Source organism: Quercus lobata, chromosome 2 (assembly GCF_001633185.2).
Source record: "Quercus lobata isolate SW786 chromosome 2, ValleyOak3.0 Primary Assembly, whole genome shotgun sequence".
NCBI lineage: Eukaryota > Viridiplantae > Streptophyta > Magnoliopsida > Fagales > Fagaceae > Quercus > Quercus lobata.
The window spans coordinates 84,819,736-84,961,535 of record NC_044905.1 but is presented as its reverse complement, the minus strand read 5'-3'; the positions used below and the strand labels follow the sequence as shown (position 1 = coordinate 84,961,535).

Here is a 141,800-nt window from a genome sequence, read left to right as displayed (position 1 = left end):
AAAGAACAGCGATCAAGAAAAATAGAAAAGGAAGAACAAGAAAAATGAGAAAAAACCACACTCCAATCAAAGAGAGTGTGTAAGAAAAAAGACTTAATCTCTAGCAACGAGCATTCACAACCCTCAAAGCTTCTAGCATTCCTTTCACGCCAAATGCACCAAATCAAGCAGTGAGGCACCAATTTCCAAACATCAATCTGACGATGTCGTGCAAACTTTCCTTGCCAAGCCTCAAACAACTCAATAACAGTATGAGACATAACCCATTGAATACCAAACAAGCAAAAAACCAAAGACCACAACTCCCAAGCTATGGAGCAATGAAGGAGAAGATGATCCACCGACTCCCCACACCTCTTACACATATAGCACCAGTCAAGCACTATCACTCGTCTTTTACGAAGGTTGTCTGTAGTTAAGATCTTACCTAAGGAAGCAGACCAAGAAAAGAAAGCTACCCTTGGAGGAACCTTCGATTGTCATATCATTTTCCATGGAAAGGGAACAAGATTAGGAGGGTAGAATGAACTATAATAACCTCTAACCTCAAAACCTCTATTCCTTGCAAGCTTCTAGCAGACCTTATCTGAGCCAAACCCCCGCACTGACGAAGAATAGACCAACCCCATAAACCGGTCAAAGGCTTCTTCTTCCCAATCTTGTGGTGGATGACGAAATTGCACATTCCAGTGAAACCTCTCAGTAGACCAATCCATAACTTCAGCCACCGAGGAATCCTTTGACCTACTAAGACAATAAAGCTCCGGAAAGGCCTCTTGGAGAGTACAATCCCCACACCACACATGCTTCCAAAATTTCACTCTAGTACCATCCCCCACATCATAAACAAGGAGTTTAGAGAACTTCAACCAGCCACTTCTAATGTATCTCCACAAGCTAACCCCATAAGGACTTGTCACCTTTTTCGTACACCAACCACCCCAAATGTTCCCATATTTTGCCTCTATAACCCTCCTCCATAAAGCATCAGTCTCCGTGCCATATCTCCACAACCATTTACCTAACAAGGCAGAATTTAGTTCTATGGGATTCTTTTGAGTGCTCTTAATCAAAAATTGAAGCATTTAGATTTTGACCCTTATTTTGAACTTTGTATAATTTTAAATTTTCTCTCTTTTATTAAAATTGGGGAAAAAAATGTGATGGAAGACTAAGACTAAACTGAGAGCTTGAATTCTTTGTTCTTTGGACTGTGGGGGCATGGATCAATATATGTTGTATATTTGAAATGCATGACACGAATATGTTGATGCCTATGAGTAAGGCTAAGACTAGAACAGTTTTTTAAGTTATCAATATGCCCCTTGTATGAAATTGTTTTATATTATTATCTCGTCAAATGTAGATTTTGTTCCAAGCCAAGTGTCATTTCTTTACATGAACCTAGACTGTAAGACCAAATGATGAGAGAACCTAGAACTGTATATATTTGTAGTATAAGAAAGTAGGCATGGTTGTTTCCATTGAACTATGAACTCTATGGATGTTCTTATATCTGATTCTTTAGCTATTGAATAAAAACATGCTGACTTGATTCTCAAAAAATAAAAAATAAAGGTGAATTAGATGGCCACTTCAAAAAATAAATAAAAGTAGGCTTGAGGGGCAAATTAGTAAATAGACCCGAAACCTAAACTAACTTACATAAATCTTTGCTGTACACCTCCCCAGCCATTTTCTCTCATAGCCCAAAACCAAACAAAAATCTTCCTCTAAGTCAGCAGGTAGCAGGAAGCTCGAGAAAATCCTTGAAAAGAAGCAAGGGACCAAGTAGAGATAAGTGGCTGATCACCTAGGCCCACTAGCAATTCTTATTTCTAAATTTTCTTTGCATACAATAAGCACGAATGATCCTTGGCAAGTCTATATATGAATTAGATGCTACAGATAGCCACAGGAAACACCTTGTCTTGCCTTTCATAAACACGTTGTGGCCTAATTTTAAATTAGCGGTAATGTGAATGCATAGGATTGCCAAGAATGCTTGATAGGCCATGAGGTACATGTAAAATGGCCTGTTCCCATGCCCTAGATTAGCAAATCCTTCTTTCTAAGCATCTGACCTTTTAGATTCTTGAGGCAATTGTGGATTAGAGAGTCCCCGGGTAAAGGTGGTTGCTATTGAGTTTAGATTTGAACCTTACTGTTGAGCTTTGATTATGTGTTTGAGAAATTGTAACTTTGTCTTTGTTGAGGATCTTTCATTTTGGAGAATAAATGATGTAATAAAAGTGCTTGAGAAATTTGGACTCTATAGAAATGGATTATTTTTGTTGGAACATCCTTTTGGTTGGAAGGTTTTATTATTGTTGTGGTTGGAAATGTTTTATTTTATTAATGGGATAAGAGCTCTGACATTTAAGACAGAAATTTCATATTGATGGTTAAATTTTATTTTATTATGCTATGGATGGTCTCAAATTAAACAAATATATATACAGGTTAGATTCATTTTCTTTAGGCGCTGACTGGGTTTTGACGTCTTATGTATAGTAGAGCAATGCGTGTGGTTTCTACTGACATGAAGTTTATGTTTAAGCTATGTGGAATGAAGGAGATGAACTTAGTGTAAGTTTTGGAAAAAGTTTGAAAGTGGATTTTCCTTTTATCTTTTCTTTAGTCTGGTCAATTTACCAAAATTTTCTCTATCTTGTGACAAGGAACTCATCCATATAGCTAAGTTTGATGCATAGTGTGAAATGCAGTAATTACCCCACCCCCCCCCCCCCTTTTTTTATTTTTTTATTTTTTATCTAGCTGACATAAGTTGCAGTGTATGTCTATCTGGGGAGATTTTTATTGAATTTGAAATATGGATCTTTTTAAATTCTGTTTTAGGATGTATTTTGCTTTCTGGTGCCAATGGGTGGGGCCCTGATTTTGACCTTTATGCAGTTGTGGGAGGAAGAAAGTGTTAGTTTGTGCTAAAGCGTTTTGCCCCTATTTTATGTTGTTGTATTACTTCACTATATGTTTAAGTGCGCTTAATTTGATTGTTGAACTTGAATGTTTCAGGTGTTTGTTTACACATACCCAGGATTAAGAGTTGTGTTTGATTGATATGGCATCTAGAAGAAATGTTCAATACAGCCCTCTTCCTACTGATGAAGATAATGATTATGGCAGTTCTGGGAAAAGACAATATGATCCTCGATTTGACTATTCACCCAAAGCATTTGATAAAATCCCATGGAAATCCATTGCCCTAGCACTCTTCCTGCTTTCTCTCGGCTTAGTGCTTCTCTTTCTTTCATATTTCATAATGACTGGTCACATGGGAGGCGACCAATCCCAGGCCTATGGCCTTTTGGCACTAGGAATTCTCTCCTTCCTCCCAGGTATGTAACTTTTTTTTTTCTCCTTTTTGGTGACAAATGATTTGTAATTTATTCAGCTTTATTGAAACTGGAGTCAGTCATTCAACTACACCCCCCCCCCCCCCCCAAAAAAAAAAAAAAAATCTGAAGTTGTTTAATTGATACATGACATCCCCTTTCATACAAACTAAGAACCTAGAGAAAAATTAAAGGTGAGTGGATCACAAGGGAGGCCAAATTATTCAGATTTTGACTTTTATATTGCACTATTATCAATAAAATTTTAAGGCTAGGACCTTATCTGTAGTGCTCTAATTCAAGTTGCCTGGCTTACTATACAGTATGGATGAGTATTACATATTATATGTTCAAAGCATGACAATATGAGTCATCATTTTCATGCATAGGTGTTATTTTATCTTCAAAGCATGACAATGTGAGTCATTATTTTCATGCATAAGCGTGATTCTGTCACAAATTTTACATATATGCTGCTCCAAAAAGCATGAATGTCCATGTTATCGTACATAATCCTTCAAAAGGATAAAAGCAAGTGTTGAGATGTTCATTGAGTTTCCAATCTCATTACCATATGTGAGCTAATACTTGTAGAAGTAATTGCCTTGAGTGTTTTTTTAATCGAGTGTTGTTTTGAGTATTGGTAGCAGCAGATAAAGATTTCGTAAAAGCATTAAGTAAAGAAAGATTTTATGAATTAGTAATTCTCTACTTTGAGGGATTGTTAAACTGCATCTATCAAATGGCTTATGATACCGTGCATAATTTATGTTTTTGATTCTGCTGAGTTACTTTCCCCTTATGGATCTGCTGAAAAGTCTACATTTCTCAATAGCATAGTCAATTGACAATCTTTATATTGATCTCCAACTTGTGGATGCAGGCTTTTATGAGACTCGAATAGCATATTATGCATGGAGGGGTGTCAAAGGATATCGATTCGCTTCAATTCCTGATTATTAATACATGTCTTGGAAATATTTCCTCTATCTATGTATGCATCGACTTTTGTTCCGAGTGTATTGTTTGACACTGACATAAACCACTTGTATAGAACCACGTGTATCTGTAATTTGTTTGCTGTTTCAAAAAAAGAAGGAAAAAACATGGTTTAAACATGCTTATTCTTTTCAATTCCCCCTCGTCAGAGGTCATATTAGTTTCTTTCTGCAAGTATGAATCTATGCCTGTCATGAGGCCTATGCAAGAATGTGGTTAAATTAAGGAGAGCTTGTGATATTGAGGGAAGCGCATAACCTTTTCAAGATTAATAATTCTCTTTTTTGTCGACAAAATATGTTATCAGATAGATCATATTAAAAGGTTCTCTGGTCAATTTCTTATTTTCCCCCTCTAATTCTTCTACTAATGATATTGTAGCCTAATGGTGTTTGTGAGGTTATAAAAGAATAGAATAAAATGGATGAGATGGATCATAAAAGAGTGGAATGAAGTGGAATGGGATATGGTGTGTGTGTGTGTTAGGTATAGTTGTCAATATTATACGATACGCAATACGTATCGTACGGTACGTATCATATCGTATCGTGTACAAAAAATGTGTGTTTTAGGCATAGTTGTTAATATTGTACGATACATGATACGTATCGTATCGTGTACAAAAAATTTCGTATCATAAGGACGTATTGTAAGTGTTCATAAATCATCCGATACATAGATGCATATTGTATAAATCGTATCGTATCAATGAATCGTATGTATCATACGATACATAAACATATAAGTTTAAAATGAGTTTTGTTGTTAAAATTTGTGATTTTATTTGATTTAAACAAGTTGTTAGACTTTGTTAACACAAAATTATTGGGAAACTTAATTGAGTTTAATGAAATAGCAAGTCCATGAGTTTTTTTCCTCCTTTCTCTTTCTCCTACAAAATTTAGACTATACTCAAAATACTCACTTTCATATGTGCAAATTTATTTTCTATGCTATTAATAATGTATTAAATGAAAATATAATTATTTTTTATTTTTTTATTATTATTTTGAGTTTAAAAAGCTAGAATGCCAAGATAACATATAAAGAAAAAATTATTAGAATAAAAAAACCAAAAAAAAAAAAAGAAGTGAATGTTGATAATAATAAAGAAAATGTCTATGAAAAAATAATTTTGCAAGATACTAAACATTATGATAACATTGACTTAGATAGAGTTTTTTTTTTTTGGAGAATCAAAACCTCTTGACTTAGATAGAGTTGATTAACCAAGATGACGAAAAGATATTATTATTTTGGTTCATATATCATGTATTACTTCTGAGTTTAATCAATTTAAATGTACATGTTATAAACATAAGTTAATTTGATTTATTTAGTTAGTTTTGTTAAATTTTATTACATAAGTAATGATTAAATTGGTCATTAGTTGAATATATTTTGAATTTATAATAAATATACCTTTTATATATGTATATCTATAATTATTTTATAATTTTATTAGGTGTTTGTGTATCTTATAATACACGATACAAAAAAATCAAAAATGATTCGCGATACGATTCATGATTTGACAAGTATGGTTTTAGGCATGTTGGAGAGTTTATAGAAGAAGATTGAAAATAAAGGATCCAGAGTTTCTCGCTTGTTTAGGACGAAAGTTGTTAGTCTAGTCTAATCTGATTTTGAGAGAAGAAAAATGGGGGAATTTTTAGGGCACATATGATTCTTAAGACTTTTTTCTATTTTAGAACTTAAATTTCTTATGACTAGTGAATTTTGAGAAATTATATCCAGTAGAAGAAGTTAGTTCTTACCAAATCAAAAATAAAATAAAATAAAAAATCCTAAGAAATTAGTTATATAAATTTTTTTTTTTGAGTGATGGGAAGAAATCAATAAGGTGACCAGTAGTGGGTTCCAATTAATTCATCTGGTAAAATTTCTGATAGTTGTATAAGAGATCTGAGGTTCAATTTCTGCTTACACAAAAAACTGATCGGTGTTTTAGTCTAATGACAAAGAGCCATAGGTTGAAACTCTCTAAAAAAAATTATTAAAAAAAAAAAAAATGGAAGAAAAGGTGACCAGTATGGAAGGTGATTGCAAATAAGGAATGTTTATTAATTTTAGGTGCAATCTGTTACAACAAAAAGGTAACTAAGAAATTGTTGATGTTGTTGATGTGACATCATTTATAAGAAAATTTTGAATCATAAATATGATCCTTGAAATTTTAAAATATTAAAAGATTTCAATTAAATTATAATAAATTTCATATCCCGTATTACTAACTTATAACCATATTATTCCCCAAAAAAAAAAAAAAAAAAAAACTTATAACCATATAGGATCTTATAATTTATCATTAATTAATGAAATCCTAGACATCTTAGGAAAAAAAAATTTATTTTTGTATGGGTTACTTCGAGCCACAGTTTCAATGGCTCAATCCAATTCAATAAGGAATAGGATATCAGTTTTTCTTTTTATTTAACTCTAAAAATAAGTTTAGCAAAAAAAAAATCTAAAAATAAGTAATGTTTCTTAAAACAAAAAAAAAAGAAAAAAAAAAGGTTTTTTTGGTTAAAGAAAAAAAAAAAGGTTTGCTGCATACAAGTTTTTTTTTTTTTTTTTTTTTTTTGAGGGGATGTTGCATACAAGTTGATATCATACAACAAATTTAACCAAAAAAAAAAAATCATACAACTAGTTGCACAAGCACACAATAAAAAATATAAAAAATTCTCACAAAGGCACAATTCCTAATTTAGCCTCACTGACGTAACTTTTTTTAGATTTTATTGGGAAAAAAGCCGACATAAGTATAAGGTTAATATCGTAATTTCACAAAAAGCCTCATCAAAATATATTTAAACAAAAAAAACCAATCTCATTGTCGTCACCATCTATAGCCAGCGAGCGCGAGAGAGAGAGAAAAAGAGACAGAGACACCGAGAGTGAGAGGAATAACATTATAGCGTAGGAAAAGCAGGTAACGATTCTTTAGAATCCTTAAATAATTTTAATTGTGGTTTCTTTTTAATTTGGTTTGTGGATTCTCAGATCTGTTTCACTTTGTGTTTTTTAAGATTGTCTAAAAGGTAAATTTTTGCTGTTGTTCTTGCGTTAAGTTTATGGTTAATTCTTTCTTAAATTTCAGTTTTGGGAAGTGGGTTTTCTTTGTTTTTGGTTGAATTTGCGTATGGGTTTGTTTGATTTTGATTGACCCTCTTAATTTTTATTTTCTATCAATAAAAAGTTTTATTCTTTTGGATGATTTCAATTGGTTTTACTTACACTAAGTGATTTTTGTATGTGTTTATGTTAATCAACTGATGTATGGTTGTTTTAAGTGGAACTTTGTAGTGGGTTGTACCTGAAATTGTGATTTGTAGATGGGTTTGTTTGATTTTGATTGGTTTGCACATGATTTTTAAACAAGAAAAGTTAATTTTTTTTGGATAATTCTAATTGTTTTTACCTGTTTGAAGGTATAGTTTTGTTAATTAACTGGTTAGGCATATGTTTATAGATGCTTTAAGTGGAATTTCATAGTGGGTTGTATTGCAGATAAGTTAGTTTGACTTTATTTTTCCCTCTAATGTATTTATCTTTCTGTGAGTTGTCCACCAAGAATGATTTTCTATTTTTGGTGATTTTAATTTTACTATGGGATATTTGCATGCAGCTTTGTTAATCAAATAGTTTGACATAAGTGTATCACTGTTTTAAGTGCAAGTTGGTTGTATCTGAAATTGTGATGGTATAATAATTTGTGCCGGGATAGCTGAATGAATTGATTGATAAGTTATAAAATCTAGTTAATGAATCTACTTCTTCCAAATATATTTTGTTTGGGGCTGTTTCTGAAAGATTTTGAAATCTTGGAATATTAGTTTAAGGATCTAGGAGCATATGGTTGAAACATTTGGTGTCCTTTGGCTTGGGATAATAAATGTTGAAACACTGGATTCTGTTTGCTTGGTGTTGTTTGACAACTATTGCAGCAGTGCTTCCTTCATTGCTAAACATTTTTTTTTTTAGCTATGATTGTAAGTGAAATATGTTTTTGCAGAATATATGTTGGAATTATACACAACCCATTTACAGAGCAGCTATCTATACAAAATTTTCTGTATAAAAAAAACTATTCAAAATTTGCTCCATATAAATAGTTATCATCTTTCTATTTTTTAATTGAGTCTGTTGGATTGCTATAATTTTTGATAGGTAATAAAGATTTATATTCAAGAACACCACCTTATGCAGAAAAACATAAGGCAGAGAGAAAAATACAAAGGGAGAAGAAAGAGTGTAAAAGGGAAAGAAAGGAAAAGAAACTAAGTACACAGGAGAGAGCTAAGGAACATAGGGAGAGAATCACTAGAGGTGAGTCTCCAAGCCCTAGACCAGTGAAACAAAGTGCCACTGAAAGAGGCTAAAAGCTGGTCATCCGAACTATCCATGTCCTCAAACGTCCTCCTATTTCGCTCCCTCCAAAGACACCACATCAAGCATAATGGAGCTAAATTCCAAATGCTAGATAAATGCTTTCCAGGCCAATTCCACCAACCGAATAGGGTATCCGCAACCGATCTTGGCAAGACCCAAGAAAACCCAAAAGATCTAAACACCAAACTCCACAACCGATAAGCCTTTCCACAACATAAAATCTCTTTGTTAATAATTTTTTTTGCATATTACCATCTTTGTCCTAGATATTTTGTGTTTGCTATACACGTGTCTTAATCTAAGTCTTGATTGTAGCAACAAATTAAGTGAAAGGAAAACTTTTCATAAAGTGCTTCAGACTAATAGAGGCTAACGGTGCTACTAGAAATTTCATATCTTGTGGTTGGGTAATTCTTCTGAATTCTGCTCTTGTGGTTGGGTAAATTCTTCTGAATTCTGCTCTTGTGGTTGGGTAAATTCTTCTGAATTCTGGATATTGCCTTATAATGTTTTTCTGTAAATATACATCATTGTGCATAGTGGAAAGTGTCTACCTACTGGCGTCCTTTCCTTGGGATGTCTTTTTCTTGAAAAGATTGTTATTTGTGATGTCAACCCTTATTTATACTGTGTGTTTGTTCACGATCTCTTTCATGTTGTCTTATTATTTAACCATGTTTATTATATAGGAAATGGATGGTTCAGCTGGCCTTGTTGGCAATGGACTGGATATATTTTTACAAAATTATAAGCTTGGAAAGACTCTTGGCATAGGTTCCTTTGGCAAGGTGAAAATTGCAGAACATATTCTGACTGGACATAAGGTTGCCGTAAAGATCCTTAACCGTCGGAAGATAAAGAACATGGAAATGGAGGAAAAAGGTTTGTAGTATTTCTTTAGAGTCTTGAGTTATTATGTAGTCTCTCTGAATGAAACCACAATTGGACCGGATCATCTATTCTTGAAATATCTATGTCTATAATCTTGGGTGTTCATTGTATTTAATAACAATCATACTTATATTTTCCTCTATGCTTTCAATTTATAATTAACTTACTGGTTTTAGAGAGTATGTCTGAAATTTGAAAAGCAAACATTATAGATTTTCTGATTGTTGTTCTCCATGCTCGTAGTTGCTTCTAATCTTGCATGTAGCTATAAAAGGTTTGCTCATTCTTTTCAGTTACCTTAAAATTTTCATTTGTTTATTTTATTCCCCTTTAAATTGGTGCAGTGAGAAGAGAAATCAAAATACTGAGATTGTTTATGCATCCTCATATAATTAGACTCTATGAGGTTGTAGACACGCCAGCAGACATTTATGTTGTGATGGAGTATGTCAAGTCTGGAGAGCTCTTTGATTACATTGTGGAGAAGGGTAGGTTGCAGGAGGATGAAGCTCGTAATTTTTTTCAGCAGGTGGGACCGGCTAATATTTTTCAGTTTTCTTCTACTTTTTGTTACTATGATAACAAAGTATGCTAATCCCTGATTCTTGAGGCAGATAATCTCTGGTGTGGAGTATTGTCATAGGAATATGGTGGTGCATAGAGACCTTAAGCCTGAGAATTTGCTTTTGGATTCCAAATGCAATGTGAAGATTGCTGATTTTGGTTTAAGCAATATAATGCGTGATGGTCATTTTTTGAAGACAAGTTGTGGAAGTCCAAACTATGCTGCTCCAGAGGTATGGATTTGCGGCATTTTTGCATGAGAACATAGGCAAATAATGCTTTTCCGTTTTCATGATCTCAATCTCATGGGTTACTATCTATATCAATTTCTTTAGGTTATTTCTGGAAAATTGTATGCTGGGCCTGAAGTAGATGTTTGGAGCTGTGGTGTCATCTTATATGCTCTACTGTGTGGCACCCTTCCGTTTGATGATGAAAACATTCCTAATCTTTTTAAGAAGATAAAGGTACTGCTATTTTTTTTCTTTTTTGGAAACCCATTACTCAGTTATTTTCAATCTTGCTTGTTTAACAATTAGACGTTGTCTCTTGATTTCTGAGCAACTTGCTCTAGGGATGTGTTCATCCTAGAAATCATAAGTGATAAAATAGATTTAATCAATAAAGATCAATTTAGATTCAAATGGTTAAGAGTCTTAAAGATTATGGTAGGTCAAAATCATGTTCTCAACGGACTTATAATGGCACTAATCGTTTCAAGTACAGCTATTAAATTTTTAATTTGAACCGTAATTTGTAAATTTTTGTAGACACTGTGTATGGGAGGTACCTTCTCTATTTAGTACAATCATGAATTGTAGGGTTTGTCTTCTTTGTTTCTCATTCAATTCACCTTTCAACATTGAATTTCTACAGATCTGGCATCATCTAGTATTTTTATTTTTATTTGGTTTAATGCTGAGATTTATTACTAATGTCACAAGTTAAATGGTAAGTCTAGAATCTGTGTGCTTTGGTTATGTTTATTTGTTGATTCTTTTTGCTTGCTTTACGTTATATCTGAGTTTAATAGAGTCATGTTATTGGGAAGAGATCGACAATATTGTGAACCTACACAATTTTGCTGCTTTTTAGGGAGGGATATACACTCTTCCGAGTCATTTATCGCCTGGTGCAAGAGACTTGATACCAAGGATGCTTGTAGTGGACCCAATGAAGCGGATGACTATTCCTGAGATTCGTCAGCACCCATGGTTTCAGGCACATCTACCACGTTATTTAGCCGTGCCCCCACCGGACACCCTTCAACAAGCAAAGAAGGTATGTGGACTCTCTCTCTCTTAATTTCCTTTGTTATGAAAACTGCACTGTTACCTTGGAAAAAAAAAAAAAAAGAGATAAAAATCTGTATTGTTTGTTTTTCATCAAAAGCCCGTTTATTGGTAAGTGTCTTTGTTTGTATGGATATGGGAAATTTGGTTACCTTATTGATCCTTTGTAGTTGTAAAATTACATGAGAATTGAGTAACATACTTGTTATATTATGTAGTGTGGTATTTGTTTTTATTATGATCCTCACTAGTGTTTAATTCTGCTATTAACATGCTTTCTTGCAGATTGACGAGGACATTCTACAGGAAGTGATTAAGATGGGATTCGACAGGAACCAATTGATTGAATCTCTTCGGAACAGGCTACAAAATAAGGTTTAGACCTTTTCAGACTATTTTTCCCTACAAATTTTCAAATTGTATGTCTTATTTCTTGTATCATTTTTCAGGCTACTGTTGCTTACTATTTGTTATTGGACAACCGGTTTCGTCCTTCTAGCGGCTATCTTGGAGCTGAGTTCCAAGAGACTATGGTGCGTCTATTCTCTGATAAGTTATTTTGTGCTGTTAAATTTTTAATTAGCAATTTTTTGGTTTGAGAAAGTCATTTGGAGCCCCCATTTGATCCAATCTTGTAGATAGCCTTTTCTGAACTACCACAGGAAATTGATAGACATAAATTGTGTAATTCTATACTGTGTTAACTAGTTTTCTTATTGGTATGGACTTGGTTGTTCATTGGATGTACTGCATTGTTTTAAGAAGTTGTATCATCTATTTAATTTAATTATTTCTTTTTGTTATACTCATTCCTTATAATTAGAAGCTCTATTGATGTTACTTGCCTAGGAACGTGGTTTCAATCATATGCATCAAAATGAGGCTACACCTACAGCTCTTGGGCACCGCCCTCCAGGATATATGGATTATCAAGGAATGAGTGTAAAACCACAATTTCCTGTTGAGAGAAAATGGGCTCTTGGACTTCAGGTTAGTTTTTAAGCTATTTTGACCCGGAAGGACTTAAATTGCCAAGTTGCTATGCTGTATGTGCTTGTGTATTGTTCCAGCGCTGTGATATCTTTTCTCTTTTGCTTTCTTCTAGTTTCCTTTTGGGGAATATCTTTGATATAATTAGTTGGATAAGTATAAGTTGATGGCTTGGCCTTTTGAAATGGTCAATGCTTCCATCTCAGGAATTCCTTGCAATCTATTTGAGAGGCAGTGATATTTTTCAGTGATTTTGTTATCTGGTTGAACCAATTACTGGTCTGAAAGGTCTAGAAAATTACCCGAGCTACAACTGGATGGTCGTAGCCAGGTTGAATGATTTCTCTGAAATGAATATTAAAATATTTCTTTTGCTTGCTTGTTACTATTGTTGATGTATTTGTTGTCTTTATTTTGGCAGTCACGGGCTCATCCTCGTGAAATAATGACAGAAGTTCTTAAAGCTTTGCAAGAACTGAATGTCTGTTGGAAGAAGATCGGGCACTACAACATGAAGTGTAGGTGGATTCCGGGTGTCCCCGGTCATCATGAAGGCATGATTAACAATCCTGTGCACAGTAATAACTACTTTGGGGATGAATCTACCATCATTGAGAATGATGGTGTGACCAAATCACCAAATGTTGTCAAGTTTGAAGTTCAGGTAATTTGCCATTCCTTGTTGTTCCTCCCTGAATCATGAGTTCTTTGTGCTTGTATATGTGTGATGATAGGATATGCATTAGCATATGAGAGGTCCTTTTCTTAATATCCTTTTCTACTTGTATCTTGAGCATGATTTAGATGTATGCCAAATCATGGAGCCAGTTCCCCTGAACTTATGCTAATGTATATTTTCTGCTACGTTCTTTACAGCTTTACAAAACTCGTGAGGAAAAGTATCTGCTTGATCTCCAAAGGGTCCATGGCCCACAGTTTCTCTTCTTGGATCTTTGTGCTGCTTTCCTAGCACAGCTCCGCGTCCTATGAAGCATGAAGGCTAGCCTCATGAGTAGACCTTTACAAGTGAATCTCGTGATGCTTGTGAATTAGAAATTAATGTGTATATAACCGGTTTTTCACTTTAGTATTCTTCCTGGTCTTTTTATCAGGTAATGCTTGGGTTGAGCCAATTAATGGTTAATAGTGGAATTGGTTCATAAATCTGGGTCTTGGCTGTCTGCCTTTTCCCTGGATGTTTAGCTAATGTTACGAACCCACCCTGAATGGTGTTTTTATGAATTTTACATTTGGCAATTTACCTCTTCTTCCACTGGAGGATGTTAATATGTAAATGTTGCCTTTGATATTTTTCGAATCAAAATGGTTTATGGAAGTTACGTTTGTAGTTGTACTGTATATGGTATCTTCATTCTACCTCTTCTTTTAGTTGGGATGATTTTGTCATTTCGCATTACACTTTTTTGCTAATGCTCTTTACAGTAGATAGAGCCATCAAGATTTGCCAATCAATTCCTGATGTTTCATGTTTAACATCCTTGGTCTTGTGATCCTTGTATGTGATACAAAATTTCCACTTGTATATTATATTGTATTAATCTCTCACCCAGTGAATAAACAAACACTTCATTTATGGGTAAAGAGTTGTTATTTCAAGATTTAACAATACCGTTTCAGTATTCATTAACATAATTATTCAGCAAATAAAAAACATAATCTTCTTTGAAGCCTAGAGGGAAGGATTTAAATCCCATATATTTTCGTGCCAAAACCATGTTATGTTGTGGGCTTGTGACTGCTCCTTTAATTGCCTGTTAACTTTCAACTTTACTCTGAATGCCTACAATCAATCATTAGAACACCTCGACAGGTTCCTCATATTCGTGCATGCCTACATAAGACTCTTTAACATGTTACAGTCTAAACTACTATAAATCAATGTGCACTTTTCATAGTGTAATATTCATCAACTGAAATAGAATCAACTAAACCACTTACATTGTATATTTCCTCCAATTTATTACGTAGTTGCAACCACAAACAAATACCAATTGTAAAGCTTTCTCTTGAAGCATTGGGAGAACAACCTTCTGAAAGGAATAAAAGCACAAAATTCCCAGATATGTGAGATGCAAAAAATAAAAGAAAAAATATGCGCCAAAGAAAATAATCACACAAGACAATATTTACATAGTTTGGTAACTTGTCTACGTCCACGAAGTTGCAAAGATTTCACTATTTTCAGAGAAAAATACAAGATGCGATAATACAATTTTTCTCACTAAAAAACAACACACAAAATCCTAACCTTTAAAACAATAGTTTTTCTATCTTGTGCACAGGATTCACAATGGGCTACAAAATGGGCCAAAATTTTTTCTCAAGGGCATGAACTAAGCCTTAGAAAATCTCTCATTAAAAACCATAACGGTCTATATAAGGTCAAATCAGGAACCAGTATTCAAAATAAATAAATAAAATGCGTATGTAACTCTAAGCAGTCCAAGTCACGTGACTTGCACGTGCATAAGAACTCAACTGCATTCTATACAATCATTCAATCATAAACACGACTAGAAAAGAAGTGGTATATTGACTCATTGTATAGGCTCGAAAATTACATTTCATTTTTTCTTCAAAGATACATTAGGAGATCAGCCTTGCATAAGCTAAACATAAATTATAGTTCACTCGCTAATTAGACCATGAAAATCTTATAAAATGAAGAACGTATCAATCAATTAACAAAGCATATGGGTTGAAGATCAAGTGAGCTCCAAAGCAACAATTCACCATCATTGCTCAAAGAAGAGGAAGAAGACCCCATTTCAGTTGAACTTCCAGGATTTTCATCCTCCCTCCTCTTCATCACTTCCACATATTCTTGATCATCTTCATTTTTTGCCTCTTTGTTCTTGTTACACGCCTTTTGTAGGTTGGTTAATTGGTCAGACATTTCTCTTCCTAACGCATTTCCTGACGTTAGCTTTAACTTTAAGCATTCTGATATCCCATTAAAGGCATAGAGTGAAGCTGAGACCTTTCTTTCATATTTCATCCTCTTCATGGCAGCTCTAAACATTGATGGCTCATCCATGCAGTTCTCTGGTTCAACCGGTTCTTCAATCTCTTCAGCAAACTCAAAGGGAGAATAGAAACTGCAGGTTCCAACAGTATCAACAAATTGAAAATCCAGCTTTCCAGTCTCACTGCCTGCTTCTTCTTCATCTTCCTCTCTTTCCCCTCCAAAATTATAATCACCGCCACAAGTCTGTGATACATTGGAACTCCTATTAGAGTCGAAGTCCATTTCTCTCTGCGCCCAGTCTTCTTTTTCAGTAAAAGAGGCTTCAAAATTTGTGGTCATATAATCATGGCTAGCATTTGCATTAGTACTTTTTACAAAGTTGTTGCAGTTGGTGTAATAATCTTCAGGATTGTTAAGGTAATCCGTGAATGATGCATTTGGGAACTCTGCAGCCTCTTCTCTGCATACTTCTGTTTGTTGCTTTTCTTGCAGGCTGATGGGCAAGGAAGAATTAGACAAAGCAGTGCAAGAGTTATTTCTTGCTTTCAGCCTTTGGAGGAGGAGGTTAGTAATCTTTGAGGGGAGAGCTGGGGATGAAGATGACGATGAGGGACAAGGCCAGAAGTTTGTCCGAGTGTTGGCACCACGAAGCAAGCAAGCAGCCTCATCATAAGCCCTGGCTGCTTCCTCAGCTGTATCAAAAGTGCCTAACCACACCCTTATCTTTTGTATGGTGTCCTTAATCTCAGCCACCCATCTACCAGATGGCCTTTGCCGGACACCAACAAATCTCTTTCGGGCTCTCCTTGCCCCACGTAGAGCTTCTGCTGCGGCAGCTTCCTTCACCATCTCATCCCAAGCCATGCTTCCCTCACTAGAATTTTTGTCTCCCACTACTTCACTAGCCCTTCTCTTCCTAGCCATATGTACTTACTTTTTGTGTGTAGTAGCTCTTCTCTACTATTATCTCCCTTTTCTCTAGGTTTGGTAAACTTTGTGGAGTGTAGTTCTCTACTATATCTTTCTTTTCTCTAGGCTTGGTAAGCTACTTGTGGGGTATTTTTCTTGTTGCTAGTGAAGGTTTGGTTGCTATGTTTCAGTATATGCTAGTCTGATGCATTTATATGAAGGGATTGGAAGATCCTGACAAACAAGAGTGGAGAGCTGAAAGGGTCATACTGCTTGTTCTTGTTTCTTTGTTCCTTTTTTAATTTTGGCTTCTTATCCAACCATATGAAGGCTTCTCTGTGACAAGAGAGGGGGGGGGGGGGTGTTGTGGTGTAAAAATAGACCATGTTATTAGTGCAACTCTAGTGAATTTTGTTTTGACCAAGCCCAAGGTACCTAGAGTTTTCTTCTATGATATTATATTAAGAATGTATCATTTTTTTAGTATGGAAATATAAGCCAGAATGGGTCATTACTCATTACACTACTCTTCTTAGTTTAATTGATTATATTTTTATGATTATGCAATTGAAAAAATCTATATGTACACATCATTAACGTATCCTTTATCGTGAAGGAGACACTAGCATAAAAGTACTCAGTCTACAGAAAGAGACTACAATAGGAGCAAAGATACCTTTTAATATATGGTATCACATGGAAACATAAATGCATTATAAAACAGTAAGACCAATAGAACCCTAACTACACAACATATGAGCTATACAAGTGCTGCATAAACATAAAATATCTGTAGCTGCAGATTGCATGCTGCCTTAAATTTTAGTACAATTTTTTTCCCATCTCAAATTGAAAATCTGTTAGTACATAATTGCACTTTGGTAAAGGCCTTTCATGATTTAACAATAGCCTATTTTCACTTTGCTGTTAAAAGAATATAAACAGCTTTTTCTATTTTTTGGTTTCATTGGTGGTTTATTAAACAGTCTTTGGTACTTTATCAAACATAAAAGCGTGACACGCAAATATAAAATGATCCATTTGACCATGTAGTGGTTTTAACAATGCATTTGGATATTGAAATGGCCTTTGAATTTCCGGATTATTGCATGTAACATGTGGTCTCATTCACACATTCTATGTCTTCAATTAGACTATTACAAAAAAAGGCAGCCATGAAACAATCAACAACAGTTGTCTTTGATATAATGGTATAACATGATCTAGTGAGATGGGTCCAATTTCTCTAATAACCTTACATTTAAAATTATGGATTTTGAATATGCTTCCGATGAATAATGAATTCACATCTTACTTTATATTACGTTATTCTAGTTTGATGATAAAAAAAATAAAAAAAACAATTAACATAAAACAGACATAATAAGTTTGAAATCATATTATATCTATCAAAATTAAAAATTATATTGTAAAAACGCGTCATGAAACAACAAAGCACATATTGTAACGTGAAAGAAGTTTATTCCCGTTCATTTTCATGCCGAAATAAGGTCAATCATATTTCTTTGGATAATTAATCACGCAAAGGAAATACCCTGATCGTTTTGCTTTTTGTCAGTAATAATCAAAGTCAAGGAAACCGATTTCTTCAAAGCCCTACGACACCTTGTCCCAGCAATGCCTAATAATAAGACAAATTTAAGCAATATTAATTGTATAATACCTCAAACTTAATAGAACAGGCAATAAGAAATATTTAATTAAATAGTAATTAGTAGTATAATACTGCCTCAAAACTTATTTTCAATATTATTATTCTGATTTTTTTTTTCATTGATCAAATTATGCTATCGTATGCTTTGTAATCTGTTAATCTAGACAGCCTTTTCGTCACTCACAAGCTGTGATGGTGACATTTCTGGACTAGCTCCAATTTTCTACCTGCTTGTTAAAGAGTGAAATTGGTTATTTACTAATTAAAAAGTTAAAAATTGACCTTTGGTTAGCTCGCCGAATTTATAGATTCTTTTTGCAATCATATTGTAAACTGTGAAGAGAATAATATTTTTTACTATAAAAAGAAAAAAAAAAAAATTCTTCACTGAAAATTATGGATGTAAATCTATTATGTGACACAGTTGTGTAGGAGGGGAAAATTATATTTTATTGAATTACAATAAAGACTCCAGCTAAAGGTTGTGCTCGGCTGCTCTCAATTCATCCGATCAAGCATCTGTTAAGAAAGATATTGAAACCTACTCATTACTCCGTAGAACAACTAATGGAGTTGGTCAAGGAAGCTCCGAAGATCAACTCACTTCGAGAAGAAAAATAACCCAATTTTTTGTGATGTTTTTGTGTGTCCGTTTATTTGTAGCCAAGAGATTTGTAACTTAGTAAAATAGCCTTGTCTTCTTTATAAGGAGAATAAGCTTTGAATCAATTTAATTATTAAAAAAACGTGTATTTTTATTTGTAAATTTGAGTGGCTTTTGTAAAGAGAAAATACAAGGTGATGAGTGATGACATGTTAGCTAAGTCATGGCATCAAGGAAGACACGTAAACGACATGTAGTTGGAGACAAAAGAGAAAACGAAGAGGAAGGACCCAGCAAATCTTTATGGAGAGCCTACCGCTCTAGGGTCTAGGGCCATATAAACAAAAAGAAGAGACGAAGAATTCAAAATGCCGACAATCTTTCTCTTTCCCTCTGGTTAGCTATGTCGGTTTTTTGTCCCCTTCAAGTTTAACCAACAGGCAAATGTCTTATTTTCTTTAATGGATCTCCTTAAACATAACCAACAACAAAGACTAAATAGTTCATTTTGACCAAAAACAAAAAATAGTCCACCTTTGCTAACATCTAGCAAAATAAACATACGGGCAAGACTATTATGTCGAAGAATACATAACTTATATTACCCACAAAAAAAAAAAAAATTAATTTATATATATATATATATATTTCTTCTTAATAATCAATAATCTTGCAACAATACCTCCTTTCTCTAGTAATTATTAGAAACTTCCAAAGTACAATTGACATGATACTTCGTAAAAATACTAAGAAGTGTCAGTCGAGTTACAAAACTCTTAACAATAATTAACACAAATATATGACATATGATCACAAAGTCAAATGAAAAGTTCATTTTTGAATTTAGTAACTTGTTTTTTATTAGTATGAAAGAAATACCAATTCAATTGAGGGGAAAACACATTCTTTCTTCATAGTAATGATTTTTTATTTCTTCATAGTAACCATGTTATTAGAAAGTCAAGCATGAAAGGAGTTATTATTTGAGAAAATTGTTATGCCACCAACACATAAGTATTATCTAATTATCTCTGTAAGGGACAGTTTTTGGGGTCCAGGCCCAGCAAGTAAGTGGTTCTGGCCCAAAAGACCCTAGACAAAGAATTTGTAGAGAGCGGGTTGCAGAACTAGGGCTAGACGAAGTGAACGTTAGTTAGTTGTATGTCATGCAACAGTCTGAACGTGAGAATATTTCATTTATGTTCACTGGATACCGGTCCGAGGAGGCGTATGAGTGCACCTCTTGCTCTGGTTAAAGACTACAGAATTCTTTAATCTCTCTCTCTCTTTTTTCCCTCTGAATTCTCCCCCCCTTCTTCATGGGGAGTTCCTTCTCTTATATAGCCTCCTTAAATTAATAAGAGCCTTACACTTGTTAACCATCTGGACCTTCACTTGAGTGCCTGTCCCATTGGACATCCACCTTACCTTTCTGTGAGTTGCATTGGCCAATGTAACACTGTTCGCCTGTCTTCTCCACATTAATGCAGCTGGGAAAGTAGTTTCCCTGCATTTAATGCGACAGTTGTGGCTGCCCCCTGGACGTCTTATCTTTCCTTCCTCCTTCCTGCTTTTTGGGACTTATCCTTATTACCAATATTTGTTTGGAATGACTCCTTACTATGGATAGGGTGCACGTTGGGCTTGTATTTGGCGCGTCCGAGGAGACACTCCTCCTCGGACGTCTCCTTTAAATAAGTTTGGACTTATTAGGGTTGGGCTAGCATTTGTTTTGGCGGCCCATTTCTCCCTGTGGTCGTAGTTGGACTCTGTATAAGGCCCAAGGCCCATTGTTTGACTTGGGAATTTTACCCCTACAATAGCCCCTCAAAATTCCGGCTCTTTCTTTCTTGTCCAAGGAGGAAAGGTGGGATTTTGACATTCATAAGATCATTTATTGTGGATTCCTGCTTCACCCGTGCGGAGATATACTTCTCACGTGCCTCATTAATGATGGAGGCGTTTAATGACCCATGAGGCGCTAATTATTGCTTTTAGCGGTTTTATATCTTTTCAATCCGACGGTTGGATGCTAGATCAACGGTTGATATCATTTCCATTTCTCTAGGCGGGAGTATGTCTGTCTAGCTTCCCCCGGATATATAAGATTTTTTAAAGGCATTTCCTCCCCATTTTTTCGAACAAGCACTCGAGCACTCCAGTACTTTCCCTTTCAAAGTGTTCAAGCCTTCGCAGTCGTCCCCTTGAAGATTTCCTGCAAGTTCCTCACCCGTAAGTGCACATTTCTTTTCCGTTGCCTTTTCCGGCGTTATTCCTTAAGTAAATCACCTTCGCGTCACCTAGGATTAGGGGGATGGGTAAGCTTGAGAAAATGGTAGATTCCCTGGCCGGGATGGAAGGCTTCAGGGCTAAGTACCGTATCCCGCCGGAAGTAGGTCTAGAGTATTGTTCTTTGGAGGAAGTCTTAATCAAGAGAAGGACGGGGCAGGTTGCCATTCCAGTGATAGCCTTTGTGGAAGGAGGAATGACCATCCCTATGGGGAGGATAACTAGGGATTATTTGCGTGGTCATAGGTTGGCCCCTCACCAAGCGTCGCGAATATGTTCCGGATTCTGGGGTGCATGGACGTCTTGAACGATCAGATGAACCTCGACCTTACATGGCATAACGTGGTTCATCTATATGAATGCCATAGCCTCGGCGACTCATATTACTTGAAGTCCAGGTCCGATGAGGTGAGGTTGATATCCTGCCTTCCCAAGTCCAACAAAGGCTTGAAGGACGACCTTTTGATCGTCTCTGGACCATGGCACGACGGTATTCACTGCCCGGTCAAGGCAGGAAAACTAGGTGGGGCACCATAGAGTTAGATCCCTTGGAAGGGATCTTAGTTTTGATCTTTCTTTTTCTTCGTTTCAATTTTGATTTCGCTTGTTTGCCTCCTCGGACTAACGTAACCCTTTCTTTGGGCTTTGCAGACAAAGCGCATACGACTCCTCGGCTAAGCTTAGTCAACGTCCCAGCACTCAATTTCCTTCTAAGGTCTAAAATTTACGTGAGTGCAGACGGGCAACTGCGAGCTGCACCTCTGATCTTGGATTACGAGCCCCTTTCACGTGCTCTAGTGGACGCCGATCAAGCAATCAGGGCTGGCAATCCGCGATTAGCACGAATCGATGTCTCCATACCAGGATTTCTCGCCTCGAGCGATTTACCTCCCGTCCAACTGCCAGCTCGGCGTGCTCTTCCCGCAGCAGTTGTCCCAGGGGAAGAAGCCGGTTCCTCGCACTTGTCTTTGGAAGATCAGATAGACCAGTTCCATTTCGCTGAGGAGGGAGAGGTGTCGGCCAGGCCAGTAGAGCTCTCGGAGTCTGATTCAGATTTAGACCGCGCCTTGGCAGCCCCTGATCTTGGTTTGGTAATTGCACAAGTTAATATTAGCCAAGAGATCGAGGAAGAAGGAATGGATCTGAAACCAAGGTTTAGTCTCAGGGGCCTCCTTTCCAACAGGAACAAAAGGCAGTCCTCCAAGGATGTCCCGAAGGAACAGCCTACCTCCAAGGCTCCTCCTCCTCTCCCTCCCACATTGGATGCGGCGCTGCAGCCTATGCCCAATTTAAGGCGAAAAAAGCTTGTGGAAGAATTAGAGGAGGGCGAGGTTGGCCACGAAAAAACCAAGCCTCAGAAGAAAGGCAAAGAGACTAAAGAGCCTAAGGAGAAGAGGACCAGGTCCATTGATAGCCGAGACGAGGCGGCTATTCGGAGGGAACAGCGGATATGGTCGCACGGCTCGAATTGGATGGCGCCCCAATTTCCTGGGATGCGACCCTGTGGGAATCCTAACGAGGGCAGGCGTCATTCTTGGCTAAGGCCCTGCAGACGTCATTCTTGGTTGAGGCCCTGCAGCAGCCTCTTCTTTTGCCTCGCGATATGAAGGGTCTTCGGGATACTCGGCAACCGAACCTTTTCATGTCGCTGAAGAGGGACATGGCCATGGTAAGTGAAAGCTTCTCTTATCTCGTTTTCTTATTATGTATCTATTTATTCGTCATTCTCTTTTAATTAGGCCTTCACTTTTCTGGCGCAGGTCACTCAACAAATCTTTGTTGCTGAGGAATGGGCCAAGAAGGCTCGTGAGGACCTTCACAGTGAGGCTCAGTCCTACTGTGTTGCCGAGAAGACTGCTGGCAACCTCAGGCAGGAAAATGATCGCCTGAGCAATGAAGTAAAGGAGGCAAAAAAGGGTCGTTCGAGCGCGGAGGCCGGCCTTAAAAAGGCCACTAAGCAGGTTGAGGATCTACGCCAACAGCTCCGCCAGTCCGAGGAAAAACTCATGACAGAGAAGCAGGCGGTTGCAGATCTCAAGGCCGAGCTTGCGAAGGTCAAGGAGGAGGCCCGCCTGGCCAGGGAGGCGGCCGAGAAAGCAGTGACAACCTCATATGATCACGGAGTCAGGGACACTGAGATCAGGCTAACCGAGGAGGTGGCCGTTGTATGTAGGGATTACATCACCATGTCTTGGGGTGTAACCTTGGATCGGGCAGCAGTTCCAACGGACTCCGATCTCTGGAAAGTTGAGAATATCTTTTTTCCGGAGGATATTCGTGAGATTCCCGATGTGGTTGCCCTTGAAGAGCCTCTCCCAACGAAGGCCTTAGCCTCGGAATCCCCTTTGCCTGAAGCTGAGGATGCGCAGCCGGTCGTGAAGGACAAGTTGCCCAAGGACAGTCTTTCAATCAGAGAGGTTGTTGCATAGGCTAAGGAGGCTGTTCCGGGACCCCAGGCAGCAGATGATCAGCCCGGGCCTACTCAGGGTTCAGACTTAGGAAAGTAGTGTAGGACTTTATTTGTTTTACCCTTCATATTTTGTTCTGTTGATGTTTGTAAAAAGATCGCTTTTGAATTTTAATGAAAGGTGTCGTTTTCCTTTAAATCTTGTTGTTTTACTTTCTCTTCTGTTTTCATCATGAATGGATGTCTATTCTGCCATTAACTGTTGAAAACCAAGCATGAGTGAATGAATATGTAGAAAATGATAGTCGATAATTAGACAAGATGGCTTCGAGGTTAATTTCTCCCAAGTCTGTGGTCCGAGGAGCCAGGCAGGACTTGGGTTCTGTTTAACACTTAGTGAAAATAGTTTCGAAGTTAATTTCCCCCAAGTCTGTGGTCCAAGAAGCCAAGCAGGACTTGGGTTCTGTTTAACACTTAGTGAAAATAGCTTCGAGGTTAATTTCCCCCAAGCCTGTGGTCCGAGGAGCCAGACAAGACTTGGGTTCTGTTTAACACTTAGTGAAAATAGCTTCGAGGTTAATTTCCCCCAAGTCTGTGGTTCGAAGAGCCAGGCAGGACTTGGGTTCTGTTTAACACTTAGCGAAAATAGTTTCAAGGTTAATTTCCCCCAAGTCTGTGGTCCAAGGAGCCAGGCAAGACTTGGGTTCTGTTTAACACTTAGTGAAAATAGCTTCGATGTTAATTTCCCCCAAGTCTGTGGTCCGAGGAGCCAGGCAGAACTTGGGTTCTGTTTAACACTTAGTGAAAATAGCTGCGAGGTTAATTTCTCCCAAGTCTATGGTCCGAAGAACCAGGCAGGACTTAGGTTCTGTTTAACACTTAGTGAAAATAGTTTCGAGGTTAATTTCCCCCAAGTCTGTGATCCGAGGAGCCAGGCAGGATTTGGGTTCTGTTTAACACTTAGCCCAAGTAGCTGTACAGTAATGCGGCATCAAGAATTATGTCTTTCATTAATAACAGTACCTTTTCAAGTTATTTACATTCCAAGGGCATGGCACTACATGTTCATTCAAATCTTCCAAAAAGTAGGCTCCTATGCCGGCTACAGAAGTGATACGGTATGGGCCTTCCCAGTTTGGTCCGAGTTTTCCCCATGTAGGGTTCCTCGCGGTGCCTAGGACCTTCCTCAGTACTAGATCCCCGGGCGCTAATGGCCTTGACTTCACCTTGGCGTCGTAACCCTGCTTGAGCTTTTGTTGATAGTATGCTAGGTGGACCATTGCACTTTCCCTTCTTTCTTCGATGAGGTCCAAGCTTTTTTCCAGAAGTCTGTTATTAGCAATGGGGCTGAAGGCAGTAGTCCTCTGTGTTGGGAAGTTTATCTCCAGTGGAATGACAGCCTCGGCTCCGTAGGTCATTGAAAAGGGGGTTTCTCCCGTGGACCTGCGAGGTGTGGTGCGGTATGTCCACAAGACATGGGCTAACTCTTCAACCCACCTCCCTTTCGCATCGTCCAACCTCTTTTTCAACCCATTCACTATGGTTTTATTGATGGCTTCCACCTATCCATTACCCTATGGGTAAGCCGGTGTGAAGTATCGATTGATAATTCCCAGCTCATTACAGTATCTTCTGAAGGCTTTACTGTCAAACTGGAGGCCGTTGTCCTAGATCAGGGTGTGCGGGGTCCCGAACCTAGTGATAATATTTTTCCAAACAAACTTCTTGACATCAAAGTCCCTAATGTTTGCCAGTGCCTCAGCTTCGACCCACTTTGTGAAGTAATCGGTGTCGACGAGAAGAAATTTCTTGTTCCCTGCCGCTTTGGGGAATGGTCCTAATATGTCTAGGCCCCATTGTGTGAATGGCCAAGGGCTGGACAACGGGTTAAGTTCTCCGCCTGGCTGGTGTATGTTTGGGGCGAACCTTTGGCACTAGTCGCACTTCTTCACATATTCTAGAGCCTCTTTATGCATGCTCGGCCACCAATAACCTAGTGTTATGGCCCTGTGGGACAGGGACCTACCCCCCATATGACTTCCACAAATTCCTTCATGTAACTCCTCCAGGATGAGTTCAGTAGCCTCTGAGTGCACACACAGCAGGTATGGCCCTGAGAACGAGCGTCTGTAAAGTTTGGAGTCCTCGGACAACCAAAATCGAGAAGCTTTCCTCCTGATTTTGTCGGCCTCAACCTTATTGTCTGGCAAGGTGTCGTGCTTTAAGAACAACACCAGAGGATCCATCCAGCTAGGTCCTGCCCTGACGTTGTGTACCCGAATTCCGTTGGCCTTCTCTGTTGTTGGGCGATAGAGATCTTCTACTAAAATAACCCGAGGAAGTGGCTGAGCCGAGGAGGTGGCCAGCGTTGCGAGAGAATCAGCATGGGTGTTCCCGCTCCTAGGTACATGCGTTAAACGGAAGTGATAGAAATGGGTCTGCAGGTGCTTAGCCCGGACCAGGTACTCTTGCATTCTTTCATTCTTTGCCTCCAACTCCCCGTTTACTTGTTCCACGATGAGTCTCGAATCCGAGAACATGTTTACGAATTTTCCACCCAATTTTCGGATCATTGACATTCCCTCCAATAGCGCCTCATACTAGGCTTCGTTATTCGTGGCTGAGAATTCGAGTCTCAACGACTTTTCTATGGTTATCCCTTCGGGAGAGACCAGAACAAGCCCCACCCCTGAGCCCCTTTGATTCGCTGCACCGTCAATGTGTGCTTTCCACCAATTGTGTTCATGTTGAAAGACTGTGCTAATTAGTTTCTCATCAGCACTTAGTGATCCCGACACTTCCTTTCCTTCTAGTGTGGGCTCTGCAAATTCAACTACTAGATCGGCGAGGACCTGACCTTTTACGGCGGTGCGAGGCATGTATCTAATGTCGAAGGCGCCCAGAATCGTTCCCCATTTTGCAATTCTGCCTGTGTAGTCGGCGCTACGGAGGACGGATTTCAACAAAAGTTGAGTTAGCACAACTACAGTATGTGCCTGAAAATAGTGGGGGAGCTTCCGCGTGGCTTGTACGACGGCCAAGATAGCTTTTTCGAGGGGGAGATACCGGGTCTCTGCCTCCTGCAGCGATTTGCTCACTTAATAGACGGATCACTGCGTGCCGTTGTCTTCTCGGATTAGCATTAAACTCACCGCATGAGAGGCTACTGCGATGTAGGCAAACAACACCTCATCGGCATCGGGACTGGACATAATCAGTGGTCGGGCGAGGTATTCCTTGAGCTGTTGGAAAGTTAAAGCACATTCCTCAGTCCACTCGAAGCCCTTCCACTTGTGCAATAGGAGGAAGAAAGGCCTGCATCTGTCCGCTGAGCGGAAGATGAAACGGTTTAAAGCAGCTATCATACCGGTGAGCTTCTGGACTTCTTTGGGATTCCGAAGAGGCTGCAGGCTATGAATGGCTCTTATTTGGTCAGGGTTAACTTCTATACCTCTGTGGGTCACCATATAGCCTAAGAATTTTCCTGATCCCACCCCAAATGAACATTTGGATGCGTTCAGTCGTAGCTTGTACTTTCTCAGAATTTAAAAGACTTCGCAGAGGTCTCTGACGTGGTCGGCCACCAATTTGCTTTTTACCACCATGTCATCTATATACTCCTCAACGCTCTTACCCATCTGCTGTTCAAACATCCTAGTCATCATCCTTTGATAGGTCGACCCGGCATTCTTCAAGCCGAAGGGCATCACCTTATAATGATAGTTTCCAACTAGGGTGACAAAAGCGGTTTTTTCTTGGTCTTCGGCAGCCAGGGATATCTGATGGTAGTCCTGGAAGGCATCCAAAAAACTCATTCGGGGGTGTCCGACAGTCGAATCTACCAATCGGTCTATCCGTGGCATGGGGAAAGGATCCTTCGGGTAGGTCTTGTTTAGGTCCGTGAAGTCTACGCAGACCCGCCATTTCCCGCTCTTCTTTTTTACCACGACTGTGTTGGCTAACCATTCGGGGTAGAACACTTCTTTGATAGCCCCTGCTTTCTTCAATTTTGCGACCTCTTCTCTCACAGCGTCTGCATGTTCTTTTGACGGTCGCCGAGGGGGTTGCTTCTTAGGCGTTATAGCCGGGTTAACATTAAGGTGATGGCAGATGAGATCTGAGTCAACCCCGGGGGCCTCATAGGGATCCCAGGTGAATTCGTCCACACTCCGTCGGAGAAAATCAATTAGTGTTGACTTCTCCTGGGGTGGTAATTCTAAGCCGATCTGAAAAAACCTCTCAGGGTCTAATCCGACGAGTACTTTCTCCAGCTCCTCACAGTTCACCTCCGTGGCTGGTCCTCCACCACCTGCAGTTGGGACCGGGGTCATTAATTGCTATAAGCCGTTCTCGACTGAGGTGGAAGGTTCACTATTTGGTCGTCGTGAAATTGCCGACACCATGCATTGCCTAGCCATTCCTTGGTTCCCTATTATTTCTTTGACTTGACCTCCTGACGGATACTTCACTTTTTGGTGCAAGGTTAATGGTACAGCCCCTAGTGCATGAAGCCACGGTCGGGCCACGATAGCTGTGTAGGGGGAGTACGCATCTACCACAATGAAGTTCACCTCTACCACGTCTGAGTCTGTTTGCACAAGTAGCCTAATCATGCCTTTCGGGGTGACGGTTTTTCCTTCAAAGCTGACCAGAGGGGAATCGTATGGCGACAAGTCTTCTGGCTTCAAGTTCAACCCCTTATACAAGTTAGGGTACATTACCTCCACGACGCTGCCTTGATCAACTAACACATTTTTCACGTCATAACCTCCAATTCTGAGCGTGACGACTAGGGCATCATCGTGGGGTTGAAGGGTTCCTTGCTTGTCCTCCTCCGAGAACCCGATTAAGGGCGTGGCAATCACTCTGGCTCTCTTGGATTCCCTGTCGTCCGGCTCAATCGGGAACTTGCTCACTGACATTACTCTGAAAAGGTTGGAATCGGTCCTTCCAGGTGCGACAAGAATGACATTTATTGTGCCAATGGGTGGCCTCAATGTACTTTGTCTGGTTTCGATATTCGACTGTTCCTGCCATCTTTCAGGGCGATGCAACAGATGCCTCAACTTCCCTTCTTGGACAAGCCGGTCCAAATGGTTTTTCAGATTCCTACAATCATCGGTGGTGTGACCTAGCTCTTGGTGGTACGCGCAATACAGATTTTGGTTACGCTTCGAGGGGTCACCTGCCATCCTGTTCGGCCATTGAAAGAAAGGTTCGCACTTCACCTTCTCTAAGATCTTATGTAATGGTTCTCGGAACACAGCATGGACTACCTGAGCCCCAGTGGATCCAGACTGTTCTGCGTAGTCTCTTTTCGGTCTGTTATTGCTGTTAAAGCGGTCTGACCTGAAGTCTCTCCTCTCCTGAGGGACAACCTTCGCTTTACCCTTCCCCATCTGCTGGTCCTCCTCGACCCTTTTGTACTTGTCGATTCTGTCCATGAGTTGGCGCACGCTAGTGACTGGCTTCCCAGTGAAGGACTTTCTTAAGCCATGCTCTGTCGGCAGGCCCCTTTTGAACGTACTAATGGCGACGTCATCGTAATTTCCTTCTATCTTATTGTACATTTCCCAGTACCTGTCTAAGTAGGCCTTCAGTGTCTCCCCTTCTCGCATGGACAAGGATAGGAGGGAATCTAGGAGCCGAGGGACTCTACTGCTGGTAATGAAGCGGGAACCAAAAGCCTGTGTCAACTGTTTAAAGGAATCTATGAAATTCGGCTTGAAGGCATCAAACCATCTCATCGCCATAGGTCCCAAACTGGACGGAAACACCTTACACATTAACGCCTCATCCCTGGAATGGACAGTCATCCTCTGATTAAATTGGATTACATGCTTTACTGGGTCAGTCCGACCATTGTATATAGCAAACGTTGGTTGATGGAACCGCCGAGGAAGCTCTGCCCTCTCTATTCTACGCGTGAAAGGCGACTGGGAGATGCGATCCAGGGCCTTGCTCATGGCATCGTTGGCCAGGCCTTGGTAAGATGGGCTTTTGTGGCCGCGTTTGCGAGGCCGCTCTTCCTCGTAGGAAAAAGTCTCGCTTGGAGGGGTTCTTGACCTCCACCTGTATTCGTTATCCTCATCACTACTAGTGTCCGAGCCGGGTGAAGGACGTTTTCGCTGCACTCGGCGCAGCTTCTTCTTCAAATCATCAATCTCTTGCTGTAGAGCCTTTCGCTCGTTTTGCTTATGGGATGCATGGCCTTTCCCCTTCGAGTGACTTCTACTCATGTGAGAGGTGTTCACACTGCCCTCTCGTTGCTTGTCTTGGTCTTTCTCTCGTTCGAGATTCAAAAAATTGTCCTGCCATTAGGAATCTGCATGTCTGGTTTGGCGCGGACCTGATCCTTCCATTTCTTACAGTTTCACTTGTCGAGACACAAGTTCTTCCCACAAACGGCGTCAATTGTAAGGGACGGTTTTTGGGGCCCAGGCCCAGCAAGTAAGTGGTTCTGGCCCAAAAAACCCTAAACAATGAATTTGTAGAGAGCGGGTTGCAGAACTAGGGCTAGACGAAGTGAACGTTAGTTAGTTGTATTCCATGCAACAGTCTGAACGTGAGAATATTTCATTTATGTTCACTGGATACCGGTCTGAGGAGGCGTATGAGTGCACCTCTTACTCTGGTTAAAGACTACAGAATTCTTTAATCTCTTTCTCTCTTTTTTCCCTCTGAATTCTCCCCCCCCCCTTCTTTATGGGGAGTTCCTTCTCTTATATAGCCTCCTTAAATTGATAAGAGCCTTACACTTGTTAACCATCTGGACCTTCACTTGAGTGTCTGTCCCATCGGACATCCACCTTATCTTTCTGTGAGTTGCATTGGCCAATGTAACACCGTTCGCCTGTCTTCTCCACATTAATGTGGCTAGGAAAGTAGTTTCCCTGCATTTAATGCGGCAGTTGTGGCTACCTCCTGGACGTCTTATCTTTCCTTCCTCCTTCCTGCTTTTTGGGACTTATCCTTATTACCAATATTTGTTTGGAATGACTCCTTACTATGGATAGGGTGCACGTTGGGCTTGTATTTGGCGCATCCGGGGAGACACTCCTCCTTGGACGTCTCCTTTAAATAAGTTTGGACTTATTAGGGTTGGGCTAGCATTTGTTTTGGCGGCCCATTTCTCCCTGTGGTCGTAGTTGGACTCTGTATAGGGCCCAAGGCCCATTGTTTGACTTGGGAATTTTACCCCTACAATCTCAATATGAAGAGTCTACGTTTGAATCCCCCCTTTCCAAGTAAGTACTTGGAACTTCCAAAATACAATTGATGTAATATTTCATACCAATAAAAATAAAATACATAATACAAATATTATTTTCTAATAATTCGATACTTACAACATTGAGAGAGAAGAAATTTGAACTCTTAATGTTTCTATAAGAAATACAAAAAAATGTTAGTTGAATTATACGACTCATGACAATACTTAATACAAATACATGACCTATGATATTAGATCGCAAAATCAAGAGAAAATACAAGGTGACGAGTGATGACATGTTAGCTAAGTCATGGCATCAAGGAAGACACGTTGTTGGTATGAAATACCAATTCAATTGAGGGGTTAAAAAAAAAAAAACCCTCTTTCTTCATGGTAATGAGTTGTTTTTCTTCAAAATAAACATGTCATTAGAAAGTCAAGCAAGGAAGGAATTAATATTTGAAAAAACTAGACTACATTCTAGCTTGGATTGCCACTTGTATAGCCTTCGTTCTTCCAAATAATATTGAAGGGAAAAGTTAAAACGAAAATCTAGTGTTAGCTATATAGCTTGGTTAGACAAACGGAGATGCTGCTAAGCTAAGCCTCTGAGGGCACCTGAACATGTCACCCTAGGAAAATGTCAATCCAAAGTTCATGCTACTCCACGTGGATGTCCAAACACACATAACTAATGTCTCCATTTCGAATAATATACAAAATAGAATGTCAAAATCAATAAACAGTTGATGATGTGATCGACACTAGTCTACTGTATAATTCCAAATGCAAGGTCAGGTACATGCCGTTTGGTGATTCTTTGACTCTTTAAATTAATTAAGTTACCAATCAATGGACATACTGCATAAGACCGAATAAGCCACTGATAAAAGAATGACTTTTAATGAGTCATAAGTGTAGCGAAGAGCTTTACACACTGATTTTTTCATTGGAGATGTTGAAGTTCAAATCACCAATCTATTATGACTTTCAAATTATCAACCAAAAAAAATTATAAATGTAGCTTAAACTTTTTTTTTTTTCCTCAACTCACGTAGAGAAGTGGTGAGACTCGTAAAATGTTAAAGTAAATAGAGTAATAAAGTAATATTAACATTTTGTTTGGGAGGAAGAAAATAAATAGAAATTAATGAAATGAAATAACTTATTTTGAAATATTCTTTCTGTTCTCTTGTTTTGAAGTCTTAATAAAGGAAATATAAAGATTATTCATTTATTTGGAAGTTTAAGTGGGAGGAAATGTAACTTTTGAAACTAATTTGATAAGTTGTGTTGTGCTTTAAATGAAAGTTGCTTGAGAGAGCATTTTGATCAATCAACAAATAAGTTTGTCATGAAACTACCACTCGTTTTATGTGAACAAAGTAGGTCATCTTTCTTTTTTGTTTTTTCATTATCTTTTCTTTTCCCACCGCATAGGTAATTTTTCTTTTAATAGAACAAAGTTTTTTATTTTTTATTTTATTTTATAAGAACCCTAACCTAAGCCTAGCCCAATTATCAGTTTCACTGGAGGAGGTATTTTATATGGTGGTTCTATAAGATAATTTTTTGTTTGATTGGCCTTGTATGGCAAAGCCTGCAAACTGAACTCACTTCTTTCAGTTGTACTAGAAAAACTATAAGGACTTATATCCTTCACAACCTACCACTTAAAGACACATCAATACTTTCAATATAATATTTGAGTTCCCGTTAACTCAATTGATAAAATATTTTGTCTTCAAATAAAAGAATTCATTTTGAAAAAGTAGATTTAACAAAGTGAATTTTCCTCCCCCCTCTCTCTTTCCAAACAAGGCAGGGGAGGGAATCCAAACTCGAGTCCTACCCATAACTAAAGGCTGGACAATGTTACTGACCCATAAATGCTATTAAGTCTTAACGTAGTGCAAATTTACTCATATTGGAACATAGGGAAATTAGAGATTAAGGGAGGGAGGGAGGGAGGACTTGAACTTGAGTTCTACCCATTAAGGAGAACAGACAGTGTTAGTGAGCCACAATGCTTTCAACATAATTTGAAATTACTCATTTGGAATATAGAGAAATCAACGATTGGAGGAGAGAGAAGATAAGAGAGGAACCCAATCAAAACAATGTCAAAGTCCTTTCTTTACATATAACACAATAAGAAGTTTGAATCACCGGTAATTTTTTCATTGAAAACATATATTTTTGTCCCTAAAATTCGGTTTAAGTTGGATTATCATCTTTCAAATCATCTAAAAATTTCAAAACTATCTTTCATACTTCAGTCTATATACTATTAAGAAATCACAAACAGAATAAAAGGCTGAGATATTAGATAAATTTAATTGTAAATGGACTAAAGAACAAAATTAATATTTTTTTTGAAAAAAAAAAAAAAAAAAAAAAAAAAAAAACTTTGCATTAGTACTTTTTGGCCCTAAGATGAGGGTGAAGGGAGGTTTGAATTACTGAACTTGGCAGTATGAAACGTGATCCCCATCCAATTGTATTATCTCTTAGGAAATGAAGGGTCTGTTTGAGATCCTTTTATTTTGTTGAAATTGAAATTTTTTTGCTAAAGGTACTGTAGATAAAGATAAAAGTTAGCTGAAATAATACAGTAAGATCCATAGATAGTACCAAAAAATACAATAAGACTCATGAATAGTAGCAAAAAGAAGTTAAATAGTAAAATAAACTAACTTTTTAATTTAGAACCAAAAGCACACGAAAATGGAACTTAGATTGAACTACATTTCAAAGACAAAATATATACTTTATCCTAATTTTTTTATTCACATCCCTGGGTCCCCTATGATAATTCCCAAAAGAAAAGAAATTAGGTACACAGTCTTTCAACGAAAAAAAAATATACAGACATGATTGAAAGATCTGGGATAATTTTTTTAACAAAGTCATGGTACTGAGAACGGACCAAAACAATGGTCTCCTCAGAACCAATGTGATGCAGAAGATGGTGGCAAATACAACACAATCAAGCAATCTTCATTTTGATGCATGAGCTTGATGCTAGAAGACAATCTGTCTACTTCAGATTTAAGCAGAATGAAGAAGTGGAGAGTTGTGCCCATCAGTGCTTCTGGGATACTGCATTGACAGGGCAGGATCTTTATATGCTATGGCTAACTTCTCATAAAATTCAGTTATGGTAGGATCATTCAGGTCCTCTTTATCTTTCTTTACCAAACACTGCATAAGACAACATTTCAGGTTAGTGCTGGTGGGGCATGGAAAGAATGAACGACAAAAATTTTGTACAAGAAAACAACAAAATGTTAAAGAAATAGCGAAACTTAGGAATTGTACCTAAATTTTATCCTTAAAAAAAAGTTGAGAATAATAAGGATGAATGTTGCTATATAGCAACATTGACTTGATAATATACTTGTGTACAAATGCTCCTGTTTTAACTTTTTATCAAGAAAATTTCATCATTCTACAAAATGTGAAGGTTATAAGGTCAATCCCAAGCTCCAGTTCTGCCTGCTTTACTAACCATATTTTAAGCCATAACTATTTCTGTGAAGGTGACTGCTTTGAAACTAGAATCCAAAACAGTAATGTACAAGAGAGGGATGCTAGTGTCAGAAACAGCCAAAAAGGATAATTAAAAGGTAGCCTCTTGTTATATGTTCTATATGATATTGAGCCTGCAGAAGTGCTCGAGATTTTAACAGGGGTGATGATTAATAAATAGGAGGCAATTTAACCAGCATTAAAGAACTCAGAACCCTGTAAAAGTGAAGATCTGGGGATATAAAGAAAGAAATAAACATTCAAGATGGTGGTCAAGGCTAACAAGAGGGAGCATGTCCAGATGACGGTAATGTAAATGGACCATATATAACAACTGAAAAGTATTATACATAATTTATAATAAAAACAGGATAAACACCAAAAGAGCCTTACAAATCCCAACCAATCAGCTGGTTCACAGAGGCTGTCTATACATGTGCCACAAATTATCAGACTGAACCCATTTTCCATTAATCAGATCCTCAGATATCAAGTGTTATTTACACTAGACAAATCTATTAAAGTTGGGAAAGAGATCAATTTCTGGATATTGGGTAAAGTCATGATTGACACTACAATATGGCTTACATTTTGTTGGATCATGGGGATTGATATAAAAAAACTATGAGCTAATTTCTGTCGATCATTGGTCACTAAAACCTGAAACCTTTAGTAATCCTTTCCAGCAATCATGGATAGTGCCAGAAAGAAAATTTTAGTATCTCTCTATTGTCAGCACTCTGGTTATGATACCTAATCAATTTGGTCATTTATTAATTCATAAATCCCCAAGTTTCATGAGATCTCTCCATTGCATTGAAAAAATTCATAGAGAATACATGCTTCCTTTGTTTTGTATTTCTTGATGATGTTGAAACTATATGTGAGATTTGTTACTTCATTTGGATCTTTATTAAACTCCCCTCATGAAATCTATTTGTAGAACATTGACATTCCATCCTAGGATCATAATAGAATGCCTACCCCTCATAGATTGTATTAAATTACTAAGTGTTAATCCCATACCATGCAAATGGATCAGTATGCACACCCCCCACCCCCTAAAAAAAAACTACTATCCAATACTATAAAATTACTGTTGCACTATAAAATGTAATTAAAACATTTCCAGCCCAAGTTTAGCAAATAACAATTATGCATTATTAGACCAAATACATTGAACTTCAGACCTAGTCAAGCTCCCAAGTGAGTCTCATAGTATCTTCAAGACAAGTGAAGCTGATTCTCATTTGCCATAAACTTGCTGTAATTATGCAGCATCCCATTGGAGAGATGAAAAAGGAAAACTGGAATTATGTAACATGTGCTACTTGGATTAGTACATGTTTGATGTGTTATTTCTCAGCTTGTCAATTAACTGTTGACTTTAGCTTGCACACCAAAACTAAAGAAAAAAAATATTTGCCGAGTGAACTGTATAATTCTATTTTATTAAGTAAATGGGTGCCGTTTTACATTGGACAAGGATGAATTGTAGGCTCAAGATATTTTTTGACATGACATCCTTAGTTGCTAAGAAAGACACAGGACACCATAAATAACAATAATAATTCCACCAAATCATAAGAAACATTAATGGACATAGAGGAACATAAGAATTTCCCAACCATCAGATGAGACATGCAATAAAGAGGTACTGATAACAGGGGGTATAAGAGAAAATAAAATAAAATAAAGGAAGGATATAGAAACTGGAATATTGTGTAGAACAATAAAACTGAGAAATCAGGAAAATTAATATTATTGGCACACCAAGTACCTCATTAGGATAAGCTTTGAATATGGGTAGAAACCGTTTCTGGCAGTACTCATGGAAAAGAAGTGTGAGAATTGGAAGAGGAATAATTAAACTGGAAGCTAAGGGAAGCTTCTTAAGCCCAAATATTCCAATGGCAATAATATGCATCAGCACCAGAGAAAAAATTGTTGAATCGTGCACTATAGGCCAAAACCTTCCACCAGCTTCATACTTGGGTGCATATACATTCAATAGCTGTGCAAAAATGTCATTATAAACAGTTAAAAGTAGGTACCAAACATTGGAAAATAATAATATTTCTCCCTGAACCAAATTTAAAATTTTAGTTGATATAACTAGTAGCCCAAACAGTGGTTTGAAGTTTCAAACACTATCAAAGAGTCCTGCTTTGAGATAAAGTTTTGTACGGATGATAACAGTCCCATATGGGTCCCATACAAATCTCAATAGCTAATTCCAATAGTTCATGTCCCCATAGATAAGAAAAATCCAACAAAGGCCACCAACCATCAAAGTCACAGTATTTTTGGCTCATGTACTAGCTAAAAATACATGTGAATTGAGGAAAAAACCATATACAAAACTATGAATTGTTTTCTGAACCCAAAAAGTGATTAACCCTTTCCTACAGTTTATAATAAGGATTTTTTTTTATCTGACACAATTCTTTTCGTATTTTCCAGACAGACCAAAATATGTTTCGTGGAATAACTTTTTGAAACCGATATTGATTTTACTTCTCACTAAGTACACCCCGGTGTACTTGGTTTTTTTTCTTGTTAATAAATTTGTTGTTAATTAAAAATAAAAAATTAAAAATTAAAAAATTAAAAAATTAAAAAAAAAAAAAAAAAAAAAAAAAAAAAAAAAAAAAAAAAAAAAAAAAAAAAAACCTTCAAAACCAATATTATTTTGAGTCCTTTGTTCAACTTCTCTCCAATATCAGCTTTTCTCTTGAATATGAACATTATTTATTTTTAAATAAGAAAGTATCCATTTATTTTGTTAACGAAGAAACATCATATGACAAACAAAAGGACATGCACAATCCAAAATGAAAGCTCAAGACACCTCAAGTTACATATGCTCATAGTCTCATCATTTGCTTTCAAGTTTTACAATAGACTCAGCTAAAATTTATTAGTTCTAGATATTTAAAGTCAAACAACTCAATTAAAATTAAAAATTAATATAATCAAGTTCACATTTCATCCAATATACTGAAAAAAGAGAATCCAAGTGTTTTTAGCTTGCACATTTGGTTAGACCATTCATCCACAGTTGATTTGTGACTTGAATAACTTGATTACAGTCTCATATTTGTTTACACCTTTAAGAGCATTGATAAACCAAGTGGGTTACTGTCTTGAGAGGTACATCTAAAATTTTCTTTTTCTGTTTCTTTGCATATATAAATATATATATATATATATATTTTTTTTTTGTTGAGAAATTGAGCCTTGTTTGTCACACAGTTTTTTGCTTTAGTAACTAGGAGAAAGAGATGAGTGAATGATGCTCATAAGTAGAAAAATGAGTTGCAGAAATACAAAGGAAGGCATTCCACTAACCTGGTTGCGGTAGATTATGTATCCCATACAATAGTAAACCAAGAGAAATGGCAGAATCAGTGGAGAGAGGAAGAAGTATGTTATGCCAAGAAGTCCAAAGAAAATAATCTTGGGAATATCTCTGTGGTAAGGAATTGATGGAACCTCAAATTCATCATCATCTTTTCCTGAAAATACTCTTTTGAAAAAATTGCACAGAAGGGGAATTGATCGAAAGAGTTCTGAGGAGGACAGACTTGTCCATCCAGATGTCACAACATATGCAATGAAGAATGATGCCTACATCCAAAGAAAAGAACCCATATCATATTGTCAATCATAGTATTAAGAAATAGTTTCAATAGTTTACGCCAACATTTAAAGCCACAAAATCTAGTTTCCTACAAAATAATACAAATATTCCTAAGTGCTAACTAATGATAGATTATTTTGATGTTCATCATTTTTCACTTGGAAAATAATAATGAAAGAGCCATTTGTCACCAAAAAATAAAAAAGAAGAAAGATAAATCAATTGCATTCAGCATCTTGATAGATTAATCTTGAGAGTAAAGCTAATCCAAAATCTGTACACCCAGACTAACATTTGATTCACAGAAAACCCCACATTTGTGTATTCTAGAAATTAATAAGAATCAACAACCTTGATTACACAATCATGCAAAAAGACATCTAAACTCTGCACAGCAAAATTTTACCCAAAGAACTCAGGATTTTCTAGTTTCATGGATGTAATATAATGAGTTAGGTCTTGCGTATCTCTTAAATACAGGCACTACTGAACTTGGCCCAATGCAAATTCCTATGTAGGCATCATGTTCCCTTCCAATCCTAAGTACCATTTTCATTACTATTAAGGATGAGTTACACATTTGGAAAAGGCCCAACCAGTGTACTATGCTGGACCTGCCAGGTGAGAAGGGGTCAGCAAGTTACAGTCCTAACCCTTTTGGCACAAAGTGACAGCTCTTACCACTCAAACCTGAATATGTGCGCTTGAAATTCTTAAAGATACTGCCTTTGCACCAGACAATAATCCCTTATTATTGCATAATTAGGCATTTATGACACAACTTTGAGCAGTTAACACCATTAATAATGATACTGCAACGCAGAGGTCACCTCTATATACGGAGTTTAGCCTTTTATTTATTGACAGAAAAGTTTATATATCTTCATAAAAATATTCCAAAGAACTCCAAACTATTGATGGAAATATCTACTCACCTGTGCTGGAACAGCTTCAGCTAGTACACTGGGAATCTTTTGGGGCTCAAGGAAGACACTGACTTGGTAGAGAGCTGTTCCTGATAGTACATTTGCAAAGAAAATATTCCATATAGTAAACCACAATACCTTGATACATGCACTTTTTTCTATCTGACTGTGAGAGATATATCCTTGCATGGAGGAAAAAATTATCATGATAGGTGGCACAAATGATAGGAACGTTGAAAGAATGAGACTGGGAAGATATCCTGTTATCACTTGACTGACAACGGTTCTGCAAACCAACATATTGCACATTCCTGTGTCATTAATATTAACAAAATGCATAATTTTGTGAAGAAAAAAAAAATCTATGGCATGCTTTAACTTTGGAAAGAATGAGATTCAATAAATTATGAAGTAAGATTTCCACATACAAACTTAGTATGCCTTCTAGGAAAGGGAACCAGGTCTCCAACTGCTCAAGATTTGTAAGACTTTGCACGATTACGACTGGAATAAGAAATAGAATTGTAAGAGCAGCACATGCAGCAAACACCAAGAGAGTGCATATCCATCTTTTTAGGTAAGAAGAAGAGAAGAAAGGCCAGTGAACATCATGAGGTTCAGGAGCTCGTTCAGTGATCCACTCTGTGGGATTTATGCCTTGTTGGATATGCAAGGCCACAGCAGCACCAAGCTGTGACTTGAATGACACAAAGGCAGCAGATACTTCCTATTACAGTTGAAAAGCATGATGGAAAAATTAACTGCATCAGATATCATCTCATATTAATGTTTAAAACCAATTAATATAGAAGTCATCTTTTAAAGGATAGAAAGTACGCATGTCAATGCACAAATTCCCAATGTTAACATGTAGTGAACAGTGGTAACAACATATATGAGAGCTTGTATATGTCCTAATATATTATTCTATCCACTGCATTGATACTATATTGATAAATATGTTGACAATCACATGCCTATTATATAAAATATGGAATTCATTCACACATTGAGGGCTACTAATATTATATACTTTTCCATTTCAAAAATTGTTGGTCATTTTACAAGAATTCCAGCTTTTTTTAGAATCATCATGATTACTTTCTAGAACTTCGATTTTTCTGAATTCATCATTATATTTCCTTTTGATACTCTTTAACATCTGGAAGGGCTATTTAGTAAATTTATCAACCCTTTTGATATCAAGTATTCAAAATGGGCATCTATAATGTGACATCCAAAAAAGGAAAAGATGATCAGCAAAATGCAACAGGGGCAGTAATCTTTTCTTTTCAACCCAATGGAAAGGCCACTTGGACCCATGTCCAGGTCCTTCTTCCTCAAAATCCCTGATGAAGGCGAAATCCTAGGTCCTCAGTACAACAACCGAAAAACTTTTCAGCTAAGCTTGCTTTCACCTAATTCTATGCCATAGAACCTCACAGAAAATCAAGAGATAAGAGTTATATATGATTGCATGCACTTTCATCACCATCTATTTATAAAGAAATCTTTAAGTCAGTTTCTAAGTGTGTTTGCATGTTGATAATTTATGACACCCCTATATTACCCTTTTCTGCAATTGGAGGTTTCTCTTTATCCACAACAGACACTGGCATATGTATAATGTATAGTCCATCCACTTGCACATTGTCCTGTCAAAGTTTGACGCCAGTACCAATATCTGTGTTCTCATTACATTGCTTAGCTTATGCAATTATGCCTATCACAAGCAAGCACATCATGCAACGTTTCCCACTGAGCAACATAGAACTCTTTGGATTATATCATTTATGATATTGTTGCTTTTGGAAGAAGAGAAAATATACATTGGGGCGTATATATGTGGTTCATATTATAAACCAACCCATCCCTCTTCCACGCGCCCCCCCCCCCCCCCACCAACAAAAATAAATCAAATCAAATCTTCCAAGAATCAAAAACAAAACTTTGGATACTTTGGTGCTAATTATTTTGGAGGCTCTATACATGCTACCATATCCACAATAATATTTTAAGCATATAAACTTGGATAAATTGCTATGAATAGGGTCAAACTGGTTGTCGGTGTTCGGGACAGTCAGGTGGGCGAAATCACTTGAAAAATAGTCCACAGATTCGCAACCATTTTAAACAGCTACATTGCAGGCAATTAGAAAGGATACTGGCCAATTACCCAAAACGGAAATATTATAAATAAAGTAAAACAAAACAAAACAGGACTTTACAGGGTAGGTGCTGTTTGGTATTGTAAGTTCCTAGTTTTGAAATTCTTAAGTTTAATCTTACTTATATTTCGGTGCCTACAATTAGATAATGGCCAAAAAGAACCCTTAAGTAGCTTCCATACAGAAAACACTGTTCATGACATATTATTTTCTTCATTATCAAATCGTCTACTTAGATTATGTATACACACACACACACACACACAAAAGATGAATAGCATACCTTTCCAGCCAATGAAGCTTGTTCCAATCTCACGTTATGTTCTACATCTTCCAATTTCTTTTCATAATGATCTAAAAGATCAACTTTGTGTCCAAATATTCCCAAAAACCCATCACGCCCAAACCTCTGTGAAGTATGATTTTTCAGTTTCAATTGGGCAAGCCTTCTGTACAACTTCTCTGCATCACTCTGCAAAGAATAAATGTACGGCTGTTAGAAACCAGAAACTTTTTTTATATTAAAATGAAAAAGAAGATTAAACAAGAATGGTAAACCCCCCACAGCTGAAAAATCTGTTTTAACCCCTATGTCTTTTGACAGCTCAAATACCAATTGAAAAAACCTAGTTTAGGCCCCTCATTAACTAAGCAGCAGAATTGTTGATTGAATACACAACTTGATTATGGATTCTAGCACAAGAAAATATATTAACCACAAATACCAAAAACCAAATCTAAAGCAATAAATATATTTAAAAATAAAATAAAAGAGCACACAAAAATTTGGTAACAAAGTGGAAAACCAATGATGAACTTCTTCAATGAAAAAACCACTTTGGGAATCTAATCCCACAGAAAATCCACTATAAAGGAACAGTTACAATAGTCTACACTCACAAAACCTTTGCAGTCCTAGACTCAATGTAACCTCAACAAATGCCCCACCTACCTTCCTGTTGTAGTAATCCCAGAATCTCTAGAGTCCTTCTATGGCGATCATCTCCATGAAAAAACCCTGTCCACATGAACCATAACCTTTGGCATTCCAAGGAACACCTCAAGGATTTGCTACAGTTAACTGACTGGAAAGAATCTGTGTGGTTTCAAAGAAAGGTTTAAGGCACAAGGTATTATCAAGACACACACTTTGTTATTTTTCTAAGCACAAGGAGTATTTTTCTCTATTTAGGCTTAGGAAGAAGGTTTCAAGATCTGAAGGTTTCAGCTTTGGTATGGTAGTCTTTCTTCGATTAAAAACTTATGCAACAAGTGGCTTATATGGTTCACAAAATAGACTAAAAGTTAAGCAGGAATCCATTTTCTAGCAAAAACCAGAATCGCAGACCTGAAGATTTTACTCAAGCGAACATCAAGTGAAATACTGGAAAATTTTGTCTTTAATGTTTTGCTCAAGAAATTTTGGTTTTGCTTGAGCGAGACATGTTTCACTCGTGCAAAATTTCCAGAGCTTGAATTTCTTCTTCAATCAGAATCACAACAAATTCTATGCTAACCCAAACTCAAATACATTGACATACATGCCTAAATTTTGTCACACATCTAAACCCAAACAAAAAAGAATAATAGTTCAATTATCGCCTATCAAGTGTAATAATTGATAAAGAGAACAGTCTTTCTATACTAACTTTAAATATTTGTACACACACACACACACATCTAAATATATATTTATATACCTCTGAATTTACAAAAAGAAAAGAGACATAGAGATCATAAAGCTTACATTATTTACAAGATTTATAAGAGCATTCCTCCTGCATCTCAATACTAAGTCAGAAAATCATCGAGTGTCATTGGAGAAGGCAAGAATTGAAGAATTTAAATATCTTCATAGGATGACACTATCACACCTATTACTAAAATTAAATTCAACTTCTTGACATGCCATGCCTTGTCTCACCTCATCAATCACTTTAGAGCTAATCATCATTAATAACCCAAAACTATACTTCTTAACATTACCTTTCTTCACTTCTAATAAAGCAAGTACTAATGCAGGTTGATCTTGAAATGACTTCATTCTGAAGAGCTAACAAGTCAAAATACAACAACAAAATTGCACCAATACAAGATAACCATTCAACACATTACAAATGGAAACTTGTTTAGGCATTGCTATAGAGGGGGGAGCAGATGTCATTCAAACATAGACATGTCAAAAGATTAACCTATAAATAGTAAGTAAGAAATAAATACCATCGTAGAAGATATACTCAGAAAAGTTCCCCTAATAAATTTGAACCATTGTAAAGGCAAACAAAGAAAGTCAATCAGAACTTCACGTGAATGCTTACAATAAGACCTTGAAGTTTACTGGTTCGCCGAACCACAGAATGCGAAAGATAAGTAGAAGGGTGATTCTCTATAAAGAAGCTCTCAACAGTTTCACTGCAGGTACTCCCAGATGGGATAGGAATAGCACGTACTAATATTGTAAACTGATGTGGCTGAGGTCTGGATGAGTAAAAGTAAGCGATTCTTTTTGATGAAATATAATTGTACTCCTGCAGATCATAAAGTCATCAATTTGAGATTTCTCAATTCTTTTTTTAATTTTTAAATGAACCAGGAAATATAATGGCATAGCCAACCAAATTCAAATTAAATATCACTTACATAATAAAGAAGATAGCAGACAACTCCAGTGAAAACATATGCAGCACAAAAGTGAATCCATAACCTAGAGAAAGGCCAAAACTAGTAATCAGGATTTCCTCACCATAGTTTTGCTAAATGCTTACTTAAAAATATAATAAATTCACATAAACTTGGAAGCAATTACTTCCAATACAAACTTTATGACTAGACATTTCTACAAACGATTACAAAACTGAAATAGGAAAGTGCTAAATGGAAAGTTAATAAAGAAGAGAAGCCAGTGAAGAAACTAAGAGTTTTCGCCACTAAGAATACAAGCCATATATTCAATTAATTAATAGTCACCAACAAAAGAAATGTGGACCTCCAACAAAGTTCAAACCATACAACTACTACTACTACAACAACAACAACAAAGTTCAAACCATATGACTGAAAATTCTATCAGCAGTACCACTATATTCAAGTTGGATCCAGTATTAGGAAGTACATCTATAACAGACTAGCAGGGTTCCAACCCAAACAAATTATCCCATTTTCTTGCTTGCATAGTTTATTTATTTATTATGATAGGTAATGCTTACTTGCATAATTTATTTAGGTTAGAAATATTTTCCTAGCGATATTGTTTTCTACTCAGAATCAAGGAACAGGAATGAACTGAAATGACTAGTGAATTACCTTCGTAGTGTGCAAATTACTCACAAAATCAGTTATACACATTCACAATGATACAAAGACACTCAATTTATTATACTTGAGGCATAAACTTTTTCTCTCTCACAAGCACAGTTTAGATTGAATTTCTGTAGCTCAGGAAAGGGGGATATAATATATTTCCCAGCTGTTCACTTTTATCCTAGCTTAAACACCACCTCCTTGACTATAAGTAAGCACAAACAGAGGGAGAAAACCATCAACCCTATTGTTGTTATGAATGGTAATAAAAAAAAAGATATCTGGAACACTCTTATCTCTACATTCTTGACTTTTACATATCTACACTGGTGTAAAAATTCTGGAGCAGATAGAATTGAAAGCATCTAAAGAGGAAAACAACACATCCAGAATAATATTGAGAAATATGATGCAGTGATATACATGACATCATTAGAAACAGGAAAAATGAGTAACAACCAGACAATATATTCTTTCACCAGCTCATGTCATATTTCTCCTTAGTTACCACAATCTTTATCTTCACTATCAAGAAATACATTATTTTCATCAGGCCAGCTGATAGTCACCTGTTTGAGCCATCATTGACATTTGAAATACTGAAAGAGTCCAAAGACTTGTTTTGCAAATCAACAGAATCTTCATTTAGCTGAGTTCCGACAAAATTAATTGGAAGAAGAATGAAGACCCCAAGAACTCCAGCAACAGAAAAAACTTTCAAACTACATGAAACAAAAAGATATTGATCAATTGAAGATAATCTAGATGAAGATCTGTAATAACAAGTCACATGGCTAACCACTGTGCTGGTAAAAATAATTGAACGGGATGCATGTAATAGGGGAGCAAATGACTGCATTAGAACCAAGGTGTCTGACACAACAAAATTAAAATTAACATAGTATCATGTTATCAAAAAATGGAAGAAAAGAAGGATAGTAGAAAAATCCACCCCTAAGCAAGATGAATAGAGTACAATATTTGTTAAGAAGAAGCTAATAGTTCATCAACATCAGAAGAGAAACCCGATAACTAAGACCTAAATTGGATGTTGAAATGAGAGTACAATAGCATAATGAATTATCCCTTTTTTGTGATTTTTAATAGGTTTTTTTTTTCTTTTAAGTCAATATTAGGAAACACAATTAAGGATTTCTCTTCCCCTTCAAACTTAGCCCAAGGCATTCAAGTCCTATCAGCAAAAAGATACTAGGAAGGTCACCATTGAGTAATGCACCAGGCATATTTCTAGTCAGGTGAAGCCAATGAGTTCTTTGACTATGCAATTTAGGACAACCACAGGTCTATGACTAAGTTGTAAAATTTACACACTCATTTATTGGCAGGACAAGCAACAACTTACTCAACCTTTCCAATCAAGTCACCTGACAGGGATTCAAACAGACAATGTAAAATCTAATAGCAGAGAACTGGCCCTAATAATATTTGCCCATTATCCTATTATCAATTTCTGTAAAATTTTGCAAAAGATGAAAGAGAAAGTAAACAAGGGCTCGCCTTAGGCCTGCAGGTGCTGCAATCGTGTCATAATCAGCCACAGCCATATGGCACAAGAATCAGCCATAAACTATCACTTATCCCAAAAGCTTAAACTAATAGTCATCATTCTAACACATACCCTCACATGTGGACCTAAATTTCCCCCAATAAGTGGGGCCAAAATGTGGAATATTTAAATTTTAAATGGGAGGTAGAGTGGAGATAGAGTTTGAACTCAAGATCACCTACTTTGATACCATGACGACCTACCTCTATTCCCAAAATTCCAAGCAAATAGGAAATAGTGAATTTAATCATTTAACTATTATTCTAACAACACCAAAGGGAATTGGGATGGAGAATGGCAATATGAACATAACAAGGCTGCAGTCATTAAGTTTGTGTTGGCAACATTGGTAGTATTAGGAGCAAAGGCAGCATGGTGGAGGTCAAGGTGAAAATGGTTTGGTACCGATTGAGAGGGTGAAAATGTCAGAGTCAACAAAAACGGAAATCCTAATTAACACCATCTAAGATCTATGAGTCCAGCTAAATCTAAATGACAAGACTGGTAATTTTTCTGCTCCAAGGCTTTTAAGTCTGTAGGAATTTAATAACATTGTGCAAATATGCATGCATGCATTGACAAAACAGCTCAATCTCATCTAAGAGACTTCATTACCTTTTAAATGCCAACCCCTAGTATGCAATAAAACGGCATCTTTCAAGTTGGTAGAATAAAAAATATCTCAGTTACCTGAAGGTCAAAATGCGCATAAACACCACAGCATCAAAGCCCACTATTGACAAGAGTTCATCTTCAGAGGGCTGCCACGCCTTTTTGACCCAACTAACAGTTGGTAACAGACTTTCCAAGTTGAAACGACCTCTTTGTTGTGCTTTTTCTTCGGCAACCAAACGCGGTGCGTAGACATTGATGTTACCCGGTTGCTTCCTCAATATAGAGTACAGAGTGAAAAACAAAAAACAAAGGGCAAGATTGATTCCAACAGAAGTTAAAAGAGCCGAAAGAATCATTCCTCCAAAAGGGACCCTGAAATTTCTATATCAACTCCTCAAACCCTGTTGTTAAACAGCATGCAAGGGCACCCAATTAGAATCCCCAAAGACCAAAAACTGCAAAAGATTAAGCAGATTGCATTAGAACATTATAAAGAGTGACAACTTGCATAGTTGCATATAAATTTTCTTGTTTGCTCTGGGCTTCAAGTGTTGTTTTGACTACCAAAAAAAAAAACCAAGCACTTGGAGGGTACAATGAAATACAGCCTACAAATTAATTGAGAAGGAGAATAAATTTGAGGTTCACACTAGTGCTTAGTGCTTCAGAGCATTGGTAAAACATTAAGGGAAACAAGTTCCCAAATCTTTTTTGAAAAGTAAAATAAAATTAACAAGTTTCCAAATCTTTATCCAAAATCAATTAAAATAAATATATACTCCTTTAAATTGTTTACTTCATCAGTTTTGTCAGCTTTGTGTATCATCATTTACAGAATTCTGACCATTTGGGGTCATACAATTGTGGGTATGGATAACTTCACTTCAAACCCATTTTAATCAACAACCCGTAACAAGCTAAACTTACAGAAGAAAGCAAACAAAGTCAGCATATCATGGCACTTGAAATTTTTTGCAAGCACTGACTTAAACCATCAACATAAATCAATCCAAGACTAAATTTGACCTCATTAATTTTCCATTACCCACAAGCAATAACAGCCATCAACTCAGTTTTCATAGGACAACCAGGTAACCCCAGACCATAAAAACAACAAACAGTATAATAAAAATTAGACCATCAACATAAATTACTCCGAATACAAAGGAATTTTCAGCTTCCAAAACTTGACCTCATTAATTTCCATTCCCACAAGCAATAACAGCCATTTCCCCTTACAAAACTACAATCTTTGAGTAAAACAGTGTACCAACTCAATTTTCATGGACAAACCAGATAATTAAAAAAAAAAATAAAAAAAAATAAAAAAAAACAATGAAATAAAACACAAATCAATCCAAGACTAAATTTGACCTCATTAATTTTCCATTACCCACAAGCAATAACAGCCATCAACTCAGTTTTCATAGGACAACCAGGTAACCCCAGACCATAAAAACAACAAACAGTATAATAAAAATTAGACCATCAACATAAATTACTCCGAATACAAAGGAATTTTCAGCTTCCAAAACTTGACCTCATTAATTTCCATTCCCACAAGCAATAACAGCCATTTCCCCTTACAAAACTACAATCTTTGAGTAAAACAGTGTACCAACTCAATTTTCATGGACAAACCAGATAATTAAAAAAAAAAATAAAAAAAAATAAAAAAAAACAATGAAATAAAACACAAATATCAGACTTGCACACAATAATATATCACATCAAATACAAACGTCGTACCTGATCTAGCAAAGAACAAACAATATCAATGACGCTTTGTTTTCAACTGGGTATGGCATTAAAAAGAGTGAGACAGACATCAAAGCTGGCAAAAAGACTTATTAAACAGTGTGAAAGTGAACAAACCAAGGAGTAGAACAAGCCAAAAAGGGCGGTCAGGTTGCTTTTAGTTACAAACGAGGAAGAAAGGAATGTGATCCACAACGTAAACCGACTTGTAGGGTGTGTTTGGCTCCAATTAAATATTCAGTTTATTTTACTATTAAGTTTCTTTTTGCTATTATTTATGAGCCTTACTGTATTTTTTAATACTATTCATATGTTTCACTGTACTATTTCAACTAACTTTTACCTTTATCTATAGTACTTTCAGCAAAAAAAATTTAATTTCAGCAAAATAAACGATTCCAAACAGACCAATAGTTGTATATGCCCAATTGCCGACACTGCCCTCATGTCTCAGTCTTAAAATAGATATTAGATAGAGACCACATATTTTACTTTATTTATTAATTTCTAATTAGGATATCCATGCCATTTTTTTTTTTTTTGGCACATTATCAACAGTTAAAAACATTAATGTGTTTTTTTAGTAAACAGTAATACTTATTAAAACAAAAAACATTAATAAGTTTATTATCAAAAAGAAAAAAAAAACATTAATGAGTTTTTTTTTTTTAAGTATAAGCTGAGTTTGAACCAAAGTTTCTTATAGTATGTATTTACTCTCTCATAATATGTGGGTGTTCACATAATATGGGTTTCACTATACTATTTCAGTTAACTTTTACCTTTATCTATAGTATTTTTAGCAAAAAATTTTCAATTTCAGCAAAATAAACAGATTCCAACCAGACCCATAGTTGTATATGCCAAATTGCCGACACTGCCCTTATGTCTCAGTCCTAAAATAGATATTAGATAGATACCACATATTTTACTTTATTTATTAATTTTTAATCAGGATATCCATGTCATTTTTTTTTTTTGGCACATTATCAATAGTTAAAAACATTAATGAGTTTTTTTTTTTGAAACTTTAATGAGTTTTTTTTTAGTAAACAGTAATACTTATTAAAACAAAAAAACATTAATGAGTTTTTTTTTTTTTTTTAGTATAAGCTACGTTTGAACCAAAGTTTCTTATCGTATGTATTTTCTCTCTCCTAATATACGGGTGTTCACATATTGAGAGGTAAAGATGCATATACTTGAAGCACGAAAATATATTTTCCAACTTGAAGGGTTATTTTATGCAAACTCAAGGAAATCCAATTACACTTTTTTTTTTAAAGACTTGTTAAAGTTATAAGTTGTGAGCGGTGGAAATCTTTTTGACAACATGTTAAATTGTTAATTTAGTAAATTGTGATTACCATTGAGAAAAATATTTGTGACTAGTACATATCATTCTTACATGGGTCCATATCAACATCAATTTTATTGTGCAACAATCATATCTCATCATCTTTGCATAGTTAGAAAAATGAGTTATATTAGATTTATTGGGATAATAAAAGTGGGAATATGACAAAATTAGTTTAAATTTTGTTATAAAAACACTTACAAATTAATGTGATAGTAAATATAATTAGTGTCACATTGACATGAACTATGTACTCAATTTTTGATTTTTTTTAAAAATTTCTTTTGTGTTTTAAAATAAAAAATGTTATATCCACAATATTTTCACAACACTTTCATAAAAAATTATAAATGATAAGTTATTATTAGCTGTTATAAGTGAATAAAAAAATAATTTAAATTATGAATTAAAATTAGAACCAATAACAAATTACCATTCATAATTTATTGTGAAAATATTATAAAAATGTTGTGAAAGTAACATTTATCTTAAAATATTGTATTAATATATCAATCAATTTGTAAAATAATAATTCATCATTCATAATTTATCCTTTCATCAAGTCGTGAAAACAAAAAAGATAAGGAAAAGTTGTGTGAATTAAGCAAATAAGGGCTTGGATAGGAGACGACAATAATAGTAGATCAGAATCATCAGATATGCTTTATTTCCGGATAAACATGTGGCTTTTCCTTTGTTTTAGTCTTCCAGGATAAACAATGGTTAGACTTTGTTTGGATCTTTGGGAACGATGAATATTGAATAGCGATTTTTTTTTTTTTTTTTTGGCTGAATGAATAGCGATTAATAAAGTAAGAGAAAACCTTTTTACAGTTTTCCTTTGGAAACTACGAGGAATTTTCTTACTAATAAAGTAATAACCTTTTTACTGTTTTCCTTTGAAATTTGAATAGCGATTTTCCTTTATTTTTTTTTTTATAATAATTTTCTTATTTAAAAGACATCATTATGACATGCAGAATATAAATTTAAGTTCTTGTTATCAGAATTATTCCTCGAATTGAACTATGTTACCACTATTTTTTATCACACACAATGAAATAATATATATATATATATTAGAATAAGTTCGAACAATAAAAATATATTTGAGATTCTATGGAAAATGGTTGTCCCTTAATGCAAGAAATCATTTCAAACATTCCTAATTTTTAAGGTTATGAATAAGAAATAGAATCAATGGGCAATGCTTTTCTCTAAATTTGATTTTTTTTTTTTTTTGCTCTCGCAAAGTGTATCCTCAAGACTTTCAACAAAAGACTAATCACTGTTCGCGCCAGGTGAACCCAAGAAGGGGTAAAGCATTAGCCCAAAAATTCTTTTCAAAGTGTAAGTAGTAGGACTCGAACTGGAGAGTACACTCAGTCGGGTCCAGTACAAGCACCCTGAGATCGAGAGCCCAACCAACTTGGCCAACCCCTTGGGTTTCTAAATTTGAATTCGATATTTATATGTTTGCTCTTTGAATTCAGCATATGTTGTCATTCATGCAGCTTAACCTTCTTTGAATGACCTTATTTCTTCCTTTGTTTTTTTTTACTCCCAAATTAACAAGAAAGGAAATATACTACAAAGGTACCCAGGGATGGTGACAATGCTCCAAAAACATAATATAGCATTTTTGGATTTTGAAGAATTTTCATAAGTAGGATGATCTAAGTCAATTGTGTTTATATGGCTTCATAATGTGACAAACTTAAGGGTTACATTATTGAACTGGAATGTTAATAACTATATTTTTAAAGTGAATTAGTAATAAATTAGCTCTAAATATAATTTCAAGGATAGAATTTCGTAAAAATATTTGCATATCTAGATTCTTTGAAAAATTGAGTGAGAATTTATATAGTTCTAAAATGAGTTGTAAAAATATAAGAATTTGAAAAGAAAAATTTAGAGAATTCCTAACGAAGCCGGCTCACTGTAGACCACATGTTTGGAGAGAGTATGACTCGCTACTTAGTGCTCACCCATTGGCCTAAATAGGTTTGGAAAAGAAGTCCATCATGATCCATTCGTCCATGGGCAAGACTAATAGACCCTACCTTGGGCCAAAAGTCAATTAGAATATATAGTTCTTAAACTCTTAAAAATTTTAAGAGATAATTTCTTTTAGTTACTTTCAAAATTATATTATTTGTAGAGTATGAAATTCTCAACCAATCGTAAATTGCCACATCATGGCATCAAGACCACAAATTACATTCAAAAGGTTAATCACAAAATGTCACGTGCCATTTAGTGGTTCTATTATTATTATTTAGAGACTAACAAAAAATTTTAATTAATACATAATTTAAGTTAAATCTTATCATAGTTCTAGAAAATGTACTCTCTCAATTGAGGTGTTTTGAAGGGAGAAGCTTAAATCATCTGAAATATGCATAAATTGGATTAATTGCGAAATCATAGGCTGATCTTCAAGTATTATAATATTGCAATTTTTGTGATTTTTCATTTTTGTCTGCCTATTGGAGGCAAATAGCCTATTCTCTTAGCTAGTGCTCAAGTATATTGGTATTTTTACTTAATACATATTGCTTAATTTAATGAAAATAGTAATTTATTTCTCGCTATGAAATCTATTGTTTTGAATTATTTAGAACATGTTCGTTTAAAATAAACTTCATAGTTTCATTATTCATGAAAATGATAGAGTTTTTGGTTAAATTAATTCTATTTATAAAAAGTGTAGGGGGGCCTTTTTTGGTTAAAGTGGGCTGGGCTACCTCCTGCGGTATTGGGCCCGAGTGTTCTGGGTATAGGAGTTGAGATCGGTCCAACTACAACTCAACTTGATCTGGCTTGTGCACAAACTAAACCTCGTCTACCAAGAACACGCTTATGGCGGGCAGAACTGTTTCAAGTGAGTTGCGACAGGCAGACATGATGATAATAATAAAATCAAATACTTTGAGATCTTTATTAAGATGAACAGATAAACCTTACTTAAGAAAAAACATATCAAGTCTGATCTGCGGGACCGAAACCAGAGAGGGAAGAACACACCTTCTCAAAGTGAATAATCTCTCAAGGGGATCCTGCCGTAGAAATTAATCACTTTGAGGGAAGTGGATCTGAATGGTTGGTACCCAAGAATACCTTTCGTTTCCGGTAGAGAGCAGGATTTTGAGAGGGAGAGAGGGAATTAACCTATTGGTGCATGCCTGCTTGCCGTTCTCACTCTCTTTCTTTTCTAATATTCCCCTTTTTCTTATCTTTTTTTTTTCTTTTCTTAATCCTTGTTTCTATTTCCTGACTTTCAAGTTTTCAATTCCGTAGTGCTTACCGTTCTTCTTGTTCCTGTACACGACAAGGGCCTCTTTATAGTGCCTATCGTGATCGGATTTTACTATTTTAGCCTTCAACCACCTTTGTCTAGTTTAGGTGTACCTGCCAATCACCACTGGTCCGACTGTGAGCCACTCCCCATTGCTAGACAAAAGAAAGCTATTTTGTTTGTTTGTCTACCGTGACACCCTTTCCTACTACGGTGTGGGTGCCTTCTCTCTCCCTATCCCTCATGGCATGCACCTAGTGGTTCCAGCTCAGCTTTGCCCGTTTGGGTGGTATGTCATCCCAACAGAACACTTCCCCTAAAAGAGCCCTAGCAGGAACCTCAAAATAGGTTTTCCCCTCTCCCCACCACCAAACCATGCCCTCTTACCTCTGACCCATGACCTCACCGTGTCCTGTATTGGCTAGGTACGGGCTGGTGGGATCTAGGCCTTGTGCGTGCCTCTCTTCCATGTATGTCCAAAATCTGCCTGCTGCTTATGCGTTTGCCGTGATTGGTCTGCACAATTTACTGTCCGTTCTTAACTATTTTCTGGTTTCCCTTTCCTTTATGGTTTACCCTATTCGAGGTTGGGCCTTGCTTGATGGTGGGCTTTGCTTTTTCCTTAGCCCACCCTTCTTCCTGTTACTATCTCCTGCCATACCACTCTATCATTCCTGCTGCGAAGTTGTTTTGTTTCAATCTGGCTAGGTCCCTTTGGACCTGCCGTTTATTCTTCCCCTAATGGCCTAGCAAGACCATTGGTTCTTGTATTACATTACTAACAAGCTCTTGTGTCCCATTTGTTTTCCCTTGGCGTCCTGGGCCTGTTTGCTTTCCTTGAGCTTTCTCGGCCATTTTCCTAACTTTGCATTATTATGGGTTTTTACTGAATTCTTTGGGCTTCCTCAGCCCAATTACGTTATTTCTCTTCCTTGGGGTTCATAAGCTTGCCATCAACCTCCTTACTTTCTTTGCTTTCATTACTTTGGGCCTGCCGTGGCCCATTCTCACTTTTCCACATCATATACTACCCATGATTTGCTTTTTCTCTCTTTCCGGACTCCTTTAAGCCTATTTACCTCTTCAAGACCTATTTGTTTATCTCATGGGCCTGTGATCCATTATTCCTGCCGCTTAGGCTTAATGAGTTTTCTATCCATTTGCCAACTCATTTCTGTCCATGTTGTTGGGCTTCTCCCTTCCACTTGGGCTTCCGAAATGGCCATCAACAAAAAGTTACATCCTTTTAACATTTGATCAAGCAAAAAAAACATGTTTAATGTTTTCATCCATTTATTTCGATCAAAACTTTTTGTATGAAAAATAATTTTTTACGTTTTCTAGTGTTTGGTAGTATCATAAATAATGAGTCAAATGAAAACTAGTATGACTTATTTTTTAGATATTGTTTTTTACTTTTTTTTTTTTTTAACTTTATCTCAAGGTAAGTTAATTTTTTTTTTGAAAACAACTTTATCTCAAGAAAAGTTAAATAAGGGAAATTAAAAGATTATTTTCCAACTTATTTAATGTTGCTACTAAATATAGAAAAATTAAATATTTTTTTAGAAAATAATTTTTATAAGATAAGTCATTTTCTAGAAAATATTAAAATCAAAATAAACAAAGCGACTAAAAAGTCAAGCTCATTGTTTTTCTATATTTATAAGGACCAGATTTGAATCCTTAGCCCAACAGATGGAAGGACTAAGGCCCAAAAAACCCAAAACAATGAATTTGTAAATAATAGGTTGGAAAACTGGGTTTTAATGAATTAGACTAACACGAAAATAGGTTTAAATGACAAGAAAATGTAAATAAACAGTTTATAATGAAGAAAATCGTCCTCGGCAAAGTCCAAGGAGATCTGTTCTTATGTATTTCTTTCAAGTTTGATTACAAAGTCAGTTCTTGATGCTACAGTAATTTTCTCTCTCTTTTTTGATCCCCCTTTCCTATTACCTTTTCTTCCTTTTATACTTCCTTCTCTTCTCATCCTTGTCCACCACGTGCATGCCAAATGGCTGGTGTTGATACTTGTCCTATTAGCACCTTCCCTAATTCTCGTGTAGTAGCTGTAAGGCTGCTTGCCACTGTTCAGATATCGTCTTCACATTAATGCGGCCAAAGAGTTAGCTACAGTGTATTTAATGCAGTGGCAGCAGCTTTCCCTTAAGATATTTTGGGACTCTTTCATGTCTGATATCTCTGTAATGCTTATCCGTATCAATGGAACTTCCTGGAACGTTACTTTGGGCGACAGACCACCTCTTCGGACCTCAACTTTGGCTAGCTGAGGAGGTATTTATCCTTGGCTCACCCTCTTGAGCCATTATGACCAAAACTAACCTTTTTGTTTACTAACACAATCTCTTCTGTCAAAGACTTATCTTCCTCGGACAATCTCTCGTCCTCGACTTGGGCCACAGGCCCAATATATAAATAAATAGTGAAATCCCAGGCCTAATACTCCTACAATATTTATTCTAGATCATGAGGAATAACAACCATATCGAATTCTTGCTGAAATGATAAGTGGGAAGAATTTCATTATTATAAAATTAAATGTCAGACCTATTAATCTTTTTCGTGTCTTTTTTCTTATAATTTGTAAATTTTCTATTGGTTATAATAAATTATTCCATGAAGAACAACTATTAATATTTTACCGTAGTCGTTATGAAATTGCCTTTGGGAGAATAGTTGATGAGAATCACAAAGCATTCAAGGATCCATTGCATGTTCCAGTTGGGCCTATTACTGAAGCAAGATCCAAGAAGATCAAAGAAGCACTTAATGGGCTGATTCAAGAGATTTGGGCTGATTCTAACGCAGGATATTCCAAGCTTGGCTCAAAGGAAGATGAAGGTGTAATAAATTTAATCCAAGCTATTGAGGGCTGATCTGCTTTGATTGGGCGTGATTTATGGCGTGGATTAATGGCTGATTGACTTTCCAGCCCCATATTAGTTAATAGCCATTTTTCCTATTCTGGAACTTATTATTTTAGACCAAATCTACCTTAATTTTAGGCTTTTATTTTTTAGAACGTTTTTTTAGCTATTTTCCTATTTTGGATATGCTAATTTCAGACCAAATCAACTTTTATTTAGGGTTTTATTATTTACTACATTTTTCATATTTTCTATTTTTCAGTCATGCCTTATAAGTATCATGCACTCATTGTAATAGAGAATTATTGAATAAAAATCAGAAAAAGTGAGGCTTTGCTCTTCTTTTGGTTCTTCAAGAACTGTGAACTTATTAGGGATTCTTCCTTGTGGCGTTCAAACTTTATACCTTTGGTTCGTGATTCAATTATAATCATTGGGTCAAGGTGTTACTTATACCTTTGGTTCGCGTTTCACTTATAAACGTTGGGTCAGGGTTTTCTATCAAAATCTGAATTTTAGCTTTCTTGGGCAAGTATTCCAATATTTTTGTTGGGTCTCAAAGTATGTCGATTGAGGTTTGCAACATATTCCAATATTTTTGTTGGGTCTCAAAGCGTGTCTATTGAGGTTCGCATCAATAGTAAATGATTTTGTTTTAGTGAAGCCTTGCATATTTGTGAGAGAAAGGTTTACAAGTATGTGGTTGTTGTCACATGCTTGATGACATAACATAATGCATATTAAGTTTTTAATACTAAAACACACTATAAACTCTACTTAAAAAACCATTATAATTTTTAATGGAGGGTGAGACTATGAGACAAGTATATTATACATAACCCACTCTTAAGTTTTAAGTAATGCATTCTCAAAAAAAAAAATCTTAAGTAATGTGTGACAATTACTCCAGATTCCTCTTTTTTTTTTAAGAAACAAACACACACCAAAAAGAATGGATAAACTATGACATATCCCATATTATTAAACGATAAAAATGTGATATTTATGTATAGGAACTTTTATATCGTAATCTCTTTAATAAAATCTCTTTTATAAAAAACCAAAAAGATAAATATTAGAATTTGAGTAATAAAAACAGGCTACAATATATCATTCATCTCTTTTTTTTTTTTTGAAAGATCATCTCTAATTTTCGAATGAAGAGTCTTTTATCTCTAAACACCATACAAGGTTTTCCTTTTTAGGCTCAAAATACATATCTACTTCCTGAAAATTGAAGTTTTCATTCCTTGAACTTATCGTAATATCCTTATCTCAAAAGAATTATTAAAAATCGTGCTAATATAACTTAAATGATATTATGACATTTTTTTTTTTTTTTGAACGAGATATTATGACATTTTAATTTGAGAAGATTTGTAAAATTTTTCATTACTAAACATATATTTTCAAACCAAGATATATAATTGGGACAGAGAGGTAGATTTATTTGATAATATAGTAAAATGAACCATCAATAATTTCCTTTCATCTAGAATACTTTAGCATACCGCAATTATTCTAAGTTGCAACTTATACAATGTTAAACTTATACTAACTTATTTGGAGATAAACTTTTTTCAGTAGTTAATACTAGTCTCTTTCATTCTCAATTGGGATGCTTAAATATATATATATATATATATATATATATTAAAATCCCATTGTATAATAGTCTTTTTGTTTAGATAAGAAATTGTCTAGGTGTGAAAGAATTTTAAAAGCTTTAGAGCATCCCCATCACAAAATCCTATTATATCCTATTTTACCCTTTCAAAAAGTTACTTAAGTTACTTTATCAGTTATACCATACCATTTTATAATACTTCCAACATTTCAACTTTTATTTCTACAATAGTACACACTAAAATAATATAAATTATACAACAAAATAATATAAAATTATCTACCACTTATTTCTAATTTCTATCTCTTTGTCACTCTATCGGCCACACCTCTACACAACAACTACCCTCTCATCCACACCACCTCCACACACCAACCACTGTGACCCTAAACCCACCACAATCGCAACAAATACCAACCCCCAAACCAACCACAAACCCAGCCACAACCCATTAAAAAATTATCAAAAAACCCAGTCACCACCACATAACAACCACCATGACCAAAAACCCACCAAATATCCAGGCACTATTCGGGGGCCTTTTTCGGTTGCCCAGCCATGTGTGGTCTGTTGGAAGGATGACCTTACTAGGCCCGAGTTCTGTTTGGGGAGTTGCATCCGAAACTTAACATTGGGCCACGTGGTCCAACGACTACCAACGACTACTAGCATACTTTTAAGCCTACAAAACCATTAAAGCCAAAATCTAAGAATCATGATAATGGTTGAATAAATATGTAATATGCATTTGATATGATAGCTTTGATTAGTATTTGTAATAACAGTTGAAATAAAGTAATATTTATTTAGAAGTAAAGTAATCATGTACTTAATGATGTAAAGTTAAAGATATGGAAGCAAAGTTACTTATCTTTGTATGGTTTATAGCTCAAGTTATGTAGCATCAGTAAGCTGATAGGATTTTAGCAGAATGCCAGCAATAGAGGCTAGTTAAGTTTGCCTCTCTTATCATGCATTTAAATGAGTTTAAGCCTTGGTTAATAGTTGTAATAGTAGTTGGAATAAAGTAATATGTATTTAAATGTGAAGTAATCATGTACTCAGTTATGTAAATTTAAAGATATGGAAGCAGAGTTACTTATCTTTGATGGTTTGTAGCCCCAGCTATACAGCTTCTGTGAATTGATAATATCCCAATAGAGTGACCCCAGTGGTAGAGAGGCAGTTTGTCATGATAACTTCAAGATTAAGGGGGAAAAATTGGTGCAACTGGAGGGAGAAAAAGTATGCCCAACTGTGTGTAGGGGTTGGTTAAGCTTGCCCCTCTTATCATGCACTTAAATGAGTTTTTCCCTTTACAATTCTTTTTTAGTTGTTGTGAAGTTATGAATAGTGTTGCCTTCCATGAGAAGGGTTTTTGTATGGAGTACTTATGCCTTCTAAGAGAAGGACTTTAGTATTAGAAGCTTATGTCTTTCTTGAGAAGGGCTTTTAGTATGAGTGTTTGATATCTCCTGAGAAGTGTGGAGATTGTAAAAGATATAAATGTGTTGTGGGATGTAGTATGTATGATATATGGAAGTATGATAAATATGGTGGTTAAAGATAGTAAAAATATGAGATTATAACTAATGGAGAAGTTGTAGAGATTGCTTTCTAAGAGGAGAGATTTTGTAAAAGAAAAGTATGAAGACGTGTTTAGGTATTTGGAGATAAGAGCAGTAAGATAGACGTATTTTTTGGATATGGAGAATGAGAGAATGAGTATAAAAGAGGTAATAGTGAAGTAGTGCATTTAGCAATGTTGCTGGGATTTACTGCTGCAGGATGTATAAGGGCTTATGAAGGGCATTTATGGATTAAGGGTTGGAGAGTTTTGTTTCTAATTTGGGAACTAAAAAACTCAGAAGCTTGGAACTTGATTAAGAGCTTTTCAAGATCATTAGAGGGAGGGAGAAGTTTATGAGGGAGTTCTTCCTCTCCATTGATGTCCCCCCTTGAGGTGTTGGTGGGGGGTTCTCTTTAGAGTTGAGTTTAAGGGGGTATTTTAGCAAAGAATATTAGCTAAAATTTGTCTCAAATAGTAATAAATCTTTAGAGAATTCATCTTAAGATTTGGCCAAAAATGGTATGTTTAGTTTTAAAGTATTCTTGTTGTTTTGAGTAGGAGCTGCTGGGGAAAGAGTAACAGAAAATGAAGGTATTTTGATAAGAAAAAGATAATTACTTTAGTTGGTTTTGGTTTTAGCTAAATGTGGAAAATCAGTAATCCTAAGGCTGCTAGGTCAGCTGTTACATCTGTTCTAAAAAAGCTGTCACATCTATTATAAGACAGCTGTTGCTTTAGGCAGAAGCAGATGAGGTTAGCTGGGTGATTTCAAACTGTTGGAGAGGACATTCAGCATTTATTTCATGGATTTGGCTGAAAATGGTAAGATCTCTTTGAAGGGTATCTTGCTATTTTAGGTATAGCAGCTGGTTGCTGGGATTTCAACATTAAATGGTTGATGATATCACTTCCAACCAGGTGTCAAGTACTTAATATACTGCTGGGGTTCAGCTGAAAATGTTTCATCTTTTGGGTGTTTGTATCTTTGGTTCAAGATTCTATTACAACATGTTTTTAGTAAGTAATAGAAGGATTGGTTAAAAGTTAATGAAGATTTAGAGATCTAGTTAAAGTTTCATTGTGTTGTGACTTAATCTTGGTGAGCAAGAAGAGTATTTAATGCTCTGCTCTGCAGCTGGCAAAGAAATATATGGTCTGATTGTGATAGACAGCAGCTGGGTATTAGAGATATCATGAATATTTTGTATATAGTTGGAGATTAAAGATAGCCAATCAGATTAGGCCATGTGTTTGAGTTGGATTTTAACTGAAAATAGTAATGTAGTTTATGTAGAATAAAATAATGAAGTTTCTAAATTTGTATAGCAACAATTGGGAATTGAATGAACAGTTATTTTCTCAGCAGTTAGATGGCTAGAGATATTGAGCATTTGTCATATGATGAATATTAAGTTTTAGGAAAAGAGCAATGGGGAATTTTATCATCTAAAGTGCTATGTGAGAAGAGATGCATACCATATGTTAACCGCTACACACAGACTTGTCAGACTTTAGGGAGTTGGAGAAGACACGCCAAACAACATGTTTCTTTTATCAACTTTAAACCGCTAGAGCTTTATTGAACATACCTTTTGGCCCTCCAAACCACGACTTTCAAAATTTTCCCAGTGAGACTTATGAGCTTGGATCATAAGCTGAAGATGAGATGAAATATCTCAGGTTTTGTTGTCATTTTGTGTAAATATGGGCTCTTGTTAAAAAAACCGCTTGCTATGAGTGTAAGAGAGGTAATATGGGCCATGAGTTTTGACTCATTGTTTAAGCTCGATCCATATGTTGATGTTGATGATATCATGGGTTATGATCCCAATTGATGAAAATGAAATGTGGACCATGAATTTGCCTTTTGAAGTAAAGATCTCACAGACCATGTGAGCCCAATCCATGTAGTTGAATGAGATATGACCTTATTTTGGGTTTTAAATAGATTTACCAAAAAAATCAATAATATGTTAATGTGACATGGGTTGCCAATGAAGTAGTATCACGTGGAGCGAAAAAATAGTCCTCGACAGGCACAAACCAACCAAAAAACACCTACAAACCCAGCTACAAACCCATTAAAAAATAATCAAACAAACTTACATCAGCCACCACCATGCTCACTGCCCTCTGCCCACCACCACCACAGCACCACAAACCCACATCAGTCTCCACCACCATCAATCACCCATCCCCACCACCATGGAAACCCTCCACCACCACGAACAGCAAATATAGAGAAACTCATAACCAAATCCATCACCGTACCCATGTTGATCTTGCCGCTGCAAATCATGCTAGAAACCCATGAACACACCACTGTATTTGCCACCACATCAACACCTCTACCACCACATCACGCCTTCATCAAACCCACATCAAACCCATTTGCCACCACATCAAACCCTTGATTCAAGGGAAAATAGAGAGAAAGAAAAAAAAGAGAAAAAAAGGGAAGAGAGGGATGAGAGAGGGGGAGAGATTGAATGAAAGAATCAAAATTGAAAAAGAAGAAAAAGAGAGAGAGGCGATGAGAGTGACTAACGAGAGAGAGAGAGAGGGGAGTTGATAAAGCAAACAGTGAAAATGAATAAAATATTAGTATTTTGTTTTACCATAGAGCTATAGTGCGATTCTCATTTAGAATCGCACTATAGCATAATTGCAAATTTTTTTGCAATACTTAGTATTTGCAAGACTAGTGTTAAGGGAGAAATTAATGCCTCTGAATAAAATATTGGGAAGTCAAGCCAAAATTCAACTATGGGCTTTTAAGATGGTGCCCAAAAGCTTTTGGTGTGGTGACAAGCCTATCCAAGCAAGACATAAAAGATGCACTTGACAAAACAGCAACAAAAGCCCAATAGAAAAACACTTTACAATACTTAATTAATACGTTAGTGGTCCTATCCTGATTATACAAGGAAAATAAATTCTCTAGCAGTAAAGGTGAAATTACACTTAGAGTCCAGAAAAAGTAAATTCTCCAGCAGTAAAAGTGAAATTACACTTAGAGTCCAGAAAAGTAAATCCTCCAACGGTAAAAGTGAAATTACACTTAAGGGTCCAGAAAAAGTAAATTCTCCAGCGGTGAAAGTGAAATTACACTTAGGGTCCAGAAAAGTAAATCCTCCGGTGATAAAGGTGAAATTACACTTAAGGGTCCAGCAGTCAATGATTAAATAAATTTAGGAAGGTGTTCACTCCTGGGGGTCCATGCGTGTCTCGGTCAAGGGAATTTATTGTACTTTTGGCCATCATTACATCAATGTGAGGGAAGAATTCGATTGTTACAAATACATTATATTCTTCAACTGTAAAACAAAAAGTAAAAATTAAAGGTTCCATGAGAAGAAAAAAAGGATTAATTGGCATGGTGTGAAGGGAGAGAGAGATCCCAGCTCAATGCAGCAAGTATTAAACTAAGATTTTGGTGAGTATGTGTGCATAAGGCATGAATGAAGTAATGTGGGCTATTTTGAGTGAGTGAGATGAAATTAATATTGAGGTTAAGGTTTTAGTGAGTAGTGGGCTGTTTGTGACTAATTGGGAGACATTTATGAGCTGTGATTGTGTAAAGGAGGAAAAGAATGTATGAGGTTAGGTGAGTGTGGGCTAAGGGGAATGGGTTGTAAGCTTGGGGAGAGATGAATTACGAGCAAAATAGCCAACAAATCAGAAAGTTTCAAAGGGAGTAGCTGTGTCTTTATGAGCTGAGGTACTTATGTTTTTATAATGGAGTTTAGAGAAGCATTAATTAACAAGAATCCAAAAAACGTAGGATTGATTAGAGGCAAGGAATCAGGTTTAATCAACCTAGGATTTGGCTAGAAGTAGGAGATTTAGTTTTGGGGTTGCCTTACTTCTTTGGGTAATATGCCACACGGTGGGTTTTTAGGGTGTTCTACATTAAATGTCAAGATCTCTGGAGCTGAGTTTAACCAATGGGATTAAGGCAAGTATTAAGAATGAATCCTAGTGCTACAACTGAGGTTGGAACCCTAAGAAGTAGGATTCAACACCCTAAGCCAGGTGTCAAACTTTAAATCCACTTCAGGGGGTTCCGCTTGAGATCCCTTTATGCCCTCCATACCACATGTTCCCAATTTTTCCCCTTTAAATTCATGAGCTTGGCACATGAAACACATTAATCACATCTTGAACTTTTTTTACATTTATAGCATCAATCTGTTGAAATTTGGATAACTTGGTTTTAGTCCCCCTTCCACTAGAGATACAGTCTTGAGGAAGATAGATGATGGAGTTCCATCACCCTTTAGACTTCAGCTAATATCACAACCCTCGGGCACTGTTCACGTCAGGTAGAGGGTGACAGTAAGCTGATGGGATAGCCCCTAGTTCATCCTCAAAGACTTGGTTCTCTTGTAGGGGCCTCCAATTGTACCTTGGTCAGGGATGAACAAGTGCTGGTTGTCCACTTTCAATCCTCTACCTCTTGCTGGGGTCTTTTGGATTGGGCTTGCTCACATGGGTTGGTTCCTTTGGGTTGAGTTGTGTGCATCCTACAAAATAAATATCAACAACACATGTTGCCATGGGTTTTCATTCCTCATGGACTTTTATTAGTAAATATTTTTTGGGTTTTCATAGACACTTGCAATGGGCCTTTAGGTAATTAGTTGTAATGTTGAAACAGTAGGATAAGTTTCAAAATACCTTCGTAAATACATTTACTATGATGAATTCCATATCGTAAGTAATGTTCATAGTTTCTAATAATCATATCATAATTTAAATGATAAGCTTGTGGGATTGAATATTTACTATGAGCGTTGAAGATATATATTACAGATGTTGTGATGCAAATGATGACCATGTGTTTCATGGGTTTATAATATGAGAACATAATCTTCAAGATAACTTCCTATAAGTTTTTATAAGACGATTGCCATGGTTTTTTCCATAGTAACATTTAAGAAATAATTATACCATGATATTTTTCTTTGCCAAGTGTTAATAATCTTGGGCTTTTTGATAAAATAGTGCCAACGTAAATTGGGCTTTTGATATTGCAAGCGAGAACTAGGTTTTTGATATTACCAATAAAAATTGGGTTTTTGATATTGCCAGTGGGGACTAGCTTTTGACATTGCCAATGAAAATTGGGCTTTTGATATTGCCAGTGAAAACTGGTTTTTTTTTTTTTTTTTTTAATTTTTTTTTAAATTTTTTATATTGTTAGTGGGAACTGGGCTTTTTGATGAATAATTTGCCACGTGTTTGAATCATGGGCTTTGATTACGGGGTTGAATCCCATTGATAAAATAGTATTGTCATGAATTTGAATCATGAGTTTTTTTTTTCAAAAATTGCTAAATATAAAATTCTTGGGCTTTAGAAAGAATTAGATTTTATCTCACTTAATAAATAATTTGGGCTTTATGAAAAGATATTAGGTCCTATAGAGTTTTGCATTCATAGCCCAATTTTGTGATAGAAATGAGAACGGTTATGGGCTAGCATAGTAATAGTTAAAAAATATTTAGGCATGCCCAATAATTTGTTTGTGGCATTTGAAAAGAAATAAATAGGTGTTTTTTTTAAATAATATTAGGTATAAAAAAATGTACCCCAACAACCGGTTGTTGGTGATTTTTGGGCTTTAATGCTAAATCATCCCAACATTTTCCATTTGGCATTTCCAATGAGAATGCTCTTAGTAGTTATAATATAAATATGGGGAAAACATTGGGATAGTTTTAATCATTTGCAAATTATTTTTTTGTCCTTAATTTGTATTTATGGGAGAATTATTTTTGAATAAACAATAAGGGTAGTTTTGAAAATAATGAAAATTTGACATCAAGATTTCTATTCTAATTATATATACAGGTGATAGCATAATGCAAAATAGTTTTCTATAATGTACTAATAATGTAAGTCAGAAAATTCATTCAGATACCTCTAGAATTCCCACTTCACCATTTCTACAATGTACTAATAATGTAAGTCTACACCAGAAAATATTTTCTTGAATTTAAGTTGTAAGGACTTGATCTAGTTCTTAGCCCAAATGATAGATGGACTCAAGCCCAAAAAGCCCAAAACAATGAATTTGTAGAGAGTGAGTTGGAGAACTGGGCTTAAATGAGTTGGATGACAAATAAAACGGGTTCCAATGACAAGAACAAAAAGACAGATTGATTCAACTAAAGAAAATTGTCATCAGCATAGTCCGAGAAGATCAGTTCTTTTATATTTCTCTTAGGTTTGATTACAATTTTGTTTCTTGATTGCTATAGTGTTTTTCTCTTGATTTCGATCCCCCTCTCTCACTGTCTCCTTCTCCTTTTATACTCTCTTCCTCTTTCATCCTTACCCTCCACATGCAGGCCAGATGGTTGGTGCCTAATGCTTGTCCTATTAGCACCTTCCTGAAATCTTTAGGTAGTAGCTGTAAGGCTGAAAACCATTGTTCAAGTATCACTTTCACATTAATGCGGCCAGAGAGTTAGTTGTAGAGCATTTAATGCGGTGGTAGCAGCTTGTTCCTTAGATATTTTAGGACTCCCCTCTATCCTTTGTTTCTGCAATGCTTATCCATGCCAATAGAACTTCCTAGGACATTCTCTCGGACGACAGACCACCTCTACTGACCTCGGCTTTGGTTTGCCGAGGAGGCATTCATCCTCGGCTCAACCTCCTAGGCCATTATGATCAAAACTAACTTCTTCATTTATTAGCACGAGCTCTTTTGACAATGTTTACCCCTCCTCGGACAATCCCTTATCCTTGGCTTGGGCCTCAGGCCCTATATAAACATTGATAATAAGCTCCTGGGCCCAATACCCTTACATAAGTGTATTCTGATTGCTGGACAATCCAAAAGCTGAGGTCCTATTGTAGGTTTCAGTTAGCTCAACTGATAAAATTTCTGATAGTTGAATAAGAAATTTGAGGTTCAATTTTCGTCTACACAAAAAATCGATTAGTATCTTAGTCTGATGATAAAAAGCTATTATCAGGAGTCGATGCCATAAGTTGTGAAACTCTCAAAAAAAAAAAAAAAAAAAAAAAAAAGAGGCTGAGGTCGTGTCATATTTTATGTAATTAGTAAGCATTGTAAAATTGAAATCTATCGGCTGAACCAGTGTTTTAATCTGATATCTTCATATGCAATGTAATTCACTAAGACGTTCTTCTGAGAGGAATAAATTACAATTTTATTTGGCTCAATAAAACTGAATACGAGGCATTTGCTTAGTTTGCTTCCTAATTTAAATGCAAGTTTGACAAGTTCCATTTTAGTCTTAAAAAGTTTGTAAACATACCAAATAAGTTCTTCTATAACCTTGCTCTCCGTAGCCTTGGCAAAATAATTCTTGTTTATGTGGTAAAATTCGACGAAGTCACTTGATGATTAACACTCCGTTGTAACAACAAGATTACGGAATGGCTCATTTGGTATGTTTATAAATTTTTTTTTTGAGCAATAAGAAATTTTTTTAAATTTTAGGAATCAAAATAGACATGATGTCTCATAAAAAAAATATATATATAAAGCATGAAAAAATTTTAGGGATTAATTCTATATTTTCATTTTTTTTTAATTTTTTTTTGGTAATAAGGAATATATAACAGATGTAGAAATTACATAACCCAAGGGCCAGTATCAGTGCATAATTTATTACATCTTTTTTTTTTTTTTTTTTTTTGAGAATCATAATTTATTAAATCTGAGACCAGTGAGGTCATATAATAAAAGCGAGGACTGGAGTTGTCTAACATCTTTTTTTTTATTACCACAATATTTCTAGTAGAAAAAAGAAATTAATGTGCTTCTCTAATATGAATGAAAATTTGGACCAAAAGGTGCGTGTGTTTGGCATTCATTCCATTCTCTCATGGTACCGAATGACGTTCACGTTCACTTACAGCTGTAGAAAAACATAGACAATTTGGAACTAATAAAAATAAAAGCATAAAACATTAAAAAAAAATTTTAGGAAAAAAAGAAAGAAAGAAATGTTTATTAGATTATATTATAGATGATAATGAATAATGAATAATAGTTTTTTTTTTTAAATATTTTAATAAGAAACTTATAATTTTATTAAGATGAAAATAATTCAATACATCATGAACAATAACTAACTCAATTAGCAATAAATTTTCTTCTATCCATATTACAAAATTATCATTATTGACTATCAAAAAATAAAAAATTTATAGTTATATTTTTTTCGGACTTATTTTTATTTGACTTATTTTATAAGTTTAAACCAATAAAAATAAGTTATTCTAAAGGAAAACTAAAATAATAAAGAAATAAAACATAAAATTAAAAATGAAAATTTAAAAAGGGATTTTTATTTTTATTTTATTTTATTTTTTTTTGAGAATCAAATTTAAAAAGAGATGCTTGATTGGAGCAGACGATAATGAATTCAATTTTTGGGGGTGATGTACGTGAATTTTTAATAGTTGATTAACATTCCAACAATCCTCGTTTCGCCGATTATTACTTGCCACCAGAGTCCGAAACGTTTACAAAAAACCCATAAAGAAACGCGCGGCCTCAAACTCAAACTCAAAGATCTTCTTCTTCGTCTTCTCGTGTCAAATGCGAAAAGGCCCAAAGACCCATTTTCAGATTCCATGTGACAAAAACAAAACTGTCCCTCATTTCTCACGTGATCCCATTTCTCTGAGCTCCCTCAACCAAATTCTCCACCTGGGTTCCCTTTAAGGTACGCTAATTCTATGTCTATCTTTTGTTTTTTTTTGCAATTGGTTCTGTTTGGATCCGTTTGTTAAATCTGAAATTTGTTGCTTTTGTGTCATTCTGATTGACTTAGATTTGATGGGTCATTGTGATAAAGCTTGAATTTTGCTTGTATTGATGTTTATGTGGGAATTTAGTTTAAGTTCTTGAATTGTGTTAGATCTGGTAATTGGGACCTTTTTTGATTTGTCTTTGTAGTCAATGGCTCTATTGCATTAATGCCCAAATTGGGTTTTTGTGGTTTACTTTGATTGAGTTATAGAGTAAATGATTTAGTTCTAGCAAATATGTAGTAATTGAATTATGCAATGTGAGCTTGAAAGCCAAATTGGGTTTGAAGTTTGTGTCTTGGATGAACATTTTTTATTGAAAAAAAAGTATTCAATGGCTTTGGCTTGGAGCAATAATTTATTAAAAGGGTCTCTTTGTTTAGTTCTGAGTGGTAGATAGACTTCCTTGTATTCTGACAAACAAGAAGAATATCAATATATTTTGATAGTAAGAGGAGAGGACTGTGGAAGCTACCACAAAAAATTGTTAAATTAATACAGTATTGTTCTTTTTGTACCTTCAGAGCTTAATCACCTGACTTCACTAGTTTAGTGTTGAGGAATTTTTATTTTGTTTGTTTTCCTCTCATTGGTTATGTAGGTGCGTGAATAGAGAAAAGTTCTATGCTGCTAAGTAAATTAAATGTTTTCTTGTTATCTTCATGTTTCATGGACTTGTAACTTCTTCAGTATATAACTTGAAATTCAATACATTTTTTTTAAGATCTATTTGTCATTCAACAGTAAGATCTTACATAAATTTATATTTGAATTAGTTGGCTTGACTACCTGTGTTAATTAAGTGAATGGAATGATTTGGCCAGGTTTTGGGATCTTGTGTTTATTATTTCTGGATGCATGGTTCAGACATAAATTGAATTGTATCAAGAAACTGGAATAAATATGGGGCACCTAAATCCACAGTTTGGAACCAATTCATCTAATGGTCTAAGGGAGGAATCTCCCATTAAGCCTTCCAGAGGTGCTTTGGCATGTATGATTAATTTCGAAATAGGTGCTGTTTTGGCTGTGATGCGAAGAAATGTACGGTGGGGAGTTCGTTATGTGGCAGATGATGATCAGCTAGAGCACTCACTCATCCATTCCTTGAAAGAATTACGGAAGCAAATTTTTTCTTGGCAACATCAGTGGCAATATATTGACCCAGCTGTGTACTTGCGGCCATTTTTGGATGTCATACGATCTGATGAAACCGGTGCACCAATCACTGGAGTTGCATTGTCATCTGTTTACAAGATATTGAGCCTTGACATACTTGATCTTGATACTGTGAATGTAGGAGATGCTATGCATTTGATAGTTGATGCTGTTACAAGCTGCCGGTTTGAGGTAACTGATCCTGGCTCTGAAGAAGTGGTGCTAATGAAGATACTTCAGGTTCTTCTAGCTTGCATGAAGAGTAAAGCATCAGTTAGGCTGAACAACCAGCATGTGTGCAATATTGTAAATACGTGCTTTCGTGTAGTTCATCAGGCTAGCTCTAAAGGTGAATTGTTGCAGCGGATAGCACGCCATACTATGCATGAATTAGTTAGGTGTATTTTTTCTCACCTGCCTGATATTGACACCACGGAACATGCATTGACTAATGGAAGCAGGTCATATGTCCGTGAAGAGGTAATGATTCTTGATGCGTTCTTTCTCTTTGATGCAATATTCCCTCTAGATTAAAATACATGATTCTTCCAGCACTCTAGTAAGTGGGGGTGTGGTTCAATGTAATTTGGTTACAAGTCTTTAGGAGAATCTAGTACTCAGTGTTTGTGACCACTTAGTGGTTAGGAGTTCTGAATGGTTTGTAGTTGAACCCTTGAATGAAAAACTGTCTGATTTTTTTATTAGAGTGGTGCTGTAAAGAGAACTTTGCATCCTTAAGTTCTTGGATATTTGGACCAGCATGTCTATTTTTCCCTTGTCAATTCCTAAAGCTCATCTTTCTTGTACAGGTGGGATTAGCAGATGAGGATCATACATCTGAAAGTAAGCAGCTAGAAAATGGCAATGTTGGCATTGAATCTGATGGTCAATCATCCACATATGCTTCAAAGGATCACATGGGTACTTCGGATGGTGGGATGAATGACAGTGGGATGAGTGAGAAAATAACTGAGGTTAGTAATGGAGTGGAGGCTTCTAAAAATGATGAAAGCCTTCTGATGGAACCCTTTGGGGTTCCATGCATGGTCGAGATATTTCATTTCTTGTGTTCTTTGTTGAATGTCAGTGAGCACATTGAGTTTGGCCCCAGATCGAATCCTATAGCATATGATGAAGATGTTCCCTTATTTGCACTGGGGTTAATTAACTCAGCTATTGAATTGGCTGGGCCCTCAATCAGTAAACACCCCCAGTTATTGGCTATTGTTCAAGATGGGTTGTTTCTTAATCTTATGCAGTTTGGTTTGTCCATGAGTCCACTGATTCTCTCAACAGTATGCAGCATTGTTCTTAATCTGTATCATCATTTACGAACTGAGCTCAAAGTACAGCTTGAAGCTTTCTTGTCATGTGTGCTTTTAAGGCTTTCCCAAAGTAAACATGGTTTGTCATACCAACAGCAGGAGGTTGCTATGGAGGCTCTAGTTGACTTCTGCAGACAGCAGACATTTATGGCAGAGATGTTTGCAAATTTTGATTGTGATGTAACCTGCAGTAATGTGTTTGAAGAGCTTGTTAACCTGTTATCAAAAAGCGCATTTCCTGTGAATGGACCTTTATCTGCAATGCACATTGTTGCCCTGGATGGCTTAATTTCCATGGTTCAGGGCATGGCTGAGAGCGTAGGGAACGAACCATTTACTTCAGAGCCTGCGGTAGATGATGAGGGATATACACCGTTTTGGAGAATGGAATGTGAGAGCTATAGTGACCCTAATTGTTGGGTTCCATTTGTCCGTAAGATGAAGTACATCAAGAAAAGGTTGATGGTTGGAGCAGATCACTTTAATAGGGATCCTAAGAAAGGTCTAGAATTTCTTCAAGGAATGAATTTGTTGCCTGAGAAACTTGACCCTCAGAGTGTGGCACACGTTTTCAGATACACAACTGGGTTAGATAAGAATCTTATTGGGGATTATCTGGGAAATCATGATGATTTCTGCATACAGGTGCTTCATGAATTTGCTAGGACTTTTGATTTCCAAGACATGAATTTAGATATTGCATTGCGTCTTTTCGTGGGAACTTTTAGATTGCCTGGAGAATCACAAAAAATACAGAGGGTGCTTGAGGCATTTGCAGAAAGATATTATGAGCAGTCACCGCATATATTGATCAACAAAGATGCCGCTCTCTTGTTGTCATATTCACTTATATTGCTCAACACAGATCAACACAATTCTCAGGTAAAGAAAAAGATGACTGAAGAAGACTTTATCCGTAACAATAGGAAAATCAATGGTGGGAAAGATCTTCCTCGTGAGGTCCTATCTGAGCTGTATCACTCAATCTGTGAGAATGAAATCCAGATGGTCCCAGACCAAAGTACTGGGTCTCCAATGATGACATCAAGCTGTTGGATTAATGTGATTCACAAATCCCAAAAATCCTCCCCATTTATCATCTGTGATTCAAGAGACCTCCTCAACCATGATATGTTTGCTATCCTGTCAGGTCCAACAATCGCTGCTATGTCGGTGGTTTTTGATCAGGCAGAACAGGAGGATGTTTTACAAACATGTGTTGATGGATTCTTGGCTGTTGCCAAAATTGCAGCAAGCTATCACCTTGATGATGTATTGGATGATTTGGTCGTTTCTCTCTGTAAATTCACAACCCTCTTGACTCCCTTATCCGTTGAAGAAGCTTTTTTTGCTCTTGGAGATGACATTAAAGCCAGGATGGCAACCACAACAGTGTTCACCATAGCAAATAGGTATGGTGATTATATCCGTTCTAGCTGGAAGAACATACTGGAATGCGTCTTAAGCTTGCACAAGCTTGGCCTTCTACCTGCTCGGTTGGCTAGTGATGCGGTTGATGATATAGAGCCCCCATCTGACTTAGACCGGGGGAAACCTGCTACTACATCCTTGGCAACACCAAATATGCCATCTATCACTACTCGTAAATCATCTGGCCTTATGGGCCGGTTCAGCCAGCTCTTATCATTTGATGTGGAGGAGCCAAGGTCACAACCAACAGAGGAAGAACTTGCTTCTCAGCAACGCACTCGTGAGACTATACAGACTTTCCACATTGATAGCATTTTTACGGAGAGTAAGTTTCTCCAAGCTGAGTCTTTATTGCAGCTTGTGAAGGCCCTTATCTTGGCTGCAGGCCAACTCCGAAAGGGAACTAGCTACTATGAGGATGAAAGCACTGCAGTCTTCTGCCTGGAGTTGCTGATTGCCATTACACTGAATAACCGAGACAGGATAATGCTTATCTGGCAAGGTGTTTACGAGCACATATCTGATATTGTTCAGTCAACTATTATGCCTTGCACTCTGGTGGAAAAGGCTGTCTTTGGGCTCCTGAAGATATGCCAGCGACTGCTTCCCTACAAGGAAAATCTGACTGACGAACTTCTCAGGTCACTTCACCTGGTTTTAAAACTTGATGCCCGGGTTGCTGATGCTTATTGTGAACACATAACGCAAGAAGTTTTGCGCCTTGTAAAGGCAAATTCAGCTCATATCCGATCCAATGCAGGTTGGCGCACAATTATTTCCTTGCTGTCTATTACAGCTCGGCATCCAGAAGCATCTGATGTCGGGTTTGAGGCTCTAGCATTTATCATGTCTGATGGGACACACCTGTTGCCATCCAATTATGTTCTTTGTGTGGATGCGGCAAGGCAGTTTGCTGAGTCTCGGGTTGGGGAGGTTGATCGTTCTGTATCTGCCCTAGATTTGATGGCAGGTTCTGTTGTTTGTCTTGTCAGCTGGTCTTGTGAGATGAATTCTGTTGGTGAGGAGGCTGCTAAGAAAGTGAATCAAGATATTGGCGAGATGTGGCTGAGGCTGGTGCAAGGATTAAGGAAAGTATGTTTAGATCAGAGAGAAGAAGTGAGGAACCATTCTATTTTAATGCTACAGAGGTCTTTGGCAGGAGTGGATGGGATTCACCTTTCAAATGCCTTGTGGTTGCAGTGTTTCGATCAGGTGATCTTCACATTGCTTGATGATTTACTAGAAATTACGGTGGGGAACTCTCCAAAGGACTACCGGAATATGGAGGGAACGCTTGTTCTAGCCATGAAACTCATGTCAAAAGTGTTCTTACAGTTACTATTGGATCTCTGGCAGTTACCGTCCTTCTGCAAACTATGGCTAGGAGTTCTTAATCGTATGGAGAGATACATGAGCGCAAAATTCAGGGGAAGGCGTAGTGAGAAGATTCATGAATTGATTCCTGAGCTTCTCAAGAACACCTTATTTGTGATGAAGACGACAGGATTACTTGTGCCTAGTGATACCATAGATGGGGATAGTTTTTGGCAGTTGACATGGTTGCATGTGAAGAATATAACCCCTTCTTTGCAATCAGAAGTGTTCCCTCCTCAGGAATTGGAGCAGCTGCAGGCCAAGCAATTAAAGGAAGCAGGAATTCCTGCTCCTGATGGGGCTGTGCTTGTTCAGTCCAGTGAGACCACAGTTTAAGGATAATTTTCATAAAGGGGGTTGTTGATTGTGATGTGTCTTGGGAAATTTGAATGGCCTAAAATGTTCCTTACTGGTTTGCCAAAGTTGTACCAGCTGCAAAAGGCAGTTTTCTGCGGTTGGATGTTGATAGTTATAGAAATGAGAGTTTAGAGTTCATCAATTTAAAGACATTCTTGGAGGAAATGCTTAACCGAATAAGGGAAGCAAACTTGGGAACCTTCCTACTTTGACACTTTGCTCCACTCCAGGGGACTCATTTAGAGTGTTAGGGGAGTGCCATTCCCTGCTATAATACCAGGGGCTCTAAGAAGATCCCTCGCTTAAATTTTGTATTTGGCTTTATTAGTTTCTGTACCAAGATTATCACATTGCACCATGTCCTCTGTATACCTAGTGTCATTATACTATGATAATACAATGGATTAGTTCAGCTGTGATTTTTTCAAAGCATCACTCAATTTTTATGGGGTCTGATATATAATTTTTTATTTTTATAATCTTTTTACTTTGGGTAGACCATATGTTGCTTTCATAGGAGACAATTTTATCAGCTCTAACTGTGCAAATTTGCCATGCACACTCTATTAATTGTTTGAGAAAGACAAAAGTATATGAATTTTAGGAAATAATTCTTGGTTTTGACATTTGAATGGCAACCAAATTCATGATTGGAGCAGTAACCAGTTTCATGTACTTCCATTGTGAATTGTTTGGACTATATATATCCTATTGCCACTTTACTTCCTTAACATCGTCCCCAGTACTGTCAATCATCTCTAACTACCCATATATTTCTATGAGAAAATTTTGAACATGAATTAAAAATTTTATGTAATAAATAACAATGGAGAGTTAATGTTTTCATTGTGTCTAGCACTACTATTTGTACATTCTGCATGTGTATGCCATAAGTTAATTGGGAAATTTTTTTTAAGGAATGTAATAAAAAAAGTACTTCTAAAAAGAAAAGGAAATATAAACAATAACTTAGTGCATCATTTGGTCAACTAATGATGCCGTTTCTCAAGAAGAAAGAGAGAAAAAAAAAATCAATAATGCCAAACCATAATTCGACAATGACACAAATAAGCTCCCTTGGATTTGTGAAAAGGTCAAGACCAACATAATGAATCTTGTTTTGGAATTTATTTTAGTTTGCCAATTTGAATGAAATATTTTGATACCGACATATTTTAGCTTATGTTTCGAGATTTCGGAATTATGTTTGTATATATACCATTAGTGTTATATAAAATAATAAATTTAATATATTTTTATTAAAAAAATCAAATAAAATAAGATTGTTATTTAAAAAAAAAACTTTTTTTTTGGTTAATATTAAAAAAAAATTTACCATGGTTATTCTAATCCTCAACAATCCAACTAATTATTATTTCTTTACCCAGTTGCACCCACGTGAGATTTGAGAGGGTCTGAGATGTGAGAAAAACGATGCTGCTGCTCAAGGTCAAGGCCCCGAAAGTGGCTCGAAACCAAAACCAATATATCCACCTCCAGAATTTTCCACGTGTCATACTCCCACAACTCTCTCTCACGCGCATTTTAGCGCGTGCATTAACATCCACTTTTTTTATTTACAAGTTACAACCCACGCTCGTGTTGTGCCACGCACTTTATCACTCTCGTCATTTCGAAAAGAAAACACCAAAAACTCGCACCGGCGACTTCTCCGGCGAGCTCTCCGATCTACGGTCATCTCAGGTCCGACCAATTCAACCCGATCTTCATTTTGTATCTTATTTTCCATCACCGATTCTCTTCATTTCGTTTCTATTTAGGGTTTCTAAGCTGTTTTTGATTTTGATGATTGATGGAGCTGGATATGTGTTGATCGGTGATTGAACAGGAAGAGTACAAGGTTAGGGACGATGAGTGAGGTATTCGAAGGATACGAGCGCCAATACTGCGAGCTCTCGGCGAATCTCTCCAGGAAGTGTACGGCAACTGGTGCTCTTAATGGCGGTAATTCAAAAACTCCTCTTTCAAATTCTCAATTGAATTTGATGGAAAATTTTTGTTTTTAGTCTAAATTCATGTTGATTTATTGTCTCTGTGTGTGTGTATGTTTTGCCCTTTGAAATTTTGAATTTTGATGCATATATGTTGATGAATTTTGGATTTTTTAAGGGAATTGAAAATTTGTGCTACATAATTGGTTTTTTTATTTGCTTATGAAGGTGGCAAAGATTTAATTAGTTGATACATTGATTCCCCGATGTAATTTTTGGCTTATGTGAATTACGCAAGAAAATTAAGGTTATCATTTGTAGATTTTTAGAATTTGATTATTTTTTGAAGAGAGGGATTTTTGTTGGATTGGATTGACTGGTATGAATCCGAAAAAATTTGCCCACTACTTTCACACTAGCTCCAAAGATCATGCATATTGAGGGTGAGTGATCTTATCTGATATTTTAGTAATGATCAGTACAAATGTGAGCTTATTCTATGATTAGTTACACGATTCATTTCTTGGAATGAGTTAGATTTTTAGATTTTTAGATGGAATCCTTTTGTGAATTGGCATTTGTAGTCAAATGACGACTACACTGTTACATTCAAGATTTATGGGTGCAATTTGTCTATTGAAATTCTTAACATTTGATGATATTGACATGAATAGGAGAAGAATCTGAATTCTAAAGGTTCTGAATGATATTGGATAATCCAGTATTGCATTGTTCTTGTTCCAATTTTCTGATAATTTTCTTAGCATTTTTGGGGTGTAGAGCTACAATGTACTCTCAATGAGAGCCATTTTGTTGTATGTTTTATGTATCATCATAATACAATAGCATAATCATATTAGGATACTATTTTTTGGATAAATTGTTTCGAGTGGGGGAGGAGGATTTGAATCCTGGTTCTCCTAGAGAAAACCAGTCAATGCCATCAAGTTACAATGCTCTTGGCAGTAGGAGAGTTAACTGTGACAAAGTCTTTGATAAGATTTTTTACATATATGTGTGTGATAGGGGTAAAATTGTCATATTGTGATATTCGTGTAAGTACCAACATATATAAATAATGTACATATATATTATGGTAATTAATAAACTCTAAACACACATCCTGAGAACATGGTATCAGAGCTGTAAAAGAAATTCACCCCTACTGCCATTGTCAGCTTTTTTTTTTTTTTTTTTCATTAGCTCTGGTGGCCACATTACATACATTATTTAAACCTAAAAAAATGCCTAGAAACTTATAAACTTGACCCCGATCTGCACCAATGACAAACCCTGTCACCACCCACAACCATGAACCACGTTGTCTGATGTAGGCGACAATGTTCTTGGTTTGTAAACCTGCAGTAAGCCTTCATTGTGGCTACTGCTACACCGAGAAACATCTCTGAGGCCCTCACAACCTCTGACAACCAAGTGGAAGATAGTTAAACCACTGGAATTACTTCTTGCCACACCGATCTGTCCTTGTATGGTCTAATCACTGTATGACCAATAATCTTTCCTGTTGGGACCAGTGAACCTTGATTCACTTGCCCCTGTTATGTGCTGTTGATATGCTTGACTCTGGTATGTGCTGATTCTCCTTTTTGTGTTGTGCAATTGCTTTAGCCTGTTCATGGCATGTTGAAGGTTTTGTTTGCCATGGTTACATGTTAGGCTATTGTTTCCTATGCATGTGATGACAACATGTTGGCATGTTGGTTTGGAATTGTTGTGTTGCTTTTTCAATGTCTTGGTTGTTGCCTTGTGGGAGTACCATTTGTTTGTGGACTGACTGAGTGTTGGCCTTTGGTTGGTTATTAATTTTTTAGTGTTGCTCACTTGGCCAAAGCTTATTTTTCCCTTGGTTTACAAATTCGGCAGACTATAAAAAGTTTCATAGTTAAACTTTTTGGTTCTTGATTTATCAGTAGTTTTTTTTTTTGATAGGTAATCAAAGTTTTATTGCATGAAAAGTACATTGTGTTCATGATGATGAACACTCTGTGCTTAAAACAAATACAAGTAACTCGAGAAGAGATACAAACAGAAAGAAGAAAATCATAAATGAAAATACATTGCAAATCCCAAATCCTAGACCATTGAAACAAAGTCCCAACTAGCATATACTTCAAAAGATCTTCATTTCTCTTAGTATCTTCAAAAGTACGAGTATTATGTTCCCACCAGATTAACCACATAAGACAAGCTGGAACCATATTCCAAACATTTGAAAAATGTTTCCCCAACCAATTCCTCCATCCTAAAAGAAGAGACGCACCTGTCGTCGGCATCAACCACTGGATCCTTTTTCAGTAGTTATAAAAGTTCTTATGAATTTTTCTTGAGTTTTAAATTAGATTGTGGGAGCTTATTTGATAGCTTCTAAGTAAAGAGTTGCTTATTTGAGCTGTGCTATTTGCTCAAAGGTTTGCTTACAAGCTGTGCACAGATCTCTCACAAGGGTGGGAACTTATTTGATAGCTTCTAAGTAAAGAGTTGCTTATTTGAGTTGTGCTATTTGCACAAAGGTTTGCTTACAAGCTGTGCACAAATCTCTCACAAGGGTGGAATTGAAATGGGTAATGAGTTCCACCCTGTGAGAGGTATGTGCATATTTTCTGCACAAGTATTTGTGCAATTAGATTTATCCCAAAAAAAAGTCTTTGTACAATTAGATTTTCTCAGGGAATTCCTGATGAAGATATGATTTGCTCATACAAAGTAAGACCAGCTGTGGAATGATGAGTATTTAGTTTGTTAACAGAATTAATTGCCTAGTTCTGCCTTTTAAAGTAAGACTTAAGTTGTGGAATGTTGAGTATTATGTTTGTTAAGGGAATTAATCGCCTAGTTCTTCTGTTTTGTCCCCTTTTTCTCTCATCACCATCACCATCGTAATCATTATCTTTCTCCTAACTCCCCATATGCAGTTAGCATTAACTTGATGGTAATGTTTTTTGATAAGCCGCTTTGCTAGGCATTGCATATGGCAACCCTGTTCTGTCAATCTCCAATCACCTTATAACCTATTACAACCATCCCATCACTTTCTTATGTAGGCCGGCCATATATTCTAAATTCCTAGACTAATAATAGTTGACTTGTACTTTGGTTCTTTACACATGCTTAAATTATGTGGATTGATAGATCCCCATCCCCATCCTGATGGCGCCCCCACACCCCCCCCCCCCCCCCCCCCCCCCCCGGCTTTCCCCTCTTTTATTTAAGTGCTATGGGCAATGATTTGTCAAGGCCTACCAGAAGCCACTTATAATGTCTTATTGATCTGTAGAGCAAAAGAAACAAAAGGTTTCTGAGATAAAGGCTGGAATTGATGAAGCAGAAGCTTTGGTACCCACTTTACTCTTTCTCTTCCTAGGGTTATTTTCAAAATTTTGTATCTGCAGTAGTAATAGAGATGTTTCTCATAAATGTTTCAGATTCGGAAAATGGATCTCGAGGCGAGAAGTTTGCAACCTAATGTCAAGGCTGTGCTTCTTGCTAAGTTGAGGGAATATAAATCAGATCTGAACAATCTGAAAACCGAAGTCAAGAGAATTGTATCAGGCAACTTAAATGCTGCAGCCCGAGATGAGTTGTTGGAATCAGGCATGGCAGATACACTCACGGTATGTCTAAAATTGCATAATTTGCTTATGCTTATTGCTGTGATATGCCATTGTGATTCATTATCTGTTAGTGGTTTTATGATTGATTTGGTAACTTATTGGAAAGAGATATCCAGGTTTCTCTTCTTTAGTGCCATTTTTATTTACTATTGCAGTTCACTTTGTCATTGGAATGATGGCAGTCTTAAGTTAATGGGTCCAGGGAAACAGGCAATCTAGGGCAGTACGAAGTCTTTTACTTTTAAAAAATTCTTACTCTGTTTTGCTTCCCAATTGTAGTAAATTGAATTTTTAGTCTCTTATTTGGAGGACTGATATCCGGTGAATATTGATAACATTCCTTTTTCTTTGTATACATGGATTTTCATTTGACACAAATAATTGATACATATTCAATAGGCATCAGCTGATCAGAGAACAAGACTGGTGACAACAACAGAGAGATTAGGCAAATCTGGTGACAGAATTAAGGAAAGTAGAAGAACCATGCTGGAAACAGAGGAGCTTGGTGTTTCAATTCTTCAAGATTTGCATTCTCAGCGACAGTCTCTCCTGCATGCTAATAACACGGTAACTAATTTCAAATACTTCAAACTTAATTTAGTGTTCAACTAAAATCTCTACAATAAGAAGATTGCTTTTTAGTTTCAATTTTTTTTTTAAGTAATATTTGAAACAGTAATTGGTGTGCTTCACTTCGGAACATTTGCATGCCACACTTGGCATCACTTACACTTTTTTTTTTGGGGTATGTCTCTGTGTTTTATTTATTTATTGTTTTTTTGGTCTCAACAGTAGTGCTTAGCATTGAACTTCTATTATCTTTGACCATTATGTTTACTTCAAGTTTTAGCTGTAAAGTATGAGATTTTGCCATCTACCGAAGGTCTAGGATCTTCAAACTGCAGCAGTAGTTTTGAAAATATATGCCACTGTATCTACCTGATGATTTTCTTATATTTCAGCTGCACGGAGTGGATGATAACGTAGGAAGGAGCAAGAAACTTTTGACGAACATGTCAAGGAGAATGAGCAGGAACAAGTGGATGATTGGCTCCATAATTGCAGTTCTTGTCATTGCTATTGCCTTGATCTTGTACTTCAAACTTAAATAGTCAGGACATGTTCTCTTGTTGGGCTTGTGGGTGTCTCTGTGGCACACCGATTTTTTAATTTCTTCTTATATTGTGCTTGGCTTGGTTTTTCTGGGAGCGTGCAATGAGTGATAACGTAAAGATATTTAGCTGTTCAGTAACAGCGACATGGTGATTTGCTATGTTCATCATTGAATGTATAATGTGTTCTGCATTGTAACTTTTGTTATGTATGGAATCGTGGTTCCTCTATGATGAGTAAATACAATGCGGAGTATAATTTTCAAATCATCAAATCAAATTTCTATGCCAATATTTTTGAAGAAATTTTCATCATGTCCGTTATTCAGTGCGTATGCCTTTTCTTAGAAGATACTAGTTTTGGAATCAACTACACAAGATCCTAAATGCGATGTTATTGCTTCGCTTATAGATCCAATTTATTATCTTTCAATATTAGTTGTGATTCCTTGTTCATTATGATTCATGTACAGAACAAGTACATCATTGCTTATGATTTGCAGGTACACATGATTAAATCCCAATGTAATGCTACCAAGAGAAGGGGAAAAAAAGGGTTCCCGATTCATAAAAGAGACGAGCAGATCTGCTGTTTCATTGTTATTGATTAAGCAAAAATGTGAAGAATGGCAAAAGTGAGAATAACCATGCAAAGTAGATAAACTGGAAACTGACCACCAAACGGTTGAAAAAATGGTGCTTTCTCTTCTTGTTCTTGGGTTTTTGCCTCAAAATGGCAGTAAATATGACATTGTTGGGATGAACTAATTTTCAACTGGCACTAATTGGTGTTGGAATATACAAGTTCAAATTAGTTTCTTAATTAATGTAATTATTGAATTGTATACATTAAAAAAAAAAAAAAATCAACCTAAAAAGAGTGTAATTTTTTAAAATATCATATACTAGCAAAAAATGCCATTTCTTTTTAGAAGATACAACGTACATAATAAATAAAGACAAATGTTAATAATAAACAAAGGCAGATGTTAATAAGTATCGTGTTCGGCTTGTTAAGATTGGACTAATATAAGTCCCATTTAATTAAAAAAATTAGAAAAATAGAAGAAAAAATACATAAAACTAGTTTTATAGACTATTTTAATATATTTTTTTCTCTCTATGAAGCTGGCCTAACAGTTTATATAAAACTACAAAAAACTACAAAGAGAAGATGTTAAAATGCTCCGTTAATAAACAAAATAAATGGATAAAGATAAGTTCAATCATATGTAATGATTGTTTATTTTTAGTAAGTTATTTGACATAAATAAGGCTAAAAGCTAACATATTTCCAAAACTAATAAAAAAAGGATCTCGTTAACTATTGCTTTAAGAGTATTAGTTAATAATCCATTTTAGAAAAGTTTTGATACAACTTTTATGAGAAATGAAAAAAATTGTCAAAATATTAATTTTTTTTTATAAAAATTTTCTTTAAATAGATTATTAACCAATGATCCAAGTGCATTAGTTAGCATTTTCCATAATAAAATTATAATTTGAAATAAAATGAAGACAAAACTCTCAAAAAAGCAAAAAGCTTTTAGCTAATACACACTATAATGTACAACTTGTCTTTTCAACGGCTATAGAATGTTGTCAAGGCAATGAGAAATGGTGTTCCAAAACTTGCTCCCTTTGAAATGGTGATGAAGAGCTCTATACGAAGCTTTTGGACTCCTTGCCTCTGCAATGCTCTCTCTCATTCTCCTCACTCATATAGAGTCATTGATTGATACCTCATAAAATAAAATCATTCTTTTTTAAAGTTTCAGCTTTCTTTCATATGATATGGCCAACCCACTCTACCCTCACTCAACACTTCCGTTCCCTTCTTCGAGCCTGTGCTCGACACTCCTCTCTCAACACAGGCAAAAAAATCCACGCCACTATCATCACCACGGGCCTCTTCAACTCCCCAAACTCCTTCCTCCACAACGCCTTACTTCATCTCTACTCAGCCTGTGGCAACCCAGCTTATGCACGCAAAATGTTCGATAAAATTCCCCACTCACACAAAGACACCATAGACTGGACCACTTTAATGGTCTGCTATGCCCGCCATTGGGTACCTAGAGATGCACTGTTTTTGTTTGTTGAAATGGGGAGAGAGGGTGTTGGAGTCGATGATGTGGCCATGGTTTGCATGTTCAATGTGTGTGCGCGGTTGGGGGATGTTGAGTTTGGAGTGCAAGGACATGGGTGTTTGGTGAAGATGGGATTGAGTGCTAGTGTGAAGGCCTGCAATGCGGTTATGGATATGTATGTGAAGTGTGGGATGTTGGGTGAGGCGAGGCAGGTGTTTGAAGAGATGGAGGAACAGAGTGTTGTGTCGTGGACAGTGATTCTGGATGGAGTGGTTAGATGTGAAGGTGTGGGGAGTGGGAGGGTGGTGTTTGATATGATGCCGGAGAGGAATGAGGTCGCGTGGACAATAATGATTGTGGGTTATGTGGAGAGGGGGTTTATCAGGGAAGGGTTTAAACTTCTTGGTGAGATGATTTTTGGTTGTGGCTTTGGGTTGAATTATGTTACACTTTGTTCGTTTTTATCGGCATGTGCACAGTCAGGAGATGTGGTGATGGGTAGGTGGGTTCATGTGTATGCTTTGAAGACAATGGAAAATGAGATGGATATCATGGTGGGCACGGCTTTGGTGGATATGTACGCGAAATGTGGTAGGGTTAATGCTGCATATAGAGTTTTTGAGCACATGCCACGAAGGAATGTGGTGGCATGGAATGCTATGCTTAGTGGGTTAGCAATGCACGGACGGGGTAAAGTTGTTTTGGATATATTTCCACGTATGGTGGAAGATGCCAAGCCAGACGAATTAACTTTTATGGCTGTGTTAAGTTCCTGCAGCCACTCAGGTCTAGTTGATGAGGGTTGCCAATACTTCCATGAACTTGAAGCTGTGCATGGCATAACACCTACAATAGAACATTATGCTTGTGTGGTCGATCTTCTTGGTCGGGCTGGTCATTTTGAAGAAGCTGAAATCTTAATAAAAAAGATGCCAATGCCTCCGAATGAGGTGGTTCTCGGATCCCTTTTGGGTTCATGTAGTGTCCATGGAAAGCTAGAGCTGGGTGAGCGAGTTCTGCAAGAGCTGGTTCAGATGGATCCCCAGAACACGGAATATCATATTCTGCTTTCAAACATGTATGCCTTGGTGGGAAAGAGAGACAAGGCTGATTCCCTTAGGCAGATTCTAAAGAAAAGGGGTATTAGAAAGATGCCTGGAACGAGTTCAATTCATGTTCATGGCCAAGTTCACCAGTTCTGTGCAGGGGATAAGTCACATCCGCAAATCACGGATATTTACATCATGTTGGATGAGATGATTCGAAGATTGAGAGTGGCTGGTTATGTCCCAAATGCCGCTTCCCAAGTTTTCTCTGGTTGTGACAGTCAGTTGGGTAATGTGGATGAATTGGAGGAGATAGAGCAGGCATTGTTCTCACATAGTGAGAAGCTGGCAGTCTGTTTTGGGCTTATAAGCACAAGAGCTGGTTCACCTCTTTATATTTTCAAGAATCTGCGTATATGCCAAGACTGTCATTCTGTTATTAAGATGGTTTCTGATATATACAATAGAGAAATTGTTGTTAGAGACCGCAATCGTTTTCATTGTTTCAAGCATGGTTCTTGTTCTTGCTTTGATTATTGGTGATGATAACACAATATGCTGATAATTTTACAGAAACAGTATAGGTATTGATCCATTAACTATGTATCTGTTTGTATCTTCTGATTGTCAGTTGATCATAAAACAATAAAGCTTGTCTTGTAGAGTTATATGTATAAGCTTATGTCCTGTTGGAATCAAATTTATTGTGACAGATTTCCTGGTCCTTCCATTTCAAGTCATCTTAAAGTTTTGCCAACCCCTATAGTTTTGGGGCTAAGACTGTTGTTGTTGCAGTTCAAGCCATCCCATTTTATTTAGTTTGACAATCACTCCCGTTCTCCCATGGGAGCTTCTCAATCTCATTCCCTCTGTCGCGTATGATTTATGCTCCCTTATGGTCTAAAATGATGTATGGCAGTACCCAGTCCTGCAACTAATGGTTGTCTCACCATTTTCTATTTTCTTGTATTGCCATTGTATTCACTATTGGAGTTCACTTTGTCATTTGAATGATGGCAGTCTAAGTTATTGGGTCCAGGGAGACACGCTGTCTAATTCTTTATTTTTATATATTATTATTATTTAAATTCGTACTCTGTTCTGCTTCCCAATTGTGGTGAACTTTTAGTATCTTATTTGGAGGACTGATAACTGGTGAATATTGACAACATTCTTTTTCCTTGAGTTCATGAATTGTCATTTGGCACAAATAATTGATGCATATGCAATAGGCATTGGCTGATCAGAGAGCAAGACTAGGGATGACAACGGAGAGACTGGGCAAATCTGGTGACAGAATTAAGGAAAGTCATTCTATTACTTTTCCTTTGAGTAATATTTGAAACTGTAATTTGATTCTGCTCTGATGTTCTTCACTTTGAAACATTTACATGCCATTCTTGAATATCATTTACATTTTTTTTGGGAGGGTATGTGCGTGTGTATGTGTGTGTGTGTTTTCCCTTTTTGTTTGTTTTTATTTTCAGTCTCAGCATTAGTGCTTAGCATTGAACTGTTATGATCTTTGTCCATTATTTTATCTTCAGGTTTAAGCTGTAATAGGTATGACTATTGTGCTGTCTACCAAAATTCTATGATTTTCACACCACAGTAGTAGTTTTGAAATACATGCCACTGTATTTACCTGATGATTCCTTATATTTCTGCTGCATGGAGTGGATGATAACACAGGAAAGTGGAAGGGAATTATGACTAATATGTCAAAAAGAATGAGCATGAACAAGTGTATTATTGGCCCCATAATTGCAGTTCTTGCTATTGCTATTGTCTTGATCTTGTACTTCAAATTTTTTGAATAGTCGGTATATTTTCCTTGTTGGGCTTGTGGTTGTCTCTGAGGTACACATTTTTTTCTTTTTCTTTTTATTTTGTGCTTGGTTTTACTGGGAGCTTGCAATTGAGTGCAATCATGAAGATGTTTAGCTGTACAGTAACAGCAACATGTTGATTTGCTTTGTTCATTGTTGAATGTATAATGTGTTCTACATTTTAACTTTTGACATGTACAGAATCGTGCTTCCTATGATTAAATACAATGCAGAGTATAATTTATCAAATCATCAATCAGATTTCTATTCCATTATATTCTAGAAGAAATTTCATTATGTTTTCCTTAGAGAAAAGATTTGGTTTGGAATCAACTATGGGCTACAATATCCTATTTGTGATATTATTGCTTCACTTAGATTCAGTTTAACATTTTACAATCTTAGTTGCAGTTCCTCATTGATCACGATTTTTATAAAGAACAAGCACATCAACGAGGAACCACAACAACAACAAAAAAATTCTCTGGTAGTTTTGCATTCAGATTATTTAGGGTTAGATCCCCTGCATTTCCATATGTTAGCTTCACTAATGACTTATTTGTTCAATATTTGCAAGAAGATGAAACTAAACTGAAATTTTTGTTACACTTCAACCCCAAATGTATCAAAGAATGATGCAAATCCACTTCTATCTTATTAAATTTAACTTCAACTTTCAGTCGCCAAAGCTTTCCTTTGCTGAATAATGTAAGCTACTATGAATTAACTTATTTTGGCCTTCTGACCTCATATTCAAGAATCACTAGGCTTAAACCAGATTCTTGAGTTTCTCCCTTTTGAATTTATCATAATCTACAAGCACTCCATCATTAGCTTTTTGCTTCTTGTCATCCACCAATCTTTGGATCACCTGTTGTTGGATACAATCTCCTAGTAAATTTATGGCTAAAAACAACGGAAATTAATAGTAATTTTCTGGACAAACTAACAAGGAACTTGAATTGATAATGATGTGGTAGTAGTTGTTGCAGACTTGCAGCCTCATAAGGCCTGGTGAACTATAGTCAAGTTCAAGAAAACAATTTTTTTCATAATTGATGAGTTGACATGTAATTAATGTTTTAATAAAAATTGAGTTAAACTATTAGTGATGGGACCATGTGAAAGTGATGTTGGTTCAATCACAACTTACTATGCATATCAATAGTTGCAAAAAAAAATTGTGAAAATTTTGTGATTCTTAGTATTACTCAGTCCTCACGTATATCTGAAGTAGTTTATCAATTGTGTATTATTACTTACAAATGGTATATATGATATACTTCAAGAAATTGTAATAGTGAAAACAAAGAGAGATGTAAATAGCACTTAGATTTGATGGACTTACTGACACTCCAATGTCTTGAATAACATCTTTAGGAACCAAAGCAAGTGAAGGTGGAAGAACAAAGCTTATGTTAAGCTCGAATTGAGTTTTAATCCAGCTTTGTGTTGCCCGTCTATCAGGGTATATGGCTCCTTTAGCATTGGCACTGAAGCCTAATGACTCACGAACATCATCAAGCCCTAGGAGCTCCCATTTTGTCTGTAAAAGATTAGCTTTTCATATTTATGTGGGAAGGTGAAGCAGCAAATATATATTTAAATTCATATATCAACTTTTCTAGTATGCTATTTATGATTTATCCAAAGAAAAACAACAACAATAATAATAACGATAATAATAACAACAATCAAGTCTTTGTCCTAAAATTTTAGGACCAATCATGGATACTCAATAAACTAATTAGGGCCAGTCATGTTTATTTTTGTATGCGCTCTTAGTTTGGTTTAACTTTTTATTGTAGCTTACCATTTCAAGCTCAAGAACCTTTGTGATCTCACAAGGAACTGCTGAAGGGTAATCCTTCCCTTTTGATTTGCATCTCAACCGCATGTCAATTATTGGCTGCACTGTTAAGAACAAGAATTGTAAGGGTGGCAGCTGAATTCTCCATTCGTCCTACAAAAATTAAGCATAAAAACATATGTATGAGAAAGAAGTTAGAGTCATATACTCATATGTTCCTAATAAGAAAAATAGCATTTTCTTTAGAGCAACTAAAGAGGTCGACTATCTCCCTCCCACCACCACCACCACCACCACCACCCTCCCCCAAAAAAAAAAAAGAGGTCGACTATCCCATTAAAGCGTACTACAAGTAAAATGCAAAAGTTATTATCAATTTTATTACAAAAAGTTTACAAATTGATTTGACAATAAATATGATTGAAGTCACTTTAAGAACATAATAAATAAATATTTGAATTATTTTTTTTTGTATTTTTTTCGAAGAGAAATGCTACATTCACAACGTTTCACAACAAATCTTAAGTGGCAAAAAAAAAAAAAAAATCAATGGTAAATTTAATTTAGAACTAATAACAATTTACTACCTAAGGTCTGTTATAAAAATGTTGCGAAAGTAACACTTATTTTTTTAAATTGATGGTTTTTGGTAACATATAAATTAATTTATAGTCTTGTAATGTTTTTAGCGTCACTTTTTAATCAATAAAAAAAATTAGATTCATAGGTCATTGATAGTTAACAATAATATGATGGAATTTTACTTAGAAGTTAACTCAAGAGAAACAAATATTAAACATTTATGAATAAACAATTATATTAGGAATAAATATAACAAAAATCAACTTCAAAATGTGAGAAGTTTCTTACAAGTTTATGCTATTCAAGAACCTTACAAGTAATTAGGAAGCTCTCCCTAGCTAATTATAATCAAGAAGCCATTTCTCTTCTACGCCCTTGCATGTGTGGCCTTTGACATGTAATTTATTATTTCTAGAGAGGACATGACCAACCATAATATCCTCCCTAAAAACTTGATGACTATTTTATGTAATAAAATTTATGTTAGATTCATTAATTAATAATATTATTTAAGATTCATTTAGTTCATGTAACTCCTAAACAATACTTTTTTTTTTTAATACAAGATAGAAATTCTACTCTAGCCTAATATAAGTGTATATGTGTGTGAATCTTTCTCTCAAAGATTTAAACTACAACCCTTGCCCCCCCACACCCCACAAGCACTTATACTTGTGGAGTGATCATCGCACCAAAAGTGTGCGGTAGTTCCTTACCAATACTTGGTTGTTCTATAAAGTTCAAGTAATTAAATCATATTTATCTAAGGGAAAATTAAATCATATTCTAATGGTAAAATACTTTCATACTCTCCCTTCTCACATAGTTAAGTATCTATTAATTAAATTCATATGGGACCTATTGTTCATGTTAAAGGGAGGAAGTGCAACATTATTGTACTATCGAAGATTGTAAAATTTTCTAGAACAATTATACCAAAAATCATTTAACCTTGACAATTCCTCTAAGATGTCAAAGTTTACAATTCCTTTTACATTTTATATTTAAAAAAAGATAACAAGAATGAAAAATGTTATTAAAAATGATAGATTATAATTATGCATACACTTTTCTTATTATTATTATTATTAAGTTATTCGTAATGACATAGTGAGGGTAATGATGCCACACTCAATGTGCATGAGTCTCATTATGAAAGGATTGTTAAGATTGTTACAAACTAGCCATCAAAAGACAAACTCTTATATCATCTTTCATAATCAGACCTATTTTTGACTTGCACTTCCTTTCCATCATGGTCCAACAATATTTAGATTTATTGTTTGAGAGAGAGAGAAAGAGAGAGAAATAAATAAATAAAGACACATAGGACAAGATTTCTCTCCAGACTAGTTTGGAGTGAAACCCTCTAAACTTGTCGTATATCTTTTTATTGAATGAGAATTTTGAAAATCTAACAATTGGATTATAGGTTTTTTTTTTTTTTTTTTTTTTTTTTTTTTAATATTTTTAACATGAATGTTAAATTTTGTTTAAATAAGATTTTATTTGCTATTTGATCAATAAACCTATTTTTTGTGCAAAATATTTTACCACAAAAACTTGAAATTTAAATATGTCATTGATGACATAACTATTGATCTTTAATCTCCCTGAAATTTTGCAAATATGAAGAATGTAATAAGAACATGCAATCTAACGATTAGATTTTCAAAATACATATCTAATAAAAAAAAATATAATGTAATACATCTGTGTTTGCTTGAATGTTAGCAAAAAAATATCATATTTTCTAGGAAAATAATAAACTGATATCATATGAAGATTATTGATTCAATTTCTCTTTTAACTTATTAATTTAAAAAAAAAAAATTAGAATTTTTAGTTTTAATTAGATATCATTCTTCTAAAAAAAATCATATAAATAAATTTCAATACATAATTGCCATACAAAGTTGAAAATTTTAATCTTCTCAAAAAAAAAGTTGAGAATTTTAAAATTTTTTCACTTTTTTTACTAAATAAAAATGATAGATTTATATTTTTTCTAATATGATATACTTATAGTTTTATTCTCATTTATGAAATATCACTTTTGATTTCTTAAACGGTGGAATCTTTTGAATGTTTTTTTTTTTTTTGGCTGAGAATTGAATGTTAGAAATTAGAATCAAAACATTTGCCACTTTTTTTTTTTTTTTGGGTGGGGAGGGTGGGGGGGAGGGGACCAAGAATATCTTTTATTTTGATGACGTGACTCTATCCCCTAATGCACCTATTATGATAGACTATATCATTGATGGATACGGTTAAGTTAAGAATTACAATGATTTCATTCATAACCATAGTCTATTGAATCAAAGTAGTCTATTAAATCAATGGGTTACATCATTTTCGGTTTCTTTAAGACATTCTCTTACCTTTTCGTGTGTGTTAAAAATATTTAGTATTCTAAAAAAAAAAAAAAATTAGATATACTAATATTATTTCAGCATAAAATATTGTTTATAATTTCACAAATTTTTTTTTTTTGATAATAGATGCATCATAAGATAGTACATGGCCCACATAATTCTAACATAACAAAATTTGCCAAGAAAATCTCAGTTTGAACAATATTTTTATGGTATAAAAAAAAAAAAAAATCATAGAAAGTGGAAGTAGGGCAGTCAAACACCTCACTAACTTGCATTTTTTCTCCATCTGTAAAGGTTGCTTTGAGAATTCTGGACTCGTTCTCCAAATACTGATCAAAAGAAGCCTGCTAAAACCAAAAACTAGTATAACAAAGTATCACATACCTCAAAATTTTAAGCCGATAAAAAACGATGAATTTTAATTATTTAATTATTATTCAAACAAAAAAGAAAAAAAAGAGAGAGATACCCAAGGTGACTCAGAGAGAGGAAGATCTGAAGTGAATCTAGAAGAGTATTTTATAGGCTTTTGATTAAATGGCTTCCATGATGCCTTTTCATGGTAGCTACGGTTCTTCTGCTTACCCTTCCTCTCTTCTTTGCCAAGTGCACATCGGGTTCTTGATCCATGGAGCAATAATGGAGACTTGAATGTAGAGGAAAGACTTGCAAGGGCAACCTCACCCATCATCAGTTGCAGATAATTTGTACACCTTTTCAAAGATGTTAATACTAGCAAGCAACCAAAAAAAAAAAAAAAAAAAAAATACAAAAAATAACTATAATAATAGTGCAAATTAAAATTACCTACTGCAAAAATTAGTGATATATATAGTACGTACACTACTGCACTATATATGTAGCTGGTTAAGGAGTGAAGGACATGTAGACACGACGGGGATGGTTTGTGTCCCTTAAAATGTCGACTATGAAACTTTGCAAATTACTGCAGATTTATGTAAACATTCATTAATGGAGTGCAATAATTATATATGTGTACATACATTTGGCCACAAGTTTAGTTAGTTGGGTTGTACCAAAAACCACTAACAACAATGATTGTTTCTTTTGCTGTTTTAAATTTTCAACATGTGGTGTCAGAGCCTCATTCATTCTATGTTATTTTGTAATTTTTCATTTAATTTTTTTTGACACGATTCTATAATTATATGATTACTTTAACTATGGCCGGAAATTTGATGAATTTAGTTTTTTGTTTATTGAGATTAGTTAGAAATTAATAATTATTTAAGACTAATTTGATAATATTGTTTGAATAACAATTTTTATTGTTTAAACAATACAACATATATTTTTACAACATTCTTTTCTCTGATACATATTTTTACAGCGCTTTACCAGTCTCTCCCCTTTCAGCCACCATTCAAACATGGGCGTCAGTAATTTTCATTGATCTATGACAATTGACACATACCGACATCCGTATTCTATTTTTTTTGATAAGTGACACATAGCGACATACTTATTCATATTCATTGCATGATTCCATATTTTTGGCATTGAGATTCAGACAACTGATGTGGATGCAACCCACATGTTGGTAGTCAGTCGACTATCAAAAGTAAATTGTTTTTTGGACAACGTTAACCAGCACCAACAATTTGTCAGAAAAAGTCAAAAAAAAAAAAAATCTTAAATAGTACCTACAAAACTGAAAAAGTAATATAAATTGAAAAAAAAGACATAAATATTGTCAGGAAAAAGTGTGCTTAACGGGCATCACACGGGGCCCGTTAACACAACTTTTTTTTTTTTTTTTAAGAGATATAACTCAATCAGTCTTTACAACGATATTGACGTGGCTACGTTTGCCAATGCAAACAAGATTGCCCCTAGCTAGTTTACTCAGTCTCAACAGTATAATTTGTTTGCGCACTAAACAAAAAACAACACAATATATTTGCATTAATTGTGCGTGGTTATATGGTAAATGAAAATTTGAATGATTCGATGTATGGTATATGTATTCTCAAATTTTGATCATTACATCATTGAATTTAATAATGTGACTAAGTGCCTAGAAAGCTCATTTTGTATTCCTTATAACTTTAATTACGTTTCTTAATAACGAATCTTAAGGGATTTTATTAAAGAGATTTAGGATTTAGGCTAAGTAAGAAAAATATGAACCTTTTTTTTTTCTTGATTTTCAAAAAGTTAAAAACCCTTAGACTAACTTAACCTTGCGCACGAAAGTTTTGATAATTGTGTACATATACTACACTACCTAGGCTAAAGTTGGTGAGCTTCACGTGGAAATTTTCTCTCAAAAATTTATGCCAAGGCTGATCTCATATTCCCCGGAAACAACCTTACACACGATTTTTGCATAAAAAATTATTGTCACACCAAAAGGCAATGGCACAGGAATTACTCTTTTTGCATTATAGAAATGCCTTGGTGACACACTTTTCAAAACATGTTTTTATTTTGATATTCTTTTTTTTTTTTTTTTTTTTTATTAATTTTTTTTGATATTCTTTTAGTACACTGCAAATCTGCTCTTTTCCTCCAAACTTAAATAACTCGTTGAAATAGCCCCTGGACTTTCACAGTTAAAATGATCTTTGACAACAAAATAGGCAAATGGGGATGTAGCTCAAATGGTAGAGCGCTCGCTTTGCATGCGAGAGGCACGGGTTCGATCCCCCGCATCTCCATCTGCGTAAGCTTCTTAAGATTTTTACTTTTTATCTTTTTATATCTTTTGAATAAGATGCAACAAAACTGAAATTCTTCATTACACTTCCACCCCAGACGCATCAAAGAATTAATGATTCAAATCTTCAAACTTTCTGAATTTAATGTCCACTTTTAGAATCCAAAGTTTTCTGAAGTGATATTATTTGGATAAGCGTTTTGATAATCAAAACGTGCGTTTATGTATAAAAATGATAGAAGTGAAACGTTTGGTACTCTGTTTATAAAGAAATCACGTTTTCAAAATTGCCAAAAATTGAGGGCCAGTTTGGTATAACATTTTAACAACATGTTTTTAGTTTTTAACATCACATGTATTTTCACATATTTTTTTATTTACACATGCTTCAAAAAAATACAAACAATATTACTCAAACTTGGATCGGAGTTTTCAAAACACAATAAACTCAAGCTTTTTCAAAAACGCAAATACGAGTTTACTATCAAAGTTGTGTAAAAAAGTGTGAAATTCTCAAAATATCCTCACAAAATAGCATATTGACCAAAATACTTAAGAAAAGTTTATTGCCTTGACACCATGTATCTCCTCTGTGCTTTTGCCCAGTTGCCTCTGTCTATCTCCTGTCTGCCTCCAGTTGTTCACTTTTTGTTCCCTTGTCTCTCTTAGCTTGTTGCTTTGTTGCCTTTGCAAGGACTAGTTGTCCTCACCGTTTTGCTTGATTAGAATCTTATGGGCAGGGTGAAAATTGGAGCTAAAGAATATTAATGGGCGGCGCCGTAGGGATGAGATCAGGGAGACAAGCAAGTAGAAAAGTAGTGATGTGGTGGTAGGCCTTTGGAAGATATACATGGGCTAAAATTGTGGTAGGAATCTAGGAGATTGATTCTTTTGCAAAAAAGAAAAAATACAAATAAATATAAAACATTATAGTGGGTGTCCTTTTTTTTCCTCTTCTTTTCTTTTTTTTTTCTTTTTTTTTTTTTTTTAAAGAAAACTTTTTCTTATTTTATAACAAGTCATTACCCTATATAAAAAAATATGCTATTATTATATGCCTTACAAGTTACAAGATGACAAAGGAGCCTTAACAACAAAGTCATGTCCATTTTGGTAAATTACTGTTAGGCTAAAAAAATAAATAAATAAATAAACATTGTTCACATGGCCCAAATCTGGATCAGTGGCCCAAATCTTGATCAGTGTAAGCCTGGCCCAAAAAACAAAACTTGCAAGACTTGTTATAACAAGAGAATATCAGTCAGTTATCCACTAAGTCAGAGTGCAATAGAAGTTACCAAAAAATAAGGAGAAGTGCAGTAACTGTTTTGTCTATTATAAATAAAGATTAAAGGTATTATCACAGGGAGGAAGAAAAATCTGAAAACTTGATTCACATTCCCAATCAATGGAATGATAACTTCATGTTTGTAAGTGCGTTTGCCTCACATAAATTATCTAATTATAGTTTTTGTAATTTAACTTAGGAGTTTGTGTGATTTGAATCTTTCTTATTTGTATGAACTTGAATTAAGATATCTACATATTGTGATTACATTGCTTGTTCCCTTATTTTTCTTAGTTGAATATTTTGTACTTTTGAAGTCCTATTAGTTTAGGTAGTGGCAGAGCCCATCAATTTGGTGCGAAATCTTGTCTTGTAAGTAGTTCTTTCTAAGAAAGTTTGTATTCTCACAAACAAATTGGCGACCACAGTGGGAGTACATGCCAGTCCTTACAAGAAAAATGAGGAATAATAGCAATAGCAATGAGAATAACTCTGGTTCTTCTAATTCTGCAGAACCAAATCCAGTTTCACGGCCTATTACAGAGCACGGTGAATCTGGACATAATGGGTTACACTCAGATTTAAATCCAAATTTTTTAGAGGTAATCCTGAGACAATTTAATCAAATGAAAGATGATGTAGTTGCACGTTTTGACTACATAAGTGATGAGATGAAACAACTTAAAGAAAACCAAAATCTGGTTCATCGAGTCATTGCTGCAAATGGTAAAGATAGACACTTAAATCAGCCAAACGTAGGAGCAAATAATGACTTTGTTGGTGGAGTGGGTTCAGGAGTGAATAGTAATCCTTTATTTGAGAATTTCCAAAATACGGAAGTTCCTTTAGGATTAGTAAACGTCCCTTTTACTGAGAATTCCCCAAGAATGGAAAACATCCTTCATCTGATTAACCCACCAAGAACAGAAAATGTTCCTCATATTGAAAATTATCACAGAAATGAGAATAATGATCATGTGACTATGAATGTTCCAATAAGAATAGAAAATGTTCTTTGAGGAAATAACCATCGCATGAGAAACAATCATCACAATGGAGTTCCTCAAAGGAATAATAATAACTTAGGAGTAGAAATCCCTTTAGATGACATTGATTTCCCTAGGAATGATGGAAACCCAGAATTATTTATGGATAATGGGTTTGACAATGGTCAAGAGAATGAACTTGGGCATGAAATGGCTCAATTTCAGCAATATCCAAGAAGGGATAATGCTAATAGAAATAAAGCAAATCCTAGATTTGCACAGTGAAGGTAGAGGGCTGAAAACAATAGAATGGCCTTGGAAAGAAATAATCATCATAATGGTCGATTTGAAATCGAACAAAATAATTTAGAACGAAATCAAGTAGAGGCACATAATTATAATGGTCATAATGATGAAGTCCACAATAGAATGGACGAAATCTTAGAAATCTTGGAACACACACATGGTCCAACATTTCGAAGAAATAGGCCAATTTATAGGAAGCCATATCTAGAGTGGATTGATAGAGAACCATATCCAAGAGGATTTAGAATCCCAGAATTTTCTACATTTTCTGGAGAAGATGACAAGACTGTATTGGAACATATGTCCAGATTCACAATACAGTGCGGAGAGGTCTCAAACAATGAAAATTGTAAGATGAAATTATTCCCAAGCTCTTTGACTGGACAAGCATTTGCTTGGTATTCATCTCTACCTCCTAATTCTCTAAATTCATGGGCTGAATTAGAGGACAAATTCCAAACACATTTCTCTCGCACATGTTTGAGAGTGTCAATTGCTGATTTGGCAAGATTAAGACAAAGGCCAGATGAAACTGTAGAGCAGTTCATTATGCGGTTTAAAAGAGCACGCATGTGTTGTCAAATTGTTCTCCCAGAGAGAGAATATGTCAAGTTTGCTGTAGATGGTTTAGATTTCGAATTTAGAAAAAAATTCGAAGGGGTGACATTCTTTGATCTGTACGAATTGTCTGATAGGGCTTCTAGGTATGAGAGTCTCATTAAAGAAGAAAGAGACAGGAATAATTCTACATATGGGACTTATTTTCATGACCCTAACTATGAAGTAGACATTGCAGAATTTATAGGTCATAATCCCCAAGTATGTGATGTACTAGATAAGAAAAACATTAAGGCTAAGTCAGCATATAAACTTTCAGCACCTATAAGAGATTACTCATTTGACATAGAGAAGTCTGGTGAAATCTTTGATTGGTTGTTAGAAGCCAAGTTGATAAAGTTGGTAGGTAGACACAAAATACCAGCAAAGGCAGAAACACATGGTAGGGATTATTGTAAATGGCATAATGCATTTACACATCAAACAAAAGATTGTGTAACCTTTAGGAATGTTATTCAAGATAAAATTGAAAGAGGAATCTTGAAATTCCCTGAAAAGCCTAAAGAGCAAATGAAAGCAGATATTGATCCCTTTCCACCTTTGCATGATTTAAATATGATTTCAGCTGATTTTGAATCTTTGATTAGTAGCTTCAAAAATAATGAGAGCTCAAAATGTAATGTATATCAATGTGTTAATGTGCAGGGTAAACAATCATTGCACCTCACCCATGGGATGAAGAGACTGAAAATTAATGAAGGATCTTCTATGCGAGTAAATAAATATGGCTTGCATGGTAAAGAAAACTTTTTTCAGGGCAAGAATGCCCAAACAAATAAGGGAAAGGCTAAAATGGTAGAACAACCAAGGCCTACAACTTATAAAGAAGCATTACAAAAGCATAATTCTTTTTCAGATGATTAGGTTTTTGATTCTGATGAAGATGATTGCTTATGTGAGCAGTGTAGTCGCATAATGGTGCGAGTTTTTTGGAAAAGTGGCTGTTGGGATAAAATCTCCTTAAAGTGATACTGGTTTTGGGCCAATTGTTGAACCTAAAAAAGCTGAATCAGTGTTTTCAAGAGTAGAAAAGCCAAAACAACTTCGCACCTTCAAACCTCCAATAGGGGAGCCAAATAAATGGTACTCCATGGAATCTATCAGTGTTAAACCACCACAAAAGCGTCATTTTAAATATGGATATAACCCATATTTCCCACAAATGACAAGAACACAAAGGAGACGCTGGCTTAGACAACAAATGTATAAGTCTCAAGAGCCAAGACAAACTCCTGAAAATTCTAATGATGCACCACTTAACAAGGCGAAAGCAATTAAAGTTGAAATACCGTAAAAAGAAGGCACATTAACTTCTAAATATGTGAAGACGTCACCAAGTGCTATTCAGTTGATAGGCAATGAAACGAGTATGCAAAAAGCCAAAAGTGACAATAATATGCAGCAAAGAATGTTTGAATCAAAGCAACTCGCACAAAGTGAAATGGTTCAAGATTTACCTAAAGAAGAGAACCAAGAACTAGTGCGACAAGATCACAAAAAATTAGAGAGATATACAAGTGATTTGGGGTCTAATCAAATGGATGATAACACGGTCACTGTATACATTGCAAGAAGGCCAAAAAATGAAATAAAAGGAAAAGAAATATCGAAAGAAAAAGAGATGCAAGAGGAGAGATTGGCTGAATCAGAAACTGAAGAAAAAAGCAAAGGTACAATCAATTCGATCATTCCATTTGAGGAGTTTGAAGGAAACGAGTTTGTGAAAGAACTTGGAGATGCAAATATGATGGAAGGCCTTGAAGATATTGAAGGCTGGGATGATTTGGAAGCATTCAATGAGTTTGGAGAGGAACTCGAATTGGAACTAAAAAAAGAAAATTCCAGTAATATGGAATGTAATGTGATCACATTGCCAATAGAGTTTATGGCAAATCAGAACATTATTGAAGATGAAGAGTATAGTTCTAAAGGCTCAAATGCTCAAGGGGCATGTCATATCCTATTAATAGATGAAGAGATGGAGAATTTAGAACCTAAAGCAGAGGCAGAGCTAGAATTTCTACCAGGTAAAATTATCTTTGAGAAACCATCTAAAATAATGTCACAGCATTTAAAGCCTTTATTCATTAAAGTTCACATGGATGGAATACCTATTAATAGAGTTTTAGTAGATAATGGTGCTGCAGTTAATATTTTGCCTTGGGGAATGTTGAAAAAAATCAATAAAATAGAGGCAGATTTAATTCGGTCAGATGTTTTAGTCAGTGGTTTTGCTGGTATTATACCTGTAGAATTAAAGGTAGGGAATAAGATTACAAATGTTGTCTTTTTTGTTGTTCATACTAAGGCAGCTTATAATGCTTTGCTAGGAAGGGAATGGATACATTCAAATTGGGTGATACCTTCCTCCCTACATCAATCTCTAATGTTTTGGAATGATGATAATTCTGTTGAATTGGTGAAGGCTGATAATAGGCCATTCGAAGCATGTAATAATACAATTGATGCTCAATTATATAACAAAAATGTTGGAATTTTGAAACTGACAGGATTTGGTTACAATGGCAAGCCAACAATGGTAGAAATGGCTGGAGAACAACCATATTTTGTTGGAGAAGATGTTACTGACCAAGAAATTGGCAAGGAATGGTTTAATGACAACATCGTAGAGCCACAAATGCCAAATATAATTGAGGAACCTGTTAGTGATGAGTAATTTACTTACTCCAAGGAAATTAAGGGCCATTAAACTGGCTGAAGACAAAGTAATAAGTTACATTCTTGAAAATAAAATAGAACAAAGTATGTTCTTGGCAGAACGTGTATTGGAAGAAGAAAGAGACATTGGAAACCAGGTTAAAATTGGTTTAAATTCTCTAAGAAAAGCTCCCATCCAAATGGATGACTTGAAAGCAAAAGTTCAAGATCCTTTGATAGAAGTGAATCTTGGAACTGAAGAAGAAAGGAGAGTGACATATATTAGTAGTCACCTTACACAGGAACAATTCAATGAAGTGTTGGCTGTGTTGAAGAGGTTTAAGGATTGTTTTGCATGGGATTACACTGAATTGCCAGGTTTGGACAGAACACTAGTAGAGCATAAACTTCCAATCAAGAAGGAGCACATTCCACACCAACAACCACCTCGCGGGATGGCGAATGAGGTTATTTTGAAAGTGGAAGAAGAAATCAAAAGACTATTGCAAGCAAGATTCATAAGGCCAGCCATGTATGTAGAATGGCTTTCAAATATAGTTCCAGTTCTTAAGAAAAATGGCAAATTACATGTATGCATAGATTTTAGGAACTTAAATACAACATCACCCAAAGATGAGTATCCTATGCCAATTGCAGATGTATTGGTAGATGGAGTGGCAGGACACAAACTGTTGTCTTTTATGGATGGGCATTCAGGTTACAACCAAATCTTCATTGCAGAAGAGGATGTCCACAAAACTGTCTTCAGATGTCCAGGTTCTATTGGAACATTTGAATGGGTAGTAATGCCATTTGGCTTAAAAAACGTTGGTGCGACTTATCAGCAAGCCATGAATTTAATTTTCCATGATATGATTGGAAAGTTTATGGAAGTTTATATAGATGATGTGGTGGTTAAATCTCAAGACTTTAATACCCATCTAAAAAACCTAGAGAAAGCCTTTTTGAGGATGAGGAAACATCAATTAAAAATGAATCCTCTTAAATGTGCCTTTGGGGTGCAAGCAGGAAATTTTCTGGGTTTTCTAGTGCATAATAGAGGAATTGAGATAGACCAAAACAAGGCCAAGACAATCATGCAGGCTAAACCTCCTTCTAATAAAAAAGAATTACAAAGGTTCTTAGGCCAAGTTAATTTTTTAAGAAGGTTTATTTCTAATGTTGTAGGTAAAACCAAAGTGTTTTCCCCTTTATTAAGGTTGAAAGACCATGAAGATTTTACTTGGAATGAAGAGTATCAATTGGCCTTTGATACAATTAAGAGATATTTGTCCACACCACCAGTGTTGATTCCTCCAAGAAGTGGGAAACCTTTAAAGTTATATATATCTGCAACCCAAGATTCTATTGGAAGTTTGCTGGCTCAAGACAATGATAAGGGCCTTGAACAGGCTGTTTTTTATTTAAGTAGATTATTAAATAAAGTAGAATTAAATTATTCAATGATAGAAAAACTATGTTTGGTTTTGTATTTTACTGCTACTAAGCTAAGACATTATATGCTTTCTCATGTAACTTATATTATCGCACAAACTGATGTAGTGAAATATATGCTATCTAGACCTATTTTGCGTGGTAGAATGGGTAAATGGAGTTTAGCTTTAGTGGAATTTCATTTAGTTTATGTACCACAAAAAGCAATAAAAGGTCAAGCCTTAGCTGATTTTTTGGCAAATCATCCATGCGATGAAGTTACAGATATAAATGAAACCATGTTTGTAGCTTTAGCCCCTTGGAAATTAAATTTTGATGGTTCACGTACCACATATGGGGCAGGTGTTGGTGTGATTTTAGAATCTCCAATGGGGATTAAAACCCAAATGGCCTTTAAGTTAAGAGGGAAATTATTCTGACAATCAAATTGAGTATGAGGCTTTGATCATTGGGTTAGAGATACTATTGGAAATGGGAATAAAAAGTGTAGAGGTTTATGGGGATTCACAGTTAGTAATTAGACAACTCACTGGTGATTATAAATGTTGCAGCCCGTCCATTGCACCATACTTTGTGGCTGCAAGACAACTGCTAGAACAGTTTAGCAATGCTAAGTTAAACCATGTCCCTAGAAGTAAGAATGAGGAAGCCAATCGCATGGCACAGAGTGCTTCTAGACATAAAGAGACCAATCAAGTTGCACAAAGTCCCCCATGTTTAAGTAAAAGGATACTCCCATCAGTTATTGATAGGGAATTAGGGACCTAGGTTTTTCATCTTGATACCCAAGTTAATGATTGGAGAAACCCGATCATTGATTACTTAAAAAACCCAAGTGGTTGTACAAATAATGCTTTAAAATTTAAAGCTAGAAAATTTGTTTTAATGGGAGACCAAGATGAAATTTTATTCAAAAGAGGTGTTGATGGCATCCTATTGAAATGCATTAGTGATGATGAATCAAAGCAAGTCTTAGCAGAAGTCCATGAAGGCATAGGTGGTCCACACCAATCAGGCATAAAAATGAAATGGTTGATACACAGATATGGTTACTATTGGCCAACTGTATTGAAAGATTGCATTAAATGTGCACAAGGTTGTGTAGAATGCCAAAAACATGGTCCAATTCCTAAGATTCCTGCTTCAGATTTTCATGCGATAATAAAACCATGGCCCTTTAGAGGATGGGCAATGGATTTAATTGGAAAAATTAGACCAATCTCAAGAAAGAAAAACTGCTTCATAATCGTTGCAACAGACTACTTTACAAAGTGGGCTGAAGCAAAACCTTATAAGGAAGTGAGTGAGTTTGATGTTATTCAATTTATAAAAGAAATGATAGTCCACAGGTTTGGAATTCCTCAATCTATAACAATGGACAATGGAACCATCTTTAATGGAACCAGGGTAAAGGCCTTCACACAAGAATATGGTATTCGAATTTTGAATTCCACACCATATTATGCATAGGCAAATGGTCAGGCAAAGGCCACTAATAAGATTATCAAGAATAATTTGAGGAAAATAGTGGCTAGAAATCCTACAAGTTGGGACGATTTGTTGTCTGAAGTATTGTGGGCATATAGAACTTCAAAAAGAATGAGCATAAATACTACCCCATATTCTTTAGTTTTTGGCCATGATGCAGTTTTACCCATGTAGATTACAGTGAGATCAATGAGGATTACAAGGCAAAATGAATTGACTCATTTGGATTATCAAGATGTGATGTTTGCAGAACTTGATGAAATAGATGAGGCTCGTATGGCAGCTTTAAAGTCTATTGTTGTACAAAAACAAAAAATATCTAAGATATATAACAAGAGAATTAAGGCAAAGTCATTTGCCATTGGGGATTTAGTTTGGAAAGTTATTTTGCCTATAGGAGTTAAAGATCCATATTTGGGTAAATGGTCTCCTAATTGGGATGGACCTTTCTTAATCAGCGAGGTCTTTGATGGAAACGCTTACAAGTTGATGGATATTAGTGGCAATGAACATGCAAGATCCATTAACGGCAAGTTTCTAAAATTATATAAGCCAAGTATGAACGAATTGGCTTACTCACATAAATTTTTTTGAGATATGCATGTATGCACGTTTCCAAGGGCCAAATGAATGGCTAAAGTGGGCATTAGTGATTAAAATAATAGATCACAATGCAATAAATATATCTAAAAGAAAATTCAAAATAAGGAAGGATTGCATTTGACGGAAGTGCAGATATAGATATGCATGTATGCACGTTTCCAAGGGCCAAATGAATGGCTAAAGTGGGCATTAGTGATTAAAATAATAGATCACAATGCAATAAATATATATAGAAGAAAATTCAAAATAAGGAAGGTTTGCATGTGACAGAAGTGTAGATATGATTTCAGAATTGAAATTAGTCTACTACATTGGTGTTCGGGCAAGTGTACCTGGCTCGAAGTTGTTCCGAAACTAAATGCTCTGGAGCATGGCAATGATCTTGGTGTGCATGTTTTGAAAGATTTAGCTGCTGCTTCTCAAGGGTTAATACCAGCTGAACAAGAACGAGGCTCTTTCTAAATTTGAAGAGTTTGACCTTTTCAGTGGCTACTTGAACTACTTGAATGAAACCCAAAGCTCCCTGTTTAGGATGGAGTCTCCTAGCTTCATTTCTCAACCAGCCAATTGGTCTTCTTAGGATCAACGATGAACTTGAAGATGTCTTCATTTTGTACGCACCAACTCTCGGCATCATGCGGAATTACAGTCACGACGTTGTTCAAGCTTCGATCAAGACGAATAATTTCAGAATCATGGACAATCTTCGCCGGCATCCACCTGAGTTTTGAAGGACTCTTTAGATCAGGGGTTTGCAAATTGATCTTGATAAAACAGATTGAGTGGAGAACTAGAAATCGAAATTTGCAGAGAGGCAAAAAAAAAGAAAAGAAGAAGAAGTGGTGGAGGCGTTCTAAGATGAATGAATGGGGTTAGATAGGAAGGATAACCTAGTTCTGCAAATTGATTTGACTTAAAAGCCCCAATTTTATTTTCCTTTTACCCTTTCGTTTTAACTTATGCGCAATTGGCCTAAATTTAGGCCCATCACGCACAGGGGGCATGTGTTAGGCTAAAAATAAAATAAAAAAAATAAACATTGTTCACATGGCCCAAATCTGGATCAGTGGCCCAAATCTTGATCTGTGTAAGCCTGGCCCAAAAAACAAAACTTGCAAGACCTGTTATAACAAGAGAATATCAGTCAGTTATCCACTAAGTCAGAGTGCAATAGAAGTTACCAAAAAATAAGAAGAAGTGCAGTAATTGTTTTGTCTACTATAAATAAAAATTAAATGTATTATCACAGGGAGGAAGAAAAATCTGAAAACTTGATTCACATTCCCAGTCAATGGAAGGATAACTTCATGTTTGTATGTGCGTTTGCCTCACATGAATTATCTAATTATAGTTTTTGTAATTTAACTTAGGAGTTTGTGTGATTTGAATCTTTCTTATTTGTATGAACTTGAATTAAGATATCTACATATTGTGATTATATTGCTTGTTCCCTTATTTTTCTTAGTTGAATATTTTGTACTTTTGAAGTCCTATTAGTTTAGGCAGTGGCAGAGCCCATCAATTTGGTGTGAAATCTTGTCTTGTAAGTAGTTCTTTCTAAGAAAGTTTGTATTCTCACAAACAATTACACCTACCACATACAATTTACACCTATTTTATCTAAATCTTCAGTTTATAGAAACCACATTTTTTCAAAGTTTTACCAAACGGTTAAGTGTGATTTGATAACAATTGTTTTCAAAACATATGTTTTAAAAACGTTATTTTTAAAAAATACAATTTTTAAAATAGTTTATCCAAACAGACTCTTTATTCATTTTTGTAACGGTTTCAACTTTTTTTCTTTTTTTAATTTTAATTTTTTATTTTAGAATCCGGTTTCAACTTTCAAGCAACAACATATATAGTACATTCCTATTAAAAAAAGAACAAGCATATATAGTACATAGTCGTCCTTTACCAAATGTATACAAGCTAGCACGGTTTAACTTATTATAAGAATGATTCTTAAAATGCTTGACTGTTATGAGGTGCAAAGGTTAATTCTTTAGGTATTCCTGACCCCATATATTCAATTAATCTGCAAGCACTCCACTATTAACTTTTTGCTTCATATCATCGGGGGCTAGAAGTTGAACTATGCTGACGAAAATGTTTTCGTTCTACATGCTTTTTTTTTTTCTTTTCTTTTCTTTTTTCTCTGTCCACTTGCACATACACAATTTTTATGCTAAAAAAATGTGTTACTTTTATGTTTGATTTAATTAATGGGGACATAATTGTAAATTTGAACCAACTTTTCTTTTTTATCTCTCATTTTTTTTCTCAACCAAACAAATAAGTTTTTCATCTCTCAACTTTTTCATCTTCTCAACCAAACACAAATGAGAGAAAATTAAATCTCTTTCCTCTCACTTTTTTATCTCCTTCCCATTTTTTTATCTTCTCATTTTTTCACTTTCCCAATCAAACGGATCTCATATTACTTGAAAACAACCTTACGCACGATTTTTTCATTAGAAATGACTTGGTGGCACACTTTTCAAAACGAAAACAACCTTACACACAATTTTTGCATTAGAAATGCCTTGGTGGCACACTTTTAATATGGTCTTACCGACACTGCAATGGCTCGACTAACATCTTCATGAACCAAAAGTGTAGGTGGAAGAATAAAGCTTAAATTCAACGCGAATTGATTTTTAATCCTGCTTTGTATTCCTCGTCTATCTGGGTATAAGGCTCCTTTAATACTGACATTGAAGCCAGATGATTCAAGAGCATTATCGATCCCTAGAAGCTTCCATCCTGTCTGCAAAAGATTGTCTTTCATATATGTTACAAGGTGTGAAGGGGAAAGAACTTTTTCTAGCTAGTATGGTCTTAGTTTTGTTGTTGCTTACTGTTTCAAGCTCAAGAACCTTTGTGATCTCACAAGGAACTTCTGGTGGGTATTCCTTCCCATTTGATTTGCATGTCAAACGCATGTCCATTATTGGCCACACTGTTAGGAACAAGATTTGTAAGGGTGGCATCTGAATTCTCCACCCATCCTAGAAAAATTAACCATTCAAACATATGTAAGAGAGAGGTTAGAGACATCTATATAAATGTATCTATATCAAGAAAAACAAATTTTTTGAGAGAAACTAAGAGGTTGACCATCTATATATGTATGCACACATTCAGTACTACGCTAGCATGTTAATTTAGTAAAGAATATGCTAAAATTATAAAGAGATTGATGTTATTTCGATAACAGTATAGGCATTGATCCATTAACTATGTATCTGTTTGTATCTTCTGATTGTCAGTTGATCATAAAACAATAAAGCTTGTCTTGTAGAGTTATGTGTATAAGCTTATGTCCTGTTGGAATCAAACTTTATTGTGACAGATTTCCTGGTCCTTCCATTTCAAGTCATCTTAAAGTTTTGCCAACCCCAATGGTTTTGGGGCTAAGACTGTTGTTGTTGCAGTTCAAGCCATCCCATTTTATTTAGTTTGACAATCACTCCCGTTCTCCCATGGAAGCTTCTCAATCTCATCCCCTCTGTAGCGTATGATTTATGCTCCCTTATGGTCTAAAATGATGTATGGCAGTACCCAGTCCTGCAACTAATGGTTGTCTCACCATTTTCTATTTTCTTGTATTGCCATTGTATTTACTATTGGAGTTCACTTTGTCATTTGAATGATAGCAGTCTAAGTTATTGGGTCCAGGGAGACACGCTGTCTAATTCTTTATTTTTATATATTATTATTATTTAAATTCGTACTCTGTTCTGCTTCCCAATTGTGGTGAACTTTTAGTCTCTTATTTGGAGGACTGATAACTGGTGAATATTGACAACATTCTTTTTCCTTGAGTTCATGAATTTTCATTTGGCACAAATAATTGATTCATATGCAATAGGCATTGGCTGATCAGAGAGCAAGACTAGGGATGACAACGGAGAGACTGGGCAAATCTGGTGACAGAATTAAGGAAAGTCCTTCTATTACTTTTCCTTTGAGTAATATTTGGAACTGTAATTTGATTCTGCTCTGATGTTCTTCACTTTGAAACATTTACATGCCATTCTTGAATATCATTTACATTTTTTTTGGGAGGGTATGTGCGTGTGTATGTGTGTGTGTGTGTTTTCCCTTTTTGTTTGTTTTTATTTTCAGTCTCAGCATTACTGCTTAGCATTGAACTGTTATGATCTTTGTCCATTATTTTATCTTCAGGTTTAAGCTGTAATAGGTATGACTATTGTGCTGTCTTCCAAAATTCTATGATTTTCACACCACAGTAGTAGTTTTGAAATACATGCCACTGTATTTACCTGATGATTCCTTATATTTCTGCTGCATGGAGTGGATGATAACACAGGAAAGTGCAAGAGAATTATGACTAATATGTCAAAAAGAATGAGCATGAACAAGTGGATTATTGGCCCCATAATTGCAGTTCTTGCCATTGCTATTGTCTTGATCTTGTACTTCAAAATTTTTAATTAGTCAGTATATTTTCCTTGTTGGGCTTGTGGTTGTCTCTGAGGTACACATTTTTTTTCTTTCTTTTTATATTGTGCTTGGTTTTACTGGGAGCTTGCAATTGAGTGCAATCACAAAGATGTTTAGCTGTTCAGTAACAGCAACATGTTGATTTGCTTTGTTCATTGTTGAATGTATAATGTGCTCTACATTTTAACTTTTGACATGTATAGAATCGTGCTTCCTATGATTAAATACAATGCAGAGTATAATTTATCAAATCATCAATCAGATTTCTATTCCATTATATTCTAGAAGAAATTTCATTATGTATTCCTTAGAAAAGATTTGGTTTGGAATCAACTACGGGCTACAAGATCCTATTTGTGATACTATTGCTTCACTTAGATTCAGTTTAACATTTTACAATCTTAGTTGTGATTCCTCGTTGATCACGGTTTTTATAAAGAACAAGCACATCAACGAGGAACCACAACAACAAAAAAAAATTCTCTGGTAGTTTTGCATTCGGATTATTTAGGGTCAGATCCCCTGAATTTCCATCTGTTAGCTTCACTAATGACGTATTTGTTCAATATTTGCAAGAAGATGAAACTAAACTGAAATTTTCATTACACTTCAACCCCAAATGTATCAAAGAATGATGCAAATCCACTTCAATCTTATTAAATTTAACATCGACTTTCAGTCGCCAAAGCCTTCCTTTGCTGAATAATGTAAGCTACCATGAATTAACTTATTTTGGCCTTCTGACCTCATATTCAAGAATCACTAGGCTTAAACCAGATTCTTGAGTTTCTCCCTTTTGAATTTATCATAATCTACAAGCACTCCATCATTAGCCTTTTGCTTCTTGTCATCCACCAATCTTTGGATCACCTGTTGTTGGACACAATCTCCTAGTAAATTTATGGCCAAAAACAATGGAAATTAATAGTAATTTTCTGGACAAACTAATAAGGAACTTGAACTGATAATGATGTGGTAGTAGTTGTTGCAGACTTGCATAAGGCCTGGTGAACTATAGTCAAGTTCAAGAAAACAATTTTTTTTTTGTAATTGATGAGTTGACATGTAATTAATGTTTTAAGAAAAATTGAGTTAAACTATTAGTGATGGGACCATGCGAAAGTGATGTTGGTTTAATCACAACTTACCATGCATATCAATAATTGCAAAAAAAAATTGTGAAAATTTTGTGATTCTTAGCATTACTCCGTCCTCACGTATATCTGAAGTAGTTTATCAACTGTTTATTATTACTTACAAATAATATATATGATATACTTCAAGAAATTGAATAGTGAAAACTAAGAGAGATGTAAATAGCAATTAGATTTGATGGACTTACTGACAATCCAATGTCTTGAATAACATCTTTAGGAACCAAAGCAAGTGAAGGTGGAAGAACAAAGCTTATGTTAAGCTCGAATTGAGTTTTAATCCAGCTTTGTGTTGCCCGTCTATCAGGGTATATGGCTCCTTTAGCATTGGCACTGAAGCCTAATGACTCACGAACATCATCAAGCCCTAGGAGCTCCCATTTTGTCTGTAAAAGATTAGCTTTTCTTATTTATGTTGAAAGGTGAAGCAGCAAAAATATATATTTAAATTCATATATCAAATTTTCTAGTATGCTATTTATGATTTATCCAAATAAAAACAACAATCAAGTCTTGTCCTAAAATTTTAGGACCAATCATGGATACTCAATAAACTAATTAGGGCCGGTCACGTTTATTTTTGTATGCGCTCTTAGTTTGTTTTTATTGTAGCTTACCATTTCAAGCTCAAGAACCTTTGTGATCTCACAAGGAACTGCTGAAGGGTAATCCTTCCCTTTTGATTTGCATCTCAACCGCATGTCAATTATTGGCTGCACTGTTAGGAACAAGAATTGTAAGGGTGGCAGCTGAATTCTCCATTCGTCCTACAAAAATTAAGCATAAAAACATATGTATGAGAAAGAGGTTAGAGTCATATACTCATATGTTCCTAATAAGAAAAATAACATTTTCTAATTTAGAGCAACTAAAGAGGTCCCCCCACCCCTCTCAAAAAAAAAAAGAGGTCGGCTAACCCATTAAAGCGTACTATAAGTAAAATGTTAAAGTTATTATCAATTTTATTACAAAAAAGTTTACAAATTGATTTGACAATAAATGTGATTGAAGCCACTTTAAGAACATAATAAATAAATGTTTGAATTTTTTTTTTTCTGTATTTTTTTTTGAAGAAAAATGCTACATTCACAACAATTTCACAACATTTCACAACAAATCTTAAGTGGCAAAAAAAAAAAAAAAAAAAAAAATCAATGGTAAATTTAAATTAGAACCAATGATAACTTACCACCTAAGGTCTATTGTAAAAATGTTGCGAAGGTAACACTTATTTTTTAAATGGATGGTTTTTGGTAACATATAAATTTATAGTCTTGTAATGTTTTTAGCATCACTCTTTAATCAATAAAAAAATTATATTCATAGATCGTTGATAGTTAACAATAATATGATGGAATTTTACTTAGAAGTTAACTCAAGAGAAGCAAATATAAAACATTTATAAATAAACAATTATATCAGGAATAAATATAACAAAAATCAACTTCAAAATGTGAGAAGTTTCTTACAAGTTTATGCTATTCAAGAACCTTACAAGTAATTAGGAAGCTCTCCCAACCATAATATCCTCTCTAAAAACTTGATGACTATTTTATGTAATAAAATTTATGTTAGATTCATTAATTAATAATATTATTTAAGATTTATTTAGTTCACGTAACTCCTAACCAATACTTTTTGTAGGTGCTCAAGAATTTTTGCCTTTGGCTTTGGTATTTTTGGCTTGATTGCCTAACCTTGCCTTGGCTTGAATTCCTTTGTCCCACATTGGAAAGATCTCTTTCTTCTTCATGCCTTATAAGGCATGAACCAATGGATGAAGAGTACCACTAGTTTGGTGATCCTTTTATTGTAGGTGCTCAAGAATTTTTGCCTTTGGCTTTGGTATTTTTGGCTTGATTGCCTAACCTTGCCTTGGCTTGAATTCCCTTGTCCCACATTGGCAAGATCTCTTTCCTCTTCATCCATTGGTTCATGCCTTATAGGCATGAAGAGGAAAGCTTTCCTCTTCATCCATTGGTACTCTTCATCCATTGGTTCATGCCTTATAGGCATGAAGAGGAAAGCTTTCCTTCCAATGTGGGACAAGGGAATTCAAGCCAAAAGGCAAGGTTAGGCAAAGCCAAAAATACCAAAGCCCTTGGCAAAGAATTCTTAAGTTCCTACACTTTTTATTTTTATTTTTTTTTTACAAAATAAAAATTCTACTCTAGATTAATATAAGTGTATATGTGTATGAAGCTCTCTCCCGGAGACTTGAATCACGACCCTTACCCCCCACATCTCATAAGCACTTATATTTTTGGAGTGACCATCGCACTAAGGGTGTGCGGTAATTCGTTACTGATACTTGGCTGTTCTATAAAATTTAGGTAATTAAATCATATTTTTTTAAGGGAAAATTAAATCATATTCTAATAGTAAAATACTTTCATGCTCTCCCTTCTCACATAGTTAAGTATCTACTAATCAAATTCATATGGGACCCATTGTTCATGTTAAAGGGAGGAAGTACAACATTATTGTACTATCAGAATATTGTAAAATTTTTTAGAAAAATTATACCCAAAAATTACTAAGATGTCAAAGTTTACAATTCCTTATACATTTTATATTTTTTTTTAAAAAGATAACAAGAATGAAAAATTTTATTAAAAATGATAGATTGTAATTATGCATACACTTTTCTTATTATTATTATTATTAAGTTATTCGTAATGACATAGTAAGGTTAATGATGCCACACTCAATGTGCATGAGTCTTATTATGAAATGACTGTTAAGATTGTTACAAACTAGCCATCAAAAGACAAACCCTTATATTATCTTTCCTAATCTGAGCTATTTCTATCTTACACTTCCTTTCCATCATGGTCCAACAATATTTAGATTTATTGTTTGAGAGAGAGAGAGAGAGAGAGAGAGAGAGAGAGAGAGAGAGAGATAAATAAATACACGTAGGACAAGGTTTCTCTCCAAACCAAACTAGTTTGGAGAGAAACCCTCTAAACTTGTCATATATTTTTTTTATTAAATATGAATTTTGAAAATCTAACCATTGGATTACATGTTCTTTATATTTTTAACATGAATGTTAAATTTTGTTTAAATAAGATTTTATTTGCTATTTGATCAATAAACTTTTTTTGTGCAAAATATTTTACCACAAAAACTCGAAATTTAAACATGTCATTGATGGCATAACTATCGATCTTTAATCTCTCTAAAATTTTGCAAACATGAAGAATGTAATAAGAATATGCAATCTAACGATTAGATTTTCAAAATACATATCCAATAAAAAAATATAATGGAAGTTTGAAGGATTTCTTTCCAAACTAATTTGGAGAGAGAAACCTTTTCCCAACACATATATGCACAAACATGTACATCTGTGTTTGCTTGAATGTTAAGGAAAAAACATCATATTCTCTAGGAAAATAATAAACTGATATCCTATGAAGATTATTGATTCAATATCTCTTTTAACTTATTAATTTTTTAAAAAAATAGGTTTTTAGAATTTTTAGTTTAATTAGATATCATTCTTCTATAAAAAAATCATATAAATAAATTTCAATACATAATTGCCATACAAAGTTGAAAATTTTAATCTTCTCAAAAAAAGTTGAGAATTATAAAAAAATTTCACTTTTTTTACTAAATAAAAAAATGATAGATTTATATTGTCTCTAATATGATATACTTATAGTTTTATTCTCATTTATGAAGTATCACTTTTGATTTCTTAAACGTTGAAATCTTTTGAATGTTTTTTTTTTTTGGGGGCTGAGAATTGAATGTTAGAAATTAGAATAAAAACATTTGACAACGTGACTCTATCCCTTAATGCACCTATTATGATTGACTATATCATTGATGGATGTGGTAAAGTTAAGGATTACAATGATTTCTTTCATTCATAACCTTAGTCTATTGAATCAAAGTAGTCTACTAAATCAGTGGGTTATTCTCACATTAGAAAATGAATATGAGTTAAAAAGGTTTAAATTTTGTGCAGTGTATCAAAGAGTTAAACCCTTTTAGATATATATTACTATCAATTTCTTTAAAACATTCTCTCACTCTTCCCGTATGTGTGTTAAAAATATTTAGTATTCTAAAAAAAAAAAAAAATTAGATATACCAATATTTTTTCAGCATAAAAATATTGTTTATAATTTCACAAAATTTTTTTTGAACAAATTATTTTTGATAATAGATGCATCATAAGATAGTACATGGCCCACATAATTCTAACATAACAAACTTTGCCAAGAAAATCTCAGTTTGAACAATATTTTTATGGTATAAAAAAAAAAAAAAAAAAAAATCATAGAAAGTGGAAGTAGGGCAGTCAAACACCTCACTAACTTGCATATTTTCTCCATCTGTAAAGGTTGCTTTGAGAATTCTGGACTCATCCTCCAAATACTGATCAAATGAAGCCTGCTAAAACCAAAAACTAGTATAACAAAGTATCATGTACCTCAAAATTTTAAGTTGATAGAAAACGATGAATTTTAATTATTTAATTATTATTCTAACACAATAAATAAATAAATAGATACCCAAGGTGACTCAGAGAGAGGAAGATCTGAAGTGAATCTAGAAGAGTATTTTATAGGCTTTTGATTGATTGGCTTCCATGATGCCTTTTCATGGTAGCTACGGTTCTTCTGCTTACCCTTCCTCTCTTCTTTGCCAAGTGCACATCGGGTTCTTGATCCATGGAGCAATAATGGAGGCTTGAATGTAGAGGAAAGACTTGCAAGGGCAACCTCACCCATCATCAGTTGCAGAGAATTTGTTCACCTTTTCAAAGATGTTAATACTAGCAAGCAACAACCAAAAAAAAAACAAAAAAACAAAAAAAAAAATAATAATAATGCAAATTAAAATTACCTACTGCAAAAATTAGTGATATAAATAGTACGTACTCTACTGCACTATATATGTAGCTGGTTAAGGAGTGAAGGACATATAGAGACGACGGGGATGGTTTGTGTCCCTTAAAATGTCGACCATGAAACTTTGCAAATTACTGCAGATTTATGTAAACATTCAATAATGGAGTGCAATAATTATATATCTGTACATACATTTGGCCACAAGTTTAGTTAGTTGGGTTGTACCAAAAACTACTTAACAACAATGATTGTTTCTTTTGCTGTTTTAGATTTTCAACATGTGGTCTCAGAGCCTCATTCATTCAATGTTATTTTGTAATTTTTCTTTTAATTGTTTTTTTGAAACGATTCTATAATTATATAATGGATCATGCTAACGAGTGTCCTAAGAGTACTCATTAATAATCCATTTTAGAAAAGTTTTGACATCATTTTTATGAAAAATGAAAAAAAGTTGTCAAAATATTAATTGTTTTTTTTTTCTTTTCCCATAAAAATTTTCTTTAACTAGATTCTTAACCAGTGCTCTAAGGGCACTCGTTAGCATTTCCCTTATATGATTACTTTAATTATGGCCGAAAATTTGATGAATTTAGTTTTTTGTTTATTGAGATTAGTTAGAAATTAATGATTATTTAGGGTCTGGGTAACATTATTTGAATAACAATTTTTATTATTTAAACAACATAATATATATATTTTCATAACACATTTTTACCTATATTATTTCCAAAATACTTCACCAACCCCTCCCCTGTCTGCCACCGTTCAAACAGGGGCGGCAGTAATTTTCTTTCATCTATGACAATTGACACATACCGACATACCTATTCTATTTTTTTGATAAGTGACACATACCGAAATACGTATTCATTGCATGATTCCATATTTTTGGCATTGAGATTCAGACAACTGATGTGGATGCAACCCACATGACTATCAAAAGTAAATTTTTTTGGAGAACGTTAATGACAGAAAAGACAAAACAAATTTGTCAGAAAGAGTAAAAAAATCTGAAATAATACATACAAAACTGAAAAAATTAAAAAAAAAAAGACAAATTATATAAAAAAAAAGTGTGCTTTAACGGAGGTATCGCACGGTGCCCGTTAACTCCACCCTTTTTTAAAGAGACATAATTCAATCAGCCTTTACAACGTTACTGACGTGGCTATGTTTGCCAATGCAAACAAGATAGCCCCTAGCTAGTTTACTCAGTCTCAATGGTATAATTTTTCTGCGCACCAAACAAAAAACAAGCTAGCGGGACCGTGGAAAATGAGCGTTATCCTCAAGCTTATGGGAAGGCCATTGGGATATCGGGCACTCCAAACCAGGTTAGCCGGTATTTGGCGCCCCACAAGTACGACGCATTTAATTGACCTTGGTTACGGATTTTTCATTATGCGTTTTGATGTGCTAAAAGATTACCAACATGCTCTCATGGATGGACCATAGTTTGTGGGAGACCATTACCTGCATGTGCAGGCTTGGGAAGCTGATTTTCATCCGCAAACTGCCAAAATATCAACCACGGCAGTTTGGATCCGTCTAGAACAATTACCCATTGAATATTACCATCCAGAATTTCTCAAACACGTGGGAAAAGAATTAGGAAAACTCTTGAAAGTTGATGTTGTAGGAACCAGGTATAAGACTTCTGGGCCTTAGAACACTTGGGCTTACAATTTATTTGTAGTGGGCTTGAGGATTTCCTACTATGGGTCGTTCTCGGCAGAGAGACTCAAAACAACGCCCAGTTGATATTCACTCCCTTGACTCTTTTCTCTCAAATTTTCTGAACCCTTTCTTCTCCCAACTTTCTTCTATTTATAGTCAAGGTTAGTGGGGAGATTATGATTACAGTCACCGTTTGTGCTATTGAAGGTCCAATATTATTTGATTTAAGTGGAAGTTTAGGTGAGAGGGCAGTGCTGCATTTATGATCTTGGAACTTGATTTCTTCTGGACCGATTATGTTCGGCAACCCAGTCTCCCTTGCATACCACATTTTCTCGGGAACGATTCATACACTTGACCAGGAACATTTGACCGATCACCTCTTGGAACTCAATGCCCTACACTTGTCTGTGTATTTAAGGAAGCTCCAAGAAGGGCGCAGGATAACTGGACCTTTCTACTGGGCCTGCGCCTAAAGCCAGTATGGGATTGGGCCCAAGGCCTGTATGGGCCTGGGATCTCGGTGCCGTACAATAGCCCCCCCTTGATTCATACTCGGTCGCCGAGAAGAATCAAGGAGCTGCCTGGGCCTTTTGACCTCGGGAGTCTTTTAGTCTGGGACTTATGACTGTTACTTCTTATTAATATTCATCTCAAAAGACGCGCCGTTTCGCGGCGCCAGGCGCAGTCGTCATTATTGTCTGACGGTTCGTGAACCGAAGTGACGCGCGAATTGGTTACGCTTGGCATTCGCTGGGTTGCTTGTAAACTGTGCCCATTTATTGCTTGATTAAGCGCTTCTTCTTCCCCCATTTCTTTTTGGCTCTATAAATAGTCCCCCTTTGAACACCATTCCATTTTTCCTTCGCCTCTGATCTTTAGTGCTCACTCTCTGCCGACCACATTTCTGTGCGCTTGCTTGCCCAGTGTTCTTTTCCTTCTTAGAACCCAAAGTAAGTTTTTCTTCCCCTTCCTGTTCCTTCAGCATTATTTCTTTGAGTTCACTTCTGTAGTTTTAGGCGTTATAGATGGGTTACTCTTACCTTCTAGAATCCCCGGTTGCTTTGGCCACCTTTAGGAATAAATTTAACATTCCCAATGACGTGGATGTGGCTTACTGCCATGAGAGTGATATGGAACTCCATCGAGGGAAGGGAACAGCCTTCTTTCCTTTGATGCCCATTTTAGAAGGTGGGGTCAGGTTCCCCGTAGATCCCCTCTTGATAAACACACTCACTTACTATGGGCTGTGCCCTGACCAGCTTCCCCCCAATTTTTACCGGGTAGTTAGTTGTGTCAGTAAGTTGAACCACACCTTTAACTTACAGTTAGACCATCATGACATTAACCAAATGTATAGCCTCTGTGGGAGCAAAGCCACCAATTATTACCTAAAGACAAGAGATGCCCGGGTACGGCTGATATCATGCCTACCTGATTCGAACAGGAACTCCGCCGGGGAGTACGTTAGGGTGCGCGGCAATTGGTTTGCCGGGGAGATCCCTTGCCCCCTTACACGGCGTGAAGTAGGTTCGTACCATCCCCTTCATATAATTGCTTTCTTCCACCTCTCCTTTTCTTCTCATTGGAGTAAAAAATTTTATTATTAGAGACTAATGCGTCACCTGTTCTTTTGCAGACGGCAAAGTGTTTGTGCAGGACCTCAGAGCCGTCCACACCAAAGATTTAAACTTCGTCCTCCGCTCTGAAATATACGTGCATTGGGACGGACAACTTCGGGCCTCGCACTTGATCCTCGGAGTGGAGCCGGTTTATTCTACTTGGCAGCCTTTCAAGCAGGCACTGATAGTTGACAGCCCCCTGCTATCGTACATAGACGTACAGTACGTAAACTTTTTGCCGCTAAAGCTTACAACCGGGGAAGCAAGGGAATTTGGTCGGCGGTTTACTTGTGCGGACGAGCTAGCCCCTTTGCGAGACGAATCCGCGGAACGAGCATCCCGGCGCCTCAGGGAGACAGCCCACCAAGCCATACAACAAGAAGGCCAAGTGCAAGAGCAACCCAATCCCGAGAATCCAGCCGCCGTACCTCAACAACAAGTGATAGAAGCGGCCGCCCTGTTAGCTGAAGCTATCCGACCTAGCGAAAGGATGGTATCCAGGAAGGTGATGACGATAGACCGGTTCGTGCCCGGAGCCCGGCAACCCAATCAGCCCCCGCCTTCCCAAGGCCATGGTCAGGCGTCTCAGCCCCCACCCTTCGCGCAGGCCAGACGTGCCCGTAAGAAACAAAAGGTTACCGATCAACCTTCCACAGGCCCTAGAGATGCCGCCGTCCAGACTCCTCCCTGACCAACAGGTGGAATTGTCATCCGCGAGCCGCCAACCGAAGTTGGCACGGGGGGTGCGTCCTCCTCCCAAGTGGCTCCAGCGTGGGAGCCAAAGTTCCTTTTGGACGGCAAGCCATTGCCCTCAACCGTCTCTGTTCGGATGTGGGATAAGGGCGAGGGCGGCCGCATTGCCCAAACTTTGGCTGGAGCTCTCCAACTTCCCGAGGACGTGCATGCCTTTGAGGAGGGATCCTAGGAGTCCGTGGGGCGCCGGTTAGAGTGGCATGCCATTGCGGTAATTCTTTTGTCTATCTACTCCTTCATATAGATTTCCTTTTGCTTCCTTTCTAACCTTTGCGCTTTCTAGGCCGCTCAAATGGCTCACATTATGGCTGCCCGGGCACGGGAGCTTGCCGAGGAAAACGAGCGCGAGAAGGAAGCGCGGGAATCAGCGGTGAAAACGGCTAAGGAAAAGCTGAAGGCTGCTGAGTCTGCTGAGAAAAAGGCTGCTGCTGCGGAGAAGAACCGGGCATTGGCCGAGAAAAGGTATGCGGAGCTTCTGACTCAGCAGAATGAGATGGAGGTCAAGCTAGCCCAAGCCATCAGCCTTAACACCTCCAATGCCGAGGAGATTGCCGACCTCCGGGCAGGCTTGGCGGTCGCGGAGCAAAAATGGTACGATGTCGGTTTTGTTGATGCCGAAAATTCCGCAGAGCTAGTGGTGACTCGGGCTCGGAATATGGGTTTCGAGGCCGGTTGGTTTGCCGCTCTCCAAGCAATGGGAGTTCCCGAGGATTCACATCTGAGAGACCTCGGCCAAATTCCATTCCTGAGCCCTGCTCCTGCCGCCCAGGATGCCCCGGTTGCTATTGATGAGGAGGAGACGGCCAATATGAGGGAGCTGGTCGAACAAATCGATGCCCACGCCGAGCCCGAGGAAATGGAAGCCACCAGTATCCCGACTGTGCAGGAGCTTCTCCGCGAGGATCCGCCTTTCCAACTGACCGTCCAGTAGGAAGTGACACCGCCAACTCAGCCTCCCAGCTAATTTTATTTTTCTTTGCTAGCTTATTTTTATTTTGTCAGTTTTATTTGCCTATGTCACCGGGATGTGGTGACCGAACAATTGCCTTAATTTGTTGGTTTTATTTGCCTACGTCATCGGGATGTGGTGACTGAACAATTGCCTTTATTTGCTGAATTAATAGTCCGTTTTCTTTTTCCGTTTCACTTTGTTGAATGAATTTATATCTATTTATGTGTTTTGCTTGAATCATGCCAGTGCTATGGCCGCTTAATAGAATGGTACCCCCGGAAACCTGTTTGCGCGGCGCTTTGTGTAATTTTGAGAGCACTAATTGATTTAGTATTTGTAAAAGGGTTAGATTTTCATCAGGCTTTGGTTTAACCGAGAATCGTGTTTTCGTCCTTGGAGTATTCGCTTGTTAGGTTTCCACCTGTTCGGAGATTTGAGTTTAACCGAAAATCAGGTTTCTGTCCTTAGAGATTTATTTGTAAGGTTTCCACCTGCTCGGCGATATTGATCGAGCCGAGGGTCAGGTTTCTATCCTTAGGGATTTATTTGTAAGGTTTCCACCTGCTCGGCGATATTGATCGATCCGAGGGTCAGGTTTCTGTCCCTAGTGATTTATTTGTAAGGTTTCCACCTGCTCGGCGATATGGATCGAGCTGAGGGTCAGGTTTCTGTCCTTAGTGGTTTATTTTGTAATGTTTCCACCTGCTCGGCGATATTGATCGAGCCGAGGGTCAGGTTTCTGTCCTTAGAGATTTATTTGTAAGGTTTCCACTTGCTCGGTGATATTGATCGAGCCGAGGGTTAGGTTTCTGTCTTTAGAGATTTATTTGTAAGGTTTCCACCTGCTCGGCGATATTGATCGAGTCGAGGGTCAGGTTTCTGTCCTTAGTGATTTATTTGTAAGGTTTCCACCTGCTCGGCGATATGGATCGAGCTGAGGGTCAGGTTTCTGTCCTTAGTGGTTTATTTTGTAAGGTTTCCACCTGCTCGGCGATATTGATCGAGCCGAGGGTCAGGTTTCTGTCCTTATTTGTAATTCTCTTGGTGTGCGGTTACAGAGTCAAAAACAGCATATACAAAAAAGTTCATCATGCTCTTAATTTCAATGGAATACAAGTTCTGGCTTACACCGATGATTATGCGTAGAATTTCTTCAAGTTGTTGGCGTTCCATGGTCGGGGGAGCGGCCTCTCGTCGAGGTCTTCCAAGTAGTAGGCCCCTGCACCCGCGATGGCTGTGACTCTGTATGGTCCCTCCCAACTCTGAGCAAGCTTCCCTGCAGCCATGTCCCGCATGTTCCCCACTACCCTTCTTAACACAAGCTCCCCAGCACTGAATTCCCTGCTCTTCACGTTTCGGTTGTACCTTTGGGCCAGCTTCTGCTGATACTCGGCAAGCCGTACGGTCGCAGCCTCTCTGCATTCTTCTAGCCAATCCAAATGCTCCATCATCAGGTCGGCGTTCTGTACGGGGTTAAACCCGACGACCCGTGCACTGCATAAGCTCACCTCGGTTGGTATCACTGCTTCTGCTCCGTATGTCAGAGAAAACGGGGTTTCCCCCGTGGATCTCCTGGGGGTTGTTCGGTAGGCCCATAATACACTAGGTAGCTCGTCTGCCCATCTTCCTTTCGCTCCATCCAACCTTCTCTTGAGCCCGTTCAAAATAGTCTTGTTTACTGCTTCAGCTTGGCCGTTGCTTTGTGGGTATGCCAGGGTTGAATACTTGTTCTTGATGCCGAGCTCGCTGCAAAAAGTCCGAAAAGCGTTGCTGTCGAACTGTAGCCCATTGTCTGTCACTAGCGAATTCGGCACCCCAAACCTTGTGACTATGTTTTTCCATACAAATTTTTTCACGTCAGTATCCCGGATATTAGCCAATGTTTCAGCTTCAGCCCACTTTGTGAAGTAATCTACAGCCACCAACACAAAACGGCGGTTCCCCGTTGCTCGGGGGAATGGCCCGAGGATGTCAAGCCCCCATTGTGCAAATGGCCATGGGCTGCTGACAGGATTTAGACGTCCTGCGGGCTGATGGATCATTGGGGCGTGTTTTTGACACTGTTCACAACTCCGAACGTATTCGGCGGCATCCTTCTGCATCTGTGGCCACTAAAACCCTTGTGTCATCGCTCTGTGTGCTAAAGATCGTCCTCCAGCATGCCCGCCGCACACTCCCTCATGCAGCTTGGTCAGAAGCTCTTTGACTTTCTCGGGATGTAGGCACAAGAGGTAAGGGCCTGCAAAGGACCTTCGGTACAACTTTCGGTCCGAAGACAGCCAATACCTGGGAGCCATTCGTAGAATCTTGTTGGCCTCGGCCTCATCCTCTGGAACTTTATCTTCGGTAAGGAAGTCTATGATCGAGTTCATCCAACATGGACCAGCCACTGCCACCTTCCCAACCTCTACTCCGGCCTGGTCGAGAACACTCTTCACAGAGATGCTTGGCTCCCTTACAAGTTCTATCGTGATAAGCCTCGGTGTGTCCTCGGTAGCCGATGAGGCTAACGTGGCAAGAGAGTCAGCGTGCTTGTTTTGTGACCGGGATACCTGGGATATCTTTACCGTTCCAAACTGGCTGATAATCTGCTTTGCCGTACTTAGATAAGCTTTCATTCGGGGATCCCGAGCCTCGAAGTCCCCTGTGATCTGATAGACAACCAGCCGAGAGTCCGAGTAGATCTCTACGTCCTTCGCGCCCAGATGCAACACTGCCCTCAACCCGGCCAGTAGGGCTTCATATTCGGCTTCGTTGTTCGAGGCTTTGAACCCCAATCTGAAGGAGTGTTCCAGCCGTATCCCCTCAGGGGTGATTACGACAATGCCAGCCCCGACCCCCATAGCATTTGATGCGCCGTCCACAAATAATCTCTACGGGCGAATCTCCGCACTACAGATCATTTTGCCTTCATTCTCGGGCGTAAATTCTACGATGAAATCAGCGAGAACCTGTCCCTTCACCGAGCTTCTAGGTCGGTATCTTATGTCAAATGATCCTAACCGAGTCCCCCATTTGGCAATCCGCCCTGTGAAGTCGGATCTTTTCAACAGTGTCTGCAACGGATACTCGGTGAGGACGAACACTGTGTGTGCCTGGAAGTAATGTGGCAACTTCCTCGTGGCGTGCACCAGAGCCAAAACTAACTTCTCAAGAGGCAGGTACCTTGTCTCGGCATCGACCAAGGTTTTGCTCACGTAATACACCGGCATTTGCACTCCCCGATCCCTTAGCAATACAGCACTTACGGCATGATCGGTGACTGCAAGATACATAAACAGATCTTCCCTGGGTTCCGGGGCCGTTAACTTCGGCGCCTTTGCCAAATATTCCTTTAGTTCTCAAAAAGTTTCATCACAGCTCTCGTCCCATTGAAACCCCTTCCACTTTTTCAGAAGCTGATAAAACGGTCGGCAGCGATCGGCAAACTTGGAGATAAATCGGTTCAGGGCAGCTAACATTCCAGTGAGCACTTGCACCTCTTTGGGATTGCTTGGTGGTTTGAGGCGGTTCACGGCTTCTATTTGGTCGGGGTTAGCTTCTATTCCTCGAGTAGAGATCAGATATCCCAGGAACTTACCAGCCCCCACTCCGAAAGTGCACTTCTCGGCATTCAGGCGCAATTTGTGCCGACGAAGTATCTCGAACTCTCCCCGGAGATCTTCGGTATGCTGTGACTCGATTCTGCTTTTTACCACCATGTCGTCGATATAAACTTCAACCGTGCATCCAATTTTTTCTCGGAACATTCTCGTCATCATTCGTTGATACGTAGCACCGGCATTCTTCAATCCGAACGGCATGACCTCGTAGTGATAGTTCGCATTCGGGGAGATAAATACTGTCTTTTCTCGGTCTTCGGGTGCCAAGGCAATCTGGTGGTAGCCCTGGAAGGCATCTAGGAAGCTCATCCTCGGGTGCCCGTATGTTGCATCTACTAGCTGGTCAATCTTGGGCATCGGGAATGGGTCCTTGGGACATGCCTTGTTCAAGTCTGTGAAATCCACACAAACTCTCCATTTCCCGTTCTTCTTCTTCACCATGACAGTGTTTGCCAACCACTTCGGGAAGAATATCTCCTTTATGGCCCCGGCCTCCTTCAGCCGCTGTACCTCCAAGTTCACTGCATTGACGTGTTCTTTTGACGCTCTTCTCGGTTTCTGCTTCTTCGGGGGGAATAATGGATCCATGTTGAGCCTGTGGACAATGAACTCGGGATCTACGCCGGGCACTTCGTACGGGCTCCATGCGAAAACATCTATGTTCTGTAACAGGAACAACAACATCTCTACCCTTTCCCGGTCATTCATGCTTGTACCTATCTGGAAATATCTGTCAGTATCTGGGAGAATTCTTACTTTCAGCACCTCCTCGGCAACGTCCGCCCCAGTTTCCCCTTGGGGTTTCTGTAATTGCTATGAATTGTCTTTCTTGTTTTCCTCAGCTCGACCGAGCTGCTCATTCTCCCACCTGACCGCGGCGACAAGGCACTGCCTCGCCACCTGTTGGTTCCCCCTTACCACGGCAACTCCATTCTCAGTAGGAAATTTTACTTTCACGTGAAGGGTGGACGGAACAGCCCCCATGGCGTGAATCTATGGCCTTCCCAGGATTGCAGTGTATGGTGCGAATGATCGGACTACTATAAATGTAACCATAACTCCCTTGCCTCCTATGTCCACTAGGAGAGAGATTTGCCCCTCGGGAATTACAACTCTCCCGTCGAACGAGACCAACGGCGTGTCATACTTTACCAAATCCTGGGTTTTTAACCCGAGCCCTTCAAAGAGGTCCGGGTACATGACGTCAGCCCCACTTCCTTGATCAATCATTACCCTTTTCACCAGGAATCCGCCTATCCGGGCTGTCACCACCAAAGCATCGTCGTGGGGTTGGACCGTCCCTTCAAAATCGTCTTCTCCGAACGAGATGGACAGTCGTCCAACTTTTTTCTTCTTGGATGATTCTCCCTCCGTGCAGGCCACTGTCAACACCCTTTTTGCCGCTGCTGCCCTTCTTGGTGCGGCATGAATGACTTCGATTATCCCCAGGGGTGGTGGGAGGGGATTCCTTTTCTGTTGGGCGCCCTGCCCGGTTTCTCGATCAATGGAATCTGCTACAAATTCTTTCAGGTACCCAGACCTTACTAGCTGTCCGAGATGATCTTTTAACACCGACACTGCTCGGTGGTGTGCCCCTTGTCTCTGTGATAGGTGCAGTATAGGTTTTGGTTCCTCCGAGATGGGTCGCCCCCCATTTTGTTCGGCCACCTAAAGAATGGCTCATTTTTGATTCGTTCCAAGATCTTGTGCATAGGCTCCTTAAACATTACATTAACCCCGTCGATCTGCACCTCTGGTTCCTGCATTCTGAAGTCTCTTTTCGGTTTTGTCGGCAGAATGCTTTGCCGAGATCTCCCCACTAAAGGAGCTTTCCCCCTGCTTTGCAGCCGGTCATCCTCCAGGCGTTTGTACTCCTCTATGCGTCTCATCAGTTGCCTCATATCCTCGGGGGGTCTTCTCGTCAGTGACTCCCGTAATTCAGAATCTTCAGGGAGCCCCATCCTGAAGGTGCTTGCTGCAATTTTCTCGTTTCCTCCCCCAATCTCGTTGTAGAGTTCCCAGTATCGGCTGGCATAACTCCGAAGAGTTTCCCCGACCCTCATCTTCATGGAAAGTAGTGCGTCAACCGGTTGCTGCACTCGGCTGCATGTCACGAACCTGCTGCCGAATTCTTGAATCAGCTCGGCGAAGCTGTGTATAGAACCCTTCCGCAGCCCATTGAACCATCTCAGTGCAGTAGAGCCGAGACTAGAGGGGAATACTTTACACATCAATGCATCGTTGTGCGCATGCAAAGACATCATGTGGATGTAATGGCTAACATGCTCCACGGGGTCTGTTCTCCCCTCGTACAAATTGAATGGTGGTCGTGTGAATCTGCTCGGCATTGGGACCCGTTTAATTTCATCGGAGAATGGTGACCGGGCCGCCATCCGCAAGGCTCGGCTCATGGCGTCCATGGCGGCATTGTGGTGCTGTCGTTCCTCCGGAGATTCTGATCCTTGGTGATCGTAACCATGCGACCGTGAACGGTTCCGCCGATGACGTGGTTCCCGTGGTTGCCGGTGTGACTCTTGGGAACGCGATCGGTCTCGGGGTCGCTGCGTACTAGATCGGCTGGAGCCCTCGCCCTGGTTTCTCCTTTGCTGGTGGTTGCGATTCCTTTCATGTCGCCGACCCCTTGCTTCCAGCTCTAAATCCATCACCAGTCTGCGTAACCGCTCCAGCTCTCGGTCCCTTTCGTCATACTGCCGATGTGCCGAGACGTCTGAAACCGTCCGGTGTGTCTGAGCCGACCCCTCTCCCAATCCGGACATTTCCTCCCCTCTTGGCTGCTCCCTATCTTCCCGCCGTTTCTGCCTTCTCTCCCTCCACGTTGACCCCCGAGAAGATCCCATGGAGCCGCTCGGTGCACGCTCTCCTGAACGCTCCTCAGACATTTCTGTCGTTTGAGTCTCAGTCGAACCACTGCTTTGTAGGAGTGCCCCACGGTGGGCGCCAATTGTAGGAACCAGGTATAAGACTTCTGGGTCTTAGAACACTTGGGCTTACAATTTATTTGTAGTGGGCTTGAGGATTTCCTACTATGGGTCGTTCTCGGCAGAGAGACTCAAAACAACGCCCAGTTGATATTCACTCCCTTGACTCTTTTCTCTCAAATTTTCTGAACCCTTTCTTCTCCCAACTTTCTTCTATTTATAGCCAAGGTTAGTGGGGAGATTATGATTACAGTCACCGTTTGTGCTATTGAAGGTCCAATATTATTTGATTTAAGTGGATGTTTAGGTGAGAGGGCGGTGCTGCATTTATGATCTTGGAACTTGATTTCTTCTGGACCGATTATGTTCGGCAACCCAGTCTCCCGTGCATACCACATTTTCCCGGGAACGATTCATACACTTGACCGGGAACATTTGACCGATCACCTCTTGGAACTCAATGCCCTACACTTGTCTGTGTATTTAAGGAAGCTCCAAGAAGGGCGCAGGATAACTGGACCTTTCTACTGGGCCTGCGCCTAAAGCCAGTATGGGACTGGGCCCAAGGCCTGTATGGGCCTGGGATCTCGGTGCCGTATAGATGCCATCACTAGCGCAGCCATTCGAGGAAGATTCGCTAGAGTGTGTGTCCAAATAAATATGGCCAACCCGCTGCCCAAACGTGTGAAAATAGGTTCATTTTGACAAGACATTGTATATGAGAACCTCCCTATGCTTTGCTACAGATGTGGTCAGATTGGACACCGGGAAACATAGTGCACAGAAGGCATGCCATCTCCTACCACCGTGCTACCTCACGAGACAGAAACTCACACCCCAACCGCTTCCCTGCCTGAACCAACCCACGTGTCAACCCCCTGCAAAACGGTCCAAACTCGCCGCTCCCGGACACGTGGACGCCCAAATGAGATAACTCAACGCGGTAAAACAAATTTGACCGAGACTTACCTAGTGTTTCAACCACGTGGTCAAGCACCATTAGTTCACACACAGGGGCAATGCACTCACTCAACTAAGTCGGTGAAAAGACTTGAACCAAATAATGTGAAACAGCCACCTGGTTTTAACTGTGGCGAGGTGGCATCTAAGGGTAAAAAAGCTCAGTTAATACAGCCACGTGAGATAGAGTAGCAATGCATGCAAGATCCAGGAGATGCTGGTTGTTCACGTCTTCCATTCCAACTGAATGATGTGGCTGTGAACGACATGCGCACTCCTTGCATGGCCAGCTGTAATGAAGATCTCCTATCTCCTCAAGCTCACACCATGCAACAAGGGCAAGATATATTTCCTACTCTTCTAGCCGACCCAATCTCTCATGACACAAATCAAACATATGGCTCCCTTATCGGACCAAGCTTCAACCTCACCCACACCAACGGATCCCGACCTTCAACTCACACCAACACTTCAAGACACCCCACCTATCCCAACCATACCCCTATTGAACAACCATCCCCTTCCTCTCCAAGCCTACGAGCAGGAGATGGAGAACCTAGAAAAGCTATGAAGCGGTTTGTCTCTAGAACTAACTCTCGACGGGACAGTAAGCTATGTCCGCATACCCGTTCATTCGCAGACAGCCATGAACTGGAACCAAGCAACTCAAACTCCGAGCCTGCCTCTGAGGCTCGACCCACCTCCCCATTCCAACCCCTACCGCAGCCACCGATCCCATGTCCGAGTCAACAAGTCCAGCCATCCTTATCACACCCAGGCAAGGAGGACACAAGCTACACCGATCAGGTAGTGGAGCATTCCGGTGAGCTCCTCCAGTGCAGACTCTCCGGACATACTGCCCGCAGCCATTTTTCGCTTCTTCGATTGTGGCTAAATAAACATCGCCATGCGGGAAGATGAGCCCAACCTATACATAGTCATGTTCTCAAACCGCAGCCTACCATTTGCCGTGTCTGGCACGCACTGGGCCAGGCTCGATGACGTGGAAGCACTGTATCGCATCATAACCACCACAGCGAGGCATCAGTGTCTCCCTCTGCCGACAGCGAGGATTCCCTCAACATGGGAAGTCTCGAATGAGTCCCTGACCCCCTTTTCCACATCCATGAAGATGATCGCTTGGAACTGTCAAGGCGCCGGAAATGAGATGTTTCGTGCCCATGCCTGTGAGCTCTACCGTAGGCACTGCCCTAATATCCTGATTATCATCAAGCCCCCACATTGCTGAAGTTAGGGCTTAAGGGGTGATAGACACGCTCCCGTACTCTCACTCTCATCGTGTGGACCCGACTGGTTTCTCTGGAGGAATCTGGCTGCTTTGGAATGAAGGCCCCTCCTTCAGTGTCGAAATTATCACCTGTAGTGATCACAGTATTCGCGCCCTTGTGAAGGTACCCACCCCTTTCTTTTTTACTTACTGCTGTGTACGCTCTTCCACATTTTAATAAGCGAAAACCGTTTTGGGATTACTTAGAAAATCTTGCTAGGAATATATCTCTTTCGTGGATCCTTCTAGGAGATTTTAATGATATGATTTCGAAGGATGAAAAACTTGGAGGTCTTCCTGTAAATAAAACCCACATTACGGCTTTTAGAAACTGCTTGGATAAATGTGGGCTCATAGACTTAGGTTTTCATGGCCCCCGATTCACGTGGACCAACAAGAGCCCGGTTTGGCAGTCCACCATAAAGGAGCGGGTAGATAGAGGTCTGGGCAATGCCGATTGGACTTTGCTCTTTCCTACTGCTGAAATTCACCATCTCCCTAAGGTCAAGTCTGATCATTGCCCTATCATGCTGAACACTGACCCATCGGACCTTAAACTCCCCAAACCCTTCCGATTCGAGCAAATGTGGTTGACAACTGGCAAGCCTTGTAGAGAACAGCTGGCAAGCCTTGGAACTTATCCCTACTGCTTCCTCATCCTTATCTAGGTTCCCTCAGCGCCTGGATGCGTTGACGAAAAACATTCATTCCTGGAACAAAACTCATTTTGGAAATGTGTTTCATCGTAAAAACCGCCTGGTAGCCAGACTTAGAGGTATCCAAATGACCTTAGCCAGGAAACCCTTTGCATATTTGCACTCGCTCGAAAGCCAGCTCACTCAGGAGTACAATATTGTTCTCCATCAAGAATATTTATATTGGCGTCTCAAATCTCAAATCATGTGGTTAAACTATGGAGATGCCAATACTAAATATTTCCACATCAAAACCATCCAACGTCGCAGTCACTTACGAGTGATAACTTTAAAGGATGACACGGGATTATGGCTCACTGAAGAGCCTCTAACCCATCACATTCACAATGCCTTCAAAACTTTGTTCCAGGCCTTATCATCGTATGGCCGCACCACCCTTGGTAATGAGAGGCTCTATTATCCCAATAGTCTCTTTCGTACCCATGCTCAGTTACTTACTAGGATTCCCCAACCTGATGAAATTCTCCAGACCCTCCAGGCTTTCCCCCCCTTAAAGGCCCCCGGACCGGATGGCTATCACACTCTTTTTTCAATCAAATTGGTCTAGTTTGGGCCCGAGCATTATCCAAGTTATATAAGAAGTTTTTAAGCATCTCACTATCCCTCATAGCTGGGGGATCACAAACTTGGTCCTTATTTCGAAAGTTGCTCACCCTGATGTGATCACGCAATTTCGTCCTATCAGTCTCTACAATACCCTCTACAAATTACTTTCTCGTATCATTGTTCATCGTCTCAAACCTTTCATGGAAGAAGTCATCAATCCTTGTCAAGCGGGCTTTGTGCCTGGCCATCGTACGAGCGATAATATCATCATTGTCCAGGAGGTTATTAAGACTCTTATTTCTCGAACGGGATATGTTGCACTTAAACTGGATCTCGAAAAAGCTTATGATCGTCTTGAGTAGTCCTTTATTCGGGAAACCCTTGAATTTTTTCAGGTGCCTCTTAATCTCATTACTCTCATCATGAATATGATTTCTTCTACACGATTCCACATTCTATGGAATGGATCCCCTCTCTCGGAAGTGGTGCCCAACCGAGGCATCCGACAGGGCGACCCTCTCTCCCCCTACCTGTTTATCCTTTGTTTGGAGAGACTGTCCATCAAGCTTAATGAGGCTGTTCGTGATAAACTTATCCACCTAATAAACTTTCAAAGTGGGGTCCGCCTCTCGCACCTATTTTTTGCTGATGACATCTTCTTGTTTACGAGAGCCACAGCCAGGGATTGTAAAAATCTTAGAAGACTCTTACTTGACTTTTGTGCGACGTCCGGCCAGCTTATGAGTGCCACCAAATCTAAAACTTGGTTCTCTCCCCGAACCCCCAGGCAGATAAAAGATCAAGTGGCAAGTATCCTTGGCCTCCCTACCACGGACCGCATAGGAACCTATCTTGGAACACCCATTTTTACCACCCGTCGAACAGCTAGCTCCTATCAATATTTGGTGGATAATAGCCGTAAGAGAATAGAAGGATGGCAAGCTAGATATCTTTCGATGGCTGGCAGAGCCACCCTCATCAAAGCTTCGGTCACCTCTGTCCCTCTTTATGCCATGCAAACCACGCTTCTCCCTCAAAAAATTTTCCACCACATAGATAAAATGAGCTGTCACTTCCTTTGGGGGGACACCGATCAACACAAGGGTTGCCACACTGTTAACTGGGAGACTGTCACGCTCCCCAAAGAGGCTGGAGGATTGGGTATGCCCTCTACCCGGCATAGAAACAAAGCTATCCTCATGAACCAAGCCTGGCGCCTTTATTCCAATACCACTTCGCTCTGGGCTAGGGTCCTAAAAGCAAAATATTTTCCTCATGCTACTGTGTTTATCAGTCCTCAAACATCAAAAGGCTCACACATTTGGACCGCTATCTCACTAAGGGCCGAGCTTCTTCTTGAAGGCATGCAATGGATTGTAGGAGATGGAAGGTCTATACGAGTTTGGAAAGACCATTCGCTTCCTAACGGATCCCTGCGGAACTATATTGAGGGTCCTCTCCTCCCCTAGGAGGACGACCGCCGTGTCAACTCTCTTTGGTCAAACCAGGTTTGGTCTTTCTACTCTCTAAATCTTCCCCTCCCCACCCAACTCCAAGACCTTCTTCAAGGCATTCCGGTGGCCTGCTTTGCTAGCCTTACTGACTTTTTTCTATAGCCCCACAATAAGGGCACGTGTTCCGTCAAATCTGTGTCAAAATTCCTTTATCAGCGCCAACAAGCCCCTTGGAACAAAGCCCTTTGGCAATGGATCTGGGTATCCCCTTGTCCCAAAAAGATCCAAATGTTTCTGTGGAAGGCTATGCGTGACCGTCTCCCCATTGTGGTAAGGATACCCGCTGTCCCAGATGCCACTCACCTGAAACGACTATACATATTCTTCGTGACTACCCTTTGGCAAAAGAGGTATGGCACCAATCCTGAGGTATCCTGCCCTTGTCTTTCTTCCATTTGCCGCTTCAAGACTGGTTGAGATATAATGCTATGGTGGTTAGGACCTCCTTACCCCACCACTCCCCATGGCAGGTCTATTTTCCCTTCACCTGTTGGAAACTTTGGTTAGCAAGGAATGAAAGAATATTTAAAAACAAATCACGCTCCTAACATAGCCTAATCTATTCCTCTGTTCAAGCGGCGATAGAGTTTCATTTCCTCGCCAGTACCACCAAACGACCTTCGGATCTGATTCCTCAGATTATCAGCTGGCAAGCCCCCCCTACCCCTTTCTTAAACTCAACACTGATGGTAGTGCCCTAGATAACCCAGGATTGGCCGGAGCAGGGGGTGTTCTTCGAGATCACCAGGGCCAATGGATCGCAGGATTCTCAATGCATGTGGGCCTCGCAACAAACAATATGGCTGAGTTGGCGGTGGTTAGACAGGGACTGGCAATGGTGTGGAATATGGGAGTAAAGCTCCTTAAACTGGAACTAGATTCTAAAGTGGTCCTAAACTGGCTAACAATTTCAAATTTGAACTATCCCACTAATATTCTGCCCTTGATCTGTGATTGCAGGAACCTTTTGGATCAGGAATGGGAAGTGCACATGCAACACGTGTACCGTGAGGCAAATGGCTGTGCAGATGCTCTAGCAAAGTGAGGGACCCATCTCTGAAATATGATGACTAAGTATAGCGAATGTCCCACTTTTGTTTATGTATCATATGTGAGGGACTTGACTGGCCTGGGGGAAACTCGGCTTTGTAACCCCAGCACAGTTGTAGGTGTTGTATGAACTCAGTTTATTAAATAAAACCTCCCGCTTTCCACCAAAAAAAAAAAAAAAAAAACACAATATATTTGCATTAATTGTGCGTGGTTATACGGTAAATGAAAATTTGAATGATTCGATGTATGGTATATATATTCTCAAATTTTGATCATTAGATCATTGAATTCAATAATGTGATTAAGTTCCTAGAAATCTCATTTTGTATTCCTTATAACTTTAAGGGTAAATTCCACAAACCACCCCCGAGGTTTGTGATAATATCCAACTAAGTCCAAAACATTTTAAAACCTACCAATTTCATCCTAAAAGACAATTTTGTCCCTGAACTTAAAAAGAAAAAAAGAAAAAAAAAACATTCTGTCTCTTTCCTCTCCCCGTCTCCCCTGAGTTCTCCATCTCAAAACATATCCCAAAGTCACCATCTCCATTCAACCACCACCCCGCCAAACACACCACCCACCACGGTAACATCCTACCACCACCACCATGAACCTACAATGCACAAAAACCCACAAAAAATCAAAGCAAAATTCACACAACTGAAACCCACAAAATCTGAATCCAAAAGGCAAGACCCATCCCAAAATACATCAATAAATCAAAACCAGAAAATTCCAACCCAAAACCCATTGGAACCCACCTAAAATCAAAACCCATGAACCATAAATCAACCCATCATGACCCACGTTGGACTTGAGAGACCCACAACCCACGACCACACCGGACTTGAGAGAGCCATGACCCACGACCTACGCCGAACTTGCCATGATCCACGTCGGACTTGATGCACCCACGACCCGCAATGGAGCCATGACCCATGGAAAAGACGGAGATAATACAGGCATACGGCTTGGTCAGGTGGCTTGCGGTAGGACCAGTGATAGAGGGTCTGGCCATGGTGGCTTAGTGATGGGTTTTGGGTTTGAAGATGAAGAACTCAGAGGAGAAAGGGGGAAAACAGAGGAAGAAGGGGAAAAAAAAAAAAAGTCACGGCGTTTTTTTATTTTTTATTTTTATGTTCAGGGACAAAATTGTCTTTTAAGGATGAAATTGGTAGGTTTTTAAATCTGTTGGACTTAGTTGGTATTATCTCAAACTTCAGGGGTGGTTTGTGGAATTTACCCTAACTTTAATTACGCTTCTTAATAACGAATCTTAAGGGGCTTTATTAAAGAGATTTAGGCTAAGTGCGGGTTTGATTCAACGTTTTTGTTGAATCCTGCGTCACGTTTTCCCCTTTTTTTTTTCTTTTTTTTTTGCTTTCACGCGTTTAAGGAGAAACAGAATTTACTGTTCATGAGAAAAAATATTGTCCATGCACTGTTCATGCACTGTTCATGGGTCCCACAACACTATTCACACATTTAAAAATTATTTTCCTATAGTGTTTTCAGTTTTCAGTTTTCAGTTTCAGCAATAATAAGTTCAATCCAAACAGACCCTAAGCAAGAAAAATATGAACCTTCTTTTGTATTGATTTTCAAAAAGTTAAAAACCCTTTGACTTACTTAACCTTGCGCACGCAAGTTTTGATAATTGTGTACCTATACTACACTACCTAGGCTAAAGTTGGTGAGTTTCACTTGGAAATTCTCTCAAAATTTATGACAAGGCTGATCTCAAACAACCTTACACACGATTTTTGCGTGAAAAATTCTAATATCACACTAAAAGGCATAATATTAATCACGCTCATGTGACAAATTATGGTTGATGGAAAGGTGAGTTGTAGCTATCATCACTCCTCGACCAACCACAACTCGCAACATGGACGAATTGTGACCATGCCTTTTAACATGGCACAAGAATTACTCTTTTTGCATTAGAGAAATGCTTGGGTGACGCACTTTTCAAAACATGTTTTTATTTTGATATTCTTTTAGTACACTACAAATCTGCTCTTTTCCTCCAAACTTAAATAACTCGTTGAAATAGCCCCAGGACTTTCATAGTTAAAATGATCTTTGACAACAAAATAGGCAAATGGGGATGTAGCTCAAATGGTAGAGCGCTCGCTTTGCATGCGAGAGGCACGGGGTTCGATCCCCCGCATCTCCATTTGTGTAAGCTTCATAAGATTTTTTGGATAAGCATTTTGATAATCAAAACATGCGTTTATGTATGTAAATGCTAGAAGTAAAACGTTTGGTATTGTATTTATAAAGAAATCACGTTTTCAAAATTGCCAAAAATTGAGTGGCCGTTTGGTCATCGAGTTTAAACAATAGTGTTCAGTGTTTAAACACTGAACACTAGTGTTCAAAAATAGAAAAACGCGTTTGGCAACATATCTGTGTTCAGTGATGCTTGAAAATTGTTGTTGGAAATATGGTTTTTAAATGATACTTTTTGAAATCACCTGTGGCCTCTTTTCAAACAACAAACAACATTTTTTTGATAGGAAGTGACAGTACTGTAAATACCTTCAAATACCATGGGGACCACCTGATGTGACATATCCGTGTTCAGTTCTCTTCCTCTCATCAGAACTTTCTGCCCTCATCAAATAAAAAAATTTATTTTGTATGGGATGTCAGCTTTTTTTTAAATCATACACCCACATACCAAACACATATTTATATTTTTCGAACACTGAAACATGTTATTTAAACAATGATACCAAACATATTTTTTTTTGTTTTATAAACACTAAAACACGTTTTTCAACAATACTTTTTAAACCACAGTTTTCACATCTTTTTAAACAACACTCAGTGTTTTTAAAACACTGAGTTTTCAAAACACAGTAAGCTCAAGCATTTTCAAAAACACTAGTGAAAACGCAAATTCGAGTTTACTATCAAAGTTGTGTAAAAAAAAGTGTGAAATTCTCAAAATATCCTCACAAAATAGCATAATGACCAAAATACTTAAGAAAAATTTATTGCCTTGGCACCATCGATCTCCTCTGTGCTTTTGCCCAGTTGCCTCTGTCTATCTCCTGTCTGCCTCCGGCCAGTTGTTCACTTTTTGTTCCCTTGTCTCTCTTAGCTTGTTGCTTTGTTGCCTTTGCAAGGACTAGTTGTCCTCACCGTTTTGCTTGATTAGAATCTTATGGGCAGGGTGAAAATTGGAGCTAAAGAATATTAATGGGCCGGCGCCGTAGGGATGAGATAAGGGAGACAAGCAAGTAGAAAAGTAGTGATGTGGTGGTAGGCCCGTGGAAGATACACATGGGCTAAAATTGTGGTAGGAGTCTAGGAGATTGATTCTTTTGCAAAAAAAAAAATTTATATTTACTTGTCCCCTTTTTTTTTTTTTTCGTTTTTTAATTTTTAAGAAAACTTTTTCTTATTTTATAACAAGTCATTACCCTATATAAAAAAAATATGCTATTATTATATGCCTTACAGTTACAAGTTACAAGATGACAAAGGAGCCTTCACAACAAAGTCATGTCCATTTTGGTAAATTACACTTACCACATACATTTTACACCTATTTTATCTAAATCTTCAGTTTATAGAAACCGCATTTTTTCAAAGTTTTACCAAATAGTTAAGTGTGATTTGATAACAAAAGTTTTCAAAATATATGTTTTAAAAACGTTATTTTTAAAATAGTTTATCCAAACAGACTCTATTCATTTTTGTAGCGGTTTCAACTTTTTTTTTTTTTTTTTTATAGAATCCGGTTTCAACTTTCAAGCAACAACATATATAGTACATTCCTATTAAAAAAAGAAAAAGCATATATAGTACAGAGTCGTCCTTTACCAAATGTATACAAGCTAGCACGGTTTAACTTATTATAAGAATGATTCTTAAAATGCCTGACTGTCATGAGGTGCAAAGGTTAATTCTTTAGGTATTCTGACCCCATATATTCAATTAATCTGCAAGCACTCCACTATTAACTTTTTGCTTCATATCATCGGGGGCTAGAAGTTGAACTATGCTGACGAAAATGTTTATGTGCACTTGTACATGGGTTTTGTTCTACATCCTTTTTTTCTTTTTTTTTTCTCTGTCCACTTGCACATACATAATTTTTATGCTAAAAAAATGTGTTACTTTTATGTTTTATTTAATGGGGACATAATTGTAAATTTGAATCAACTTTTCTTTTTTATCTCTCATTTTTTTTCCTCAACCAAACAAATAAGTTTTTCATCTCTCAACTTTTCCATCTTCTCAACCAAACACAAATGAGAGAAAATTAAATCTCTTTCCTTTCACCTTTTTATCTCCTTCCCATTTTTTATCTTCTCATTTTTTCACTTTTCCAATCAAACGAATCTCATATTACTTGAAAACAACCTTACACACGATTTTTTCATTAGAAATGACTTGGTGGCACACTTTTCAAAACGAAAACAACCTTACACATGATTTTTGCATTAGAAATGCTTTGGTGGCACACTTTTCAAAACATGGTTTCAATCCTCTATTTGAAAGTTGGAGAATGTTAACCAGCACCGCTTGGTGCTGGTTAAGGGCAGAAAAAAAACAAAAAATATTTGTCAAAAAAAGTAAAAAATATCTTAAAATAGTATTTGTAAACTGAAAAAATAACATAAATTGAGAAAGAAGATATAATTTTTTTCAAAGAAAGGTGTGCTTAATAGGCATCATGCGGTGCCCGTTAACACAACCCTTGAAAGTTTACTAACTTTTCTTTGGTTTGTATGATAGATAGGCCAAATGCAATGGTCAAGAATCAAGCTTTGACTTCTCTTATTCGACAGCCTTTTATATATATATATATATATATATATATTTATTTATTTATTTATATTAATTCTTGTTTTATTTAGTTTTATTTTAGTAGTTTGTAAATTTAGTTTAGGACTTTTGTAATTTAATTAATTTTTAAATAAGTTAGAAACATGTGTTAGGCTTGATTAGAGTGATTATGGGGTTTATGCCTCAAGGTGTGCACGCAGGCTTGACCTTGAATAAGGTGAATTAAATCATTGTAATTGATTTAATTGGAATAAAATGTTGAGTTGAATTAAGCATTAAGAATATATTTTTCCTAAGCCTATAGGTATAGAAACTTTGAATAAATTTTTAATTGCACTCCTCAAGTTTTAGGTAATTTTGATGAGTTATAAACGTTTTTATTTTGATATTCTTTTACATTGCAAATCTACTCTTTTCCTCCAAACTGAATAACTTGTTGAAATAGCACCATAATGTTTATTGTTAAATTAATCTTTGACAACAAAAAGCCAAATGGGGATGTAGCTCAAATGGTAGAGCGCTCGCTTTGCATGCGAGAGGCACGGGGTTCGATCCCCCGCATCTCCATCTGTATGAAGCTTGATAAGATTTTGTGCTCTTTTTCTCGTTCAATATCAGCACATTTCCAAACCTCCCTTTTTCTGCTTCTTTTTCACTTTTTATCTTGGGAAGAAGATGTAACAAAATTGAAATTCTTCATTACACTTCCACACCAGACGCATCAAAGAATGATTCAAATCTTCAATCTTTTTGAATTTAATGTCAACTTTTAGACACCAAAGTTGTCGGCAAGTGATACTAATTTATTCATATTTGTAGTGGTTTCAATTTTCAAGCAACAACATATTTCATCAAAAAAAAGCAACAGCATACATAGTACATAGTCCTTTACCAAATATATTCAAGCTCAGCATGGTTTAACTAATTCTAAGAATGACTCTTAAAATGCTAGACTGCCATGAGTTGCAGAGGTTAATTCTTTAGGTCTTCTGACCCCATATATTCAAGTAATCACAAGGCTTAAACCAGATTCTTGGGCTTCTCCCTTTTGAATTTACTATAATCTGCAAGCACTCCACTATTAGCTTTTTGCTTCATGTCATCCACCAATCTCTGAATCACCTGTTGTTGGATACAATCTCTAGTAAAATGGCTAAGACAAATGGAAACAGAGACAATTTTCTTAACCAATTATAAAGGTAAGGAACTTGAATACGTAATGATTCAAACAATATTTTTCATAACTTATTAAGGGAACATGTTGTTATTTGATTTTCACATGATCCATCATTGACACAAGGAAAAATGAAAAATGTGAATAGAAAGCCGAATTTAATATGGTCTTACCGACACTGCAATGGCTCGACTAACATGTCCGTGAACCAAAAGTGTAGGTGGAAGAATAAAGCTTAAATTCAACGCGAATTGATTTTTAATCCTGCTTTGTGTTCCTCGTCTATCTGGGTATAAGGCTCCTTTAACACTGACATTGAAGCCAGATGATTCAAGAGCATCATCGATCCCTAGAAGCTTCCATCTTGTCTGCAAAAGATTTTCTTTCATATATGTTACAAGGTGTGAAGGGGAAAGAAGAACTTTTTCTAGCTAGTATGGTCTTAGTTTTGTTGTTGCTTACTGTTTCAAGCTCAAGAACCTTTGTGATCTCACAAGGAACTTCTGGTGGGTATTCCTTCCCATTTGATTTGCATGTCAAACGCATGTCCATTATTGGCCACACTGTTAGGAACAAGATTTGTAAGGGTGGCATCTGAATTCTCCACTCATCCTAGAAAAATTAACCGTTCAAACATATGTAAGAGAGAGGTTAGAGACATCTATATAAATGTATCTATATCAAGAAAAACAAATTTTTTGAGAGAAACTAAAGAGGTTGACCATCTATATATGTATGCACACATTCAGTACTACGCTAGCATGTTAATTTAGTAAAGAATATGCTAAAATTATAAAGAGATTGATGTTATTTCGATAACATAATAAATAAATTATTAAATTATTTTTTGTGATTGGTGCAAACGCATTAGTTTGTAATAAGGTAAAATTTGTAATAGTAAACATAACTCATTTAGCAATTAGTAATATAAGTTCATAGTTAACAATAACAAATTAAAGTGAGCTTAAGCTATAAAAAAATAATAATAATAAATAAAAAAAAAAAATTCAGTTTTTAACAATAAATAAAAAGAGGCCAAACACCTCATTAACTTGTTGGATTTTCTCTCCACCTGCAAAGATTGCTTTGATAACTCTTGGCTTATGCTCCAAGTACTGATCAAATGAAGCCTGCAAATACCAAAAATTATTATGAACTGTCACTCCATTAAAAAAGTTTAAGTTGATAGAAAAAGATAAATTTTAATTACTTAACCATTGTTCTAAGAGAAAGTACATATATGCTTGTGTGAGATAGATAGATACCCTAGGAGACTCAGAGAGAGGAAGATCTGTAGTGAATCTGGAAGAGTACGTTGAAGGCTTTTGATTGTTTGGCTGCCATGATTTTAATAGTGCCTTTGCATGGTTTTGACTACAATTCTCTTGCTTCTTCAGGTGACCCTTCCTTTCTTCTTTGGCATGTGCACCTAGGCCTCCTCCACGGAGAAATAATGGGCGCTGGAACGGGGTGAAAAGCCTTGCTGCTACAACCTCACCCATATATAATCACATACAGAATTTGTTTACCATTTTAAAATGCACGACAATAACTATAATACTAGTGCTGTAGAAAACCAAAAATGAAATGCAGAGGAAACAAACATTTATGCAGCGTTGTGAATGAATTGGAAGTTGAAAAGCTTAATTTGGGTTCGACATAAGCTGAAAGGTTTTAATTCAAATGATATTACACTAATGCAATATATAACAGGCTAGCGGTACATATATAAATAATGGGGTCTTTTTTTTGTTTCATATCTATAGCTCTATACCATTATCACTGTGGGGTAATGTTGATTGCAAACTAGATGTTTCTGAAACACTAATTAAAAAAAAAAAAATTTTGTGAAACAATAATGTCAATGACCACCAATATAAGTTTCCCACAAGTTTAGTTAGCATGTACCGCAAGCTGAAGCATTGGAATGGAGTCAAAAAATACTTTTGGAAGAAGAGTAAATTTTTTTTTTTTTTAATCAAATCTTACAAAATTTTGTGTAGAATTTTTTATATTGAATGATGTTGGAGTTTTCTTAACAAAACGCATACTTAAATATCCATGAGTTAGGTTAAAATTATACTTAGATATTACCTTTTCAAAAATTATTAATTAGATTAATATCTTAATAACATCATCATAGAAATTTAATTGAGGAATAATTTGAAAATTATGTCACTCTTAGACGTCCTAACCCGACCAACTCTATCCTATTTCTCCTTCGTTTCAAGTTTCAACAGTCATAAATCAATTCAAATGGCTTGTTCCTGTCCTCGAAAAATGAATAGTACAAAACCCGCACGTAAACGCAAGGTGGGGTAGCTAAAAAAAGCAGGTTGCTTGGGACTTCCCTTGCTTTCCATTTTTGGATGGAGTGATATATACAAATAAATTAACGTGAAGTGAAGCAATAGATTATCAAACCAAACACTCTTTGGCTTTGGATTTTTCCATTGGAAACCCTCTTTTTTCTTTTGTACTTTCTTGTCTCTAACTATGGAGAACGCACTGGAAAGTGGAAACCCCCCTTCCAAGTGTCCTCACATTCACATATATAGAAACTACCCTTTAAAGTTTTCGCCTTTAATTTGACACTTCCCATAGAACCATCAATATTCCATTAATTTTGCACCAATTAACTTCCTAGTCTTTGGAGAACAAGCGTAAGAATTTATAGGATTTTCATGTGTTTTTGTTTTCTGGAATTTTTTGTTTTTGGTAAATTGCAAATTACACTCCTAAAATTTGGAGGTGTTTGTATTTTAAACCATAAAATTTCAAAATTTGAATTTTACCATCTGAAGTTTGAAATGTTTGAATTTTACACCTTAACGTTTCAAAATTTAGATTTTACCCCCTAAAATTTGGGAGTGTTTATATTTAACACCTCAAAATTCTGAAACTTCAGAGTGTAAAATTCAAACATCTCCAAATTTTGGAGAGTAAAATCCAAACACTCTTAAAATTTATGAGGTAAATTCCAAATTTTAAAATGTCAGGGTGTAAAATCCAAACACTTTCAAACTTTAGAGGGCAAAATCCAAATTCTGAAACTTTAAAGTGTAAAATCTAAAAACTTCCAAACTTTAGAGGTGTAATTTGTAATTTATCCTTTTTTTTTTCTTTTTTTTTTACCTTTCAGCTGGAAAAAATATTTATATTATGGGTAAAATTTAGTTCAAGTCCGGTTTTTGAAATATTTGAATTTCATCCTTAAAATATTTAAAAAGCAAAGAATTGATTTAGGCCACATCAATTTTTAACGTGAAATTTCAGTAAAAAAATTTCATCATAAATGGAAGGAATGACAATATTAATACAGCTGAAGTTTTGACCTTGTACAGATACTAATTTGTTGTTGTTTTTTTTTTTTTTTTTTTTTTTTTTTTTTTTTTTTTTTTTTTTCTTTCTAATTATAATAAAAAAGAAGAAGAAGAAATTGAGGACAAAAAAGGATTTTTGACTAAATTTTGAAGATAAATAATGTATTTTACCTATATATATATATATATCTAACTCTTTGAGAAATATATATACATATATATGATTACATAAGAGGGATTTTCTTTTTTAGTCTAACCAATTTATGAATTTTAAGTGTTAGCCCTAATTCCCTTCTCTTTATTTTGATTATTTCTTAATTTATGAATTACTTTCTAATTTCAAGCTAAATTAATCTTAGCTTACAATTTTTAGATTGTTAGTGTATCCATACATGTGAAATTTACTCCTTTCCTCCAAGCTGATTAATTTAATGAAATAACATGTAGGCTTTTTGCTCCATCAATTCAAATAAATATATATGTTTGACAACTTGGTACAAGAATGGGATTGGGATGTAGCTCAAATGGTAGAGTGTTTGATTTGCATGCAAGAGTCACGAGGTTTGATTCCTCGTGTGTGTGTGTGTATATAAATGATAATAGCTTGATTTTGCATATTTATATCATTATTAGAAAGTATTATCATACTTATTTTAAGTTAATTCATGCATTTTATAGTTGATTTTGGAATAATGCTGAATAATCAATTTTGTGCTTAATTGAATTTTAATGCGTGAATTTGTCTTTTGTATGATAATGAAATTAAATAAGTGGATTTGTGCAAAGAAAAAAAGCTAATGGACTTTAATTTTACAAGGGTCATGATGAAGTCAAAGAAGGCCAACCCAATAAAATTCAAGTTCAATTGGAGCAAGGAATCAAAGGAAATTTGCACCTAATCCAAGTCCAATTCGGATTAGGATTCCAGCCTGTGCCCCAGTTAGTATTTGGAGCGTAACTTTTGGCTCTGATGTCCAATCAAGATGATTCAAGTTGGGCTGGAAAGCTAACTTAAAGGGCTACAACTTTGTAGTTTACCAAAAGTCATAATTCTGAAGTTAAATGGGCCAAAAATGTTGGTTAAGTGAAGCCTAAAAACCTGAGATTTCCTCCAAACGGGAATTCAACTTGTAATAGGATTCCTTGACCTATTTAAAGGCTTTTTAGGGCAAAATTCAGAGGGGAATTGCTGTAGAACATAATTTAGGTTAGGTTTTCTTGAAGTTTCTTTACAGTTTTTAGAATTTTATTTGTGTTATGGCTTGCTAGAAGCCTTGCTAAGACAAGAGGTGAAACCCAACCGTTTATTGGTATGTTCTTAAAAATTATTTATTGGTTTTAATGCTTATATTTTTATGTTTTTGATTGTTTTACTCATCTAGAAAAGTGTTTAGTTCTGTATAATCTTTTGATTTATTGTAGACTCCGGGCACTTTAAATGCTTAGTATTCCCTATGAACTAATTCACTAGTTTTGTTTTGCCTAACATCAATCAATTGCATGAAACTACCTTAGACAATTAATTCTTTAGTTTTTATTGTTAAATCATCCGACTAAGATCATCCTTCATATGAATTTTAGTTGAGTTATAAAATAAATATTGTTAAGACTACCAATAGATGTGTCGTGTGTGGATCCTTAAACCTTAGCACCTTAATATATTTTAATTTTCACTCAATTTAAATTACCTTTACCAAACTACCAAAAATCTCTTTAGCTAAACTTTATTATTTTAGTTTTATTCTCTTGTGGTTTGCTAATCAATTCCCTTTTCCCGGTGGATTTGACGCCGGACTTTCCGAATTATTACTCCGTGACAATCCTACACTTGAGAGCATTATTTAAGTCACAAAGTTTTTGGCAAAAACTTGCTGCGACTTAAATAATGCTCTCAAGTGTAGGATTGTCACGAAGTAATAACTCGGTAAGTCCGAGGTCAAATCCAAAAACTTGCTGCGGCTTAAATAATGCTCCCAAGTGCAGGATTGTCGCAAATTAATAACTCGGTAAGTCCGAGGTCGAATCCATAGGGAAAAGGGAATTGATTAGCAAACCACAAGACAATAAAATTAAAATAATAAAGTTTAATTGAAGAGATTTTTGATAGTTTAGTAAAGGTAATTTAAATTGAGAGAAAATAACAATATATTAAGGTACTAAGGTTTAGGGATCCACTCACAACACATCTATTGGTAGTCTTAACAATATTTATTTTATAACTCAACTAAAATTCATACAAAGGATGATCTTAGTCGGATGATTTAACAATAAAAACTCAAGAATTAATTGTCTAAGGTAGTTTCATGCAATTGATTGGTTTTAGACAAAACAAAACTAGTGAATTAGTTTGCAGGGAATACTAAGAAATTAACGTGCTCAGAGTCTACGATAAATCATAGGATTATACAGAACTAAACACTTTTCTAGATGAGTAAAACAATCAAAAACATAAAAACATAAGCTTTAAAACCAATAAATAATTGTTAAGAACATACCAATAAACGGTTGGGTTTCACCCCTTACCTTAGCAAAGCTTCTAGCAAGCCATAACACAAATAAA

General features: G+C 36.7%; 11 protein-coding genes and 3 non-coding genes across 39 annotated transcripts in view; 8 read left to right on the top strand and 6 right to left on the bottom strand.

Annotated features, from left to right (window-relative positions):
* The window catches only part of LOC115976924 (transmembrane protein 230), a 5,361-nt gene extending 871 nt beyond the window's left edge, over positions 1-4,490 (top strand). The window contains exons 2-4 of one of the 5 annotated variants that reach the window (XM_031098493.1): positions 2,860-2,934; positions 3,037-3,359; positions 4,240-4,490. In XM_031098493.1, the coding sequence (XP_030954353.1) occupies positions 3,083-3,359; positions 4,240-4,319 (357 nt within the window). In that variant the 5' untranslated portion in view covers positions 2,860-2,934; positions 3,037-3,082 and the 3' untranslated portion in view covers positions 4,320-4,490. Of the gene's footprint in view, positions 1-2,462; positions 2,590-2,859; positions 2,935-3,036; positions 3,360-4,239 lie in introns of all 5 variants that reach the window. The other 4 variants (XM_031098490.1, XM_031098492.1, XM_031098491.1 and 1 more) reach the window with 4 other exon arrangements.
* Positions 4,491-7,206: 2,716 nt separating this feature from the next.
* LOC115976923 (SNF1-related protein kinase catalytic subunit alpha KIN10) lies at positions 7,207-13,897 on the top strand. 4 transcript variants are annotated; one of them, XM_031098485.1, is made up of 12 exons: positions 7,219-7,311; positions 8,550-8,708; positions 9,461-9,653; positions 10,007-10,191; positions 10,277-10,459; positions 10,562-10,693; positions 11,322-11,507; positions 11,804-11,893; positions 11,968-12,051; positions 12,368-12,508; positions 12,930-13,172; positions 13,385-13,867. In XM_031098485.1, the coding sequence occupies exons 3-12, from the start codon at positions 9,464-9,466 to the stop codon at positions 13,496-13,498; spliced, it is 1,548 nt and encodes a 515-aa protein (XP_030954345.1). In that variant the 5' UTR covers positions 7,219-7,311; positions 8,550-8,708; positions 9,461-9,463; the 3' UTR covers positions 13,499-13,867. The 4 variants fall into 4 exon arrangements, with proteins under 4 accessions (XP_030954348.1, XP_030954344.1, XP_030954345.1 ...); XM_031098484.1 differs by lacking the exon at positions 8,550-8,708 and having other exon boundaries at positions 7,208-7,311; positions 13,385-13,897; XM_031098486.1 differs by lacking the exon at positions 8,550-8,708 and having other exon boundaries at positions 7,220-7,420.
* A 1,287-nt stretch (positions 13,898-15,184) lies between these two features.
* Positions 15,185-16,668, bottom strand: LOC115957246 (ethylene-responsive transcription factor ERN1-like). Its single transcript, XM_031075446.1, has one exon. The coding sequence runs from the start codon at positions 16,419-16,421 to the stop codon at positions 15,207-15,209; it is 1,215 nt and encodes a 404-aa protein (XP_030931306.1). The 5' UTR covers positions 16,422-16,668; the 3' UTR covers positions 15,185-15,206.
* A 16,650-nt stretch (positions 16,669-33,318) lies between these two features.
* Positions 33,319-48,308, bottom strand: LOC115976921 (CSC1-like protein HYP1). 5 transcript variants are annotated; one of them, XM_031098479.1, is made up of 12 exons: positions 48,220-48,282; positions 48,094-48,139; positions 46,420-46,799; positions 44,732-44,884; positions 43,503-43,566; positions 43,181-43,390; positions 41,146-41,334; positions 39,123-39,421; positions 38,704-38,980; positions 37,477-37,755; positions 35,906-36,139; positions 33,319-33,798 (listed from the first exon to the last, which is right to left on the bottom strand). In XM_031098479.1, exons 3-12 carry the CDS (start codon positions 46,698-46,700, stop codon positions 33,646-33,648), a joined length of 2,139 nt encoding a protein of 712 aa, XP_030954339.1. In that variant the 5' UTR covers positions 46,701-46,799; positions 48,094-48,139; positions 48,220-48,282; the 3' UTR covers positions 33,319-33,645. The 5 variants fall into 5 exon arrangements, with proteins under 5 accessions (XP_030954339.1, XP_030954343.1, XP_030954340.1 ...); XM_031098483.1 differs by having other exon boundaries at positions 46,420-46,745; XM_031098480.1 differs by having other exon boundaries at positions 46,420-46,745; positions 48,094-48,308.
* Positions 48,309-67,279: 18,971 nt separating this feature from the next.
* Positions 67,280-73,774, top strand: LOC115976920 (ARF guanine-nucleotide exchange factor GNOM-like). The gene is made up of 3 exons (XM_031098478.1): positions 67,280-67,565; positions 68,475-69,288; positions 69,618-73,774. The coding sequence occupies exons 2-3, from the start codon at positions 68,554-68,556 to the stop codon at positions 73,272-73,274; spliced, it is 4,392 nt and encodes a 1,463-aa protein (XP_030954338.1). The 5' UTR covers positions 67,280-67,565; positions 68,475-68,553; the 3' UTR covers positions 73,275-73,774.
* Positions 73,775-74,887: 1,113 nt separating this feature from the next.
* LOC115976919 (vesicle transport v-SNARE 13) lies at positions 74,888-80,265 on the top strand. 2 transcript variants are annotated; one of them, XM_031098476.1, is made up of 6 exons: positions 74,888-74,999; positions 75,145-75,260; positions 78,543-78,601; positions 78,691-78,879; positions 79,279-79,449; positions 79,845-80,265. In XM_031098476.1, the coding sequence occupies exons 2-6, from the start codon at positions 75,167-75,169 to the stop codon at positions 79,992-79,994; spliced, it is 663 nt and encodes a 220-aa protein (XP_030954336.1). In that variant the 5' UTR covers positions 74,888-74,999; positions 75,145-75,166; the 3' UTR covers positions 79,995-80,265. The 2 variants fall into 2 exon arrangements, with proteins under 2 accessions (XP_030954336.1, XP_030954337.1); XM_031098477.1 differs by having other exon boundaries at positions 74,908-74,999; positions 75,077-75,260.
* A 1,295-nt stretch (positions 80,266-81,560) lies between these two features.
* Positions 81,561-83,825, top strand: LOC115976918 (pentatricopeptide repeat-containing protein At5g15340, mitochondrial). Its single transcript, XM_031098475.1, has one exon. It carries the CDS (start codon positions 81,784-81,786, stop codon positions 83,671-83,673), a length of 1,890 nt encoding a protein of 629 aa, XP_030954335.1. The 5' UTR covers positions 81,561-81,783; the 3' UTR covers positions 83,674-83,825.
* Positions 83,826-85,432: 1,607 nt separating this feature from the next.
* On the bottom strand, positions 85,433-90,704 carry LOC115976916. Of its 6 annotated transcripts, none has more exons than XM_031098469.1 (6): positions 90,537-90,704; positions 90,199-90,442; positions 89,990-90,076; positions 86,773-86,922; positions 86,308-86,505; positions 85,433-85,830 (listed from the first exon to the last, which is right to left on the bottom strand). In XM_031098469.1, exons 2-6 carry the CDS (start codon positions 90,418-90,420, stop codon positions 85,729-85,731), a joined length of 759 nt encoding a protein of 252 aa, XP_030954329.1. In that variant the 5' UTR covers positions 90,421-90,442; positions 90,537-90,704; the 3' UTR covers positions 85,433-85,728. The 6 variants fall into 6 exon arrangements, with proteins under 6 accessions (XP_030954329.1, XP_030954330.1, XP_030954332.1 ...); XM_031098470.1 differs by having other exon boundaries at positions 90,541-90,704; XM_031098472.1 differs by lacking the exon at positions 90,537-90,704 and having other exon boundaries at positions 89,999-90,076; positions 90,199-90,510.
* A 1,634-nt stretch (positions 90,705-92,338) lies between these two features.
* On the top strand, positions 92,339-92,410 carry TRNAA-UGC. The gene has a single exon. It is a non-coding gene; the product is annotated as a tRNA-Ala (tRNA).
* Positions 92,411-104,343: 11,933 nt separating this feature from the next.
* Positions 104,344-106,238, bottom strand: LOC115973004. The gene is made up of 3 exons (XM_031093241.1): positions 106,104-106,238; positions 104,672-104,825; positions 104,344-104,580 (listed from the first exon to the last, which is right to left on the bottom strand). Exons 1-3 carry the CDS (start codon positions 106,236-106,238, stop codon positions 104,375-104,377), a joined length of 495 nt encoding a protein of 164 aa, XP_030949101.1. The 3' UTR covers positions 104,344-104,374.
* Positions 106,239-106,864: 626 nt separating this feature from the next.
* LOC115976915 lies at positions 106,865-112,423 on the bottom strand. 9 transcript variants are annotated; one of them, XM_031098460.1, is made up of 6 exons: positions 112,340-112,423; positions 111,971-112,233; positions 111,765-111,851; positions 108,056-108,205; positions 107,627-107,824; positions 106,865-107,154 (listed from the first exon to the last, which is right to left on the bottom strand). In XM_031098460.1, exons 2-6 carry the CDS (start codon positions 112,190-112,192, stop codon positions 107,053-107,055), a joined length of 759 nt encoding a protein of 252 aa, XP_030954320.1. In that variant the 5' UTR covers positions 112,193-112,233; positions 112,340-112,423; the 3' UTR covers positions 106,865-107,052. The 9 variants fall into 9 exon arrangements, with proteins under 9 accessions (XP_030954320.1, XP_030954322.1, XP_030954321.1 ...); XM_031098462.1 differs by having other exon boundaries at positions 111,971-112,214; positions 112,340-112,411; XM_031098461.1 differs by having other exon boundaries at positions 111,971-112,214; positions 112,305-112,385.
* Positions 112,424-132,043: 19,620 nt separating this feature from the next.
* Positions 132,044-132,116, top strand: TRNAA-UGC. The gene has a single exon. It is a non-coding gene; the product is annotated as a tRNA-Ala (tRNA).
* A 3,121-nt stretch (positions 132,117-135,237) lies between these two features.
* On the top strand, positions 135,238-135,310 carry TRNAA-UGC. The gene has a single exon. It is a non-coding gene; the product is annotated as a tRNA-Ala (tRNA).
* A 188-nt stretch (positions 135,311-135,498) lies between these two features.
* On the bottom strand, positions 135,499-137,742 carry LOC115976914. The gene is made up of 5 exons (XM_031098457.1): positions 137,183-137,742; positions 136,961-137,047; positions 136,380-136,529; positions 136,091-136,285; positions 135,499-135,865 (listed from the first exon to the last, which is right to left on the bottom strand). The coding sequence occupies exons 1-5, from the start codon at positions 137,417-137,419 to the stop codon at positions 135,764-135,766; spliced, it is 771 nt and encodes a 256-aa protein (XP_030954317.1). The 5' UTR covers positions 137,420-137,742; the 3' UTR covers positions 135,499-135,763.
* Between the last annotated feature and the right edge of the window lie 4,058 nt (positions 137,743-141,800).

Bases quoted from the DNA above. Each gene is read 5' to 3' on its own strand.
- LOC115976923 (XM_031098484.1), top strand. From the start codon at position 9,464: ATGGATGGTTCAGCTGGCCTTGTTGGCAATGGACTGGATATATTTTTA. The intron at 10,694-11,321 runs GTACTGCTATTT...GCTGCTTTTTAG, and splicing joins ATCTTTTTAAGAAGATAAAG to GGAGGGATATACACTCTTCC. The intron at 11,894-11,967 runs GTTTAGACCTTT...ATCATTTTTCAG, and splicing joins GGAACAGGCTACAAAATAAG to GCTACTGTTGCTTACTATTT.
- LOC115957246 (XM_031075446.1), bottom strand. From the start codon at position 16,421: ATGGCTAGGAAGAGAAGGGCTAGTGAAGTAGTGGGAGACAAAAATTCT.
- LOC115976921 (XM_031098480.1), bottom strand. From the start codon at position 46,700: ATGATTCTTTCGGCTCTTTTAACTTCTGTTGGAATCAATCTTGCCCTT. The intron at 44,885-46,419 runs GTAACTGAGATA...TGTTTCATGTAG, and splicing joins ATGCGCATTTTGACCTTCAG to TTTGAAAGTTTTTTCTGTTG. The intron at 43,567-44,731 runs GTGACTATCAGC...GCCTTTCTCTAG, and splicing joins GTCAATGATGGCTCAAACAG to GTTATGGATTCACTTTTGTG.
- LOC115976920 (XM_031098478.1), top strand. From the start codon at position 68,554: ATGGGGCACCTAAATCCACAGTTTGGAACCAATTCATCTAATGGTCTA. The intron at 69,289-69,617 runs GTAATGATTCTT...TTTCTTGTACAG, and splicing joins GGTCATATGTCCGTGAAGAG to GTGGGATTAGCAGATGAGGA.
- LOC115976919 (XM_031098476.1), top strand. From the start codon at position 75,167: ATGAGTGAGGTATTCGAAGGATACGAGCGCCAATACTGCGAGCTCTCG. The intron at 78,602-78,690 runs GTACCCACTTTA...TAAATGTTTCAG, and splicing joins TTGATGAAGCAGAAGCTTTG to ATTCGGAAAATGGATCTCGA. The intron at 79,450-79,844 runs GTAACTAATTTC...CTTATATTTCAG, and splicing joins TCCTGCATGCTAATAACACG to CTGCACGGAGTGGATGATAA.
- LOC115976918 (XM_031098475.1), top strand. From the start codon at position 81,784: ATGATATGGCCAACCCACTCTACCCTCACTCAACACTTCCGTTCCCTT.
- LOC115976916 (XM_031098469.1), bottom strand. From the start codon at position 90,420: ATGATGGGTGAGGTTGCCCTTGCAAGTCTTTCCTCTACATTCAAGTCT. The intron at 90,077-90,198 runs GTATCTCTCTCT...TTTTGGTTTTAG, and splicing joins CTCTCTCTGAGTCACCTTGG to CAGGCTTCTTTTGATCAGTA. The intron at 86,506-86,772 runs GTAAGCTACAAT...AATCTTTTACAG, and splicing joins AGGTTCTTGAGCTTGAAATG to ACAAAATGGGAGCTCCTAGG.
- LOC115973004 (XM_031093241.1), bottom strand. From the start codon at position 106,238: ATGGCAAGAACTGCAATTATGGGGCCAATAATCCACTTGTTCATGCTC. The intron at 104,826-106,103 runs GTAAATACAGTG...TAATTTTTCTAG, and splicing joins GAAATATAAGGAATCATCAG to GATGGGTGGAGAATTCAGAT. The intron at 104,581-104,671 runs GCAACAACAAAA...TTTTGCAGACAG, and splicing joins TCTTGAGCTTGAAACAGTAA to GATGGAAGCTTCTAGGGATC.
- LOC115976915 (XM_031098460.1), bottom strand. From the start codon at position 112,192: ATGATGGGTGAGGTTGCCCTTGCAAGTCTTTCCTCTACATTCAAGCCT. The intron at 108,206-111,764 runs GTGTTTGACTGC...TAATTTTTGTAG, and splicing joins AAAATATGCAAGTTAGTGAG to GACGAATGGAGAATTCAGCT. The intron at 107,825-108,055 runs GTAAGCTACAAT...AATCTTTTACAG, and splicing joins AGGTTCTTGAGCTTGAAATG to ACAAAATGGGAGCTCCTAGG.
- LOC115976914 (XM_031098457.1), bottom strand. From the start codon at position 137,419: ATGGGTGAGGTTGTAGCAGCAAGGCTTTTCACCCCGTTCCAGCGCCCA. The intron at 137,048-137,182 runs GTATCTATCTAT...TGGTATTTGCAG, and splicing joins CTCTCTCTGAGTCTCCTAGG to GCTTCATTTGATCAGTACTT. The intron at 136,530-136,960 runs GTGTTTGGCCTC...TAATTTTTCTAG, and splicing joins AAATCCAACAAGTTAATGAG to GATGAGTGGAGAATTCAGAT.